Raw genomic sequence first — 144,179 nt, forward strand, 5'->3', positions numbered from 1 at the left:
TGGTCGGAGGGGCCGTAGGCGCAGATTGGCAGCCACGCTTCCGTCAGTCTGCCCCAGGGCAGCTGTGGCTACAGAAGTAGCTTACCACCACCGAGTGTGACTGAGGAGTGAATGAATAATGCGATGTAAAGCGCCTTGAGTATTAGAAAGGCGCTATATAAATCCCATCCATTATTATTATTATTAATAGTCACTGAGGTGATCAGGACTGAGGTAACCAGTCTCTGGGGTAACCTGTAACTGGGGTAACCAGAGCACCAGTGACTATGGTCAATAGTGACTGTGTAAATAGTGGACTTGGGTGACCAGGGCGCCAATAACGTATATAGAATTCACCAGTCAAATATGAAACTGTTAACTGTTGATACAAGGAACTGCAGATGCTGGTTTACAAAATTCACCAGGGCCACCTTCAGACTTCAGACACCATTTTGTTAAGTATAATAAACTTTAGTATTCACCAACCGCCTCATCTGAAGGCGTGGGAAGGAACTGTAGATGCTTGCTTACACTGGAGATAGATACAAAATGCTGGAGTAACTCAGGCAGACAGACAGCATCTCTGGAGAGAAGGAATGGGTGACGTCAGTCTGAAGAAGGTCTCGACCCAGGACGTTACCCATTCCTTCTATCCAGAGATGCTGCCTGTCCTGTTGAGTTACTACAGCACTTTGTGTCTATCCTCCAAACTCCATACAGACAGCACCCGTAGTCGGGTTCGAAACCGGTTCTCCGGCGCAGCATTCGCCGTAAGGCAGCAACTCTACCGCTGCGCAACCATGACCGCACAATAGTGGCACAATGGTGGCACAGTGACGCAGCTGGTAGAGCTGCTGCCTCCAAACACCAGAGACCCAGGATCGGTCTTGACCTCGGTTGCTGTCTGTATGAAGTTTGCACGTTCTCCCTGTGACCGCATGGGTTTCCTCTGATTGCTCAAGTTTCCTCCCATTTGGCAAAGATGTGCGGGTTTATAGGTTAATTGGCCCTTTGTAAATTACCCTGAGTGTGTAGGGAGTGACTGAGAAAGTGGGATAACATAGAACGAGTTGAATGGATGATTGATGGTCGGCATGGACTCGGTGAGCCTCATTTAAATAGTGGACTTGGGTGTAACCGGGGTAAATGACGGGCAAATGGCACCCAAGTGGGACAGCCCCTTTAGCATTCAAAGCAAAAGACCTCATCATTGACTTCAGGAAGAAGCAGGGTGACCATCCCCCACTGCACATAAACGGAGAAAGAGTGTCTCCAGCTTCAGGTTCCCGGGCCCCCACATCTCAGCAGATCTCAGGTGGTCAACAAACACAAACTCCCTGGACAACAACGGCTTTACTTCCTAAGTTCACTCAGGAATGTCAACTTGGTAGTGTCATTCTACCGTTACTCCATAGAGAGTGGCCTGACACATGCTATCCTGGTGTGGTATGGCAACAGTTCTGCGGCTGACAAGAAGGCTCTGCAGAGGGTCATCAACACAGCCCAGAAGATCACCAACACACACCTGCCTGCCCTGGGCGAGATCTATAGCTCTCGTTGCCTGCAGAAGGCATCACGCATCCTAAAGGATCCATCTCATCCCGCACATCATTTCTTTGCCCTTCTGCCATCAGGAAAGCGTTACCATCAGAGCCCTTCTGCCCTCAGGAAAGCAGGAATAATGTCAAGATTCCGCTGTATTGTGCTTGAATTGTATTAATCATCTGTTGTTGAATAAGATTGACATAAGTAAACCATATGTTATGACTAATGAAATAATTGGTGCCCATATAGTAGATAGTATATTTTCGTATAGCTGTATCTATCAAGTAAACAAAAGTTATTTACTGCATAGTATAACTGTCAGCTAATTCTGCTGTGAAGTCACAGAACTGGTGGGCAGTTTACTACCGCCATCTTTCCATGATATCATGTAATAAAGTCTCTTGAAGCAAACCTGCGAAGATTGTGACTTTTAGTTTACCATTAATTTCCCTCTAAATTAATTTATTCCACTGCATAATAAGATCAAGTGACTTCTGCGTAATTGCCCTGATCCGTCAGATCAGGGGAAGAGTACTTTGATGGTTAGATTACTTCAGAGACCCCGAAGAAGGGTCGCGACCCGAAACGCCATCTGAGTACGAGGAAGGGTCCCGACCAGAAACACCATCTGTCCATTGCCCTCCACAGATGCCGCCTGACCTGTTCAGCTCTGGCAGCAACTTGTTATTAAGTTGCTGCCTTACAGCTCTTTCTGCGCCAGGGACCCGGGTTTGATCCCGACTATGAGTGCTATCTGTACGGAGTTTGTACGTTCTCCCCATGAACCGCGTGGGTTTTCTCTGAGATCTTCATTCCAAAGACGTACAGGTTTGTAGGTTAATTGGCTTGGTATAAATGTAAATTGTCCCTAGTGTGTGTAGGGTAGTGTTAATGTGCGGAGATCACTGGTAGGCCCGGACTCGGTGGACCGAAGGGCCTGTTTCTGCGCCGTATCTCTAAACAAAACAAAACTAAACTAAACTAAACATAAATCCAAAGGCAAACACCGACGATGTTGGATCTCCAAAACCGAAGCCTAGAAAATGCTGGAAATATTCAGCAGGCCAGGCAGCATCCGTGGAGAAATAAGTGACCTCCACCCACCACTGCAGTGTGGACCTCTTGTATAATAGTCACCACAGTGTGGAAATGCTGTGCCCCCACGCTGTTTCTCTTGCCCAGATGCCAGCCTACCTGCCAATTAGTTCTTAAATTTTCTGTTTCAATTCAGCACAAACTTGATTTTGGGCAGCTGAGATTGCATTGCGATTAAAACATTTCAGAAAATTCCTTTGCGACACCAGGTGTCACCGAACCCAAATGATGGCTGCAGATTTTTATCAACTTGTGAGCAGAACTTGATGTGCTGCCAGGTGTTCTGAAGCTTGCTCCCTCTTGGGTAATGCTCAACAACAATCTCACTAGACAGGAAGTTCAGGTCCCTTGGACTTTGAACACTGTTGTGAAGAGTGAAGCTTTACGGCCACACCGACCGTTATGACCGACGACTAATATGCCGGGTAGACGCTCAGCGTGGGCTGCCGAACAAAAGCTATGCCTATCATTTCATCGTAGGTTGAGAAGGGTGTCAACCCGAAACATCGTATCTTCATTCCTTCCACTGATGCTGCCGGACCTGCCGAGTTCCTCCAGCACTGTGTTTTCTCCTCAAGATTGTAGCATCTGGGGCCTCGGATTGCTTGCTGAACCTGTGGAGAAAGGTAAGGACATGCACGTGATTAGGCAGTGCCTTCTCATTCTAGCAGAGGCATGGCTAACTTGTCTGACAGCTAGATTTCTTTGCCTGCATTGGTTCCATATGTCTCTGAGCCTTTCCTATCCATGTACCTGTCTGAATGTCTTTAAAATATTGTCATTGTAACAGCCTCTACCTCATTCTGCATGGTTATTCCATATACTCCCCACCATATAGAACTAACGGTTACCCTCCTCATGTCTTTTTTAAATCTCTCCCCTCTCAACAATCCTATGCTCTCTAGTTTTAGACTCCCCTTACTATGGGGAGAAGACTATTCATCTTATCTATGCCCCTCGTGATTTTATATACCTCTAAGTTCACCGCTCAACCTCCTTATAATGCTAATCCTTCAGTCCTGGTAACTTCCTCATGAATCTTCTCAGTCCCTTTCCTGCATTATGTAATTGGTCTTTTAGTTGGTTGACTAGAACTGCATAGAGTGCTACAAGTGTGGTTTTACCAACGGCTCGTGCAGTTGTAACATGCTGTCTCGTATGAGATAATGACAATAAATTGAATACAATACAATGCTGGCCCAACTCTTGTACTCAATGTGCAGGAAGGAACTGCAGATGCTGGTATAAAGCGAAGATAGACACAAAATGCTGGAGTAACTCAGCGGGACAGGCAGCATCTCTGGAGGGAAGGAATGGGTGATGTTTCGGGTCGAGATCCTTCTTCAGACTGTTTAGGATCGGGACAGTTCTGAAGAAGGATCTCGACCAGAAACGTCACTCATTCCTTCTCTCCAGAGATGCTGCCTGTCCCGCTGAGTTACTCCAGCATTTTGCGTCATTCTTCTTGTACTCAGTGCCCTGACTGATGAAGGCTAAACATCTTCACCATCCTGTCCATCTATGTTAATACTTGCATGGAACTTTAGTCAGGGGGTGGTGAATCTGTGGAATTCTTTGCCTCAGAAGGCTGTGGAGGCAGTCAATGGATATATTTAAAGCCGAGGTAGATAGATTCTTGATGAGTACGGATGTCAGAGGTTATGGGGAGAAGGCAGGAGAATGGGGTTGGGAGGGAGAAATCGATCAGCCATGATTGAATGGCGGAGTAGACTTGATGGGCCAAATGGCCTAATTCTACTCCTATCACTTATGATCTATTATCTATGACCTGCACCCCTAATTCTCCATGTTCTACAACATTCCAGGGCCCTATCATGTAATTCCTACACTGGATTAATTTTACAAAATGCAACACTGGACTTATCAGCATTAAATTCCATCTGCCATTGTTTGGTTCACTTCCAAAGTTCTTCCAGATCTGTTGTAATTTTACATAAAGTTTTATTTTCTGTTGTCCACAAACTTATTAACCATAATGTCGTTGAGCTATACAGCAAGGAAATATGCCCTTAAGCACAACTGGTCCAGGTCAACTAAGTTGCCTAACTGTTAGTCCCATTTACCAGCATTTGATCTATCTATCTAGCTATCTAGCTATCTATCTTTTTTAATTGTTGAAGGGGTGGAATAAGGGGAGAGTTTTCATTATTGGGGAAACAGGTTGCGTTAGGGGAACGGATGAGTGGTGGAATATTACCTTAGGGAACTGGTTGCGTTGATCATTTTTGATTATCTTTTGCTGGATAAAACACTTTGTGTATTCACCTTATCTAAGCCCTTGGTGATTTTATACATCTCTATAAGATTACCCCTCTGTCCCCTTGGCTTCAAGGAATAAATTCCTAGCTTGCCCAACAGTTTCCCTGCAGTTCAGGCCTTTGTGTCCTGGCGACATCCTGGTAAATCTTTGCACTTTTGTTAGCTTAATGACATCAGGCTGCACACGTTACCCCAAATGCAGGCTCACCAATGTATTGTACAACTCTGCAACATAGCATCTCAGCTTCGATACTCAATGGCCTGACTGATGAAGGTCAGCATGTTAAGTGCGTTCTTCACCAGCCTGTCCACCTGTGATCCCACTTTCAGGCAAATTCCATTGCCTCTGAAAATCTCCAGTCTCAGCGTTCGTTGCAGCCTGTTTGGGTGCTGCACATTTCCAAAATTCGAAACATATTACAAGGCCAAAAATAAAGAATAAAAAAATGAAAATTGTTATTCAATGAATGATTTATTTGCTAATTTTATTCACATTTCTAAATTAAAAAAAAAAATTACAAGACCAAGAATAAAATTATTAAAAAATGAAAATTGTTTAGCGATTATAATTTATTTTAAAATTTTTATTCACAAGATTTAAAAAATTAAAAATGTTAAATGGAAATAATTAAGAGTAAGGATCTCCACCATAACTTCACAATTTCTATTCATTTTCTGCCAGAACCTAGTAAAATATTAGAGATTTGACTCTCCAGTGTAAAATATTGGCGATTGTCAGCAAAATGGATGTCTGCCTCTGGATTGGGAGTCCATGGAGCAACCATATTGAAATATGTATCGGTGATGATTTCCCAGCAGTTTTAGGGTTTCCGGTAACCACATGTAGAGGAGTAGGAATAAACAGGTCCTTTTCAGAAAGACAGGCAGTGACTAGTGGGGTACCGCAAGGCTCAGTGCTGGGACCCCAGCTATTTACAATATATATTAATGATCTGGATGAGGGAATTGAATGCAACATCTCCAAGTTTGCGGATGACACAAAGCTGGGGGGGCAGTGTTAGCTGTGAGGAGGATGCTACGAGGCTGCAAGGTGACTTGGATAGGCTGGGTGAGTGGGCAAATGCATGGCAGATGCAGTATAATGTGGATAAATGTGAGGTTATCCACTTTGGTGGCAAAAACAGGAAAGTAGACTATTATCTGAATGGTGGCCGATTAGGAAAAGGGGAGATGCAACGAGACCTGGGTGTCATGGTACACCAGTCATAGAAAGTAAGCATGCAGGTGCAGCAGGCAGTGAAGAAAGCAAATGGTATGTTAGCATTCATAGCAAAAAGGATTTGAGTATAATGGATGGGATTTATATAGCGCCTTTCTAATACTAATAATAATATAGGAGCAGGGAGGTTCTACTGCAGTTGTACAGGGTCTTGGTGAGGCCACACCTGGAGTATTGCGTACAGTTTTGGTCTCCTAATCTGAGGAAAGACATTCTTGCCATAGAGGGAGTACAGAGAAGGTTCACCAGACTGATTCCTGGGATGGCAGGACTTTCATATGAAGAAAGACTGGATAGACTCGGCTTGTACACGCTAGAATTTAGAAGATTGAGGGGGGATCTTATAGAAACTTACAAAATTCTTAAGGGGTTGGACAGGCTAGATGCAGGAAGTTTATTCCTGATGTTGGGGAAGTCCAGAACTAGTGGTCACAGTTTAAGGAAGTCTTTTAGGACCGAGATGAGAAAATCATTTTTTACACAGAGAGTGGTGAATCTGTGGAATTTTCTGCCACAGAAGGTAGTTGAGGCCAGTTCATTGGCTATATTTAAGAGGGAGTTAGATGTGGCCCTTGTGGCTAAAGGGATCAGGGGGTATGGAGAGAAGGCAGGGATGGGACACTGAGTTGGATGATCAGCCATGATCATATTGAATGGCGGTGCAGGCTCGAAGGGCCGAATGGCCTACTCCTGCACCTATTATCTATGTTTCTATGTGTGAAAGTCTCAAACTTGCTTGGACATACCAGCAATACCACGATCAATGCACAAAACGACGCAAAATGCTGGAATGACACAGCGGGTCAGCCAGCATCCCTGGAGAACATGGATAGGTGACGTTTGGGGTTGGGACCATTCTCCAGAAACTTCCATCAGTCCGAAGAAAGATCCCGACCCAAAACATCACCTATCCATGTTCTCCGAAGGTACTGCCTGACCCACTGTGTTACTCCAACATTTTGTAGCATTTCTTGGTTAAACAGCATCTGTAGTTCCTTGCATCTGTATCTTTAAAAAAAAATTTTTTAACATTTTATTTTTGTTAGAAGCAACTGTACAAAAAAAATGAACGACATAGCTGTTATACAATTTTCGTACAGCTTCAGTTTTAACATTTTATAAGCTATTAACTAGATAGGAAAAAAAAGGGAAAAAAAGGAAAGAAAGAAGAAAAGAAAAAAAAGCAATGAACAAAAACAGAACTAGAAAAAGTGAAAAAGAAGCAGAGATATATCCAACTAACCTTCCATATGCCAGCTCACCCAGCCCTACCATCGGTTTTGAGTTTGTGTTCAACCATTATGTTGTTGAAGAAATTCAATAAAAGAAGACCATATTTTTGAAAATTGATCTGGTTTGTCAGTTAAGACGAACCTTATTTTTTCTAGATGCAGTGTCTCGGTCATTTCTGTGATCCACATCTTCACTGTGGGGACTGTTATCTTTTTCCAGAATTTAAGTACAAGTTTTTTCACGGTTATTAAACCGTAGTCAAGGAAGTCAAGAAATATCGTTAGATTTGTGCAGCCCTCTGACATTCCTAATTTTATTAGCTTTGGATCTGGCTCCAATGGAGTTTTAAGTGTTTTAGAAATAATATTTAATATTTCTGCCCAGAAGTTTTGTATTTTTATACAGGATACAAAAGTATGAGTTAGGGTGGCTTCTTGAAAGTGACATTTATCACAAAGAGGAGAAACAGTTGGGAATATCTTGTTCAATTTGGTCTTTGAGTAGTATAACCTATGCAATATTTTAAATTGTATCAGGCAATGCCTGGCATTTAAAGAACAGTAATGTATGTATTGTAGGCTTTCATCCCATATATCTTTCGAAATGGGTTGACCCAGCTCGTCCTCCCATGCTCGCCTATAAATCTCAGAAGGTGGAGTGTCAACATTTAGAAGGGTATTAGAAATGTAAGATGTCAACTTGCTTGTATCGGCATGTCATCTGCATCTTGACCATTTCATCTTTCACTCCATCTCCTGGTTATGTCCTTGAACTTTCATGTTCACATATTTCAGTTATTTTCTGTCTCTGTAACAGATTGTCATTGTTTATTGGATTCTTTATGATATACCTGTGGCGTAGAGAGCCAGATAGCTTTTACAGTCTTTTCAAATTCTATAATGGTTGACACAGCTTATTTTTGTCTCCCCCTCCCCCCCCCCCCCCCCCCCCCCCCCCCCCCCCCCCCCCCCCACACCGACATGATAAAACAATGTTCAGCTGCCTTGTAAGATAGTTATTAAGCAAGATTAATTCAGAAGGATGTAATTGGCTGTGGGTTGAATGAAATGTATTGTTTTGATCTTTCCTTATAGGTGGGCTAATTCACTCTGCAATTGGCAAATTGCTTCAGTTTTAGAGATACAGCGTGGAAACGGACCGTTCAGTCCACCAAATCCACGGCGACAGGTGATCACCCGTACACCAGTTCTATCCTGCATACTCGGGGCAATTTACAGACCTACAAGCCTGCACGTCTTTGAGATGCGGCAGAACACCGGAGCGCCCGGAGAAAAACCCACGTGGTCACAGGGAGAGCGTGCAAACTCTGTACAGACAGCACCCGTAGTCAGGATCGAATGTGGGTCTCTGGCGCTGTGAGGCAGCAACTCTACCGCTAGTGTGTTGATTTTTATTCAAGTGTCGCAGGTACCGTGAGAAAGGCGGGGGGACCGTGGAGGAGTGGTTATGTCACCAGCTGTTATTCATCAAAGCTTTCTGTTCCTTCTGCTAACATGGACGGGCTCTACCCTTTGTGGAAATGTGCTTGTCTGGCCAATAGAAAGAAGTCATTGGCTTAACGTTAAACACATCATAAAGGAACTTCTTAAACAGGGGCATAATGTGACCGCTATGCTGAGCACATCTTCAATCCTTGACCACCTTGATCAACCAGAAGGCATGAAGGTCGAACTCCTAGAGGTCCCATTTGGGCCGGAGAAAGTGGAAGCGTTGATTGATGATGCTCTACAGTTATGGATGTATGAGAAGCCACATCTGTCCCCCTGGAGGTTTTATGAAAGAGTTAAAGTCTTCATGGCCAACATCTTTAATATAAACAAACCAATTTGTGAGGTTTTGATCCGGAATAAGGAGCGAATGGAAAAACTGAGACAGTCGAAGTTTGACGTTATCCTTGCTGACCCCGTGACGGTTGGAGGAGAGATGTTGGCTTTGCAGCTTAACATTCCCTTTGTCTATACGTTTAGATTCTGCCCAGGCTTTTCAATGCAGCGGCACTGCGCTCAATTGCCAGCCCCTCCTTCATACGTCCCCGCCACCTTGTCCGAGCTCAACACTTCGATGACCTTTACCCAACGAATTGAAAATCTCCTCTCATACGTCGTTCACGATTTTTTCTTCTTCCAATTTTGGTCAGAATGGGATTCATTCTACAGCGAGATCTTGGGTAAGGTTTCCAACTCTTTGAATGAGTGTAACTTTGCTACAAATGGGGACCGAAGAAATCCCGTGTGGTATTGCCTTCTGCCTCGGCACATAGATAGGGAAGGTTCAGAAGTATATGGGCTAAACCTGCCAGGTGGGATTAGAGTAGTTGGGGCATCTTGGCTGGCATGGCAAGTTGGGTCGAAGGGCCTGTTTCTGTGCCATGTAACTCTCTAAGCTAATATAGTAGCCAATACAATGTTGGTTTTAATAGCTAGTAGATACGAGAAAGGGGGACTGGGTGAGAAGGTGTAGGAACTGCAAAAAGTATAAATAACCTTCAGGATAATTTGGCTGATGATTTTCTCTCCATTACATTTGACACTGATACACTAGCACCGGAAGTACATTTTTGAGTGACCTCAAGTGATCCTGAAATTTTGTCTTTGATTTAAACCCAAAGAACAATGTGGGCTCTAAATGTTATTCATGTGGTCCAGGGGTTACTGAAGGGGTTTGAGAGCATGTTATGGGGTTATAGGGCATTCAGGGTTTCTGTGTTGTTTTCAGATGTTCAGTTGTTGTGGGGGGAGGGGGATGGGAAGGGGGAAACAGTTTTTCTCAGTCACTACCTGGTGGAGGATGCATCTTTCCTCCGAGACGCATTTTCACCCCCTCCTCGTGACCTACCATCTGGATTGGCGCGGCCTTTCCTCCCGGAGACCGGCCAGAGCTTCAGCAGCGGCGCGGCACTGAATGACCATCGCGGAGCCGGCGATGCCTTACCGGGGTCACCGTGTTGGAGCTCTGGAGTGTTGGAGCTCCGGATTGTTGGGACTGCCGACTTTAACATCGTGGAGCTGTGGTCTGCGGAGCTTCCAGCCGTGGGCGGCTCTGACTTTAACATCGCGGAGGCCTGGAATCTTTCGCCGAGGATCGCCTTTGTTGGAGCTCCGCCCAGCTCGGCCTGTGAACTTCGGGAGCCGCGGTCTCCGGTAGGAAGCGGCCGATTCAGAACTCCTGGCCGCTGAGAGTGTTCTTCTGACACCGGAGCTCCATCATTCTGGCGAGAGGGCCTGAAACATCGGTCTGCCGTTGCGGCGACTGCGGAGGCCTCAATAGGCCCCAACCACGGGTGGGCAAGAGGAAGATGACTGAACTTTGTTGCCTTCCCTCACAGTGGGAAACGTTAATTCCACTGTGGGGGGATGTTTTTTTATGTTTTATGTTAAATTCTATAGTGTTGTGTTTAACATATCTGTGTGCTGTATGGTAACTCAAATTTCACTGCAGAATTGGTGTATGTGACAATAAATGTCCTTTGTCCTTGTCACAACAGGTTCACAGTAAACACCATATCTCTGGCCCTAATGTCATCCTGGAACACCTAGACAACAAGTAATGTAAGCATGCAGGTATAGCAGGCAGTGAAGAAAGCAAATGGCATATTGGCCTTCATAGCAAAATAATTTGAGTATAGGAGCAAAAAGGTTCTACTGCAGTTGTGCAGGTCCCTGGTGAGACCGCACCCGGAGTATTGTGTGCAGTTTTGGTCTCCTAATTTGAGGAAGGACATTCTTGCTATTGGGGGAGACAGTGTAGGTTCACAAGGTTAATTCCCGGGATGGCGGGACTGACATATGATTTAAGACTGGATCGACTGGACTTATATTCACTGGAATTTAAAAGGATGAGAGGGATCTTATAGAAACATATAAAATTCTTAAGGGATTGGACAGTCTAGATGCGGGAAAAATGTCCCTGATGTTGGGGGAGTCCAGAAACAGGGGTCACAGTTTAAGAATAAGGGGTAGGCCTTTTAGGACTGAGATGAGGAAACAGAGAGTTGTGAATCTGTGTAATTCTCTGCCACAGAAGGTAGTGGAGGCCAACTCATTGGGTGGCTTCAAGGGAGAGTTGGATTTAGCTCTTCAAGCTAACGGGGTCAAGGGATATGGGTAGAAAGCAGGAACGGGATGCTGATTTTGGATGATCAGCCATGATCATATTGAATGGTGGTGTTGGTTCGAAGTGCCAAATGGCCTACTCCTGCACCTATTTTCTATGTTGTTAAGAACTCCTACGTCCGACCATAACTTATGGATTGACCAAAACTCTGCCTTCAACACCATAATCTCATCCAAACTCATCTGAAAATTTGGGAGTCATCACCAACCCCTCTCTGCCACTGGATCCTGGACTTTCGGAACCACAGACCACAATCAGTGAGGATGGATGACAACATTTCCTCCACAATAATTCCTAACACGGCTGCCTCACAAGGATGTGTTCTCAGACCCCTACAATAAGGCTCATGACTAGAGCCAGGATGTTTAGGCACTAAAAATCTCTGAAATAGTAAGGCTTTTGCCAGAGGTCACTGGTGCATACCCAAAACAAGCTACAGACTCTATATTCATGTTGATATCTTGTGCATTACAACTACCTTTGAGAACTTTAGCTATGTTTTCTATTTCTTCAAGATCTTTGTTAACTAAAATCACTCTCTCACATGTTCTTTGTATGTCTTTAACTACATCGCCAGGAACTTTACAAACATCGTCAGTTACTTTGTTGAAAACCTGCAAGTCATTCACTAATGTTTCGCCACGTTTCTCAAGGGAAGTGATAGCTTGTGGGAAGTTTGCAAAATTGGAAGCAATAAACACAAGATCACGTTGGAGGGGCTTTTTCTGCATGATTTCACTGACGATCCTGACTGCAGCAGATTCTTCTTCTTCAAAACAGTTGACGGTTTATTTTATCTTTTCAAAATTTGCAGCATTGTAGAATACAGCAGAGAGCCATGTACTCCACCTAGTCAAAACGGTCTGAGGAGGTAGCGGAATCTTGGGTGCCATTTCCTTGAACAACTGCACATGTGACAGTGCATTGAGGAAGATTTTCTTGACATTGGAAACTAGGTGATCAACATTTGGAAACAAGCTACGTATGTGCTTGGAAATTCTATGAAGTCCTTGAGCTAAGCATGTCAAATGCACCATTTTGGGGAATAAAACTTTAAGTCACAAACAAAAAAACATTCTCGTGTTTTATACCTTCTGGCCAAAGTACAGCAAGTGAAGATGTAAACAACTGAGCAATAGTTGAGCTGTTTGACTTCTTCAATACTTCCGATGTCAAAGGTTCAAAGGTTCAAAGGTTGATTTATTGTCACATACACCTAGATGTAGTGAAATTCCTTTTGCCAATGCAGCACATAAGAAAGAATACAAACATAACAATAATAAATAGCTTTAACATAAAAACATCCCCCCACAATGGTTCCCATTATGGGGGAAGGCACAAAGTCCAGTCCCATCCCCAATGTCCACCCATAGTCGGGCCTATTGAGGCCTCCACAGTTGCCTCTACGGAGGCCCGATGTTCCAGGCCGTCCTCGCCGGGTGATGTTGCTCCGGCGTCGGGAGAGTCCTCTCAGCGGCATGGGAACCCTGGAACGGCCGCCTCCCTACTCGAGACTGTGGCTTCCGGAGCCGACAAGGCCGCGCCGAATGGAGCTCAACTGGCGATCTCGTCGCGAGATCCCAGGCTCCCGATGTCAACAAATGCTCCTTTGATGATAGACCAGCCTCCAGTGTGCCAATGACCACATTGGCAACATATCTCCCCACAGCATCGGTTGTCTCGTCTATTGAGATCCATATTTTGTTGCATACAACTTAATCTCTAATTTTCGGCACAACAATGTTGAAGTTACTGTCAACATAATTTTTCCGTAATGATGACTCGCTTGGTATATGCTCCTCGGTGTATTTCTCTAAAAAACCTCTGAGAGATTTGTTTTCCAATTTCCACAGTGGAATTCCAGCATCAATGAATGCCTTGCACATATCACTTTGCGACTGGAGCCAGCAGTAAATGTAGTGAGGAGACAAGCTTGGGTATTTGGCTTGGATAGTCTACAACCCAGCGATATCAACATTGACTTCTCTAATTATAGAATAGCCCTTGTCTTCTCCCTCCTCCCCCTCCCTCTTCCCAGTTCTGATTCTAGTCCGACTGTCTCCGCCATTTTCTTTCTTTTTCCCGCCCTCCCCACATTAGTCTGAAGAAAGGTCTCAACCCGAAACATCGCCTGTTCCTTCTCTCCATAGATGCTGCCTCACCTGCTGAGTATCTCCAGTATTTTTCGTCTACCTTCGATTTTTCCAGCATCTGCAGTTCTTTCTTAAATAGATCTTGGAGAAGGCTGATCCAGCGGGCAGCGGCACGAACGAATGAATGACCGACGTTGGCGCCCCCGGTTTTGCCCCGGTGGTGGAAGTTTTCTTGTAAGTTATACTATGTTAACACGTTAATAATAACATTAATATTAATGTTTTAACATAGTAAACGTCATTGTGATCACGGTACAACTAGAGAAAATAGCACGACCTTTTAACAAAACGGCAAAAAAAGGCTGAGTTTGGCACTTGATCGTGAAAAAGGCATGAAACGTTCCATGGCATTTATGGCAAAATCCTGGCTCTACTCATGACTACATGGTCAAATTGAACTCTAGCTCCATCTACAGGTTTGCAGATGACACGCTGTGGTGGGCGGGACCACGAGCAATGACAACATGGAGTGGAGGAAGGAGATGGGGAATTTAATAATATGGTGTCAAGACTACAACCTCTCTCGATCTGAAACGTCACCCATTCCCTCTCTCCAGAGATGTTGCCTGTCCCGCTGAGTTACTCCAACTTTTTGTGTCTATCTTTGGTTCAAACCAGCATCTGCAGTTCCTTGCTACATAACCTCTACCTCAATGTCAGCAAGATGAAGGAGCCAGTTATTGACTTCATGAAGATGGATGGAGTAGACGCCACAATCAGCATCAATGGTGCCGACGTGGAACTGGATGAGAGCTTCAAGTTCCTTGGCATAAATATAACCAACGATCTGTTCTGGACCAACCACATTGAAGTGACAGCCAAGCAGGCACATCAACACCTCTACTTCCTCAGGAGACCGACGTAGTTCGTCATGCCTCTAAAGAATCTTACTACCTTTGACAGATGCACCATGGAAAGCTTACTGATGGGTTTCATCACAATTTGGTTTGGGAACAGCTCTTCCCAAGACCACAAGAAATTGCAGATTTGTGGATGTAACGCAGAATGGACTCCCCACCATTGACTCAATCTTCACCTTCCCAACTCTGGGAAAGAGGCTCACAATAATCAAGGACCTTTCCCACCCTAGTCCCATTGGACAGAAGAAACAGAAGCTTGACAGCGAGCACCACCAGCCCCAAATAGCTTCTACCCCTCTGTTATCGGGCTCCTGAGCAGTTGATTCATTAGGTTGGGTACCGTCCGATTCTCCTCTATCTGATTGGGGACTTTGGACTTTGCCTTTGGAACAGTTGCTCTATAATGCTGAGAACCCAGTGGGTGTGGGATATTGTTAATGTGCGGGGATCGCTGGTTGGTGCGGACTCGGTGGGCCGAAGGGCCTGCTTCGCTCTCTATCTCTAAACTAAACTAAACTAAACTAAACCACATTTGGCACTCTGTATGTTTCCCTTTGCAGTTAAAAAGAGAGAGTTGGGCGACTAGTGCACTGCAAAGCTGAGAACTATATTCTACACTCTGTACCGTTCCCTTTGTTCTGCTCAAGCGCTTGAGTTTGACTTGATTGTGTTTATGTTTAGTATTATCTGAATTGATTGGACTGCATGCAAAACAAAGCTTTTCATTTTACCTCGATACAGGTGACAATTATAAATATAAACTAATACAGCCTGTTCAAAATCTAAACATTGCAGGCACACAGGATCAGCTCAGAGAACTGAATAGAAAATCCCAGGATACATTCTTGGTGATCTAAGTGCAGTGCGGGATTTTGAATTTGCTGACACTTTTATTAATTGTGGAAGTGAACTTTGTGCCTCAAAAGGCTCAATGTCCTGTCGGCTAGTTAATAGGTTAGTGAATCCTGGGCTCAGAGCTGTTCCTGACGGACATCATGAAGATCAGGCTTCTGTTTCTGGAATTTCTCCTTCTCCAGAGGGCAACTAGTGAGAACGTATTGATCTGGCCTGCAGAAGGAAGCCACTGGATTAACATGAAAGCCATCATCAATGAGCTGATCGCAAGAGGTCACAGTGTTACTGTGGCTGTGAATTCAGCTACACTTGACATTGACTATTCTGAACCCTCACCAGTGAAATTTGAAGTATTTCAAGTGCCGTTTACCACTGAGGAGTACAGAGATTTCATGGATGTCCTTTTGGAATTCTGGATCTACGAAAAACCACAATTATCCCACTGGCAAGCATACAGAAAATTCTCAGCAATCATAGAACGTGGAATCAAATATACCAAAGGCATCTGTGACGGGATGATAAAGAATGAAAAACTTTTGCAAAAACTGCGAGATTCGAAGTTTAAAGTCGTGCTCTCTGACCCCGTGCGTTACTGTGGGGAGCTCCTAGCTCTGAAGCTGGGAATTCCCTTCATCTTCTCTCTGAGATTCTCTCCGGGATTTACAGTGGAGAGACTCTGCGGACAGATCCCAGCCCCTCCCTCCTATGTTCCGGTGACTCTCTCAGAGTTTACCGATAAGATGTCTTTTACTGAGAGAGTTCAGAATGTTCTTTACACATTCATGTACGACTGGGTGTGCAAACGGTTGTTTCAAGATTGGGACTCCTATTACAGTGAAGCTGTAGGTGAGGTTGATAATTTTCTTTATTTTTGTTAAATGAATTGAATGCAAAACTGCCAATAAATACATAGAATTTAAGCCTTTTAACTAATGATGTAACAGTGCCAGCTATGTTATTTTATGGTGTTCTTGACTTCACATTTTCAAAGTCCAATTTGTTCCAAGCTTTTATTCCAAACTCTTATTACAGTGAAGCTTTAGGTGTGGTTGAATGTCTCTTTTCCTTGTGTTAAATGACTCGATCACTAAATTGCTAATAAACGTAGATACTAAGCATTTTATCCAAAGTGCCACCTACTTTATTTTAAGGTAGACTCATCACCATTTTGATAATGTATTCATTAAATGTACGAAGGGTTCATGAGCTGAGCCAGCATTTAATGGCCCATCCTAAGTTGCCCTTGAGAAGGTGGTGGTGAGCTGCCATCTTGAACTGCTGCTGCCCTTGAGGTGCGGGCACACTCATGTTGGTTTTAGAAAGAGAGTTGGGTATTGTGTAAATGGTTATTCCAGTCCAGTTTCGGTCAATGGTAACCCCCTAGAATATTCATGGTGTGGGATTTAGTGATGTTAATGCCAAGTCAAAGGGTCATAGCTGTATTTTCTCTTGTTGGGTGTTGTCATTGCCTGGCACTTGTATGGAGTGAATGTTACTTGCCACCTATCAACCCTGAGCTGGTTATTGCCCATGTTTTCGTTTGCGTACTGATGTGAAGACCATTGATAAATCAGCTGAAGGTGGCTGGGCTTTGGACACTACCCTGAGGATCTCCTGCAGAGATGTCTTGTGTCTGAGATGATTGTCCTCCAACCATCACAAGCATCCTCCGACATGCTCTGTGTGATTCCATCCCGCTGTTCACAAAACAACATGTGTCCCTCTAGTTTTAGACTTCCTTGGGAGAAAGACTGACCATCCAACGTTTTAACGTGACCACATGATTTATATAACTCATTTACTCTCTCTGTCCCCTTGAGACCTGTGTCAGGTAAACATGTATCTGTAAATCTGAGCATTTGCATCAGGTTAGATCATGAACAGTACAGCCCTTTGGCCCACAATATCTGTGCTGAACATGAAGTCGTTAAACTAATCTGCTTCGTATGATCCATCACCTCCATTCCCTGCATATCCACGTACCTATCTAAAAGCCCCTTAAATGCCACTATCGTATCTGCCTCCACCATCACCCCTGGCAGCATGTTCCACGCACCTACCACTATCTGTGGAAAACATTACTTGCCTCGCACGTGTCTTTTAAACTTTCACCCTTTCCGCCTTAAAATTATGCCGTTTAGTTTTTGACATTTCCACCTTAGGTTAAAGGTTCTGACAAGTCTGCCTCTTCAAAGGGATAAGGGACAAATGCAGGCAGATGGAAGTAGGTCAAAGAGCTCAGCAGTACAACCTTGGAACCATTCGTGGTAATCTAAGTGCAGTGTGGGATTTTGAATTTGCTGACATTTTATTGCTTGTGGAAGTGAACTTTGTGCCTCATAAGGCTCAATGTCCTGTCGGCTAGTTAATAGGTTAGTGAATCCTGGGCTCAGAGCTGTTCCTGACAGACATCATGAAGATCAGGCTTCTGTTTCTGGGATTTCTCCTTCTCCAGAGGGCAACTAGTGAGAACATATTGATCTGGCCTGCAGAAGGAAGCCACTGGATTAACTTGAAACCCATCATCAATGAGCTGATCGCAAGAGGTCACAGTGTTACTGTGGCTGTGAGTTCAGCTGCACTTTACATCGACTATTCTGAATCCTCACCAGTGAAATTTGAAGTAATTCAAGTGCCGTTTACCAGTGACAAAATTCAAGATTTAATGAATGCATTTGTGGAATTCTGGATGTATGAAAAACCACAAATATCCCACTGGGAAGCGTACAGAAGATTCTCAGCCATCATGGAACATGGAATCAAATTTACCAAAAGCTTCTGTGACGGGGTGATAAAGAATGAAAGACTTTTGCAAAAACTGCGAGATTCGAAGTTTAAAGTCGTGCTCTCTGACCCAGTGCATCACTGTGGGGAGCTCCTAGCTCTGAAGCTGGGAATTCCCTTCATCTTCTCTCTGAGATTCTCCCCGGGATTTACAGTGGAGAGACTCTGCGGACAGATCCCAGCCCCTCCCTCCTATGTACCGGCGATCCTCTCAGAGTTTACCGATAAGATGTCCTTTACTGAGAGAGTTCAGAACGTTCTTTACACATTCATGTACGACTGGATGTTCAAACGGATGTGGCGTGATTGGGACTCCTATTACAGTGAAGCATTAGGTGAGGTTGACAATATATTTTCCTTTTGTTAAATGACTTGAATGCAAAATTGCCAATTAACATGTAGAAATTAACACCTTTTATCTACTGATGTACCGATGCCAGCTATATTATTTTAAAGTTTACTCTTCATCTTCTTGACAATGTATTCATTGAAGGCACGTACGGTTCATAAACTGAGCCAGCATTTAATGGCCCATCCTTAGTTGCCCTTGAGAAGGTGGTGGTGAGCTGCCTTCTTGAACTGCTGCAGCCCTTGAGGTGCGGGCACACTCATGATGGTTTTAGAAAGAAAGTTCAAGGATTTTGACCCAGCAACAATGAAAGAACGGTAATGTATTTCCAAGTTGGGATGTTGTGAGGATGGGAGGGCAGCTCTCAGGTTGGTGGTGTTCCCATGTTTTTGCTGTCTTTGTCCTTCCAGCTGGTAGAGTTCATGGCTTTGGAAGGTGCCATCTTTGGTGAGTTGCTGCATTGCATCCTACTGGTGGTACTAACTGCTGATAGCGAGCATCGGTATTGTCGTGAGTGGATGGTTGAGGATGGGATACCTGTCAAGTGGGTGGCCATGTCCTGGATGGTGTTGAGCTTCTTGAGCATTGTTGAGGCTGCCCTCATCCAGGCAAGCGGAGAATATTCCATCACCCTCCTGACCTGAGGCTTGTGGATGGTGGACATGCTTTGAGGATTGAGGAGGTGAGTTACTCGCCGCAGGGTTGATAACATCTAACATGCTCATATAGTCATATTGTGTAAATGGCTATTCCAGTTCAGGTTCGATCAGTGGTAATCCCCTGGGGTATTAATGGTGGGGGATTTAGTGATGGTAATGCCTTTGTATGTCAGGGGGTGATAGCTGGATTTTCTCTTGTTGGGTGTTGTCATTGCCTGGCACTTGTATGGAGTGAATGTTACTTGACACCTATCCGCCCTGAGCTGGTTATTGCCCATTGATTCTGCTTTTGTTTGCATACTGATGTGAAGCCCATTGATAAAGCAGCTGAAGGTATTTGGGCCTCGGACACTATCCTGAGGATTTCTTGCAGAGATGACCTGTGTCTGAGACGATTGTCCTCCAACCACCACAAGCATCTTCCGACATGCTCTGTGTGATTCTATCCCGCGGTTCGCAACACAACATGTGTCCCTCTAGTTTTAGACTTCCTGAGGAGAAAGACTGACCATCCACCTTTTTAAATGTGACCACATGATTTATATAACTCATTTTCGATCTCTGTCCCCTTGATTTTGAGACCAGTATCAGGTAAACATACATCTGTAAATCTAAGCATTTGCATCAGGTTAGTTCATAGAACAATATAGCCCTTTGGCCCACAATATCTGTGCTGAACACAGGGGCAGAAAACGCTATCAAAGCATAAGGGGGGGGGACATATTTTGGGGCGCAATTTCTTGGTGGCAGTGCGCACATGCACGATCACACACACACATGTGAGTGTTTGGCCATGGGCCCTGTGGACGGTGACATCGGGAGGTGACCTGGTTGGTCACCGACTCCGAACTGCAGCAACAGCAGCTTCGTCTGGCACAAATCGTGAGGCTTGAATCAGCCCATTCGCTGGGCCTTTCATCGCCCGGCACGGCTTCAAATCGGCCGCAGGGGCTTCAACATCCGCAGCCTCGACCGCATCGACGCTGCTGTTTGATTTTAAGCTGCGCCGGGCGATGAAAGGCCCCACGAACGGGCCAATTCAGGCCTTAGAAAGCGTCTGCTACCCGATTGAATCTTTCAAAAGCTACAATGTGATAAATAACCCTTAAACAAATAAAACTGAAGTAAATAAAGGCAAGCAGAAGAACCAACCTTGACGTGAATGAGGGACTTACATGCAAGCCAGCCAGGATACCAGCCAGGATACCCATTCGGCCGGAGACATTAATGCCTGACCCGTTTAAATCCGATACCCGTTTAAATCTTTCCCATCCGCCAATACATCCAATTAGTTCAAATGGTAATTGAACCCACATCAGACAGCTTTGAGAAATTCTCCGTGAATACCTTCAGTAATACTTGAAGGTCAAACACAATTGGTGACACATCGTGTTAATATGATGTTAATAGTGACATTTAAAAGGTACTTAACAGTGACACCCCCACTGTCTCGCGGAAAGCAAAATCCAGATTAGAAAACATGGAGGGGATTGTCCCCCACCTCTCAAAACATGGGAGGGACGTGAACCCCCTCATACACCTCGGGAATTCTGCCCAAGGCTGAATATGAAGCGAGTTAAACTAATCTGCTTCATATGATCCATTCCCCTCCATTCATTGCATTTCCATGTGCCTATTGAAAAGCCCCTTCAATACCACTATCATATCTGCCATCAGCATCACCCCTGGCAGCATGTTCCACGCACCCACCACTCTCTGTGGAAACAAAACTTGCCCCGCACGTGTCCTTTAAACTCTCACCCTTCCACCTTATAGCTATGCCCTCTAGTCTTTGACATTTCTACCTTAGGAAATGTTTTTGGACTAATCTAATTTTAAAAAGGAATATGGGTGAAACGCATACAGATGGGATCAGCTCAAACAACTGAATCGGAAAACCCTGAATCCATTCTTGGTGATCTAAGTGCAGTGCGGGATTTTGAATTTGCTGACACTTTTATTGCTTGTGGAAGTGAACTTTGTGCCTCAAAAGGCTCAATGTCCTGTCGGCTAGTTAATAGGTTAGTGAATCCTGAGCTCAGAGCTGTTCCTGACGGACATCATGAAGATTAGGCTTCCGTTTCTGGAATTTCTCCTTCTCCAGAGGGCAACTAGTGAGAACATATTGATCTGGCCTGCAGAAGGAAGCCACTGGATTAACATGAAAGCCATCATCAATGAGCTGATCGCAAGAGGTCACAGTGTTACTGTGGCTGTGAATTCTGCTACACTTGACATCAACTATTCTGAACCCTCACCAGTGAATTTTGAAGTATTTCAAGTGCCGTTTACCACTGACAGGTTCAGAGATTTCATGGATGTCCTTTAGGAATTCTGGATCTACGAAAAACCACAATTATCCCACTGGTCAGCATACAGAAAATTTTCAGCAATCATAGAACATGGAAAGAAATTTACCAAAGGCATCTGCGACGGGGTGATAAAGAATGAAAAACTTGTGCAAAAACTGCGAGATTCGAAGTTTAAAGTCGTGCTCTCTGACCCCGTGCATCACTGTGGGGATCTCCTAGCTCTGAAGCTGGGAATTCCCTTCATCCTCTCTCTGAGATTCTCCCCGGGATTTACAGTGGAGAGACTCTGCGGACAGATCCCAGCCCCTCCCTCCTTTGTACCGGCGATCCTCTCAGAGTTTACCGATAAGATGTCTTTTACTGAGAGAGTTCAGAACTTTCTTTACACATTCATGTACGACTGGGTGTGCAAATGGTTGTGGCGTGATTGGGACTCCTATTACAGTGAAGCTCTAGGTGAGGTTGACAATTTTCTTTCTTTTGTTAAATGACTTGAATGCAAAATTGCCAATAAATACATAGAATTTAAAGCCTTTTAACTAATGATGTAACAGTGCCAGCTTTGTTATTTTATGGTGTTCTTGACTTCACACTTTCAAAGTCCAATTTGTTCCAAGCTTTAGTTCCAAACTCTTATTACAGTGAAGCTTTAGGTGTGGTTGAATGTCTCTTTTCCTTGTGTTAATTGACTCGAACACTAAATTGCTAATAAATGTAGATATTAAGGATTTTATGCAAAGTGCCACCTACTTTATTTTAAGGTAGACTCATCACCATTTTGATAATGTATTCATTAAATATACGAACCAGCATTTAATGGCCCATCCTTAGCAGGCCCGTACGAAGCTTTTCAAAAAGGGGGGTGGCATGAGGGGGGATGCGGGCGGGCCTGAACGGCGGGGCTGAGCGGGGGGGCTGAGCGGGGGGGTGGGGGGGGGGGTGGGGCTGCCTTCTTGAACTGCTGCTGCCCTTGAGGTACGGGCACACTCATGATGGTTTTAGAAAGAGAGTTGGGTATTGTGTAATAGTTATTCCAGTCCAGTTTCGGTCAATGGTAACCCTCTACTGTATTAATGGTGTGGGATATAGTGATGGTAATGCCATTGTATGTCAGAGGGTAATAGCTGGATTTTCTCTTGTTGGGTGCTGTCATTGCCTGGCACTTGTATGGAGTGAATGTTACTTGCCACCAGGGACGTGCGGTCAGGGGAAGCAGGGGAGGCAGACCCTCACCTGTCATATTACCAATGAACATAGGTGTTAAGAAAAGTTAAGAAAAATAATAATAAAATAAAATAAATATCATGATTTTCCCACTGATCTGTGTTATAAATGTCATTTCTACATGAATCTAATCTTTTTTTTATATTCAAATTCGCCAAATTTTCGCAGATCCGCTGCAAATACAGGGAGAGATGAGAGCTGAGACGGCGACGAGCTTAGCCTCCCCTCTGATTGCGCAACCTCTTAGAATCTGCATGGAGTGCGGCAATAAGCGTGTGTCTGTTACTATCTCTCTGTATGTCACCAATGTAACGTGTGTAAACCCTTTCATTACATGTCCTTACCTTCCATAGTCCAGGTAGCTTATTTCACATATAAAGGTATTAAATTTGTGCTCGCTGGTCTCACAAAAAACTGCATTGAAAAAGCTCCAGGGGAGGCAGCGATCACATCTGTCTCACAAGGGGGCGTGTCTTGAGCCCAGTGGAGGAAGAGCGAGCGTCAATTACGTATTGACGTAATTGAAGCTACCTCACTCTCCCTCCACGTTAGCTAGCTTCAGCAGCGGCGGCACAGACATGGAGCGGATCAAGATACGCCACTTGGGAAGGTAGACTTTGTCGGTACATTAGAAACTTATTCGATTTTTTAAAAATAGATCTATACTTATCACAATAATAAAGTCATCAATTTTTGTACTTCTGTACATTTTTGTTTAGTTCATATAAGGCTGGAGTCTCCGAAATATGGCCCGCGGGACACATCAACCCATCACGAGATTTTTCAAGCTCAGATTCGAGTTGGGGAACGTGGTGGCCCGGGGCTGCTGTTAGTGTTGCTACCAGTTAAATCACTCGAATTTTCAGAGCCGAGACATCACTGGGCCGCCGTGAAGAAGGGTCCAATGTTGCGGTGGGTGGGGTGGGGGGGGGGGTGGGGAAGGGTTATCTCCTGGCTCTGAAGCTTATATACCATTAAGATGTCTTTTACTGAGAGAGTTTAAAATATTCTTTTCACACTGATGTGAAGACCATTGATAAAGCAGCTGCAGGGGGTTGGGCCCCGGACACTACCCTGAGGATCTCCTGCAGAGATGTCCTGTGTCTGAGACGATTGTCCTCCAACCACCACAAGCATCTTCCGACATGCTCTGTGTGATTCCATCCCGCGGCTCACAACACAATAGACAATAGACAATAGGTGCAGGAGTAGGCCATTTGGCCCTTCGAGCCAGCACCGCCATTCAATGTGATCATGGCTGATCATCCCCAATCAGCACCCCGTTCCTGCCTTTTCCCCATATCCCCTGACTCCGGTATTTTTAAGAGCCCTATCTATCTCTCTCTTGTAAGCATCCAGAGAACCTGCCTCCACTGTCCGCTGAAGCAGAGAATTCCACAGACTCACAACCGTCTGTGAGAAAAAGTGTTTCCTCAGTTCTAAATGGCTTACTCCTTATTCTTAAACTGTGGCCCCTGGTTATACTGTGGACACAACATGTGTCACTCTAGATTTAGACTTTCTTAGAAAACAGACTGACCATCCACCTTTTTAAATGTGATCACATGATTTATATAACTAATTTTCTATCTCTGTCCCCTTGATTTTGAGACCTCTGTCAGGTAAACATACATCTAAATCTGAGCGTTTGCATCAGTTTAGATCATAGAACAGTACAGCCCTTTGGCCCACAATATCTGTGCTGAACATGGTCGAGTTAAACTAATCTGCTTCGTATGATCCATCACCTCCATTACCTGCATATCCACGTGCCTATCTAAAAGCCCCTTAAATGCCACTTTCGGATCTGCCTCCACCATCAACCCTGGCAGCATATCTATCTAACTATCTAACATGTTCCATGCACCAACCACTATCAGTGGAAAACAAACTTGCCTCGCACGTGTCCTTTAAACTTTCACCCTTCTGCCTTAAAGTTATGCCCTCTAGTTTTTGACATTTCCACCTTAGGATAATGGTTCTGACAAGTCTACCTCTTCAAAGGGATAAGGGACAAACGCAGGCAGATGGAAGTAGTTCAAAGAGCTCAATAGAAAAACCCTGGATCCATTCTTGGTAATCTAAGTGCAGTGCGGGATTTTGAATTTGCTGACACTTTTATTGTTTGTGGAAGTGAACTTTGTGCCTCAAAAGGCTCAATGTCCTGTCGGCTAGTTAATAGGTTAGTGAATCCTGGGCTCAGAGCTGTTCCTGACGGACATCATGAAGATCAGGCTTCTGTTTCTGGAATTGCTCCTTCTCCAGAGGGCAACTAGTGAGAACATATTGATCTGGCCTGCAGAAGGAAGCCACTGGATTAACTTGAAACCCATCATCAATGAGCTGATTACAAGGGGTCACAGTGTTACTGTGGCTGTGAAGTCAGCTACACTTGACATCGACAATTCTGAATCCTCACCAGTGAAATTTGAAGTATTTCAAGTGCCGTTTACCAATGACAGGTTCAGAGATTTCATGGATGTCCTTTTTGAATTCTGGATCATAAAATGAGCCAGCATTTAATAATAATAATAATAATAACTTTATTTATAGAGCACTTTAAAAACAACCACTGTTGCAACAAAGTGCTGTACATGACTAATCATGGACAAAAAATTATTACACGACAATAAAAACATTAAAAGAGAGAGTAAAAACAATAAAAAAACATTAAAAACACTAAAACAGGAGCAAAGTCTCATGCAGGGTCAAAAGCCAAGGAATAGAAATGGGTTTTAAGATTGGTTTTGAAGATGGACAGTGAGGGGGCCTGTCTGATGTGCAACGGCAGAGTGTTCCATAACGCCGGAGCAGCAACAGAGAAGGCTCTATCCCCTCTGAGCTTCCGCTTAGACCTCGGTACCTCCAGGAGCAGCTGATCAGCTGACCTGAGGCACCGGGCAGGAGCGTAGGGATGAAGCAGCTCAGAGAGGTAAGGCGGGGCGAGGCCATTTTAAGATTTAAAAACAAATAAAAGAGTCTTAAAATGAACTCGAAAGTACACCGGGAGCCAGTGGAGGGAGGCCAGAATTGGCGTTATGTGCTCCCTCTTTCGAGTTCCAGTTAAAAGGCGAGCAGCAGCATTTTGAACCAATATGAACCATAATGCCCATCCTTCGTTGCCATTGAGAAGGTGGTGGTGAGCTGCCTTCTTGAACTGCTGCAGCCCTTGAGGTGCGGGCACACTCAAGATTGATATAGAAAGAGGGTTAGGTATTGTGTAAATGGTTATTCCAGTCCAGTTTTGTTCAATGGTAACCTCCTAGAGTATTAATGGTGGGGGATTTAGTGATGAAAATGCCATTGTAGGTCAGGGGCGATAGATGGATTTTCTCTTGTTTGTTGTTGTCATTGCCTGGCACTTGTATGGAGTGAATGTTACTTGCCACCTATCAGCCCTGAGCTGGTTAATGCTCATGGTTGCTGCTTTATTTGCTTACTGATGTGAAGACCATTGATAAAGCAGCTGAAGGTGGTTGGGCCTCGGACACTACCCTGAGGATCTCCTGCAGAGATGTCCTGTGGCTGAGGTGATTGTCCTCCAACCATCACAAGCATCTTCCGACATGCTCTGTGTGATTCCATCCCGTGGGTCACAACACAACATGTGTCCCTCTAGTTTTGGACTTCCTTAGGAGAAAGACTGACCATCCACCTTTTTAAATGTGACCACATGATTTATATAAGGTAAATGAAAATGCTGGAAAAACTCAGCGGGTGAGGCAGCATCTATGGAGTGAAGGAATATGTGACGTATCTGTGGAAAACAAACTTGCCTCGCACGTGTCCTTTAAACTTTCACCCTTCTGCCTGAAAGATATGCCCTCTAGTTTTTGACATTTCCACCTTAGGATAAAGGTTCTGACAAGTCTACCTCTTCAAAGGGATAAGGGACAGAACACAGGCAGATGGAAATAGGTCAAAGAGCTCAATAACAATCCCTGGATCCATTCTTGGTAATCTAAGTGCAGTGCGGGATTTTGAATTTGCTGACACTTTTATTGTTTGTGGAAGTGAACTTTGTGCCTCAAAAGGCTCAATGACCTGTCGGCTAGTTAATAGGTTAGTGAATCCAGGGCTCAGAACTGTTTCTAATGGACATCATGAAGATCAGGCTTCTGTTTCTGGGATTTCTCCTTCTCCAGAGGGCAACTAGTGAGAACATATTGATCTGGCCTGCAGAAGGAAGTCACTGGATTAACTTAAAATCCATCATCAACGAGCTGATCGTAAGAGGTCACAGTGTTACTGTAGCTGTGAATTCAGCTACACTTTACATCGACTATTCTGAACCCTCACCAGTGAAATTTGAAGTATTTCAAGTGCCGTTTACCAGTGACAAGTACAGAGATTTCATTCATGCGTTTTTGGAATTCTGGATGTATGAAAAACCCCAAATATCCCACTGGGAAGCGTACAGAAGATTCTCAGCAATCATGGAACCTGGAATCAAACTTGCCAAAAGCGTCTGTGACGGGGTGATAAAGAATGAAAAACTTTTGCAAAAACTGCGAGATTCGAAGTTTGATGTCGTGCTCTCCGACCCAGTGCATTACTGTGGGGATCTCCTAGCTCTGAAGCTGGGAATTCCCTTCATCTTCTCGCTCAGATTCTCTCCGGGATTTACAGTGGAGAGACTCTGCGGGCAGATCCCAGCCCCTCCCTCCTATGTACCGGCGATCCTCTCAGAGTTTACCGATAAGATGTCGTTTACTGAGAGAGTTCAGAACGTTCTTTACACATTCATGTACGACTGGATGTGCAAACGGTTGTGGCGTGATTGGGACTCCTATTACAGTGAAGCTTTAGGTGAGGTTGACATTTTCCTTTCTTTTTGTTAAATGACTTGAATGCAAAATTGCCAATTAGTCATGTAGAAATCAACACCTTTTATCTACTGATGTAACAATGCCAGCTATGTTATTTTTAAGTATAATCTTCACCATTTTGACAAGGTATTCATTGAAGGTACGTACAGTTCGTAAACTGAGCCAGTATTTAATGGCCCATCCTTAGTTGCCCTTGAGATGGTGGTGGTGAGCTGCCTTCTTGAACTGCTGCAGCCCTTGAGGTGCGGGCACACTCATGAAGGTTTCAGAGAGAGAGTTCAAGGGTTTTGTCCCAGCTACAATGAGAGAACGGTGAATTATTTATAAGTTGGGATGTTGTGAGGATGGGAGGGCAGCTCTCAGGTCGGTGGTGTTCCCATATTCTTGCTGTCGTTGTCCTTCCAGCTGGTAGAGGTCATGGCTTTGGAAGGTGCCATCTTTGGTGAGTTGCTGCATTGCATCCTACTGGTGGTACAAACTGCTGATAGCGTGCATCGGTATTGGAGTGAGTGGATGGTTGAGGATGGGATACCTGTCAAGTGGGCGGCCATGTCCTGGATGGTGTCGAGCATCTTGAGCATTGTTGAGGCTGCCCTCATCCAGGCAAGCGGAGAGTATTCCATCACCCTCCTGACCCGAGACTTGTGGATGGTGGACAGGCTTTGAGGAGTCAGGAGGTGAGTTACTCGCCACAGGGTTGATAACATCTAACATGGTCTTGTGGCCACATTGTGTGTAGGGCTGTTAGTCTACATTCATGAGAATATAGGTCTGGCCTTCCCAATATATTCTCATCTGGCAAACCATCTATCCTTGCAAACAAGATTCTCAACTGCCCTTCCTTTTTAGTATCTATAGCGTTGTTCAGGCCAGATGTTATTGTGGGGGCCAGGTGTTATTGTGGGGCTGTGAGGGGTTACTGTGGGGTTCATTGTTCATTCAGGATTACTGTGGGGTTCAGTTTTAGTTGTGGGATCTGGGGGCTACCGTAAACTTGTCATGGCCGTCGTGGGGTTCAGGTCACAATGGAATTCAGAGGTAATTTCACCCATTCATTGAGAAATCTAAGTTGCTAGGTTTAATTTACAAAGTAAAATATATTCAAAATAACTATTTTCATAAGAACTCATATGCCTCTCAATTTTCTCTTAAATCTTTCTTTTCCCACCTTTAAAAAATATATGCCCTCTAGTTTTAGACTTCCCTAGGAGAAAGACTGACCATCCACCTTTTTAAATGTGTCCACGTGATTTACATAACTCTTTTTCTTTCCCTGTCCCCTTGATTTTGAGACTTGTAACAGGTAAACATGCATCTGTAAATCAGCATTTGCATCATGTTGGATCATAGAACAGTCTAGCCCTTTGGCCCACAATATCTATGCTGAACATGAATTCGAGTGAAACTAATCTGCTTCATATGATCCATCCCCTCCATTCCCTGCATATCCACGTGCCTATCTAAAAGCCCCTTAAATGCCACTAACGTATCTGCCTCCACCATCACCCCTGACAGCATGTTCCATGCACCCACCACTATCTGTGGAAAACAAACTTGCCTCGCACGTGTCCTTTAAACTTCACCCTTCTGCCTTTAAATTTATGCCCTCTAGTTTTTGACATTTCCACCTTAGGATAAAGGTTCTGACAAGTCTACCTCTTCAAAGGGATAAGGGACAAACACAAGCAGATGGAAATAGGTCAAAGAGCTCAATAACAATCCCTGGATCCATTCTTGGTAATCTAAGTGCAGTGCGGGATTTTGAATTTGCTGACACTTTTATTGTTTGTGGAAGTGAACTTTGTGCCTCAAAAGGCTCAATGTCCTGTTGGCTAGTTAATAGGTTAGTGAATCTTGGGCTCAGAGCTGTTCCCGGCGGACATCATGAAGATCAGGCTTCTGTTTCTGGAATTTCTTCTTCTCCAGAGGGCAACTAGTGAGAACATATTGATCTGGCCTGCAGAAGGAAGTCACTGGATTAACTTGAAATCCATCATCAATGAGCTGATCGCAAGAGGTCACAGTGTTACTGTGGCTGTAAATTCAGCTGCAGTTTACATCAACTATTCTGAACCCTCACCACTGAATTTTGAAGTAATTCAAGTGCCGTTTACCAGTGATAAAATTCAAGATTTAATGAATGCAATGTGGGAATTCTGGATCTATGAAAAACCCCAAATATCCCACTGGGAAGCGTACAGAAGATTCTCAGCAATCATGGAACGTGGAATCAAATTCACCAAAGGCGTCTGCGACGGGGTGATAAAGAATGAAAGACTTTTGCAAAAACTGCGAGATTCGAAGTTTAAAGTCGTGCTCTCTGACCCCGTGCATCACTGTGGGGATCTCCTGGCTCTGAAGCTGGGAATTCCCTTCATCTTCTCTCTGAGATTCTCCCCGGGATTTACAGTGGAGAGACTCTGCGGACAGATCCCAGCCCCTCCCTCCTATGTACCGGCGATCCTCTCAGAGTTTACCGATAAGATGTCCTTTACTGAGAGAGTTCAGAACGTTCTTTACACATTCATGTACGACTGGATGTGCAAACGGATGTGGCGTGATTGGGACTCCTATTACAGTGAAGCTCTAGGTGAGGTTGAATGACTTTAACGCAAAATTGTTAATGAAAACCTAGAATTTAAAGCCTTTTAACAACTGAAGTAACAGTGGCAGCTACGTTATTTGAATGTGTACTCATCTAACACTTTCAAAATCCAATTCTTTCCAAGCTATTGTTCCAAACTCCTTTTACAGTGAAGCTTTAGGTGAGGTTGAATGTGTCTTTTCCTTGTGTTAAGTGACTCGAACAAAATTGCTAATTAAATTAGAAATTAAGCATTTTATTCAAAGTGCCACCTACGTTATTTTAAGATAGACCCTTCACCATTTTGACAATGTATTTATTGATGGTACATACGGTTCGTAAACGGAGCTAGCATTTAATGGCCCATCCTTCGTTGCCCTTGAGAAGGTGGCGGCGAGATTCCTTCTTGAACTTCTGCTGCCCTTGAGGTGCGAGCACATTCATGATGGTTTTAGAAAGAGAGTTGGGTATTGTGTAAATGGTTGTTCCAGTCCAGTTTCAGTCAATGGTAACCCCCTAGAGTATTAATGGTGTGGGATTTAGTGATGTTAATGCCATTGCAAGTTAGGGGGTGATAGCTGTATTTTCTCTTGTTGGGTCTTGTCATTGCCTGGCACTTGTATGGAGTGAATGTTACTTGCCACCTATCAGCCCTGAGCTGGTTATTGCCCATGGTTGCTGCTTTTGTTTGCGTACTGATGTGAAGACCATTGATAAAGCAGCTGAAGCTGGTTGGGCCTCGGACACTAACCCGAGGATCTCCTGCAGAGATGTCCTATGTCTGAGACGATTGTCCTCCAAGCATCTTCTGACATGCTCTGTGTGATTCTATCCCGCGGTTCACAACGCAACATGTGTCCCTCTAGTTTTAGACTTCCTTTGGAGAAAGACTGACCATCCACCTTTTACAATGTGACCAGATGATTTATATAACTCGTTTTCTATCCATGTCCCCTTGATTTTGAGACCTGTTTCAGGTCAACTTGCATCTGTAAATCTGAGCATTTGCATTAGGTTAGATCATGGAACAGTATAGCCCTATGGCCCACAATATCTGTTTCCTGACATAGGGGCAGAAATCGCTATCAAAACATGAGGGGGGGACATATTTTGGGGCACAATTTCATGGTGGCCGTGCGCAAGTGCACATGCACACACACACATGTGAGGCTTCGGCTGTGTGCCCTGTGGACGGTAACATCGGGAGCTGACCTGGTTGGTGACTGACTCCGAACTCCAGCAACAGCATCTTTGTTTGGCCCGAATCGTGAGACTTGAATCGGCCCATTCGCGGGGCCTTTCTTCGCCCGGCACGGCTTCAAATTGGCCGGCAGGGGCTTCAACATCGGGTGCCTCGATCGCCTCGACCACCTCGACGCTGCAGTTTGATTTTAAGCTGCGCTGGGCGATGAAAGGCCCCGCAAACGGGCCGATTCAGGCCTTAGAAAGCGTCTGCTACCTGATTGAATCTTTCAAAAGCTACTATGTGATGAATAACACTTAAGCAAATAAAACTGAAGCAAATAAAGGCAAACAGAAGAACCAACCTTGGAGGCGGGAGAGAGAGAGAGATGGGAAAAAATACTAAATAATGTGAGTGGCCGTGAATGAGGGACTTGCATGTAAGCCAGCCAGGATACCCATTCGGCCGGTCGCGCAAGTGACGTCATCAGAAATCGCCGCACATCGACAGATTCCGGTATTTTTAAATGCAAAAACGGAATTTACCGGCTCCACCCCTGACAAGACTAAGAACCAGACTGCTGGCTGCTCCAGAGTCAGAGAAAACAACCCTTGAAGAATCTGAGGAGGAATCTGAAGGAGAAAGATTTATTGCTACTATGGAAGGAAATATAAAAGAACAATCTTTAAGACAAGCTATGGCAAAGGACTTTGGTGAGATTCTGACTAATCAGCTGACTACTTAGCTGGGAATGTTAGAAACATGAATGGATGTCGGGAATAAGGAAATTTGGGGGAAATGCCGATTTACAAGAAGAAATCAAACAGGTTGAAGAAGATCTCAGCAAAAAATTGGAGCCCGTTCTCCTCGCTTCAAAAAAGCTATTAAAGATTTGGAAGCTACAACTACGGACATGTCTGACACAATGCAAAGAATGAAGGAAGACTTAGACTGTGTTTCTGGGCAACTGGCCAGAATGACCGACAAATGCCTAGATCTTGAAGCCCGGTCCAGACGCCAAAACTTAAGAATTGTTGGAGTGAAAGAAGGGAAGGAAACTGGAAAAGACCCTCGGGTTTTCACTGCCAACTTACTTCAACAGGTGTTTAATCTGTCTGAGAGACCTAAAGTTGATATAGCACATCGAGTTCAGAGAGCACGCTCAGGGATTGGAGCTCCACCAAGACAGATTATCCTGAAATTTAACGACATAGCAAGAAGACATCATGAAGAAAGTGACAATCAGAAAAAACCTGATGTTTGAAGGAGAAAGCATAAGATTGTTCAGAGATTATCCAGCAGAGGTGGTGAAGAAACGTGCCCTTTTTACGAAGACTCGTCTGATTCTTAGAGACATTCCAAACCTGAGATATGGAATAATGTATCCTGCCAAACTGAGGGTCACATATGAAGGCTCGGAGCGTTTCTTTATTGACTCAGAAGCCGCATTCAAATATGCCCAGGACTTAAAAAAAGGACTCTAAAGGATAAGTAGAATGCCACGGCTCTGTTTGATTAGCAGGGCTACTGAATGCTTACTGAACCCATGGGCTAAATTGCGTGTTTAATGTACACCTTTTATATATATTTATAAGGGGTAGTTTGAGAGAATATGTTTTTTTACATAAAAAGATATATAAAAGTTGCAAATAAGATGGCCGACAAACTCGCACATGCTTATGTCTAGACATTCTTATCATTGATAGATTGGAATGTAAGCGGATAGACTTTTCAAGGCTCTCGTGTTTACTAAGAGAAGGTTCAAGACTTTTGAATTACACAGCTTAGAAAACAATTTAACCCGATGGGAACATAATAATCTACTAACAAATTATATAAATAATTTCATCATTAATAAATAAAAAAACTAACAATCGTACTAAACCGTTTACTTTAACCTAAAACCTAATGTTAACACCCTATACCAATCCGTTCCTCTTTAAAGCTAATATCTAATAGCTACTGGATTTATGACCTCTAGCCAATGTTCATTGTATCAGCATATATCAAAAATATGTTTAATATATATTCGTGGGGGGAAGTTGGAGCTTCCAGAAACTGCCAGGCCAAAGCGAGAGAGAGGCGACGGAGCTTGGAGCTGGGAGCAGTGAGCGAGAGAGAGATTGAGACTCGCTGGGCGGGCAAACAGGCCGGAGATTTCAATTAACCACTTCAAGCCAGACAGTTTTCATTCGAGTATGAGTTTAAGATACGAATACCAATAAGTATGATATTTTGTTAATTAAAATTGGGTATTTAAATAGTAAATACCCACTAGACCTAGTTAAGAAATGTTATCCTATTAGAGATAATTACACACAATCTCACAGTCTTTGACACTGTTTAATACAGGATTATTAATAAGCAAAAAACCTTTTCTTTTAATTTAAATACAGCATTTAAATAGTAAGTACCTTCTTAGTCCAACCTATTAGATGAACTACTTACAGTACTGGTTCCGTTTTTTTTTCCTGTGCATATAATATCCGGTTCTGGCCTGTTTTTTCTTTTCTATAATATTAGTTTGTAAAGGGCGGAACTAAATGAGATTTACACCTAAGGAAGATCACACGAATTTTCCCACCAGTGGGTGGTTGCACACAGTATACTTAAATACTGCTTTTTTGTATCATTTATGTTATTTTGCACCTTTTTCACTTTTTCTTTATAAGGGCACCTTTCTTTGGGATATACCATCAGAGTTCTGAAATTGGGATCACCCACCCAACACCCAGAAAGTTGAGTTATTGTGTTGCACCATCTGAAACAAGGGAACCCATCTAGGCTATAATGCAAGACGACCCTCTGAAGAAAACTGGAGGAATTACTTTTCGTAGCTGGAATATTAGGGGTGCTAATGAGCCACTTAAAAGGGGTAAGGTTCATGCCCAAATAAAATCAATTAATGCTGACATAATATTTTTACAGGAAACGCATCTTAAAGATCAAGCTCAGACCAGGCTGAAGGCTAATTGGATCGGTCAAATATATCACTCCTCCTATCTCTCCAAATCCATAGGCACTGCAATTATAATCCATAAGGGCATACCATTTAAACATAAAAACACCATTGCAGACAAAGATGAGAGGTATGTTATAGTTTCTGGGGAGATATACTCTACCCCACTTACTATTGTAAATATTTATGCTACCTAACTTTGACAACCCACAATTTTTTAATAATATCTTGAATATAATTTCAGACTCCACCCAGCAAAACGTGATAATTGGGGGAGATTTCAATTGCATTCTGGATCAATACCTGGATAAAGCCGCTCAACAAAAGAGATATAATACAAAATCAAAATCCAGTGAACTCTTAAATATGTATATAAGAAATACAAATATAACAGACGTATTGAGGATTGTAAACCCATCCGAAAGAGAATATTCCTTTTACTCATCCGTACGTAAAACCTATACACGTATTGACTATTTTCTAGTGGACACTAAATTAATACCTTTCACAATTAATCCCAAATACCATAATAGTACTACAGGTGCACAACCTTTTATCCGAAGATCCAAATAACGAAAAGCTCCGAATAGCGGACATTTTTTCGGTCCTTGAAGAAAGATCCTTGAAGACGTTCACCGAGGGCGGCCCGCAGAGGTGACAGCGGAACCTCCGGTCGTTCCTCGAAGAAAGGGGAACTAAATCCCCATTCATAAAAGAGAAGGTGAGGGTATATTGCGCGGGAGGGTTAATAATTGACAATCTGCTGCTGCCTGCCCGCTGAGTTAAAAAGTTCCCACGGTAGACTCACGATACACAGTGTATCGTGAGTCTTGCGTGGGAACTTTTTAACTCAGCGGGCAGGCAGCAGCAGATTGTCGCTCCCTTCAGTTTCACCCCACCTACACCCCTCTGCTTCCCGGCCATGTGTGTGACCCCTTCCCTCCCCTCTCCAGCTCCCCGCCCATTGCACCGGCGCGGGGGCTTTGCACTGTCTTCACGTCGGCGATGCCAGCAGGTCAGTGCCAGTCACCGGAGACGTGAGGACCAATGGGACCCACGGGCCCCAGGCCCACTGCAAGCACGGAGATCCCAGAGACCCACAGCCAGCAGCAGCCCAGCCCCATTCCAACTCCAGAGGAACACGCTCCCCGTAGGGACAGAAGCTGATGGTGTGCAAGGTACGTCTTGTTCTTGGGGTTGCGCAGCTCGGGCTGTGAGCGAACTGTCACTTGTCGCCGTAGCGGCCCATCGGGGATTCTTGGGGTTGCGGATGAGGGGGCGCAGCTCGGGCTGTGACGTCTCCGGCCACCCCCCTGTACAGGAGCTGAGACTGGGAACTGTGGGGTTGTTTGCAGTTGCAGAGGGAGGGGGCAAGGGCGGTACAGTTCCCAGTCTCAGCGGCCCATCGGGGAGCGGGTTCCTGTTGGTCCTGACGTCTCCGGCCACCCCCCTGGACAGGAGCTGAGAGACGTCAGGACCACCAGAAGCCGCTCCCCGATGGGCCGCTACGGCGACAAGTGGCAGTTCGCCCACAGCCCGAGCTGCGCCCCCTCATTGGGACACCGACCCCCAGGCCCGCTGCAAGCACGGAGATCCCAGATCAGCAACTCCAGCCCAGCCCCGCTCCAACTCCAGAGGAACACGCTCCCCGTAGGGGCAGAACCTGATGGTGTGCAAGGTACGTCTTGTTCTTGGGGTTGCGCAGCTCGGGCTGTGGGCGAACTGCCACTTGTCGCCCTAGCGACCCATCGGGGAGCGGATTCCTCTGGAGTTGGAGGGACAGGGAGACACAGCGGCTTTTGAGAATGGTGGGCAATCACTTCCAAAGTTCTGCCCACACAGTCAGTACACCTCTCCTACACTTGTCTCCCGCACTAAGATCATCTCTCAGAGAATGATCCCAGCCTAACCCTCCCTATTCTCTCCTATTCTGCAAGAAAAAACTACATTGAAGACTCAAACTCGCGATCGAGTAACTGCCGGGATCGAGGCGCAAACTCGCGACCTTGCGGATATGAGCCGAGCACTACAGGGTTTCGGCCCGAAACGTCGCCTATTTCCTTCGCTCCATAGATGCTGCTGCACCCGCTGAGTTCCTCCAGCAATTTTGTGTACCTTCACTCTACCACTGAGCCAGCCGTTAAGATCTACGCTAAAAATCTTCCAATCCGAAAGCCGAAAAATTCCAAATTAGGAAAAGTGTCTGGTCCCAAGGCTTTCGGATAAAAGGTTGTGCACCTGTATATCCGATCATTCCACGCTAACCTTCTCCTTAAAAATAGAAGGAATGTTTAATAAAAAATCATTCCGGAGATTTAACCCTCAAATACTAAATAAACCGGATTGTTGTAAATATCAATATCCATCAATACCGATATATCTTCCTAACATTTTTTTTCCAAAATCTTGATTCTCTGATTACAAACTTTATTTGGGATTATAAAACACATAGAATTCATAAACGGCATCTATGTAAACCCAAAGAAACGGGTGGATTGGCTCTCCCCAACTTCTTATACTATTACTGGGCAACGAATATTAAAAATGTAATTTACTGGCTGGACAATTTATGCCAACAGGTAGACTGGTTAATAATGGAGAGAGAGGATTGCTCGCCTTTTAATATAGGCACGATTCTTCTCTCTCCAACAAATTTGAAGAACACACTATATGATAAAAATCTGATTATTCACAGCACTCTACAAACCTGAAGACAAGTCAAATCAACTTTAAAACTAAGAAATGTATTTCTTCTTTCACCAATAGCCAATAACCCTTTGTTCAAGCCATCTATTATAGATAAAACGTTTACATATTGGGAAAGACTAGGAATCAAAAAATTTGGAGATCTTTACGAGATGGGAACTCTTCTCTCATTTCAGGAATTACAGTCGAAATATCACCTGAAAGGTAATCAATATTTTAGATATCTTCAAATTCGAGACTACCTGAAAACATATACCCAAGACTACCAAACTTCGCTGCCAGATATACTAGAGGAATGTATGATTAGAAATTCAGAGTCAAACAACTTAATATCATATTTGTATAATACCCTTCTAAATATAGAAATCCCATCGTCAGAAGCAATTAGAAGAGACTGGGAAGAGGAAATAGGCCTAAAAAATCTAAAAGACATGGGAAGAAAACCTTTTATATATACACAATTGCTTGATTAACGTTAGACATACGTTAATTCAATTTAAAATGCTGCATAGACTCTACTATTCAAAGTCTAAACTGAATAAGATCTTTCCAAATGTATCTCCTATTTGTGACAAATGTCTCATTCAAGAAGCAACTATAACACATTCCTTTGCCTCTTGCATAAAATTACATAACGTTTGGAGAGAAATTTTTGAAATTCTCTCAAAAACATTAAAAACAAAATTGATCCCCGACACAGAGCTAATTATTCTAGGAACGTCAGAAGCCTGCTCTGAGTTATCAATATTTCAAAGACGTTTCCTCAATTACGGTCTGATAACGGCGAAAAAACTTATACTCAAATTTTGGAAGCATACATCTGTCCCTACTCTTAAAATGTGGATTACAAACATGTCTGAGATGCTACATCTTGAAAATATTAGACTTGTCTTAGCAGTAAAACCAGAGCATTTTTCGAAGACATGGACACCATTCATTGATTTATTACAAGGATAGTATGGTGCAACACAATTTTGGAGTTAAATCTAATTACGGGTTGGGTGATGGGTGGGGAGTGATGCGAGGCAGGTATATCATCACCTTTTGTTTTTCTTGCTGTTTTTGTCTTTTTATTTCTCTATGTCTTCCTTATTTATTTTACTTACTCACTCTTTGGCTACACCAATTTGGTAGTCCAGTAGTTCTATCCTTGCACATCCACTTCTTCTCTCTCTTGCTTTTTCTCTCTTCTATTCTCTTAACTATAGCTAAAAATTAAAATTGAAGATGTACAATAACTGTATTATGTCATATGCCGCTGGTTATATTTTTGTACACTGCTTCTAATAAATTTTTTAAATAAATAAATAAAAAATCTTTCCCATCCACCAATACATACAATTAGTTCAAATGGTAATTGAACCCACATCAGACAGCTTTCAGAAATTCTCCGTGAATACCTTCAGTAATACTTGAAGCTCAAACACAATTGGTGACACATAGTGTTAATATGATGTTAATAGTGACATTTAAAAGGCGCTTATTAATGACACCCCCACTATCTCGCATAAAGCAGATGTTTTAATTGATTTTTTTCCACCAAATTTCAAAATGCGGATTACAAAACATGGGAGGGACGTGCCACCCCCCCCCCCCCCCCCATACACCCCTGGAATTCTGCCCACGGCTGAACATGAAGACGAGTTAAACTAATCTGCTTCATATGATCCATTCCCCTCCATTCATTGCATTTCCATGTGCCTGTTGAAAAGCCCATTCAATACCACTATCATATCTGCCTCCAGCATCACCCCTGGCAGCATGTTCCACTCACCCACCACTCTCTGTGGAAACAAAACTTGCCCCGCACGTTCCTTTTAACTCTCACCCTTCCACCTTAAAGCTATGCCCTCTAGTCTTTGACATTTCTACCTTAGGAAATGTTTTTGGACTAATCTAACTTTTCAAAGGAATATGGGTGAAACGCATGCAGATGGGATCAGCTCAAACAACTGAATCGAAAATCCCTGGATACATTCTTGGACATTTGAGTGCAGTGTGGTATTTTGAATTTGCTGACACTTTATTTGCTTGTGGAAGTGAACTTTGTGCCTCAAAAGGCTCAATGTCCTGTCGGCTAGTTAATAGGTTAGTGAATCCTAGGCTCAGAGCTGTTCCTGACGGACATCATGACGATCAGGCTTCTGTTTCTGGAATTTCTCCTTCTCCAGAGGGCAACTAGTGAGAACGTATTGATCTGGCCTGCAGAAGGAAGCCACTGGATTAACTTGAAATCCATCATCAATGAGCTGATCGCAAGAGGTCACAGTGTTACTGTGGCTGTAAATTCAGCTGCAGTTTACATCAACTATTCTGAACCCTCACCACTGAATTTTGAAGTATTTCAAGTGCCGTTTACCACTGACAAATTTCAGGATTATATGAATGCAATGTGGGAATTCTGGATCTACGAAAAACTGCAGTTATCCCACTGGGAAGCGTACAGAAGATTCTCAGCAATCATGGAACGTGGAATCAAACTTACAAAAGACATTTGCGACGGGATGATAAAGAATGAAAAACTTGTGCAAAAACTGCGAGATTCGAAGTTTAAAGTTCTGCTCTCTGACCCCGTGCATCGCTGTGGGGATCTACTTGCTCTGAAGCTGGGAATTCCCTTCATCTTCTCTCTGAGATTCTCCCCGGGATTTACAGTGGAGAGACTCTGCGGACAGATCCCAGCCCCTCCCTCCTATGTACCGGCGATCCTCTCAGAGTTTACCGATAAGATGTCGTTTACTGAGAGAGTTCAGAACGTTCTTTACACATTCATGTACGACTGGATGTTGAAACGGATGTGGCGTGATTGGGACTCCTATTACAGTGAAGCTTTAGGTGAGGTTGACATTTTTCTTTCCTCTTTGTTTAATGACGAATGCAAAATTGCCAATTAACATGTAGAAATTAACACCTTTTATCTACTGACATAACAATGTCAGCTATGTTATTTTAAAGTATACTCTTCACCATTTTGACAATATATTCATTGAAGGTACGTACGGTTCCTAAACTGAGCCAGCATTTAACGCCCCATCGTTGAAAAAGCTACTTTTATAACTACTAAACCAGGTTCGCTTCTTAATAAACAGACACCACACAAACTGTTTGGTAGACCAGTTCAAACTTTACTTAACATCGGCCGATGGAAGGGAGGGAGAACTCCAGTCAAGTGACCATTACAGACACTTGACCGTCCTCCGTCCACCACACTGAACAACAGAATTACATTGCCTTAAATAGGGTTTTTTTTGTCCCCTTAGCACATTTCACAGACATTAGTCATGGTCAGAGGTACAGGAAAAGGTTTCCACAGAATGCATCACATCAAAGGCCTTTTGTTTACACAGTACAAGATAACATTGGCCATTTGGTTTACGACATTTTATCTTCACAGAGATCACCCTAGCTCTTTCGCTGCTTCCTCTCTGTCATTTGGTACTTCATAAACATAGGCCATTTGGTTTATAGCATCTTACTTCAAAGATGTGACTAGCTGTTACTTTCTCTGTCACTTCCTCACTTGGGAGACAATGTTATAGGATTTATTATCCCACACACCCGCAACCTGAGGCAAGCCTAATTTGAGACTAAACATAAGCTGTAAGCTAGCCCAGAAGCCAATTTAATATCTTCTTATATTTTAACTAAAATTCAGCTTCATCATTCCATCCTTTTATCAAATTTTTGATAACAACTACAGTCCTTGCTGAGTACATACGAAAGACCATAAGCATCTCATCAGACAAATTAATAGTACACTAGTAACACAATCATTTCATAGTGGACAATCGTTCCACAAGTCCCTCCAAACATTTTAAATGGCCACCAACCTCCCCCGGACGTGACACTAAGATACTACCATAGGACAGGAAAAGGATCATTAAAATTGCTCAGCCTTTATTCGGCTTCGCTTGGAATTCCCCGTGTGCTGGTGTAACTGGTGTAACTGGTTCATGCTTCTCTTGTGTGGCACTGCATTTGCAACATAACAATGCCTGTCACAAATATACTGTTTCCTAAAAATACACCAGTGCCTTGGTGGTGGCAAAAACAGGTAGATTTAACTGGCCTTTGCAGACCTCTTACTGTCTGTAGTCAGGTTATCTTTGCTGCGCTTGTCATGTTTGACTTCAATCTTGTTTAAAAGGAGGTGTGTACCATCCTTTAAATGTGGGTTAGTCCGCAAGCTTGCCATTCTGAAGAAAGTTCAGTCCATGTGGGCTGGGCCACCCCAGAATAAAGGGAGCATCAATAGCCCATCGTCCTTGTTTCCACAAACTGTTCACAGTCAATCAAATGTATCCAGCGACGATGATCTTCAATCTTTACGGCAGTTCATGTTGTTAGCAACACTTGGTTGTTCTTTTCAACACAGTCTCAATTTTTCTTGTCCCAGCACCATCATCGTATAGCTTTTATGGCCTTGGTCACTGGTTTCCAGCAAAAACTCCTCCAACCTGGGAATGTAGATCTGGCAAGACATGGGTTAATTGCCGACCATACATAATTAGTTAATTGCCCAGGGCCTGTAGGTGGCTTCCCCCCACTCTCCAGGGGGTGGACACAGCAGCTTTTCCTGTATCAATCTTGTTCCCAGCTGAGTTTCTCCAGCACTTTTGTCTACATTTGATCCTCCAGAATCTCCAGTTCCTTCTTAACACTTCCCTGTGAATTTATTCTTTAATCCGATTATATCCGAAGAGGCTCTCCCCACCTAAATATTCAATTCTCCAAATATGTTCTCTTCCCCAATCTACTTTTTCTTCTCACCTTTCATCCCTCATTGTGAGTTCCCTCAAACCTCCTTTTGTAAGTCATAATACAATTTTTCATCTACCATCATTTCCCTCACACAGCCCATGCTTCAAAATCTTTTTGTTTGCTTGAAAACAGTAATCTTGCTTCATTTGCATTTTAAAAGACAACCTCTGTTATCATATCAAAACAATCTTTCCCAAAAGAACTCACTCAGAATCAGTAATCAATAATACATTTTCTTTTTCTCTGTAATTTTGACATTTCCAATCTCATTTAACACTTTAATCGGTATGAGTCTTTTTTTTAAAACTTGGTTTAAAAGATTATAATCAACCAACACATTTTATCATTCGAGTATAGCTCCGCCCCCCATTCATGACTGTTTCTTAATGGAGCACACCATAAACTGTCCATTTGCATTTTAAAGGACAAACTTCTTAAAGTGACACACAACTTTGCTCATTGCTTTGAATTTCACACATTCCACATACAAAAAACCTTGTTTTACAAGCAGTACATATACAAAAACATTGTTTTACCAGCAGTATATATACAAAAACATTGTTTTACCAGCAGTATATAATATTTCATCTTCAAAGACATCTCTTTGTAATTTACTTTCCCTTTTTCTGACAAGACTTCTGTTTACCAAAATCCTGGTTACCTAACCCTAATTGGACATTGATCCAGATCATGATTAGTCAGACTCCCCTTGACTTTTCAGTCTCCCTACCTTATCCTCATTTCTCCATCAAACTTTCCTTCATCCCCAATTTTTTTTATAACATAGTTGCCTGTCAGAAAAAGGATTTACCTCCGGGGTAATTTTGTTTTGCAATCCTCATTGACTCTTTCCACCATCCCAGATGCCTGTGGGTGGTGTACACAGTGAAATTGCTGTCGGATATTAAAATGTTCACATTTTTCCTTATTAATAGTGGCAATAAAATGAAGACCATTGTCTGAACTTATGACAGTAGGTAGGCCAAACCTGGGAATAACTTCTCTTAACAACAATGTTACCATAGTTTCAGCAGTATTATTAGTGGTTGGTAGAGCTTCACTCCACCTGCTAAATAAATCTAAAATCACTAAGCAATATTTATAACACTGGGCCCTTGGCATTTCAATAAAATCAATCTGTATGCATTCAAACGGTCGTGATGGCATTGGCGTCACCCCTGAGGGTATCTTAAATGGTTTGTCTGGATTACTTTGTTGGCAAATTTTACATTCAGAGGCCTGCCACCACATTTCCTTTGTTATCCTATCATTCCCTCCTTACCAGCATGGGTAAGACGGGTAAAAATGTAGTGTACACCAACTTGTCCAAGCGGGGTGTGCTGAATCAATGGCACAGCCCTCTTGTTTCCATAGTTATTATTATATATGAGAGGCGTCCCTCTGTAATGTACATACCTCCTTCATGTTTGGCAGGACCGTTCTATTTGCTAGCATCTGTTTACGTGCTGTCACTACGCATTTGGATGTACAGGCTGCATTGTTTGGGTACACTATCAGCAACCTATTGCCTTTTGCTATAGGGTCCCCAGCACCAGTGTGTGCAGTACATTTAACAATGACCAGCTGTTCTGGTAGCAGCAATGCGTTAAACAAATTACGCACAGAAAGGCATTCCCGTGCTCCCAATCCTGGGGAGCTTTGTAAGGTCAGAACTTCAAGGTATAGGGATGTTACTGACGGAACTGTCACAGGTAAAGATGCCATTGCTACTGGTAGGGCATAGGGAGGTGGTCATCTCCCAAGATTATCTAACTCCTCATCTTCATTACCAAATAGGGTCGTCGTGCCAGACATGAAGTCTCCTCCAGAGGATTTACCAGTACTGGGTTTATTTTTTACTAACCATCACCTGTTTCTCACCTCCTGTCTGTCTTTTAATTATTTCCTCTTGTTCCTCTGCCCACTGGCATTTTAGTTGCAATACGTTCCATCCTTTCCGAGTGCTATCCTTGTTTCTTAACTATATCCCCTTCTTACATACAGCATCCATCCAACTTCAAACTCTATACTCTCCTCATGCTTCTTCACTGCGTCTGCGTCCCATGTTTTAATTCCTTTCTTCCATTTCTTTCCTGCCTTCCTTTCCCATATAAATGTCTTTACATTCCATGTTCCCCCTATTGGCCAGGCTTCATCCCCTAACCGTTTGGTCAACTTGTAACTTAACATTCTAAATTTCTTATTATACCTAGGATTCAAATAACACATATGTTGGACTGTTATCCAGAGCATTCCCCATAGATAGATAGAAAGAGAGAGAAAACAGACTTCTTAATACCGAATCGTTCCAAATATATCAACCAGGCCGACTCGCTACTCGAGACCCTAGTTTCTCAATTTGGCTGACTTTTTAATTCCGAATTGTTCCAAATATATCAACCAGGCCGACCCGCTAAATGAGACCCCAGTTTCTCAATTTGGCTGACTTTTTAACTCTTTAATATACGACCCAATTGTCTCAACGAAGCAGACCCACTAACCGGGACCCCTGTTTCTCAACCTGGCAGACTTCTTAAATCTTTAATATACAACGCCACTTATTTCTCAATCCGACAACTCTTCAGATGTCTCAATAAGCCAGACGCACACCTCAACCACCGTATCTCAACCCGACAAATCACGGATGTCTCAACGAGGCCGATGAGCCCTTAGTAGAGAGAGATTAAAAAAAAGAAAACAAAGAGAGATAGAAAGAGAAACCGCTCAAGTCCTTCTTAAAAATATACACAAGCCCTTCTTAAAAATACATGCACAATTCTGTCTTAAAAATACATACACAATCCCTTCTTAAAAAAAACATATAAAGCCCAACTGGTCTTACCTTTGTCTGTTTCTAAGAACCTCGGCAGGGAACCAATTCAATGTCTGATGAAGGATCACAGACGTTCCCGGGAGTTTCTAGGGAGTCGGTCTTACAAGGGGGCCGATAGAGCTCAGTTATCTCCCTTCCAATCCCGACAACCTCTGCAACCTCTTGCACAGTCAGCCGTTGATGTGGTCCCAGCGAGGCCTGCATAACTACGCCAATGAAAAAGCTACTTTTATAACTACTAAACCAGGTTCGCTTCTTAATAAACAGACACCACACAAACTGTTTGGTAGACCAGTTCAAACTTTACTTAACATCGGCCGATGGAAGGGAGGGAGAACTCCAGTCAAGTGACCATTACAGACACTTGACCGTCCTCCGTCCACCACACTGAACAACAGAATTACATTGCCTTAAATAGGGTTTTTTTTGTCCCCTTAGCACATTTCACAGACATTAGTCATGGTCAGAGGTACAGGAAAAGGTTTCCACAGAATGCATCACATCAAAGGCCTTTTGTTTACACAGTACAAGATAACATTGGCCATTTGGTTTACGACATTTTATCTTCACAGAGATCACCCTAGCTCTTTCGCTGCTTCCTCTCTGTCATTTGGTCCTTCATAAACATAGGCCATTTGGTTTATGGCATCTTACTTCAAAGATGTGACTAGCTGTTTCTTTCTCTGTCACTTCCTCACTTGGGAGACAATGTTATAGGATTTATTATCCCACACACCCGCAACCTGAGGCAAGCCTAATTTGAGACTAAATATAAGCTGTAAGCTAGCCCAGAAGCCAATTTAATATCTTCTTATATTTTAACTAAAATTCAGCTTCATCATCGTGAGGTGGTGAGCTGCCTTCTTGAGCTGCTGGAGCCCTTGAGGTGCGGTCACACTCATGATGGTATTAGAAAGAGAGTTGGGTATTGTGTAAATGGTTATTCCAGTTCAGTTTTGGACAATGGTGACCCCCTAGTATATTAATGGTGGGGGATATAGTGATCGTAATGCCATTATATCTCAGGGGTTCATAGCTGGATTTTCTCTTGTAGGGTGCTGTAATTGCCTGGCACTTGTATGGAGTGAATGTTACTTGCCACCTATCAACCCTGAGCTGGTTATTGCCCATGGTTGCTGTTTTTGTTTGCGTACTGATGTGAAGACCATTGATAAAGCAGCTGAAGGTGGTTGGGCCTCGGACACTACCCTGAGGATCTCTTGCAGAGATGACCTGTGTCTGAGACGATTGTCCTCCAACCACCACAAGCATCTTCCGACATGCTCTGTGTGATTCCATCCCACGGTTCACAACACAACATGTGTCTCTCTAGTTTTAGACTTTCCTTGGAGAAAGACTGACCATCTACTTTTTTAAATGTGACCACATAATTTATATAACTCATATAACTATGTCCCCTTGATTTTGAGACCTGTTTCCTATCAACTTGCATCTGTAAATCTGAGCATGGACATATTTTGGGACGCAATTTCTTGGTGACCATGCGCACTTGCACACGCACACACACACACGTGTGAGGCTTCGGCCATAGGCCCTGTGGACTGTAACATCGGGAGCTGACCTAGTTAGTGACCGACTCCAAACTCCAGCAACAGCAGCTTAATCTGGCCCGAATCGTGAGGCTTGAATCGGCCCATTCGCGGGGCCTTTCATCGGCAGGCACGGCTTAAAATCGGCCAGCAGGGGCTTCAACATCGGGAGCCTCGACACTGCAGTTTGATTTTGAGCTGTGCTGGGTGATGAAGGGCCCCGCGAATGGGCCGATTCAGGCCTTAGAAAGCGTCTGCTACCCGCTTGAATCTTTCAAAAGCTACAATGTGATAAATAACACCTAATTAAATAAAACAGAAGCAAATAAAGGCAAACTCAATAAGAACCAATCTTGGAGGTGGGAGAGAGAAAGATGCGAAAAAATACTAAATAATGTGATTGGCCGTGAATGAGCCAGGATACCCGTTCGGCCGGAGACATTCATGCCTGACCCGTTTAAATCCGATACCCGTTTAAATTTTTCCCATCCACCAATACATCCAATTAGTTTTAATGGTAATTGAACCCACATCAGACAGCTTTAAGAAATTCTCTGTAAATACCTTCAGTAACACTTGCAGGTCAAACACAATTGGTGACACATCGTGTTAATATGATGTTAATAGTGACATTTAAAAGGCGCTTAACAGTTCCCACTGTCTCGCGGAAAGCAAAATTTGGATTACAAAACATGGGGGGGATTGTCCCCCACCTCTCAAAACATGGGAGGAATGTGACCCCCCCTCATACACCCAGGGAATTCCGCCCATGGCTGAATATGAAGCGAGTTAAACTAATCTGCTTCATATGATCCATTCCCCTCCATTCATTGCATTTCCATGTGCCTATTGAGAAGCCCCTTCAATACCACTGTCATATCTGCCTCCAGCATCACCCCTGGCAGCATGTTCCACGCACCCACCACTCTCTGTGGAAACAAAACTTGCCCCGCACGTGTCCTTTAAACTCTCACCCTTCCACCTTAAAGCTATGCCCTCTAGTCTTTGACATTTCTACCTAAGGAAAAGCTTTTGGACTAATCTAACTATTCAAAGGAATATGGCTGTAACGCATGCAGATGGGATCAGCTCAAACAACTGAATCAGAAAACCTTGGATACATTCTTGGACATTAAAGTGCAGTGTGGTATTTTGAATTTGCTAACACTTTATTTGCTTGTGGAAGTGAACTTTGTGCTTCAAAATGCTCAATGTCCTGTCGGCTAGTTAATAGGTTAGTGAGTCCTCAGCTCAGAGCTGTTCCTGACGGACATCATGAAGATCAGGCTTCTGTTTCTGGAATTTCTCCTTCTCCAGAGGGCAACTAGTGAGAACGCATTGATCTGGCCTGCAGAAGGAAGCCACTGGATTAACTTGAAAGCCATCATCAATGAGCTGATCGCAAGAGGTCACAATGTTACTGTGGCTGTGAATTCAGCTACACTTGACATCGACAGTTCTGAACCCTCACCAGTGAATTTTGAAGTATTTCAAGTGCCGTTTACCACTGACAGGTTCAGAGATTTCATGGATGTCCTTTTGGAATTCTGGATCTACGAAAAATCACAATTATCCCACTGGCAAGCATACAGAAAATTTTCAGCAATCATAGAACATGGAAAGAAATTTAACAAGGCATCTGTGACGGGGTGATAAAGAATGAAAAACTTGTGCAAAAACTGCGAGATTCGAAGTTTAAAGTTCTGCTCTCTGACCCCATGCATCGCTGTGGGGAGCTCCTGGCTCTGAAGCTGGGAATTCCCTTCATCTTCTCTCTGAGATTCTCCCCGGGATTTACAGTGGAGAGACTCTGCGGACAGATCCCAGCCCCTCCCTCCTATGTACCGGCGATCCTCTCAGAGTTTACCGATAAGATGTCGTTTACTGAGAGAGTTCAGAACGTTCTTTACACATTCATGTACGACTGGATGTTGAAACGGATCTGGCGTGATTGGGACTCCTATTACAGTGAAGCTTTAGGTGAGGTTGACATTTTCCTTTCCTTTTGTTTAATGACGAATGCAAAATTGCCAATTAACATGTAGAAATTAACACCTTTTATCTACTGACATAACAATGTCAGCTATGTTATTTTAAAGTATACTCTTCACCATTTTGACAATGTATTCATTGAAGGTATGTACGGTTCGTAAACTGAGCCAGCATTTAATGGCCCATCCTTAGTTGCCCTTGAGAAGGTGGTGGTGAGCTGCCTTCTTGAACTGCTGCAGCCCTCGATGTGCAGTCACACTCATGGTGGTTTTAGAAAGAAAGTTCATGGATTTTGACCCAGCAACAATGAAAGAACGGTGACATATCTTTCCAAGTTGGGATGTTGTGAGGATGGGAGGGCAGCTCTCAGGTTGGTGGTGTTCCCATGTTTTTGCTGTCTTTGTCCTTCCAGCTGGTAGAGTTCATGGCTTTGGAAGGTGCCATCTTTGGTGAGTTGCTGCATTGCATCCTACTGGTGGTACAAACTGCTGATAGCGTGCGTCGGTATTGGAGTGAGTGGATGGTTGAGGATGGGACACCTGTCAAGTGGGCGGCCATGTCCTGGATGGTGTCGAGCATCTTGAGCATTGTTGAGGCTGCCCTCATCCAGGCAAGCGGAGAGTATTCCATCACCCTCCTGACCCGAGACTTGTGGATGGTGGACAGGCTTTGAGTAGTGAGGAGGTGAGTTACTCGCCCCAGGGTTGATAACATCTGACATGCTCTTGTAGTCACATTGTGTAAATGGTTATTCCAGTTCAGGTTCGATCAATGGTAATCCTCTAGAGTATTAATGGTGGGGGATTTAGTGATGGTAATGCCTTTGTATGTCATGGGGTGATAGCTGGATTTTCTCTTGTTGGGTGTTGTCATTGCCTGGCACTTGTATGGAGTGAATGTTACTTGCCACCTATCAGCCCTGAGCTTGTTATTTCCCATTGTTTCTGCTTTTGTTTGCGTACTGATGTGAAGACTATTGATAAAGCAGCTGAAGGTATTTGGGCCTCAGACACTACCCTGAGGATCTCCTGCAGAGATGTCCTGTGGCTGAGACGATTGTCCTCCAACCACCACAAGCATCTTCCGACATGCCCTGTGCGATTCCATCCACAACACAACATGTGTCCCTCTAGTTTTAAACTTCCTTAGGAGAAAGACTGACCATCCACCCTTTTAAATGTGACCACATGATTTATATCTCATTTTCTATCTCTTTCCCCTTGATTTTGAGACCTGTGTCAGGTAAACATGCATCAGTAAATCTTAGCATTTGCATCAGGTTAGATCATAGAACAGTACAGCCCGTTGGCCCACAATATCTATGCTGAACATGAAGTTGAGTTAAACTAATCTGCTTCGTATGATCCATCACCTCCATTCCCTGCATATCCACGTGCCTATCTAAAAGCCCCTTAAATGCCACTATCATATCTGCCTCCACCATCACCCCTGACAGCATGTTCCACGCACCCACCACTATCTGTGGGAAACATTACTTGACTCGCACGTGTCCTTTAAACGTTCACCCTTCCGCCTTAAAGTTATGCTCTCTAGTTTTTGACATTTCCACCTTAGGATAAAGGTTCTGACAAGTCTACCTCTTCAAAGAGATAAGGGACAAACGCAGGCAGATGGAAGTAGGTCAAAGAGCTCAATCGAAAATCCCTGGATCCATTCTTGGTAATCGAAGTGCAGTGCGGGTTTTTGCATTTGCTGACACTTTTATTGTTTGTGGAAGTGAACTTTGTGCCTCAAAAGGCTCAATGTTCTGTCGGCTAGTTAATAGGTCAGTGAATCCTGGGCTCGGAGCTGTTCCTGACAGACATCATGAACATCAGTCTTCTGTTTCTGGGGTTTCTCCTTCTCCAGAGGGCAACTAGTGAGAACGTATTGATCTGGCCTGCAGAAGGAAGTCACTGGATTAACTTGAAACCCATCATCAATGAGCTGATCGCAAGAGGTCACAGTGTTACTGTGGCTGTGAATTCCGCTGCAGTTTACATCAACTATTCTGAACCCTCACCAGTGAAATTTGAAGTGTTTCAAGTGCCGTTTACCAGTGACAAATTTCAGGCTTACATTAATACAGTCATGGAATTCTTTATCTACGAGAAAGCACAATTAACCTACTGGCAAGCATACAGAAGATTCTCAGCGGTCATGGAACCTGGAATCAAACTTACTAAAGGCATCTGCGACGGGATGATAAAGAATGAAAGGCTTTTGCAAAAACTGCGAGATTCGAAGTTTAAAGTCGTGCTCTCTGACCCCGTGCATAACTGTGGGGATATCCTGGCTCTGAAGCTGGGAATTCCCTTCATCTTCTCTCTGAGATTCTCCCCAGCATTTGCAATGGAGAGACTCTGCGGACAGATCCCAGCCCCTCCCTCCTATGTACCGGCGACCCTCTCCGAGTTTTCTGATGAGATGTCTTTCATTGCGAGAGTTCAGAACGTTCTTTACACCTTCATGTACGACTGGATGTGCAAACAGATGTGGGATGAATGGAACTCCTAATACAGCGATGCTTTAGGTGAGATTGTCTGTCTCTTTTCTTTTTGTTAAGTGAATCGATGACAAAATTACCAATTAACATGTAGAAATTAAGCGTTATACCTACTGATGTAACAATGTCAGCTATGTTATTTTAAAGTATACGCTTCACCATTTTGTCTATGTATTAATTGAAGGTACGTACGGTTCGTAAACTGAGCCTGCATTTAATGGTCCATCCATAATTGCCATTGAGAGGGTGGTGGTGAGCTGCCTTCTTGAACTGCTACTGCGGGCACACTCATGATTGTTTTAGAAAGAGAGTTGCAGGTTTTTGACCCAGCAACAATGAAAGAACTGTGATGTATTTCCAAGTCGGGATGTTGTGAGGTTTGGAGGGCAGCTCCCAGGTTGGTGGTGTTCCCATGTTCTTGCTGTCATTGTCCTTGCAGCAGGTGGAAGTCATGACTTTGGAAGGTGCCATCTAAGAAGACTAACGCTGTATTCTATTGTAGGTTGAGGCAGATATGATAGTTGGGTTTAAAAGGCTTTTAGATCAGCACATGGAAATGTATCTGCAGGAAATTGAAAAATATGGATCATATGCAGGCAGATGAGATTAGTTTAACTTGACATCATGTTGAGCATGGACTTTGTGGACCGAAGGGCCTGTTCCTGCACCTGTGTTGTACTTTTCTACAACACTTCCTCTCAATATTCTAAATTCATGCGAATGTCGGTCTGGTATACCTATTTTTTTCTCATCTAACAAACAATTATCTTTGGAACCAGAGTATTTGCTGCCCTTCCTGTTTGCTAATTACATCTTTGATGAGGCCGGGAGATTAAAACATGCACAAAATAGTATCTAAATCTCCATATGAATACAGATTGTCCTCTGCATTCCAGTACTCAAATCCTCTTACAATTAAGACCAACACACAATTTGACCACTTTAGCATTTGCTGCATGTTGGTTGTCATCACTTGCATTTAGTTAGTTTCAGTTTAGTTTATTGTCGCGTGTACCGAGGTACAGTGAAAAGCTTTTGTTGCATGCTAATCAGTCAGCGGAAAGACAATACATGATTACAATCGAGCCATTTACAGTGTACATGGCGATGCATGATGACGGGAGTAACATGAATAACGTTTAGTGCAAGATAAAGTCTAGTAAAGTCCGATCAAGGATAGTCCGAGTGTCTCCAATGAGGTAGATAGTGGGTCTACTCAGCGGGTCAGGCAACATCTCTGGAGAAAATGAATCGCAACATTCCTAGAGGATTCTGGATCCCTTTGATGATGGGGGGAGGGGGAGGGTTCTCATAATGAACCAAGCAATGTCCACGACTTTCTACAACCTCCTTTGTTCATGTTCGTAAGCCATAGGAACAGAATTAGGCCATTTGGCCTATTGCGTCTACTCCACCATTCAATAATGGCTGATCTATTTTTCCCTCTCAACCCCATTCTCCTGCCTTCTCCCCATAACCTTTGATATCCGTACTAATCTAGAACCTGTCAATCTCCGCTTTAAATTTACCCAATGATGGCTTCCGCAGCCGACTGTGACAATGAATTCCTAAGATTCACCACCCTCTGGTTAAAGAACGTTCTCCTCATCTCCATTCTAATGGTACATCCTTTTATTCTGAGGCTGTGCTCTCTGGTCTTAAACTCTCCCACTAGTGGAAACATCCTTAACACGTCCACTCTATCTATGCCTTCCATTATTCTGTAAGTTTCAATGAGGTCCCCCCTCAAAACTGCTAAACTCCAGCGAGTAGAGGCCCAGCGCTGTCAAACACTCATCATACGCTAACCCACTCATTCCTGGAATCATTCTTGTAAACCTCCTCTCGACCCTCTCCAGAGCCAGCTCATCCTTCCTCAGAAATGGGGCTCAAATTTGCTCACAGTATTAGAAATGCAGCCTGACCAGCGCCTTATAGAGCCTCATCATTGCATCTCTGCTTTTGCATTCCAGTCCTCTTGATATAAATGCTAGCATTAACTTTACCTTCCTGTGAAACCTGTTCACAATACTCCAAATTCGGTCTGACCAGTTTTATAAAGCCTCAGCATTACACCCTTTGATTTTGTGTTTTTGTGTTATTGAATCAGCCCATGATGCAACTAGTCAGTATATTCACTACCGCACACCTGTGGAAGTTCAATAGAGTATTCAACAATATATTAAACCTCCTTAAACGACTGAGGACTTTATTGATGAGCTTTCTTTGTGATTGTATTAATCCGCTGAACTGAGATTTAAAGAAATTAAGCTGCTTTCTTGAAAGAATAAAGCCCTGGATCCATTCCCAGTAGTAAACATAGGGTTTTCTGATAATTTGCGAGAGTGATCATTAGGTCTCGAAAGGCTCAAGGTTCAGCAGGTAACTAGATCTTTTTCCTTCAGAGACTGACGTACAATGGAGGGAGTGTGAATCAGGGTTTCAGAGCACCAATTTGCAGGTGTTCCTGTTGGGTATTATGCAACTCTCAAGAAGTGAACAGCAGAGGTAAACTCGGTAACTACAGAATCTCAAGTCCCCGTCAGACTTTGCCGATACAATGTCATTTTACTGAGAAAATCTCCAATATGTCCTTTACACATTCAGATAGACAATAGTAGGCCATTTGGCCCTTCGAGCCAGCACCGCCATTCACTGTGATCGTGGCTGATCATCCACAATCAGTACCCTGTTCCTGCCTTCTCCTCATATCCCTTGACTTTGTTATCTTTAAGAGCTCTATCTATGTTCTCTCAAAAGCATCCAGAGAATTGGCCTCCACTAGGCAGAGAATTCCACAGATTCCCAACCCTCTGTGTGAAAAAGTTTTTCCTCATCTCCTTTCTAAATGGTCTACCCCTTATTCTTAAACTGTGGCCCCTGGTTCTGGACTCTCTCAACATAGGGAACATGTTTCCTGCCTCTAGCTTGTCCAATCCCTTAATAATCTTATATGTTTCAATAAGATCCCCTCTCATCATAAATTCCAGAGTAAACAAGCCCAGCCGCTTCATTCTCTCAGCATATGACAGTCCCGCCATCCCGGGAATTAACCTTGTGAACCCACGCTGCATTTCCTCAATAGCAAGAATGTCCTTCCTCAAATTTGGATACCAAAACTGCACACAATACTCCAGTTGTGGTCTCACTAGGGACCTGTACAATGAAGAAGGACCTCTTTGCTCCCATACTCAAATCCTCTTGTTATAAAGGCCAACATGCCATTCGCTTTCTTCACTGCCTGCTGTACCCCACATGCTTACTTTCAGTGACTGATGAACAAGGACACCCAGATCTCGTGGTACTTCCCCTTTTCCTACCTTGGCAGGAGAATGGGGTTAGGAGGGAGAGATAGACCAGCCATGATTGAATGGCGGAGTAAACCTGATGGGCCAAATGGCCTAATTCTGCTCCTATCACTTATGACTTTACGATATACTGACAGGGGCTTGGCAGGTTTTGCAGGGAAATTGCTGGTTGCATGTCTCCAGTGTTGTGAGGTGCCTGCTGCAAGCTGTCTTTCAGTCTGGAGTATGCAGACAGGGAACACCGCAGACACATCAGTCCATGGCACAGTGCAGGAATGAGGTCTTTTTTTATTTTATTTTTTAAAATATTTTTATTAGAAGTACAATTAAGTACAGTAATGCACATCACATATATCTTATTACATTTGTTGTGCCACTTCATTTTTGAGCTTTAAGAAAGATAGAAATAAAGGAAGTAAGGAAAGTGAAAAAGAGTCGTGAAGGTGCAGGAAAGTGTTGGGAAAAGAAAGCCCCTTAGAAAAGAAGTTAGAGAAGGAAGTAAAGAAAGGAAATAGACCCCAGAAAAGAAAGAAAAAACAAAAAAGAAACAGTCGCTCTATTATATCACAAAACTCCGCAAAAAGGGATATACCAACCGTATTTTTGGGTAAGGAATGAGGTCTTGTCCAAGGAAAAGCATTTTTCACATCTGGTTGGAAGTAGCAATGGTGCATCGAAAGTGTTGATGAATTTCATCACTGACGTCTCTTCTAACTGGAGGGGGGTGGGGGGGGGGGGGGGGGTCTTCCGAGGAATGGGAAATGATCCAGTGCCTCACCATTGATTTTGATTGTCTAGGAGAGGTGCTACACATGGACAGTTAGCTACAGGACCTTTGTCCTGCAACGATTTTGTGCGCTCTAGTCAACAAAGTGATGCTGGAGTTGGATCAGACTCTGAACACTGCAAGTGTCATCCATTTGTGTGAACCAGTGTCTACAGTTCTTTGTGTCTACATGTTGACAGTCTTGTTTGGTCAGTTGCACAGTTTACCTCAACTGCCCAAATGGCTTCAGGCTGATTCCTTGACTCTGACATTTCTGACAGTTCTTTACCTCACTTGAACTGACTGGCAAAAGCTATCTACTTACCCAACAGGTTTTGGGTCCTGTGTTTCTGGACAGGCCGAGTTAGAACTGTACCTTTTGCAAAGCGTGATGGTATGCTGGTCTCATGCATGGATGAGCCTAAAGTTTGTATCCTCTTGGTGAAATCAACTCTCTCGCCCATGTTGCATCTCACATACAGAATGGCGCAAACTGCTTCATGAAACTCCGACTTCACATCTAATAGATTATTAGGCAAAATAAACTTCAGGAGTCATGAGTGCTATCTGGGTTAATACATATTCAGAAGAGTAATATGAGAACCATTTTCTTGCATATTCTTATGTATGGCGTGCACAGCCTAAAGTTGTAGGTCAAGGGTAGACTTCCAGGCCAGGACACCATCAGTTACTGGGTGGATGGTTTGATGCCACCAGGGAAAAGCATCAGTGGGCAGTCATTCACGATGTGTGGGATGATGGTTTGGATGTCCGCAGTCGCAAGCGGGGCTGTCTGTCATCCCCCACTCAGGCAGGCGATGGGCTGTTCTTGCATGGAGGGTGCGGATTCTGTTCAGGGTTAGCCATTGCTTGCGATGGAGGTCAAAACCCAGTGGTTTCACTGTGGGGGCTGTGATGACCTCTCCGTTGTTGGTGTTGGCACAAGCAAATTAGAACCATTATTATTAACTAATTCATCTAAGGCCATAAAGAGAAAAGGATCATTGTGGCTTGAGGCCATTCTGTAGTTTAGTTTAGAGATACAACGTGGAATCTGGCCCTTCGGCCCACTGAGTCCCCGCCGACCAGCGATCACCCATACACTAGTTCTATTTTATTCCAGTTTCGCATCTTACCCACTGGGGGCAACTTAATAAAGACTAATTAACCTGTAAACCCGCACATCTTTGGAATGTGGAGGAAATGGGAGCATCCACAGATGCACAGAATCTCTTGCCCAGCATAGGTGAATCAAGGACCAGAGGACATTGGTTTAAGGTGAAGGGGAAAAGATTTAATAGGAATGCGTGGTTGGTTTGGAGGGATATGGACCAAACGCAGACAGGTGGGACTAGTGTAGCTTGGACATGTTGGGCGGTGTGGGCAAGTTGTGCCTATGGGCCTGTTTCCACACTCTATCACTTTATTACTCAGACGGTCACGGGGAGAACGTACAAACTCCACAAACACCCATAGCCAGGATGGAACCAAGGTCTTTGGTGCTCTACTGTTGCGCCACTGCGCCACCGCTTCTCTGCTTCTCTGGCACGGAATCTGAACATTGGTAAGGCACTCAATTAGAACTCAAGCTGGAATAATGTGTAGGAAGGAATTGCAGATGCTGGTTCAAACCGAAAATAGATGGGGTTTTTTAAAGCTGGAGTAACTCAGCGGGACAGGCAGCATTTCTGGAGAGAAAGAATGGGTGACGTTTCGGGTCGAGACCCTTCTTCAGCATCTGCAGTTCCTTCTTAAACATAGAACTATGGCAGGTGCATTGTGTTTCCGCTGACTGGTTAACGCTCAACAAAAGTTTTTCACTGTACCTCGGTACATGTGACAATAAACTCAACTGAAGTGACTGGTGCGGACGGGCGTAGACTTTGTGGGCAGTGAGTGGGGCCAGTTTCCCTGCTGTACCTCTGCACTGAAGTTCGATCAACTCCAGCATTCTCAATCCAGTCCAGGATTTCTATTTCCTGGTTCCTCTTCATGCCGAAGTGAAACTATGTCCACCAGGAAGTTTCAAAGGGGAGGTTTTTATTCTGATCAGAGTGCAGGGGAGCTGATTTCTCGTCGGATTCGGGGCGGCTGACTGGATACTGAGGTTGGATTGCTGGCGAACACCATGCATGCCAGGCATCTGCTGTTGGTGATGTATCTCGCCCTGCCCAGGGTCGCTGGGGAGAACGTGTTGATCTGGCCGGCAGAAGGAAGCCACTGGATTAACTTGAAGTCCATAATTGCCAGGTTGATGGCGAGGGGCCACGATGTCACAGTGGTCGTGAATTCAGCCTCGCTGTTTGTAAACAACTCCGAGTCCTCGCCCATGAAGTTGGAAGTGTTCCAAGTGCCGTTTACACACGAGACCACGGAGGCCTTTTTGAACAACTGGCTGGACGTCTCCCTTTACCAGGCACCGCACTTGTCCTATTGGGGCAGGTACAGGGTGTTTTCGGCGCTGATGGCCAAGGGGGCGGAGCTGGGCATGCAGGTGTGCGACGGGATACTGAAGAACGAGGAGCTGGTGCAGAGACTACGGGAGGCCAAGTTCAAGGTCCTGCTCTCTGACCCAGTGCAGGTGTGCGGGGATCTCCTGGCTTTGAAGCTTGGGGTTCCCCTCGTCTTCACCCTGCGGTTCTCCCCGGGCTTTGCGGTGGAGAGACACTGCGGGCAGATGCCAGCCCCGCCCTCCTATGTCCCAGTCATTATGTCAGAGTTGTCCGACAAGATGTCCTTCGTCGAGAGGTCTCAGAATCTGCTCTACTCCTTCATGTACGACTGGGTGTTCCTGCGGACCTGGAGAGATTGGGATGCTTATTACAGCGAGGCTGAACAGCGATGGATAGATCTACATCTCCGAATATAGATTTGAAAAATTCTCTTTTAAGGGGCCTTTTCTTCTATTTCTACTTTCCACCTTTTCTTTTTTATTTTATTTTTTTATTTTTATTTTTTATATCCACACTTCACATTTTTCTACTCTCTACCATCTATTTTTCCACTCTTTCCCCTTTCTATTGTTTTCTTTTTCTTGTCTTGCCTACTCATAACATAAAACTAGAGGTTGTACATAGAATGGATTACGGTATGACATAGTTGGCACCTAAAATTAGGTGCGACTGTATTGTTTTGTATTGTATTAACTTCTAATAAAATAAACAAAAAAAAAAAAAAAAAAAAAAAAAAGAAATTAAGCGTTATACCTACTGATGTAACAATGTCAGCTATGTTATTTTAAAGTATACTCTTCACCATTTTGTCAATGTATTAATTGAAGGTACGTACGGTTCGTAAACTGAGCCAGCATTTAATGGTCCATCCATAATTGCCATTGAGAGGGTGGTGGTGAGCTGCCTTCTTGAACTGCTACTGCGGGCACACTCATGATTGTTTTAGAAAGAGAGTTGCTGGTTTTTGACCCAGCAACAATGAAAGAACTGTGATGTATTCCCAAGTCGGGATGTTGTGAGGTTTGGAGGGCAGCTCCCAGGTGGGTGGTGTTCCCATGTTCTTGCTGTCATTGTCCTTGCAGAAGGTGGAAGTCATGACTTTGGAAGGTGCCATCTAAGAAGACTAACGCTGTATTCTATTGTAGGTTGAGGCAGATATGATAGTTGGGTTTAAAAGGCTTTTAGATCAGCACATGGAAATGTATCTGCAGGAAATTGAAAAATATGGATCATATGCAGGCAGATGAGATTAGTTTAACTTGACATCATGTTGAGCTGGACTTTGTGGACCGAAGGGCCTGTTCCTGCACCTGTGTTGTACTTTTCTACAACACTTCCTCTCAAAATTCTAAATTCATGCGAATGTCGGTCTGGTATACCCATTTTTTTCTCATCTAACAAACAATTATCTTTGGAATCAGAGTATTTGCTGCCCTTCCTGTTTGCTAATTACATCTTTGATGAGGCCGGGAGATGAAAACATGCACAAAATAGTATCTAAATCTCCATATGAATACAGATTGTCCTCTGCATTCCAGTACTCAAATCCTCTTACAATTAAGACCAACACACAATTTGACCACTTTAGCATTTGCTGCATGTTGGTTGTCATCACTTGCATTTAGTTAGTTTCAGTTTAGTTTATTGTCGCGTGTACCGAGGTACAGTGAAAAGCTTTTGTTGCATGCTAATCAGTCAGCGGAAAGACAATACATGATTACAATCGAGCCATTTACAATGTACATGGCGATGCATGATGACGGGAGTAACATGAATAACGTTTAGTGCAAGATAAAGTCTAGTAAAGTCCGATCAAGGATAGTCTGAGTGTCTCCAATGAGGTAGATAGTGGGTCTACTCAGCGGGTCAGGCAACATCTCTGGAGAAAATGAATCGCAACATTCCTAGAGGATTCTGGATCCCTTTGATGATGGGGGGAGGGGGAGGGTTCTCATAATGGACCAAGCAATGTCCACGACTTTCTACAACCTCCTTTGTTCATGTTCGTAAGCCATAGGAACAGAATTAGGCCATTTGGCCTATTGCGTCTACTCCACCATTCAATAATGGCTGATCTATTTTTCCCTCTCAACTCCATTCTCCTGCCTTCTCCCCATAACCTTTGATATCCGTACTAATCTAGAACCTGTCAATCTCTGCTTTAAATTTACCCAATGATGGCTTCCGCAGCCGACTGTGACAATGAATTCCTAAGATTCACCACCCTCTGGTTAAAGAACGTTCTCCTCATCTCCATTCTAATGGTACATCCTTTTATTCTGAGGCTGTGCTCTCTGGTCTTAAACTCTCCCACTAGTGGAAACATCCTTAACACGTCCACTCTATCTATGCCTTCCATTATTCTGTAAGTTTCAATGAGGTCCCCCCTCAAACTGCTAAACTCCAGCGAGTAGAGGCCCAGCGCTGTCAAACACTCATCATATGCTAACCCACTCATTCCTGGAATCATTCTTGTAAACCTCCTCTCGACCCTCTCCAGAGCCAGCTCATCCTTCCTCAGAAATGGGGCTCAAATTTGCTCACAGTATTAGAAATGCAGCCTGACCAGCGCCTTATAGAGCCTCATCATTGCATCTCTGCTTTTGCATTCCAGTCCTCTTGATATAAATGCTAGCATTAACTTTACCTTCCTGTGAAACCTGTTCACAATACTCCAAATTCGGTCTGACCAGTTTTATAAAGCCTCAGCATTACATCCTTTGATTTTGTGTTTTTGTGTTATTGAATCAGCCTATGATGCAACTAGTCAGTATATTCACTACCGCACACCTGTGGAAGTTCAATAGAGTATTCAACAATATATTAAATCTCCTTAAACGACTGAGGACTTTATTGATGAGCTTTCTTTGTGATTGTATTAATCCGCTGGACTGAGATTTAAAGAAATTAAGCTGCTTTCTTGAAAGAATAAAGCCCTGGATCCATTCCCAGTAGTAAACATAGGGTTTTCTGATAATTTGCGAGAGTGATCATTAGGTCTTGAAAGGCTCAAGGTTCAGCAGGTAACTAGATCTTTTTCCTTCAGAGACTGACATACAATGGAGGGAGTGTGAATCAGGGTTTCAGAGCACCAATTTGCAGGTGTTCCTGTTGGGTATTATGCAACTCTCAAGAAGTGAACAGCAGAGGTAAACTCGGTAACTACAGAATCTCAAGTCCCCGTCAGACTTTGCCGATACAATGTCATTTTACTGAGAAAATCTCCAATATGTCCTTTACACATTCAGATAGACAATAGTAGGCCATTTGGCCCTTCGAGCCAGCACCGCCATTCACTGTGATCGTGGCTGATCATCCACAATCAGTACCCTGTTCCTGCCTTCTCCTCATATCCCTTGACTTTGTTATCTTTAAGAGCTCTATCTATGTTCTCTCAAAAGCATCCAGAGAATTGGCCTCCACTAGGCAGAGAATTCCACAGATTCCCAACCCTCTGTGTGAAAAAGTTTTTCCTCATCTCCTTTCTAAATGGTCTACCCCTTATTCTTAAACTGTGGCCCCTGGTTCTGGACTCTCTCAACATAGGGAACATGTTTCCTGCCTCTAGCTTGTCCAATCCCTTAATAATCTTATATGTTTCAATAAGATCCCCTCTCATCATAAATTCCAGAGTAAACAAGCCCAGCCGCTTCATTCTCTCAGCATATGACAGTCCCGCCATCCCGGGAATTAACCTTGTGAACCCACGCTGCATTTCCTCAATAGCAAGAATGTCCTTCCTCAAATTTGGATACCAAAACTGCACACAATACTCCAGTTGTGGTCTCACTAGGGACCTGTACAATGAAGAAGGACCTCTTTGCTCCCATACTCAAATCCTCTTGTTATAAAGGCCAACATGCCATTCGCTTTCTTCACTGCCTGCTGTACCCCACATGCTTACTTTCAGTGACTGATGAACAAGGACACCCAGATCTCGTGGTACTTCCCCTTTTCCTACCTTGGCAGGAGAATGGGGTTAGGAGGGAGAGATAGACCAGCCATGATTGAATGGCGGAGTAAACCTGATGGGCCAAATGGCCTAATTCTGCTCCTATCACTTATGACTTTACGATATACTGACAGGGGCTTGGCAGGTTTTGCAGGGAAATTGCTGATTGCATGTCTCCAGTGTTGTGAGGTGCCTGCTGCAAGCTGTCTTTCAGTCTGGAGTATGCAGACAGGGAACACCGCAGACACATCAGTCCATGGCACAGTGCAGGAATGAGGTCTTTTTTTATTTTATTTTTTAAAATATTTTTATTAGAAGTACAATTAAGTACAGTAATGCACATCACATATATCTTATTACATTTGTTGTGCCACTTCATTTTTTGAGCTTTAAGAAAGATAGAAATAAAGGAAGTAAGGAAAGTGAAAAAGAGTCGTGAAGGTGCAGGAAAGTGTTGGGAAAAGAAAGCCCCTTAGAAAAGAAGTTAGAGAAGGAAGTAAAGAAAGGAAATAGACCCCAGAAAAGAAAGAAAAAACAAAAAAGAAACAGTCGCTCTATTATATCACAAAACTCCGCAAAAAGGGATATACCAACCGTATTTTTTGGGTAAGGAATGAGGTCTTGGCCAAGGAAAAGCATTTTTCACATCTGGTTGGAAGTAGCAATGGTGCATCGAAAGTGTTGATGAATTTCATCACTGACGTCTCTTCTAACTGGAGGGGGGTGGGGGGGGGGGGGGGGTCTTCCGAGGAATGGGAAATGATCCAGTGCCTCACCATTGATTTTGATTGTCTAGGAGAGGTGCTACACATGGACAGTTAGCTACAGGACCTTTGTCCTGCAACGATTTTGTGCGCTCTAGTCAACAAAGTGATGCTGGAGTTGGATCAGACTCTGAACACTGCAAGTGTCATCCATTTGTGTGAACCAGTGTCTACAGTTCTTTGTGTCTACATGTTGACAGTCTTGTTTGGTCAGTTGCACAGTTTACCTCAACTGCCCAAATGGCTTCAGGCTGATTCCTTGACTCTGACATTTCTGACAGTTCTTTACCTCACTTGAACTGACTGGCAAAAGCTATCTACTTACCCAACAGGTTTGGGTCCTGTGTTTCTGGACAGGCCGAGTTAGAACTGTACCTTTTGCAAAGCGTGATGGTATGCTGGTCTCATGCATGGATGAGCCTAAAGTTTGTATCCTCTTGGTGAAATCAACTCTCTCGCCCATGTTGCATCTCACATACAGAATGGCGCAAACTGCTTCATGAAACTCCGACTTCACATCTAATAGATTATTAGGCAAAAGAAACTTCAGGAGTCATGAGTGCTATCTGGGTTAATACATATTCAGAAGAGTAATATGAGAACCATTTTCTTGCATATTCTTATGTATGGCGTGCACAGCCTAAAGTTGTAGGTCAAGGGTAGACTTCCAGGCCAGGACACCATCAGTTACTGGGTGGATGGTTTGATGCCACCAGGGAAAAGCATCAGTGGGCAGTCATTCACGATGTGTGGGATGATGGTTTGGATGTCCGCAGTCGCAAGCGGGGCTGTCTGTCATCCCCCACTCAGGCAGGCGATGGGCTGTTCTTGCGGATTCTGTTCAGGGTTAGCCATTGCTTGCGATGGAGGTCAAAACCCAGTGGTTTCACTGTGGGGGCTGTGATGACCTCTCCGTTGTTGGTGTTGGCACAAGCAAATTAGAACCATTATTATTAACTAATTCATCTAAGGCCATAAAGAGAAAAGGATCATTGTGGCTTGAGGCCATTCTGTAGTTTAGTTTAGAGATACAACATGGAATCTGGCCCTTCGGCCCACTGAGTCCCCGCCGACCAGCGATCACCCATACACTAGTTCTATTTTATTCCAGTTTCGCATCTTACCCACTGGGGGCAACTTAGTAAAGACTAATTAACCTGTAAACCCACACATCTTTGGAATGTGGAGGAAATGGGAGCATCCACAGATGCACAGAATCTCTTGCCCAGCATAGGTGAATCAAGGACCAGAGGACATTGGTTTAAGGTGAAGGGGAAAAGATTTAATAGGAATGCGTGGTTGGTTTGGAGGGATATGGACCAAACGCAGACAGGTGGGACTAGTGTAGCTTGGACATGTTGGGCGGTGTGGGCAAGTTGTGCCTATGGGCCTGTTTCCACACTCTACCACTCTATTACTCAGACGGTCACGGGGAGAACGTACAAACTCCACAAACACCCATAGCCAGGATGGAACCAAGGTCTTTGGTGCTCTACTGTTGCGCCACTGCGCCACCGCTTCTCTGCTTCTCTGGCACGGAATCTGAACATTGGTAAGGCACTCAATTAGAACTCAAGCTGGAATAATGTGTAGGAAGGAATTGCAGATGCTGGTTCAAACCGAAAATAGATTTTTTTTAAAAAGCTGGAGTAACTCAGCGGGACATGCAGCATTTCTGGAGAGAAAGAATGGGTGACGTTTCGGGTCGAGACCCTTCTTCAGCATCTGCAGTTCCTTCTTAAACATAGAACTATGGCTGGTGCATTGTGTTTCCGCTGACTGGTTAACGCTCAACAAAAGTTTTTCACTGTACCTCAGTACATGTGACAATAAACTCAACTGAAGTGACTGGTGCGGACGGGCGTAGACTTTGTGGGCAGTGAGTGGGGCCAGTTTCCCTGCTGTACCTCTGCACTGAAGTTCGATCAACTCCAGCATTCTCAATCCAGTCCAGGATTTCTATTTCCTGGTTCCTCTTCATGCCGAAGTGAAACTATGTCCACCAGGAAGTTTCAAAGGGGAGGTTTTTATTCTGATCAGAGTGCAGGGGAGCCGATTTCTCGTCGGATTCGGGGCGGCTGACTGGATACTGAGGTTGGATTGCTGGCGAACACCATGCATGCCAGGCATCTGCTGTTGGTGATGTATCTCACCCTGCCCAGGGTCGCTGGGGAGAACGTGTTGATCTGGCCGGCAGAAGGAAGCCACTGGATTAACTTGAAGTCCATAATTGCCAGGTTGATGGCGAGGGGCCACGATGTCACAGTGGTCGTGAATTCAGCCTCGCTGTTTGTAAACAACTCCGAGTCCTCGCCCATGAAGTTGGAAGTGTTCCAAGTGCCGTTTACACACGAGACCACGGAGGCCTTTTTGAACAACTGGCTGGACGTCTCCCTTTACCAGGCACCGCACTTGTCCTATTGGGGCAGGTACAGGGTGTTTTCGGCGCTGATGGCCAAGGGGGCGGAGCTGGGCATGCAGGTGTGCGACGGGATACTGAAGAACGAGGAGCTGGTGCAGAGACTACGGGAGGCCAAGTTCAAGGTCCTGCTCTCTGACCCAGTGCAGGTGTGCGGGGATCTCCTGGCTTTGAAGCTTGGGGTTCCCCTCGTCTTCACCCTGCGGTTCTCCCCGGGCTTTGCGGTGGAGAGACACTGCGGGCAGATGCCAGCCCCGCCCTCCTATGTCCCAGTCATTATGTCAGAGTTGTCCGACAAGATGTCCTTCGTCGAGAGGTCTCAGAATCTGCTCTACTCCTTCATGTACGACTGGGTGTTCCTGCGGACCTGGAGAGATTGGGATGCTTATTACAGCGAGGCTTCCGGTAGGTGGTTTGGCTCATTCCACTGTGTGAGCAGCACACGTTTGGTTTTCATTCTTAATTTAGTTTAGAGATAAAGCGTGGAAACAGGCCCTTCGGCCCACCGAGTCTACGCCGTCCAGCGATCAACCGTTCGCACTAGTTCTCCGTCCCCGCACTTTCTCACCCATTCCATCCCTTGCACGTTGGCGGCAACTTGTAGAGGCCAATTAATCTTCAAGCCTGAAGGACGTAAAGTGCTGGAGAAACTCAGCAGGCCAGGCAGCATCTCAGGAGAACATGGGGAGGTCCGAAGAAGGGTCTCGACCCGAAGCGTCACCTATCCATGTCTTCCAGAGATGCTGTCTGACCTGCTGGGCTGCTCCTGCAGTTCTACAGCCGACAAACCTACACGTCCATGCAATGTGGGAGGAAACCGGAGCACTCGAAGAAAACCCACGCAGGTTCACAGGGAAATAGACAAAAAAAAAGCAAGAGTAACTCAACGGGTGAGGCAACATCTCTGGAGAGAAGGAATGGGCGACGTTTCGGGTCGAGATCCTTCACAGACTGAATAAGGATCACGACCTGAAACGTCAACCATTCCTTCTCTCCAGAGATGTTGCCTGCCCCGCCTAGTTACTCCAGCATTTTGTGTCTACGGTGTAGACCACCAGCATCTGCATTTCCTTCCTACACAAGTCACAGATAGAACGTACAGACAGCACCCGAGGTCGGGATCGAACCTGTGTATCTGGCGCTGTGAGGCAGCAGCATTGCCGCTGCACCACTGTGCCGCCCAGACAGGGACCCCGAGGGTCAAGCTCACGCAGTCGCTCCTTGAAAAGCACAGGCGGATTGGGCATAGTGAAGAAGGCATTCGCATGCTGCCTTTGTCGGCTGCGATGTTGAGTATAAGAGAGGATTGTCACGTTGCAGTTGGTCAAAACATTGCTCAGGTTGCACCCGGTGTATAGCGCCCACTGCTCACAAACCACAGGTCGGACGTGGTGGACATAGAAAGAGTGCAGAAGTCTGCTATTCTACATTTTCCTTCAGCTGCACCGCTTTTCATCTCTTACACTTCCATACCTCTAACTCCCTCGCACCCGACTCTCAGTCCGAAGAAGGGTCTCGACCCGGAACGTCACCCGTTCCTTCTCTCCAGAGATGCTGCCTGTCCCGCTGAGTTACTCCAGCATTTTGCGTCTATCTTCGGTGTAACCCAGCATCTGCAGTTCCTTCCCCGCACGAGTGCAAAAGAAGATGTTGCCTGAAATGGAGGGATACATTTATATCAATTTATTTATTAAATATTAGATTAGCTGGCTGCATTCTTGTGGGAATGTAGGTGGCGGAGTTGCTTAAAAAGGTGGCATGTGATTGAATTTTTGGCATGAGTTATTTTAACCTAAATAATGACAGCCATCTCTACTAGAAAGTAGAATACAGTAGTAAAAGTATTAAAGGACTGACACTATTTTTAATGATATGAATGCACAAGATGCACTAACCTGCTTGTTTATCATTCAATTGAAATAATAGACACACGTATGCATGCAATAAAAAAGTTCTCAAACTTTAATATCTCTGGATAGTTAGGTGACATTTCATTTTAGTTTAATGTCACGTGTACCTTGAAAAGCTTTTTGTCGCATGCTAACCAGACAGCAGAAAGTCTGAAGAAGGGTCTCGACCAGAAACGTCGCCAATTCCTTCTCTCCATAGATGCTGCCTCACCTGCGGAGTTACTCCAACATGTTGTGTCTACCCCCAATACATTATTACAATCAATCCATTTGCAGTTAAATGGTTTCCCTCTCGCCTTAAACCTGTGCTCTCTTGTTCTTGATTCCATCGTGGGGGGAAAGATGTGTGCGTTCAACATCAATGCCAAATAATTACCATTTACTTGAAGGCATTGAGATCTTTTCCGTCATTAATAGCTGGATCAGCCTTAATTGAATGGGCCGAATGGCCTAATTCTGCTCCTAGAACTCAAGAACTTACGAATGGCACTGCAGAAATGCAAATACTTGTTTGTGTTGTCCACCAGTGCAAAATTTAGTTGAGTTTAGTTTAGAGTTTAGAGATACAGCGAGGAAACAGGCCCTTCGGTGCACTGAGCCCACGCCGACCAGCGATCCCTGCATATTAACAAAGAAACATAGAAACATAGAAAATAGGTGCAGGAGTAGGCCATTCGGCCATTCGAGCCATTCAATATGATCATGGCTGATCATCCAACTCAGCATCCTGTACCTGCCTTCTCTCCATACCCCCTGATCCCTTTAGCCACAAGGGCCACATCTAACTCCCTCTTAAATATAGCCAATGAACGGGCCTAATTAACACTATTTTACACACACTAGGGACAATTTGGAGTCTCGGAGCAAACCCATGCAGGTCACGGGGAGAACTTACAAACTCTGTTCAGACAACATCCGTAGTCAGGATCGAACTTCGGACTCTGGCTCTGAAAGCACTGTAAGGCAGCAACTCTACAACTGCGCCACCGTGCTGCCCATGTTGGAACTGTTTCAGTAACTTCCTTGGTGTGGAAGATTGCACGCACTCTTTGGATACAGGGGTTCTGGAATCAGTACAATCTCGTTTGTCAGAGGTGTTCCCCACTTGAAGTTTGTTTTTGTTTTAGATGCTTTTAGTTCCATTCTTTGAACAAACTTGTTCAGATTGTCTCTTCAAGTAACAGTCGTCTTTGGAAGATGTACTTAACATGGTCTTTAACAGTGAGCCAATCTGTCAATTCTCAATCATTTATAGGAGTCAAGATCCTTGAGTTTGGCGTGATTGCATTTATGTGCAGTATCTGATTTGAGTGGAGAGCATGCAAAACATAGCTTTTCACTATACCCTGGTACACTTGACAACTATAACCCTAAACCTGTTCTAGTCCGCTGCTTTTCCACTCTGGCGTTTTCATTTTTTTCTCCCCTCGTCCTTATATTTCTTAATCCAGTCCAGGACTTTTCATTTGCTTTCACTTTTTTATGCTGACCATTGAAGTTTGTGAGCTTCAGACTTCATAGAGATACAGTGTGGGAACAGGCCCTTTGTCCCACAAGTGCACGCTGACCAGCGATCAACCCGTACACTAGCACAGTACAGTATCCTACACAGAATCCAATTAACCTACACATCTGTACGTGTTAAGAGTGTGGGAAGAAACTGGATCACTCGGAAACTCCTTCTGCAGTTGTACAGAGCCCTAGTGAGACCACACCTGGTGTGCAGTTTTGGTCCCCTAATTTGAGGAAGGAAATCTTGCTATTGAGGGAGTACAGTAGGTTTACGAGGTTAATTCCCGGGATGGCGGGACTGTCATATGATGAAAGAATGGAGGGGCTGGGCTTGTATATTCTGGAGTTTAGAAGGATGGGATGGGATCTTATTGAAACATATAAGATTATTAAAGGTTTGGACACGCTAGAGGCAGGAAACATGTTCCCGATGTTGGGGGAGTCCAGAACCAGCAGCCACAGTTTAAGAATAAGGGGTAAGCCATTTAGAACGGAGATGAGGAAACACTTTTTCTCACAGAGAGTTGTGAGGTTGTGGAATTCTCTGCCTCAGAAGGCAGTGGAGGCCGGTTCTCCGGATACTTTCAAGAGAGAGTTAGATAGAGGTCTTAAAGATAGCGGAGTCAGGGGATATGGGGAGAAGGCAGGAACGGGGTACTGATTGTGAATGATCAGCCATGATCACATTGAATGGTGGTGCTGGCTTGAAGGGCCAAATGGCCTACTCCTGCACCTATTATCTATTGTCTATTGTCTAAAAACGCACGCGGTCACAGGGAGAACATACAAACTCCCGTGGTCAGGATCGAACCCGGGTCTCTGGTGCTGTAAGGCAGCAACTCTACCGCTGAGCCACTGTGAGCATTTGGAATGAATTGTTTCAGTTGTGCCTGAACACAGTCATTTGGGTGAGTGGCTGTTAAATTCCGTTGATTCGGAGGGGATTGTGATCCATCCCAGGCCGTTGCTGGTGAGCAAGATGCATATTAGACCTGTGCTGCCGGTGGTGTGTATCTCAGCATGGACAAGGTCAGCGGGGACAATGTGCTGATCTTGCCAGGGGAGGGCAGCCACTGGATTAACTTGAAACCCATCATTGACACTCTGCTGGCGAGGGGCCACAGTGTTACTGTAAGAAGGAACTGCAGATGCTGGCTTAAACCGAAGATGGACACAAAATGCTGGAGTAACTCAGCCGGACAGGCAGCATCTCTGGAGAGAAGGCATGGGTGACGTTTCGGGTCGCGACCCTTCTTCAGATTGGGTCTTCTTGAAGCCCTCCCCGCTCTCGACCCGGAAACATCACCCATTCCTTCTCTCCAGTATCACTGCTGTGGTTCATTCAACTGCACTTGACATCAACCACACTGAAAGGCCTTGCCACATGGGCGTCATTTGCGCGTCATTTATGCGACAGGCCGTTAGTGACTGGCGCCAAGTGCTCTTGAGGGCCCTGCTTCTTTTGAGAGTCATTTGCGATGTCGTTCGTACTTAGTCTGATCTCCGTGGCAAGGATTTTCCCAGTGAAAATCAAAGATACTGTGAAAATTTTTCAAAACTACGCGCACTTTATACCCGGGTGGTCACGTGGTGCGGCGCTCAAATGACTCGCAAATGGCGTGTTGACGGCGTACGGGCGGCGCATGGTTACCGACGTTGACGCACGGTGATGCTTAAGAAATTAGCATAGGGAATGTTCGTGCGTCACCGTGCGTAACCATGCATCACCACGCGCTACACATACGGCGTCAGTACATCAGTGTGTGCAAGGGACACGTCACGCAGGTGGCGCGCAAGGATTTTGAGCATTCCAAAGATTTTGAGCATTCCAAAGAAAAGGTTACCGCGCGTCACTGCATACGCCACTACGCCTCACCACCGCCATGCGGGCATCACAACGTGACAACCAATTTTTAGGATGGCGCGTAAATGGCTCGCAAATGACGCCCAAGTGGGACAGGCCCTTGAGCTTTCACCGGTAAACTTCCAAGTGTTTCAAGTGCCTTTTGCCAGCGTAGCATACGTTGAATTCAAGAGGGAGGCTTCTCATTCTGGATGCATGGGGAGCCTCACCTGTGTTATTGGGATGCTTACAGGAGGTTCTCATCGATCGTGACAAATGGAACTATTGACCCGAGGGGTCTGTGACCGGATCGTTAAGAACGACAAACTGGTGCAAAATTTGCGGGAATCGGAGCTCAAAGTCGTGCTCTCTGACCCCGTGCTTCGCTGCAGGGTTCTCCTGGCTCTGAATCTGGGAATTCCCTTTGTCTTCTCTCTGAGATTCCCCCGGGATTTGCAGTGGAATGACTCTGCGGACAGATCCCAGCCCCTCTCTCCTATCTCCCCACCGCACTGTCTGCGTTTTCTGATAAGATGTCTTTTACTGAGAGAATGCAAGACGTTCTTTACACCTTCCCGTATAGTTGGATACGTAAACAGTTCTGGTGTGACTGGGACTTGTACTACATCAAAGCTTTAGGTGAATTGTACACTGTGGCTCCTTCATACCAAGTTCCCTCAATGAGTTCCAGCAAAATCACAAAATATTCATTGTTAATGATTCTCATGGAAGAGAGACACAAAATGCTGGAGGAACTCAGCAGGTCGGACTGAAAGACTTTTCGGTCTGAAGAAGGGGCAGGACCCGAAACGTCACCCAGAGATGCTGCCTGTCCCGCTGAGTTACTCCAGCTTTTTGTGTCTATCTTCGGTTTGAACCAGCATCTGCAGTTCGTTCCTACACATTCGATCTCCATCTCTAGCGATTTCTCCTTTTTTCCCCCTGCTTTTTACATCTCTCCTTTAATTTTTAGTTTTGGTCACTTGAAAGAAACACAACAAGGTGGCTCCAGTAAACCAAGTCAAAAAGCAGGCTTCAATTTCAAAGGAAATCCAATTTGCCTAAAGCAAAAACAAATGCATTGGCAAGCGGAATCACACTTTGGTAGAATGGCAATGAGGAAAGTAACAGAGAAGGAAAGTTAATATTCACAATTGAAGATAACTTTTAGTAGTTACTTTGAATAATCTTCAAGTTTAGTTTAGTTTAGAGATACAGTGTGGAGTTTAGTTTAGAGATAAAGTCTCCGTGGATTGTCACCTTGTCGTGGTGGAGAAGCTTGTGTGGACCTGAGATCCTAAGAGTGATGCAGTCTGGAGCTATGCTCCTGCTAGGGCCACCCATGGCGGTAAGGTCGAGGGGGAGGTCTCTAACAAAGAGCAATCCAACCAAGACCTCAACGGTGCAACAGGTGGAGGACGATGGCTGACCTTAGTGGAGTGTCACAACGGCTGGGAAGGCGGATGAAGGCTGCAGCAGAAAAGGGTCTCCATGACACTGGATCCTGACCCAGATCTGTCAAGGACCATGGGGTGGCTGTCTGTGCACCAGTCTCCCTACGTTAAACAAAGACATGCACAAGCGTCCTCCATATGGGGAATAACACCCTGGAGACACCCATGGTCAGTCATGACCGAAGGGGGCCTAAGAAAACAGGCCCTTTGGCCCACCGAGTCTGCGTTGACTAGCGATCACCCGTTCACACTAGACATCTATGTTATCCCACCTTCTCGTCCACTCCTGACACATTAGAGGCAATTTGCAGAGGCCAATTAAAGTACAAGGACTCAAAGTGACAGCAGCCCAAACACTGCAATGCATTTAGTTGATTTCCTTTCGTTAAGAAATAGAAGGTGTAAATCATGAGCAGAACCTACACTTTGTTAAGTTAAACGGCAAAGCAAGAGAAGTTGTGCAAATGGAACAACAAAAAGTATTAATGAACAAAACAGCTGGTTGCAGAAAATACACTGAAACAGTGAATCAAAATCTCTTCTCGAAACGAGGCATGTTCAGGAAGTTCTGAGGGGCATTTGTCTTAAAGCCAAGGAAAACAATACTTCCAGCAACCAGGACACACACGACATCTGGGTGCACTGATACAGTGCCCCAGCCTGCATGGGAAGGGAACTAAATGAAGAGGCACTGATAGACAAAGTGCTGGAGTAATTCAGCGGGTCAGGCAGCAACTTGGAGGACATGGGTAGGCGAGATTTCGGGTCTTGATCCTCCTTCAGACTGAATGCGGGGGGCGGGGGGGGGGGGGGGGGGGGGGGGAGGGGCTCTTTTACCTGTCACCTACCTGAAATCCGTCGGCGTTGACGGCTTTAGAAGCTGATTTTAAAATGACTCCAGCGCTGAACGAGTCGGGCGATTTACAAAAAAAAATAGACAGAAGGCCCGTCGGAACGATTCTTCAGCAAAAGCTTGCAACCCAACCAAATATAATCCAGGACAAGGTAGGAAAAAAAACGCGTTTTAACTCTGCCCCCCTCCTCAAAGGCGCCAAAATCGCGCACACGGCCAGTGGCAGAATTGCAGCGCCGCTGAAGGTAAGTATTGTAACATACCTCCCCAAGGGACAACAAGTGTCCCATCATCCCATACAAATGCTGGGTCCCGACCCAAAATGTAATCTATCCATATTCTCCAGAGATGCTGCCTGACCAGCTGAGTTACTCCAGCACTCTGTGAAACCTCACCTATTCATGTTCTCTAGAGATGCTGCCTGACCTGCTGAGTTACTCCAGCACTCTGTGAAACGTCATCTATCCATGTTCTTCAGAGATGCTGCCTCACCCGCGGAGTTCCTCCAGCATTTTTGTCTACCTTCGATTTTCCAGTATCTGCAGTTCCTTCTTAACCACTAAGAATAACTTGGGTGGATTGATAAACGAGTGCTTTGAAAAAGACTGTGATCGTGACAGATGTGATAGTCACATTTAAAAGGAGAATTAGAAATAGAGATATGACCCACAGCAGGAGGCAACAAGTTGGCAGGATTCATCTTTGGAGCAGGCATGGAGCCAATGTGTCGTTTGGCTTCCTTGGTTGAGTCTTCATAGTAAGGTGTTCAACGGGAACACTTAGACCCTGAGCTGTGGAGAAAATTGTAATAATTATTAAGTTTTTCTGCAGACAATGCTACTCATATTTGGAATCTTGGAAGTAATCTATAGTACACATATTAATGAGTTCAAATTAATCCTGCTTGTTCTATTACTGTTTACATTAGGTGAACCAACAACGCTCTGTGAGACAATGGGCAAGGCGGACATTTGGCTGATTCGAACATATTGGGACTTTGAATTTCCTCGCCCATTTCTGCCCAATTTCGTATTTGTAGGAGGACTACACTGTCAACCAGCAAACCCGCTGCCTCAGGTAAGCCAGAGAAAAAGTCAAATCTTTACCATGTTAAATAAACCGAGCCGTAATAGTCAGACAGTCAGAATCTTTTTTCTCCTGGGTGGAAATGTCCAACACTAAAAAGCATAGCTACTAAGCAAGAGGTGGTAAGGTAAATGGAGATGTGCAGGGAGCAGAGCGGTGGGGGCTTGGAACACACTGCTTAGGGTGGTGGTGGAGGCAGGTACAATAGTGGTGTTTAAGAGGATTTTGGTTGGCCACATGAAAGTGCAGGGAATAGAGGGATGTATATCATGTACAGGCAGATGAGTTCAGTTTAACGGCATCATGTTCGGCACAAACATTGTGGGATGAAGGGCCCATTCCTGTCCTGTACTGTTCTATGTTTCCATGTTTTCTATAACATAAGATTAATGCAGTGCTTTTGTGTGGTTTCATAACCCTTCATTTTTAGTTATGTGTGATTCCTCTCCCAAAGTGCCTTTCTACATTTTAGTTTAGTTTAGAGATACAGCGTGGAAACTCTGGCCCACCGAGTACATGCCGACCATCAATCACCCGTTCACACCAGTTCTATGGTATCCCACTTTCTCATCCACACACTAGGGGCAATCTAGAGGCCAATTAACCTACCAACCTGCATGTCTTTGGGATGTGGGAGGAAACACGAAGCGCCCGGAGGAAACCCACGCGGTCACGGGGAGAATGTGCAAAGTCCACACTGACAGGATGGAACCCGGGTCTCTGGCAGCACCACTACCAGCTGCACCACTGTGCTGCCAATAATTATTTATTGAACTCTGGACTTTCTGTCTATTGTCTGTTGTTTATTGTCTATTGTCTGTTGTCTTGTCTATTGTCTGCTATCTGTTGTCTATTGTCTATCTATTGTCTATTGTCTGTTGTCTGTTGTCTATTGTCGGTTGTCTATTGTCTGTTGTCTGTTGTCTATTGTCTATTGTCTATTGTCTGTTGTCTGTTGTCTGTCTACCGTCTACTGTCTGTTGTCTATTGTCTGTTGTCTATTGTCTGCTATCTGTTGTCTATTGTCTATTATCTATTGTCTATTGTCTGTTGTCTATTGTCTATTGTCTGTTGTCTGTCTACCGTCTACTGTCTGTTGTCTATTGTCTGTTGTCTGTGTACTGTCTATTGTCTATTGTCTGTTGTCTATTGTCTATTGTCTATTGTCTGTTGTTTGTCTACCGTCTACTGTCTGTTGTCTGTTGTCTGTTGTCTATTGTCTATTGAACCAGGAATGGTCCCTTTGTTTGATGATCATGATGGAGTGAGCGATGTGTGAGGGGTAAGTCACAGATGGTGGTTTACGTTTCCACTGTTATTGATGGTCCACGACATCACATCGATGCCCAGTTATAAGATGCCAGGTCTGCACCAAGACTACCCATTTGGTACAATTGCAATTTAAAGTCAATAGACATAGAGTGATATATTGTGGAAACAGGCCCTTCGGCTCAACATGCCAACACTGGCCAACATGTCCCAACTACACTAGTCCCACCTGCCTGCGTTTGGTCCATTTCCCTCCAAACCTGTCCTATCCATGTACCTGTCTAACTGTTTCTTAAATGTTGTGATAGTCCCTCAACTGCATCCTCTGGCAGCTCGTTCCATACAACCACAGCCCTTTGTGTGAAAAAGTTACCCCTCAGATTCCTGTTAAATCCTTTCCCCTCAATCTTAAATCTATGTCCTCTGGTCCTCGATTCACCTACTCTGGGCAACAGACTCTGTGCATCCACTCGATCTATTCCTCTCATGATTTTATATACCCCTATAAGAGCAACCATCATCCTCCCTGTTCTATGGAAAGCAAACCTAGCCTATCCAGTCTCTCCTCACAACTGAAATAATCCATCCCAGATAAAATCCCGTCAATTTCCTCTGCACAAATCCTATATTTATTTCAATCAATTCCAATATATCTTCCAAAAAAGTTTTTCAAAAAACTACTCAGACATTACAAATTTTATATGGGATTACAAATCCGACAGAATACAAAGAGCACACCTTAGTAAACCAAAAGAGATGGGTGGTCTAGCGCTCCCTAACTTTATGTACTATAATTGGGCAGTAAATATTAAAAATATGATTCACCTGCTAGACAACTCTGCCCAGCAGGTGGATTGGATTGTAATGGAGAGAGAGGACTGCGCTCCGTGTAATACAGGAGCGACTCTCCTCTCATCAATGAATTTGAATAACAAAAATTATAATAAAAATCCAATGATACATAGTACAATTAGAACTTGGAAACAAATAAAACAGAATCTAAAATTAAGAAATCTATCTCTTTTAATGCCAATAGTCAATAACCCGTCGTTTAAACCCTCAATTATAGATAAATCATTTGCACAATGGGAAAGAATGGGAATCAAAACGCTCGGAGACTTGTATGAATTAGGAAAATTATTATCATTTCACCAATTACAACTGAAATATAATTTGAAAAATAATCAATATTTTAAATATCTTCAAATCCGTGACTATCTGAAAAAATACACAAAAGACTATCATAACATGCCCCCAGACTTATTGGATGAAGCCATGAAGACAAAGGCTGAATCAGCAAATCTAATATCATACTTATATAACATTATTTTGAATATAGAAATACCTACAACCGATGGTATTAGAAGAGACTGGGAACAAGAACTAGCTATAAAAATTTCAAAAGAGAGCTGGGATAAACACTTACTATATGTGCATAAATGCTCGATCAACGTACGACATATTCTAATCCAATATAAAACATTACATAGACTATATTATTCAAAAATTAAAATAAATAAACTTTTCCCCAATGTCTCACCCATTTGTGATAAATGTCAGTCACAAGAAGCTACCATAGCGCACTCTTTTGTTTTCTGTATAAAAATTCAAAAATTCTGGAACGAAATATTTGAAATCTTCACAAAATTATTTAAAATAAAACTTGTACCAAAAGCAGAATGGATAATTTTTGGAATATCGGAAGGTAACCCCGAATTAAATGTGTTTCAAAAGAACTTACTTAATTACGGGCTAATAATGGGAAAAAAGCTTATACTCAAATTTTGGAAAAATGCTCCAATACCAACAATAAAAATGTGGATTTCAAACATGTTCGAAACACTACACTTGGAAGAGATGAGACTCCTCCTAGCAGGCAAAGCAGACCACTTCCAAAAGACGTGGTCTGCATTTACGGAACTATTACAAGCATAAGGTGCAATAGTAATTTAAAATATAAATGGTACCAGGATCTGGTAACGGGCGGTATAAAATAAATTTTTAATAAAAACACGGTTGGTATATCCTTTTTTGCGGAGTTTTGTGTTACAATAGAGCGATTGTTTTTCCTTTTTTTTTTCTTTTTTTTTATTTCTAGGGTCTTATTTCCTTTCTTTACTTCCTTCTCTAATTTCTTCCCTAAGGGGCTTTCTTCTCCCAACACTTTCCTGCACCTTCACGACTCTTGCTGACTTTCCTTACTTCTTTTATTTCTACCTTTTTTAAAGCTCAAAAAACGATGTGGTACAACAAAATGTAATAAGATATATGTGATGTGTATTAATGTAATTTACTGTACTTCTAATTAAAAAAAAATTCCTCTGCACCCTCTCCAATGCAATTGCATCATACAACGTGAAGACTAGACTGGACACGTGGCCTCGCCAATGTTTGATACCATTTATAAAATTTCCAAATTTGAGGAAGGACATTCTTGCTATTGAGGGAATGCAGCGTAGTTCACAAGGTTAACTCCTGGGATGGCGGGACTGTTGAGAGAATGGAGCGGCTGGGCTTGTATACTCTGGAGTTTAGAAGGATGAGAGGGAATCTTATTGAAACATTATAAGATTATTAAGGGTTTGGATCAAAGATCTTATAGCGGAGGATCTTTGGTTTGGATAAGCTAGAGGCAGGAAATGTTCCCGATGTTGGGGGAGTCCAGAACCAGGGGCCACAGTTTAAGAATAAGGGGTAAGGAATTTAGAACGGAGATGAGGAAACACTTCTTCACCCAGAGAGTTGTGAGTCTGTGGAATTCTCTGCCTCAGGTGGAGGCCGGTTCTCTGAGTACTTTCAAGAGAGAGTTAGATAGGGCTCTTAAAGATAGCGGAGTCAGGGGATATGGGACAAGACAGTAACAAGGTACTGATTGTGGATGATCAGCCGTGATCAATTGAATGGCGGCTGGCTTGAAGGGCCGAGTGGCCTATTCCTGAACCTATTATCTATTGTCTATTGTTGTACCATAATCTTGTTCTTCTTTTATTCCAGGCTGAAGTTAATGAAGGATAAAGTGCCCCCTTTGCCACTTAATCTATCTCTGCTCCCACTTTCAGCGAACCTTGTGATTTTACACTGTGGTCCGTATGTGAGCCAGCTGTGATCATGGCTGATCATCCACAATCAGTAACCTGTTCCTGCCTTCTCCTCATATCCCTTGACTCCCCTATCTAGCTCTCTCGAAAGCATCCAGAGAATTGGCCTCGACTGCCTTCTGAGGCAAAGAATTCCCCAGACTCACAACTCTCTGGGTGAAAACGTTTTTCCTCATCTCCGATCTAAATGGCCTACCCCTTATTCTTAAACTGTGGTCCCTGGTTCTGGACTCCCCAACATCGGGAACATGTTTCCTGCCTCTAGCGTGTCCAATCCCATAATAATCTTATATGTTTCAATAAGATATCCTCTCATCCTAAATTCCAGTGTATACAAGCCCAGCCGCATAATTCTCTCAATATATGACAGTCCTGCCATCCCTGAAATTAACCTAGTGAACCTATGCTGCACTTCCTTAATAGCAAGAATGTCCTTTCACAAATTTGGAGACCAAAACTGCACACAATACTCCAGGTCTGGTCTCACCAGAGCCCCGTACAATTGCAGAAGGACCTCCTTGCTCCTATACTCAACTGCTCTGTTATGAAGGCCAACATGCTTTCTTCACTGGTTCGGGTCGAGACCCTTCTTCAGTCTTATTCAGACAACCCTAAACATCACCTATCCATTTTTGAAAGAGATGCTGCCTGACCCACTGAGTTACTTCAGCACTTTGTGTCACTCCATGCACCATTATGCTTTTTATGTTTTAGCGAGGCTGCAGTGAAACAGTGTAGTTCGTTAGGTCATTTATAGGCTGTTAAAAGTAGGATTCATTGCTGCAGTCCTGTCATCACCATTGAGTCAGCCTGAAAGTTACAAACATCTGCTAGTTTCAGCGTCATCATTACGAAACATATCTATTTATATTTCCAGATTATTCACTGAATTTAAATTCATCAGTCTTCTTGGTTTCTGGCCCACTAGTAACTAAACCGCCACACTACCATAATGTTGTCTGGCTACTGTATCTTCACTCTAATTATCAAATTTCAAGATTTATTTGGATTTTAGTTCAGGTTTCTTTTGATAGCTAAGACCATCTACGCATTGAGCTGTTCCCCTGACAGACCCAGGTGACCTGAATTGTCATAAGGTCATAAGTAATAGGAGCAGAATTAGGCAATTTGGCCCATTGTCTAATCTGGCATTCAATGATGGCTGATCTATCTCTCCCTCTTAACCCCATTCACCTGCCTTCTCCCCATAACCCCTGACACCCATTCTAATCAAGAATATATCTATCCCTGCCTTAAAAATATCCATTGAATTCCACAGATTCACCACCCTCTGACTAAAGAAATTCCTACTCATCTCCTTCCTAAAGGAGCGTCCTTTAATTCTGAGGCTGTGACCCCTGGTCCTCCACTCTCCCACTAGTGGAAACATCCTCACCACATCCACTCTATTCAACTTTTTGTTTTAAAATTCACTTTTTGTTTCAAAATTTATGACATGGAGGATATTCTATTGAATGCATATTACTGATGTGACAACCAGCTGTAACATGATACCGGAAACATATACTTCTTCAAAAGAAGTCTACTCTTGTTTTCAGGGAGAAATGGAGACACAAGGAACTGCAGATGCTGCTCAACTAAAAAAGACATAAAGCAGCTGAGTTACTCCAGCACTTTGTGTCTGTTTTACTATTTATTTAACACAATAACCATTGCATTCTTTCACTTCTGTTTGTGTGCAGTATGATTTCACAAGACTGTCTGCAAAACAAAGCATTTCACAGTATCTAGGTACATGGAACAATATATTAATTATCTAACCATTGAAGTTTTGGTCAAGCATCAAAGGAAAGTTCACAATGCACTTTGTTTCAACTCATTTTGAAGAAATTCTATTAAAACAGCAGCATGAAAGAATATTGGCAAAACCTTAAACGATGAAGTTTACTAAAAAGTGAAAGGATTGATTTAGTAATAGAAAGACATTTGGACAGACATGGATAGGCAAGGTTATACAGTCATACAACATGGAAACAGACCCCTCGGCCCAACTTGCCCATGCCGACCAACATGCCCCATGTACACGCCCCACTACACTAGCCTGCGTTTGGCCCATATCCTTCCAATACTGTCCTATCCACGTGCCTGTCCAAATGTTTTTTAAATGTTGTGATATTACCTGCCACTACAATCTCCGCTGGAAGCTCGTTCCATATGCCTACCGCACTTTATGTAGAAAAAGTTGCCCCTCATGTTCCTGTTAAATCTTGGGACAGTTACATGGGGACATGGGCAAATCTCGTAGGCAAGGTACTAAATGAGTATTCAACTGTATTCACCAAGGGAAAGGATGTGAGAACAGTATAATCAGTGTGGAGAATACTAATAAAAAGGAATTACAGATGCTGGTTTATACCCAAGATGGACACAAAGTGCGGGTGTAACTCAGCGGGTCAGGCAGCATCTTTGAACAAAAAGGACCTCTTTCCCCGGAGATGCTGCCTGGCCCACTGAGTTACACCAGCACTTGGTGTCTCTGGGACTAGTGTAGATGGGACATCTTGGTCAGCATGGACAAGTTTGGCCGAAGGGCCTCTTTACATGCCGTATGACTAATTGATAGACCGATGTCAGTAATGGGATGTTGATGTATTCTAAAGCCCAGAGAACCAGCAGAATGTGTTTCCCCTCTTTGACCTTCCGACTTGGCAACTGCTGTCCTCTCTGAAAGCTGAAGGGCTTGTCCCACTTGGGCGTTTTGTGAGTAATTTATGCATTATCATTTACGAGTCACGACGCACGACGCGCGCGTTGTGCCGCACACGTGATGCTCGCATGGTGTGTAGTGATGTAAGCAGTGACGCGCGGTCCTGCGCGGCGCCCCAGGATTTTGGTATATACAAAATCTTCGCGCGCCATCTGCGTGACGCGCAAATGACGCCCAAGTGGGGCAGGCCCTTAAGGGAGCACAAGCCCATTTAAGAAACAGCCTTGTGCTTAATTCGAAAGTCTGTCCAAACATCGCTCTCAATCTGAGACACCTCTGTGTGACTGGATACACGTTTGCTCTGCAGGAGATGGAGGAATTTGTTCAGAGCTCTGGAGAGCATGGCATTGTGGTGTTTTCCCTGGGCTCAATGATAAAGAACCTCACCACTGAGAAGGCCGATTTGGTCGCTGAAGCACTGGGGAAGATTCCGCAAAAGGTTTGTTTCTTTATCATAAGTTCTGATTAGAGTCATAGAGTCTTACAGTGTGGAAACAGGCCCTTTGGCCCAAGTTCTCCACAATGGCCAACATGTCCCAGCTACATGAGTCCCACCTGCCTGCATTTGGCCCATATCCCTCTAAACCTGTCCTATTGATGTACCTGTCTAAATGTTTCATTGCAATAGTACCTGCCTCATCTATCTCCTCTGTCAGTTCATTCCATACCCCCACTACTCTTTGTGTGAAAACGTTACCCACTCAGATTCCTATTAAATCTTTTCCCCTCATCTTAAACCTATGTCCTCTGGTTCTCGATTCCCCTACTTTCGGGCAAGAGACTCCGTGCCTCTACCCGATCTGTTTAGTTTAGTTTAAAGATACATCGCAGAAACAGGCCCCTCGACGCACCAAGTCCACACCGACCAGCGATCCCCGCACACCAACACCACCCCACACACACCAGGGATAGTTCACAATTACATTTGTTTGTGGTTTTGGAGCTGGGATCGTCCAAGATTGGGAAAACGAGGTCAAAAACCACAGTCCTTTTCCATTGGGGAAGGTAACCCAAGTTTGCTACCATGATTTCTCCATGTGCAGCCCCAACCTAAAACTACGCGGAGAAAGAGAAGATTTTTTTTTCACCGTTTCCCAACTTCCTCAATCAATAAAAATGGGACAATATTATGGATGCCGGAAATCTGACATAAAGCCAGAACATGTTTGAAAATGCTGCATATATTTTCGTGTGGAGACATGTTTAGTTTAGCAATACAGTGTGGCCCTTCAGTCCTCTGGGTCCACGCTGACCAGTGATCCGCGTACACGAGCACATACTAGGGACAATTTACAATTTTTATCATAATCGATTAACCTACGTCTTTGGAGTGTGGGAAGAAACTGGAGAACCCGGGGAATACCCACGCAGGTCACGGGGCGAACGTACAAACTTCATACAGACAAGCACCCATAGTCAGGATCGAACCCAGGTCTCTGGTGCTGTAAGGCAGCAACTCTACCGCTGTGCCACCGTGCCACCCTGTAGAAGGATTCTGACCTGCAACATCGCCTGTCCTTTCCCTCCACAGATACTGCCTGACAAAAACATTGTTTTTCTTGTTGTTGAGGATGACTCGCTTCCACTCTAATTTTGTGGGTTCCGAAGTGACTTGAGGTCAAAGTGGGGCCACGGACCCTTTCACAGAGAGGACAGGGGGTGCCTGATATATGGTGTGGGTGGATAAATCCTGAGATCCTGTCTTTACTGTCTTTTACCCACGCCGGTCACAGGGAGAATGTACAAACTCTGTACAGAGAGCACCCATAGTCAGGATCGAACCCAGGTCTCTGGAAACCATTACTGGACCTCTGTGTGCTCCCCCCCCCCCCCCCCCGCATGGGCTGCAGAATAATAAGTACATTTTCAGACCCAATTCCCAAAGACTTAAGTAACACGTTATATCCCGTTTTTCTATTCATTGTCATGATTGCTACCTTTCTCAGGTTCTTTGGAGATACGCTGGTGAGAAGCCAAAAACATTGGCATCAAACACAAAGCTGTACAAATGGCTACCTCAGAATGACTTGCTTGGTAAGAGACAGAGTATTTGTATTTATCTTTATCTTTCCTCCTTTGCTGAAGGTTTGAAAGGAAATTGTTGATTCCTTGTGGGTTGAGGTTTCTTGAAGCTTCTTCTGCTCTGGCAGTTCATTCCAGATAAGGATGACCCACTGAGTGGAAAAAGTTGCCCTGAGGTGTCGCTTAAATATGGCCCCTCTCACCTAAGCCTATGCCCTCTAGAGTCCTACAGTACGGAAACAGACTCTTCTGCCATGCCAACCAAGATGCCCCATCTAAGCTAGTCCCCTTTACACACGTTTGGCCCATATCCCTCTAAACCTTTCCTAACCATGTAACTATCCAAATGTCTTTGAAATGCTGTTATATTACCTGCCTCATTTACCTCCACTGGCAGCTCATTCCATAAGCATAGACACTGAATTTTGGTTTGAGGTTCGGGCCCTTCTTAAGACGGAATCATTCCGCCCAAAATGTCACCCATCCATGTTCTCCAGAGGTGCTACTTGACCCGTTGAGTTTCTCCAGCACTTTGTGTCCTTTTGTGTAATCCAGCATCTACAGTTTCTTGTTTATACAACAAACATGGTTGCTGTTTAACTACCTCCACAGCTCAAGAACAAATGGGGAAGGTCAATAAATGCTGGCTTTGCTGTCAATGTCCACACCCACGAACAAATGAATAAACCATGTGTTTTACAATAATTTGAACATTTATCCATGCAACAGTCTATTAGTTTAGTTGACGTCAGGCTTAAGTCATAATTTATTTTAGACAGTGTGGAAACAGGCCCTTCAGCCCAAATTGCCCACAACAACCAGCATGTCCCATCTACACATCCCACTTGCCTGCATTAGACCCATATCCCTCCAAACCTGTCCTATCCATGTACCTGTCTATTTGCTTATTAAATGTTTAATAGTCCCAGCCTCAACTGCCTCCTCCGGCAGCTCATTACATACACCAACCACCCTTTGCGTGAAAAGGTTACCCCTCAGATTCCTATAAAATCTTTCCCCCTTCACCTTAAACCTATGCCCTCTGGTTCTCAATCCCTCACTCTGGGCAAGAGAATCTGTGCGTCTATCCGATCTATTCCTCTCATGATTTTACACCCTCTATAAGATCCAGGGAATAGAGTCCCAGCCTACTCAACCTCTCCCTATAGCTCAGACCCTCGAATCGAGCAACATCCTCATAGATTTTCTCTGCACCCTCTCCAGTTTGAGAACATCTTTCCTATAACATGGTGCCCAGAACCGAACACGAAACTTTAAATGCGGCCTCACCATTGTCTTATATAACTGTAACATGACCTCCCAGCTTCTATACTCGAGTAATTTTCTGTGACTTTAATTTCAGGGCATCCCAAAACAAGAGTATTCATCACTCACGGTGGTACCAATGGGATATATGAAGCCATTTATCACGGGGTGCCTATGCTCGGCATTCCTCTGTTCGCTGATCAGCCTGATAACATGGCTCACATGAAAGCAAAGGGAGTTGCTGTGGTTGTTAATTTTGCTACATTGAGTACACAGGAGTTGGTTGTTGCTCTCAACACTGTGATTAATGACACGAGGTAAGAGTACAGCATTAAGGGGAGGTGGAATTAATGTTCAATTTATTTCAGAGTGTAGTGCTTTGATCTCCCTCACATAAAAATCCCATGTAGGCGATTTTTTAGGCGACTGCCGGCGACTGTCATAGTCGTAACAGGTCGCCGAAAAAACGGTGACTGGGCCCCCCCCACGACAATGTCTACGACAACCTACCACCTAGTCGACGGCAAGCTACGGCAAGCTACTGACAACCGGTGACCCATTAGGACGTCCACCTACGACCACACCTATGACAATCTATGACCGCACAGGCGACAACCTACGACAACCGAAGTCAACCTCTGTCCACCCGCGACAAGCTACGACAAGCTATGACCCTGTCGGTGACAACTGAAGACAATTCAGTCGGCAGTACCTGTTGTAAATACGCTCTTCTCAAGCTTGCCCCCCAGTCTAGTTCAGTCAAAAAACCTCGAAAACACTTTGTGTCTTTCTTTATGTAATTTTAGTCTTTAGTCTTCAGACTTTCGAGATACAGTGTGGAAACTGGCCCTTCGACCCAAAGTCTGCACCAACCCGCACACTAAAACTAATCCACACTAGGGACGATTTACAATTTTACTGAAGCCAATTAACCCGCAAACCTGTACATCTTGGGATTGTGGGAGGAAACCTGAGCAACTGGAGAAAACCCATGCGGTCCCAGGGTGAACATAAAACGCTTTACAGAAAGCACCCGTAAGTCAGGATCGAACCCGGGTCTCTGGCGCTGTAAGGCAGCAACTCTACCGCTGCGCCATCGTGCCGACCTCTTGTGATCTGTAATGAGCAGTTTGACTAAATAAAACTTAGCATTCAGATGGAAGTTGATACATGGATATATGGGACAGAATAAAGTGAAATCAAGCAAAACTATGACTATTTTTATTCCCTCAGGTATAAAGAAAATGCAGTGAAGTTATCTATAATTCAGCGAGACCAACCGATGAGTCCTTTGGAAAGATCTGTGTACTGGATTGAGTTTGTTATGCGACATGGAGGAGCCAAACATTTGCGGCCTGCAGCACACTCTCTGTCTTGGTACCAATATCATTGCCTGGATGTAGTGGCGTTCCTTGGTGCATGTGTGGCAGTTTTCCTATATCTCCTCACAAAATGTTGCTTGTCCTGCTGCAGAATATGCAGGGGCACGAAGGTAGAGAAGGAAAAAACTCAATGATGGCTTAAAATACACTGGACCACTTTGAGTTTATAGCATTGTAATTGCATTGTAATTTCTATGATCATGCCTGTAAATTGCACGGTGCTTTATGCCGCTGCCACGAAAGGCTATTGAGAAAGTTAATTGCATTTCGTGATCATGTATGTTGCCAATGGTTTGATCTCATTTTATAATTTGCGATTTCAAATTGTGCTTAAAGAGTGATATGTCAAGGTGACTCACGATGAATCTCATTGATAATCATTCTTGCAATCTGGGATGTCACTAAGCTCAACTAACAAAGTGCTGGAGGAACTCAGCAGCATCTGTGGAGGGAAATGGACAAGCGATTTTTGGTCAGACTGTTGGATTGGAGGCGAGAAAGCTGGTAAAGAGAGAAGAGGGGAAAGTGGGCAAGAGTTGGCAGGTGGAGGCCAAGTCAGTGGATATTTTTAAGGCAGAGATAGAGAAATTCTGGATTGGAACGGGGGGGTTAGGGTTTTGGGTAGAAGGCAGGAAAATGGGATTCAGAGGTGGAGATCAGCCATGATTGAATGGCGGGGTGGACTCGATGGGCCGAATGGCCTCATTCTATTCCTACAGCTTGTGATATGTGTGGATGGGCAATTAGTAGATGGGTGGAGATAGTGATAAAGGCTAGAGACAAAAGGCGTTGGATGGGAAGGGAGGAGTGAAGATAAAGCTGGAGGGAGGAATATGGGTTGGAAAGGGCAGTAGGAGGGATGGGGGAATGGGGGTGGAATAAAAGGAAAGGAAAATAGGGGACTCAGAATAGAGAGGAAGGGAGATGAGCGGAAGGAGGGGAAATGAATTGGATATTAAATACAGTACACACACGGGTGGGAGGAGGCATTGGGAGGAAGACCAGATAGGGTGAAAGAGAAGAGAAGGTGTTGGCTTGCCTGAAATTGGAGAATTCAATGATCATGCCCTTGGGTTGTAAGCTACCCAAGATGAATATGAAGCCTTTGAGTTTGCATGCAACCTTACTCTGGCAATGGAGGAGAACCAGGGCAGAAAGGTCAGTGTGGCTGGGAAAGAACTGCAGATGCTGGTTTAAATCGAAGATAGACACAAAATGCTGGTGTAAATCAGCGGGACAGGCAGCATCTCTGGAGAAAAGCATTGGGTCTGAAGAAGGGTCGCGATCCGAAACGTCACGCATTCCTTCACTCCAGAGATGCTGCCTGTCCCGCTGAGTTACTCCAGCATTTTGTGTCTATAAGGTCAGTATGGGAATGGGAAGGCGAGTTAAAATTGTTAGCAACCAGGAGATCCAGTAGGCCTTACTCTACGCTTGGACTTTCTGATGTCAGGGTCGCCTGAAGAAAACTCCCAACCCGAAACGTTGCCAGTCCATTTTGCTCCACAGATGCTGCCTGTCCCGTTCATCCAGCACTTTGTTTTTTACCCAGGATTGCAGTATATGCCGTCTCTTCTGGCTTCCTATTATCTGTTGTTGGGGTGATGTTAATCAAGTAACGCCTCAGAATTTAGAGCATTTTCAAACCGTCAACGTGGTTTTATGAAAGGTAAATCATGTTTGACCACTTCGCTGTAGTAACAATCACAATCAATAAAGGGAGACCTGGAGAAAAAATGTTTTTGGATTTCCAGAAGCTTTTTAACAGGTTGCCAAACGCGAGCTTGTGAACAAGTTGAAGCCATGAGGGTGGCACAGCAGTGCAACGGTAGAGTTGCTGCCTTACAGCGCCAGAGACCCGGGTTCGATCCTGTCAAGGGTGCTTGCTGTCTGTATGGAGTTTGCACGTTCTCCCTGTGACCACGTGGGTTTTCTCCGGGTGCTTCAGTTTCCTCCCACATTCCGAAGACGTGCAGGTTTGCCGGTTAACTGGCCTCTGTAAATTGTCCCTAGTGTGTAGGATGCAAAAGTGGGGTAACGTAGAATAAGGAACGGGTGATCGATGGTCAGTGCGGACTAGGTGGGCCGAAGGGCCTGTTTCCAGAGTCTATCTCTAAACAAAACTAAACAGGATAAGAGGCATGGGAGTGAGTGTCTTACCACAGATTAAAGAGTGGTTGCAACACAGGAAGCACAGAGTCCTCAATCTGACAGTACTTCCTTTATAAACATCCATGTACAGATCATGTACAGTAAACTGCTTTCCCCTATGGAACGATGACTTCACCCATCCTGGCTTCAGGCAGCTTTGGGCCCACAAAGCACAGTGAACTGCCGTCACTGATTTATATAAAAGTTACAGGAGACGCTTTTATTTATATGTAAAAATGATATCCCAGGATATCATTTTTACATGTAAATAACATTTTACTAACATTTACTACTCCATGAATAATGTCATAGGAACTCTTAAGCCCCTGTCCCACTTATGTTGAAAACCTTCCTCGTCTATGAAGAAAACCGGCTTCGACTAGACCTGCGACAAAAAAATTATCGATTTTTAAAACGGCAACCAATTTTTAGTCGAGGCCAGTTTTAATCATGATGAAAAAATAGCAGCAACCTAGATGAAGCTTCAACCACGCGGAAACCACTTTCGACCATTACGGAGAGTGACCAAAACCTCCGGTGATCTCATGGAAACCTTGGGTGGCGGGCAAGGTCACCAGAGGTTGCTGTTTAGGTCTCCTAAGTGGGACAGGGGCTTTACATTAATCTGAGTTGGCACATAAAGTTTGCTTAGAGATAGAGCGTAGAAACAGGCCCTTCAGCACACTGAGTCCATGCCGACCATCGATCACACTAATTCGATGTTATCCCGCTTCCTCATCCACTCCCTGCACGCCAAGGGCAATTTCAACAGAGGCCAATGAACCGACAAACTTGCACGTCTATGGGATGTCAAAAGAAATCGGAGCACCCAGAGGACACCTTCGCGGCACTTTAATTCGTGCGTGTCTCACCACTTCATCTCCTGGCTTTGTCGTAAATTGTTGATGAGGTTTGTACGGCACGACCTTTTGATTCAATTTCTCTTGTTGAATAATCAAAATGAGCTGCAAGTGCTGACTCTGAGGAGTCAGAGGGGAGTGCAGGGGAGAGATATGTTTAAGTTTTGCCTTCCATCACAGTGAGGAGGACTCACTGTGATGGATGTTTATGTGAATTGAATTGTGTTGGTGTGTGTCTTGGTTCTTTTTTTGTATGGCTGCAGAAACCAAATTTCGTTTGAACCTCATGTGAGGTTCAAATGACAAATAAAAGGTATTGTATTGTATTGTATTGTATTGATGGCATGGCCGTCTGCAAAACCCCCAAGGCAAATGGTGGCAATGGTGAGGTGAATCATACAGGAAGGGCCCAGTTTCCTTCATTGGTTCAGGCAGAAGTATATTTACCCAAGCACCAAAGTTAGGCAAAACACCTTGGCATTCATTACTGTACAGAAATGTGCAAAAAGGTACAGAAATACAGGCCGGATTAAATAAATTGTTGACCATTTTCAACACTCTTTCCTTTCTCTCCCTTCTCTCGCTCTCCTCTTCTCTCTCTCCTCCCTTTACAGCTTTTTACTGTACCTCGGTACACGTGACAATAAACTAAAACTGAAACCGAACTATCTCCCTCTTTCTCTCACCACCTCTCTCTTTCCATTTCCCTCTCTTTCACTCCCTCTTTCTCACCTTTACCCTCCCTCTCTCGCTTTCTCTCTCTCTCTCACTTTCACTCTCTCTCTCACTCTTTCTCTCACTCATCACTCTCCCACGTTCTCTCGCTCTCACTCTTCTCTCCGGATGCTACAACATTGTTGATGTCATTCCATCACCTTTGTGAAGGTGATCAGATTGTGTACAGAATCCATCGGCGATACTTTGGCGTTTGGGAATCCTGCTGTAAAACAAAATAATCAACTTAACTACAAATATGAATATTGTCACTGAAGAGACACAAAGTGCTGGAGTAGCTCAGTAGGTCAGGCAGCATCTGTGGAGAAATAGGAAGGGTGATGTTTCAGGTCGAGAGCCTTCTTCGAAATGCTCGTTTAAATGTACAGGCCATGTGAATGTTGGGCGTTCCGCATTCCTAACCCGGGCAGGATCTTATTGTCAGAGTTCCACACAGAGGGAAACAGGGGCAGCCATTTTTAACACAGCAGCGTCTCACAAAGAAAAAAATAATCACCATGTAATGTTTTACTAACATTTATTACTCCATGAATAATGTCATAGCATCTCTTACACCAATCTGAGTTGGCACAAAAGGTTTGTTTAGACCAGGGGTTCCCAACCTTTTCCGTCCAGTTTACGCCCTGGCAACTTTAATAGCACATAACAATGTTATTTCACTTATTTATGAACAATTAATGATGAACAGATACTAGAATACCAGAACCAAACACAGTCAGTCAATGAGAAAAATTATGTACAAATCCAGAATCAACAAATTTACCCCGAGGGTAAATTTACCCCAGGTTGGGAACCCTTGGTTTAGAGATAGAGCATAGAAACAGGCCCTTCAGCCCACTGAGTCCATGCCGACCATCGCTCACCCATTCACATTCGATGTTATCCCGCTTTCTCGTCCATTCCCTGCACACCAGGGGCAATTGGCAACAGAGGCCAATGAACCTACAAACTTGCACGTCTTTGGGATGTCAGGCGAAATCGGAGCATCCGGAGGATACCCTCACGATCACGGGGAGAATGTGCAGAAACTGCACACAGGCAGCACCCGAGATCAGGATGGAACTCGGGGCTCTGGCAATGCGAGGCAGCAGCTCTCCCACCTGCGCCACAGTGTCACAGCGCCACCCTTAACATGTCATTATGGAGCTCTGTCAACTGTAGTAGGCCCCCCTCGGTCATGGCTGACCATGGGTGATGCATCCTCAGATGCAAGCCTGGGCGATGTCATATGGAGGACAGACTGTTGCCCATGCAGCACGTCCCCCCTCTCCATGTCGCTGATCAATCCAAAGGAACAGCAGGGCCGTTACAGTTTGGCACCAGCGCCATCGCAGGAGCTGCCAGAGCGAGGTTGTAGACAACGACGAACTGCCTTAGGGACTCCGACTCCAGATTTTTCTTGACGTTTACTCCTGGAGCCTTTTCCATGACTGGATATGGCCACAAGGCAGTGGAGGTTTTAGCTGGGAGTTTTCCCTCTTCTAGATGGACTGCCTTCCCAGGCTGACAATCCCCATCTGCCCGTATCTGTCAACTACTGATCAGAGATATCATCCGTGGTCAGATTTTAAAGCAATTTAAGTTTGATAGAGTCAAGAGAACTGGTAATTTATTAATATCAGAGATACTATATTTGAAAAAAATGTGTGGTTGATGTATAATTTATATAGGAACATTATGATTTCTTTAGGTTAAACATGGGTTGTTATAAATTGAATGCTTTTCTGTTTGTCACTGTATTGAACGTCAAACTGGCATGGTAATTGATTACCAGAGAAAAAAAATTATCATGATTTTGAACATCTGAGGAATAGTTATGACCAACTGAAAAATTCAACATATTCACACGAGGACTGGAGTCTGAATCTGTCACCAAAAATATTCTTTACAGGCTGCACTAATGGTCCAATATTTTTTAAATGATCACATGTGCAGACAGAGACATACAGTATAATTCTATTTTTGCATACAGTTCCCTGATTTATTTCAAGAAACAGGGGCAGAAAATATTCACTGCAAATAAATCTGTTTCTAGCTATGTGATATATCTCTGACTTGAAGTCTGTTTTTAAATTCCACGAAAGTAAGTTGGGCAGGTTAGGAAACTGGTTTCTGCCATCAAATCGAACGACTAATCATGATCAATACCTCACTTCCGAAGTGAATTTATGTGAGATCCAACAATATATTATTATTATTATTATTATTATTATTATTATTATTATACATTATACTTATGGGCGCCTTTCAAATGACTCTCAAGGACGCCTTACTAAATTTAGTAAGCAGATCACAAAACATATAAGTGGAATGAAACAAAACAAAAAAAATAGTAAGAATACACAATTCAAAGAGAGAGCAGCGGCAGGTAATCGCGCCAGCGTTCACTCTCCCTATATTATATATATATATTTAGCACTGCTAATTTTTCTTGAATAAACAACTAATAAAATGGATGATCCTTCCAAGTTAAAGTTAATAGTTTTTTTTCCTTTTCGTACATATTGTCGTTTGCATGTTGGGCGATATCAGTTGGAGAATGGAACACTGAGGAATAATGCCTCTCCTCGCCATTAATATTTGGCTGCTGTTGTTTAATATTGCAAATTGCACAGTAAGGCAGTTTGACATGACAGCAACCATATCCCTTTAGCAGGCAAAATGTGCAGGAAAGAACTGCAGATGCTGGATTAAATCGAAGATAGACACAAAACTCCAGAGAGAAGGAATGGGTGACGTTTCGGGTCGAAGACTTCAGTCTGAAGAAGGGTCTCGCCCCAAACCATCACCCATTCCTTCTCTCCAAAGATGTTGCCTATCCCACTGAGTTACACCAGCATTTTGTGTCTATATCCTTTTAGCATCCTGCCCTCTGCATTATGGGTTTGCGCATCTCCTGAAATAATTCACTGCCATGAAAGTTTCTGGTGTCACATATGCACACAGTGATGTCACATCAAGATCTATGATGCACATCTCGACCCTGACATTAAAGATTTTGACTACTGGAGCAAGGGCAGCTTGCTACAATTATAAAGGACCAGGCAACATAGGGTCATTGTGTGGAAACAAGGCCTATGGCCCAACTTGCTGCGACCAACATGTCCCATCTACACTCAGGGATGGAAATGGGGGGGGGGGGGGGGGTACACAGGGGGATGGCGTTCCCCTACCTTTCAGTTTCCAGTTTATGTCCAATTTCTGTACAAGAAGGGAGTCAGAGTTGTTAAATACTTTTTTTTTTTAAATGACCATGGAAAATCGTTACGAGTCACGCTGCATCGGCCATAAGATGAAAACGATTTGTTAACTACCACTGTTCGCAATTGTTAACAGCCAGTAGTTAACACGTAGTTATACAATGTGTCATCAATACATCGATCCACATTCCTCAGTACATGTAATTGTGTTTTGACCATGTATTAATGACACCGCTTTCCTCTGAATAAAATTAATGAGGGAATTTAATAAACTCAGTCATTGCTCCGGACCGCGAGCACGGGCTGCTTCTGGTGTGCAGGTAGTCACATTATTTTATTATTATTTTATTATTCTCTCACTCTCTCCCCCTCGTCCTCTATCCTTCTCTCGCTGTGTCCCTGTCTTTCGCTCTCTCCTTCCCTCCCTCTCTCTTTGTCTCTCCGTCTTTCGCTCTCTTCTTCCCTCCCTCTCTCACTCTGTCTTTCGCTCTCACCTTCCCTCCCTCTCTTCCTGTCTCGCTGTGTCTCTCTGTCTTTCGCTCTCTCCTTCCCTCCCTCTCTCCCTGTGTCTCTCTGTCTTTCGCTGGAGTAACTCAGCGGGTCAGGCAGCATCTCTGGAGAGAAGGAATAGGTGACGTTTTGGGTTGAGACCCTTCTTCAGACACTCCAGCCTGACCTGCTGAGTTCTCCAGCACTTTATGTTTTGCTCTTAAAATAAATCCATGGTCCGCTGAAGAAACAACACGATAGACCACTCTGGAAGTGCCAGTTTTGCTGTACACTGAACATAGAACATCTCATAATACACCCCGAGTGATTTAATGGGGTAAAATTTTTTTAATCTGTTGTCTAGAATTAATCGATACCCACCCTATGTACCTTATACCAGATTTAAATCGGAATTCCGATTTTTTCGCTTTCCTATTTGTCAATTTTTTGTGCCCGATTATTTGGCGGCCAATCAACTGCTGTCTCTAAGGGGGTTGCGTCCAATCACCGATGAGCTTCCCTTAAAATTCCCATCCAATCAACAAATCTTTCTCCTCCCGTCCAATCAGCCGCTGTCTCCAAGGACATTACTTTTCCTATTACCTGCCCCCAAGAAGAAACTGCATTTTCAGATTAAGTGTTTCAGTTAAATTAGAATGGATGGGGAGAAAATTAAATAAGTAGTACCAATAGTTTTTTCCAGCCTAAATCGTGAGTGGTGAATATTTTATTGTGGGTGGTTTTATTTAGCAAAACAATAGTGCAAGCGGAAATATTTTATTAAATATCACTATCAAATTTTATTATATATCACTATCAAATCACTATTAAATATCTATAAATTTCAGATTTGTGTACCTCTGTGAAAATGAGCATACTGAGATACTTTAAAAGACAGCGTCTTCAGATCGATGAAGAAATAAATGATAATGAACACTCAGCCAGAAAATAAGGCAAAATTACTTGATAATGATAATGTAACTGATGCAGCTGTTTCGCCCGATGCTGCATGTGAAGACATTTCAAAAGATATTGAAAAATGTGATCTTCCAGACTGTTGGACACAAGAAATGTACTTAGACAGAAAGAAAGAATATCCCTGGCTAATTGTTAAAAACAGAAAACTAGGATGTAGTATATATACAGCAAGTGTGGTCATCTTGGACTTGAATGAACACAAGGAATTCATTTGTCTCGTGAGTGGTGCAGTGTTAATGTAGTAGGAGTGAATGATGACAAAGCAAAACAGTTAATGAGTTTAAGAAAAAAGATTTTTAAGCACAAAAATAGTGAAGCTCATATCAGATGCCAAAAAATCAATGAAAGCTGAAAAAAAAGCAATCGAAAATGTAGTATATATGTCACTGAAAAAGGACAAAGCAAAAACAGGTCGAGTTTTTAGAACTGTATATAATATTGTACACAAAGTTAGGCCATACACAGATATGTCTTCTGATATTGAGCTACAAGAAAGAAACGACATCAACTTAGAGTACGTTCTACACTCTCGTAAGTCATGTGCAGATGTTTCTCACCACATAGGGAACCAGATGCGAACGACAGTGGTGGAACATAATTTCAAAACAATCTAAAATGTCTATTATCATTGATGAATCTACTACTATTAATGGGGAAACTATTCTAGTAGTCTGCTTGAGAGCAGCAGTTGGTGAATCTTCCCAACCTATATCATTCTATTTTGACTTAGAACAAATGAAACTTGGTGCAAATGCAAAATCTATATATGATGTGCTTCTAAGGTGCTAACAAAGAGGTGTTTTTTCAATACAGTACCTAAAAGAAAATGTGATATCACTTGTATCTGATGGTGCATCAGTAATGTTAAGACGAAATGCAGGGGTTGCAAAACTATTTCTTGGTGATTTCCCTAATGCAACTGTTTGGCACTGTGCCAGTCACAGGCTTGAACTCAGTGTAGGTGATGCTATAAATGAAGTTGCAGGTTTGAATCATTTTCAGATATTTTGTGATAAATTGTATTCCTTATATCATAGGTCTCCTAAGAATCAGGATGAGTTAACTGCATGTGCTGAGGCTCTTCACTGTCAACTGTTGAAAATTGGTCGTGTTTTCAGTGCGAGATGGGTTGCTTCGTCTTACCGAACTGTAAAGGCAATGGGGCAGTCTTATAAAGCTATTAGGGAGCATTTTGGAAAAGCAAGCTGTGATGCTTCAAGATCTGGTGCAGCGAGAGCAAAGTACGAGGGGCTGAGAACAGTATTAGAATCATCAGCTTTCGTAAATAATTTGGGCTTGTTGATGGACAGTTTGCTAAAGTTGTCTGAACTGTCACTTGAACTGCAGAACCAAAATTGTACACTTAGTAAAGCACATGAGCAAATTAAACGAACTATCAAGGTTCTTGAATGCCAAATAGAGAAGCCAGGAAATTTGTCATACTCAAGTGGAGAAAGCAACAAGCCAGATGATATTTAATGGACTAAATTTTTACTTTTTACCTTTGGAAATAATGATGTAGAAGAAATGGCAGAACAATTTGGCTTAAATGGTCGGCTTAGTATAATAATAATAATACATTTTATTTGTGGGCGCCTTTCAAAAGTCTCAAGGACATCTTACAGAAACTAACAAGAGTAAAAAAACATATAATCGGAGTAAAATAAATAATAAAGACATCACCAATACACAAATTAAAGACAGAATTCAATCCAAAGACAAAAAAATCAAAAACACAATGTGAAGAGAGAGCAGCGGCAGCTAAACCGCGCCAGCGTACACTCTCCCTTCCGACAGTATCAGAGCCTTCAGAGAATTCAAGGAATCTAAAGGGAAGGTAGTTTCTGCAGATTTTCAGCAGCTGCTAACGGCTGTAAATACAATTCCGGTATTAACAGTAGAATGTGAAAGTGGCATGAATTTCTGCATGTCACCACAACGTGCAAGACTTCAAACTGATCATCTCTCAACTATTCTACTTATTAAGTTGGTGGGACCTCCTCTGTCAGAATTCAACCCCGAAGAATATGTGAGGACATGGCTTCTTAGTGGCAGAAGGTGTGCTGAAGAAACGGCATGCAGAAAGAAAGAGGTGACAGAAAAAAATGGAGATTATATACCATTATGGAACATTTTGTAATTGTAATGAACAGAGAGAGAGAGATGCAAGAAAGCAGGTATGACATATAATACACAATAAACTATATTATAAATACACAATAAACAAGTTATGCATTCCTGTACTCTTACATGGGTATGACCGCACATAAACCCCCCCCCCCCTTCCTTCCCAACCTCACAGACCTTAGTGTACCCCTTGTTCCTAAAACCCATTTCCATACACTAGTCCCACCTGCCTGCATGTGGCTAAAACCCCCCTAAACCTGTCCTATCCATGTACTGTGTAAATGTTTGTTAAACGTGCGCTACAACAAACCTCAACTACTTCCGGTATCTCGTTCCATACGCCCACCACACTTTGTGTGATAAAGGTACCCCTCAGGTTCCCATTAAATCCTTACCCCCTCACCTTAAAACTATGTCCCCTGATTTCTGAATACCCTATGCACCAGATGCATATTGCAGTTACCAAATCTATTCCACTCAGGATTTTGCACAAGATCAGCTTCATGTTTCTTATGACCCAATGCAAGAGCCCACTCAGTAAAGTCCCCATCCACACAACACTCTCCAAATGTCTCTCCCCTTTCACCCACCTCTCCATCCCATCTCTCTCTCTCTCCCCCTTTCTTTCTCGTGCCCGGCCCCCGGCGCTCGCGCGCGCATCCCCGCGCGCGCCAACCTCCTCCATCAGCGACCCCCTCAGGCCATCCCCTCGCTCTCTCAAGCCCTCGAGCGCCATTCCCACTCTCCATCTCACTCCAATCTCTCTCTCTCCCCCCCATTCCCACTCTCCATCTCCTTCACTACATCCCCCTCTCTCTCTCAATCCCCTCTATCTCTCCCATTCACACTCTCCCTCCTCACGACTCTACCTCCTCTCTCCCTCCCCCTCATTCTCATCCCTCTCCTCCAATATCCTCCCTCCCTCCCCCATGTGAGGTGTGTGGGGAAGGCATTGTGACGCGGAGGGGGCGGACGGGAGCGGCGTGGCATTGTGATAGCAACGACGCGCTATTGTGACCGCAGTGCCGCAGAGGCCTTGCGGCGGCGGCGGCGTCGGCCTAGTCTTGACGGCGCCATTTTTGCGAGGCAGCGGACGCTCGGTCTGTGCGGCGGCGGCGGTGGCGGCGGGGTGTTGGTGTTAACGTTAACGCAGCTCCCCGGCCCCGGAGCGGATCGCATCGGATAGATTGGCCGTGCTCCAATCCACCTTCCACAACCCCCTCGTGACCCATGGCGGCGGAGTGCCGGGATGATAAAGGTAAAGGCACGGCGCGCTGGCAGCAGGAGCCGCAGTGGCGGCGGCGGCCGCTTTTGTTCCACTCATCCCTGGGCCTGCGCTTCTTCATAAACGCACAGCAGCAGAATTAGACTGCTATATATTGTTTACAGTGTACCCAAGTTCACATATTCTTGTTGTGCTGCTGCAAGTAAGACTTTCATTGTTCTGTCTGGGACACATGACAAAAAAAAACACTTCATAAGTTGAAGGGGCAGAATCAGGCCATTTGGCCCATCAAGTCTACTCCGCCATTCAGTCATGGCTGATCAATCTAACCCCATTCTCCTGCCTTCTCCCGATCACCTCTGACACCCGTACTAATCAAGAATCTTTCTATCTTTGCGTTAAAAAAATCCACTGACTTGGCCTCACCATCCTTCTGTGGCAACAAAATCCACAGATTCACCACCCTCTGACTGAATACATTCCTCCTCATCTCCTTCCTAAAAGAACGCCCTTTAATTCTGAATAAATTTCTCCTTATCTCCTTCCTAAAAGAACGTCCATTAATTCTGAGGCTATGACCTCTAGTCCTAGACTCTACCACCAGTGGAAACATCAAGAATACAACAAAAAAACAAAGATATATTACCATGGTAGACAAACATTTCATGTTGCTGTCCACTTAAAGAGGAAGAAGATTGGACTTTGTTGCCTTCCATCACAGTGAGGAATGTGAGGAATCCGCTGTGGTGGATGTTTATGTTAACGTTTATGTAGCTGTGCGTCTTGTTGCTTTTAAAGCATGGCTGTATGGTGATTTGCATATCACTGTACCTTAATTGGTACATGTGAGAATAAAAGACCTTTGAAACCATAACCTCTTCCCAAGTCCCAAATCATGGCTGATCTATCTCTCCCTCCCAACCCCATTCTCCAGCCTTCTCCCCATACCCTCTGACACCAGTACTAATCAAGAATCTATCTTCCCCCCCTGTGGTCCGCATCTAAACAGATCAACGCTGCAGAGACTTCTCAACCGTCTGAAGAAGTGTCTCGACCTGAAACGTCACCCATTCCATCTATCCAGACGTGCTGCCTGTCCGCTTGGCTCCCCCACCATTTTGTGTCCGCGGTGTAAACCAGTATCTGCAGTTCCTTCATACATATTGAGTTCATTCATTCAAGGGCTGCCTGTCAGACAATGCACTGTCCCATCTAGAAGTCCATCCTCGAATGGAGCATCTGCTTCTGCTCCTATGCTCTTGAAATTGTCACACATACTAAACTTTTTATTTTCTTAAACTAAACTTTTTATTTTCTTGTTTATTATATTGTTTGTTTACATCTGTTGTGCTGCTGCAAGTAAGAATTTCATTGTTCTATCTGGGACATATGACAAAACACTCTTGACTCTTTTTACTCTTTATAAGTTCAACGAGCAGAATTAGGACATGCAGCCCATCAAGTCTACTCCGCCATTCACCTCATGTCTGATCTGTCTTTCCCTCTTAATCCCATTCTCCTGCCTTCTTCCCATAACCCCTGATACCCGTACCAATGAAGAACCTGTCAATCTCTGCCTTAAACACACCTAGTGATTTGGCCACCACATCCATCTGTGGCAATCAATTTGGTCAGATTTGCTACCCTAAAATCGAAGTGAAATGTTGCATGCAACATTCTCCTCCACAGATGCTGCCTGTCCCACAGAGTTTCTCCAGCACTTTGTGTTTTGCTGAAGATTCCAACATCTGTAATTTCCTGTGTCTCAATTTTAGGTTTCTGTTTATTATTGTCACATGTACCAAGGTACAGTGAAAAGCGTTGTGTTGCATGCTATTTAAATAGATCAGTGATATGGAAGGGTCTCGACCCGAAACGTCGCCTATTTCCTTCGCTCCATAGATGCTGCCTCACCCGCTGAGTTTCTCCAGCATTTTTGTCTATGGTAGATAGATACAATCAGTTCACACAGTACAGTAGATAGAGCAAACGGGAAGTTACAAGGTGTGACCCAAAACATCTCTGGTCCATTCCTTCCCCAGATGCTGCCTGATCCACTGAGGTCCTCCTGCACTTTTGTGTTTTGCCTTCTGTGAACAGTTTCTCCTATTAAGTAAAATTGATAGATAATTGAGGTAATAATCTATCAAACAAACCAAATTAGTTCTCTCATTTCTGTTGGTCCATAATTGTAATTTAACCTTTGTTTAGCCTATTCAGTATGAATAAATTGTAAGTAGCTAAAAAGTATTTGATGCCAGTTGAAAGTTTTGTGCAATTATCATTTCCATATTTCTCATTTCCAATGATATAGCAGACCTGTCAACCCTTCAGTTCATTGCTGGGTCTTAGAGTATCCCACCAGGTCCATTTCACAATTTACTTCATGGGATATGGGAGGAAAACAGCACATTGGGTGAAATATATGGTAGACAAAAGTGCTGGAGAAACTCCCCCCCCCCCCACCCCCCCCTGCTTGAGTTTGTATTTTGCTTCAGATTCCACTATCTGCCATCTCTTGTGTTTTTTACCTATGGAGTTAGGTTTCATTCACGGACCAACCATGAAAAATTAAAACGTCTCCATAATACAAAAAGACTGGTCAAACAGATGGCGGTGGAAGGCATTTTGTTATGGAATGCTGCCTCAGAGCAATATGAAAACATAATTTCTACCATTTTAAAAATTCTTTCATGATATTCCAAAACATTGTAGATCCAAATGGTTTCCGTGGCATCACTATGTACTCCCATAAAGAGTTTTGTGATAATGACCGGATATTTTTTGTGTCATGTGCAATAGGCTGAATATAATTTTACCTCAAAGGTAGATGCAGTGAAAAGTGCCTTTGACTGTCATTTTAACAATCATCCATCCTTTGCTCTTTGCTGCAGTGTAAGCTGTGCCCCTTGATGCTATTGGTTTTAGTGTAGTCATCGACAAATGGAACATGGAATAAAAGCATAAATTGCTGAATGTATTTGGGTGAGGCAGCATCAGAAGAGAGAATCTGAAATCACATTTTATGTTTATAACCTCAATAATTTTGTACTGATGAATATTGTCATTGACCCAAATTATTCACTCTTTCTATCTCTGTCGCTACTGCTGTACATATGCAGCAATCTCTGTGTTAAAATTATCCAAATGTTCATCTAGACCAGGGGCGTCCAAACTTTTCAGCATGAGCGCCACATTATATACTTGGCACCTTTTTGTGGGCTGCAGCAAAAAAATAAAGAAATGTCACACACACACACACACACACACACACACACTCACACTCGCGCACACACACACAGACATAGCCACTTATACTTATCACACGTGGACTCTCACATACACAGACACATAGATCCGCTAGCACACACACACACACACTTATCACACGCAGCCGGCTACCGATCTGCCGATCTCCGCAGGGCTGCCGAGAGAGAGAGAAGGGGGGGAGATAGAGAGGGGGAAGGAGTGGGAGGGGGGAGAGAGAGAAAGAGGAGAGAGAGGGGGAGGGGGGAGAGAGAGAAAGAGGGGGGAGGGGGGGAGAGGGATGTGAGAGAAAGGGGAGAGAGAGAGAAAAAATTAAAGGGCAGGGGAGGATTCCCCTGGCAAGCGACGGCGGAGGCCTGGTCAAAGGGTCCAGGTCATTGTGTCGCCCTGGAGCGTAAGCTGCTCACGGGTCACCCTCACAGGGGGAGACCGCTACACACCGACCCTGCCGCCAACTAGCTCCCCCCCCCCCCTCACAGCGCCAGAGACCCGGATTCCATCCTGTCTACGGTGCTGTCTGTACGGAGTTTGTACATGTGTGGATTTTCTCCGGGTGCTCTGGATTCCTCCCACACTTCACGTTAGTAGTTTAATTGAATTTGTTCCGAATGTGTGTAGAATAGTGCTACGGGCATTGCTTTGATGGGCCAAAGGTCCTATTTCCGAGCTGTATCTCTAAAGCTGCGCAACCACGGAACCCGCTAAATAGCCCGCTGCACGGAACGTGTTTAGAGCTTGCTGCGGGCCAAATAAAATCTCGTTGCGTGCCGGATGTGACTCGCGAGCCATAATTTGGAGACCCCTGATCTAGACATTCCTTCTATGACTTTGCTTCCACCATTCTCTCAGGCAGTGTATTTCACATTTTTGATTTGATTTGATTTGATTCAATTTATTGTCATTGCACTTTTCAGTGCAACGAAATGGTTTAGCCTGCAGTCATAACATAGAATAAATAACAAACACTCAACACAGTTTAAAGTCCCAAAGTAATTGTCTCTTCCCTCCTTGCTCTCCCTCTCCCTCTGCGCTGAGGCAATCAAAGCCTCCGATGTTGTGACCCCGCCGGGTGATGGTAAGTCAGTCCCGCGGCTGAATCCGTGCTCCGCAAACGGGTCGGTTCAAACTCCGCGGCCCGGGGCGGTCGAAGCTGCTGCCCTCCAGTCCAGCGGACGCAGCTGTAGTTGCGGGAGCTCCGGAAAACAGAACTCGAGCTCCCGATGATGTCGTCCACTGGCCCGCGGCCGAGCCTCCGAGGCTCCAAAGTTGGGTCGCCCCGCAACCACAGCCCCGAAGTCGACCAGCCTCGCGTTGGTAAGTCCTGGCTCTGCCTCCGCAGCCTCGAGGTCGGTCGCAGTTGGAGGCCGCCAGCTCCGCGATAGGCCTCAGCGCAGACGGACACGGAGACGGGGGATACGGCAGGAAAGGTCGCATCCCCCCGAAGGAAGAGTCATAAAACATGTTACACCCCCCCCCCCCCCACCCACCCCACACATACACAACTAAATAAACCGAAATAAACTAAAAACGGGACAAGAGAAAACAAAAAACAGAAAGGACAAACGGACTGCAGGCGAGCCGCAGCTGCAAGGCAGCGCCGCCACTTCCGGAATTACATCGTACATCGTACATACTTGCCATTCTCTGGGTAAAAACATCTCTTGCTTATCTCTAAAACCCTTGGAACTTTTACACGAGACAATAGTATATTGTCCAATACCCTTTACCCTAAATCTATGCCCTCTAGTTTTATCTACGTTTGATCTGGGAATTAGATTCCTCTAGTCTACCCTGCCTATGCTTCTCATCATTTTATACAGCTCGCTCATATCCTTTCTCCTTATAATAGAAACCCTCCAGCGCAGGAAACACCACGGTGCCTCTCCTCTGCATCCTCTCTAGCTCTATGGTACCTTTCCTATAGTGTGGTGAACGGAACCGCACACCGTACTCTGCCTGAGAATTTGACCAATATTTCATAAAATTGCTCATTACCTACCTACTTTTGCATCAATACCTTGATTATTGAAGGCCAGTATTCCCATGTCGTCGTAACCATTTGATCAAGCTGCATGCCACGTTCGAGGATCATTAGATTTAAAGTTCCTCTGTTCCTCAGTACTCCCTTATACCTTACCTTGCATAGTATTTATCTTAGCCTCATCGATACTCCTAAAACACATCACCTCGCATTAGTCTGAATTAAACGCAGTCATATAGCGTTGAAAATGGCCCAACTTGCCAACACTGGCCAACATTACCCATCTATACTGTCCTACCTGCTTATCCCTCTAAACCTGCTAAGGGTGCTTATCCCTCTAAACCTGTCCTATCCATGTTCCTGTCTAAATGTTTCTTAAACTGCGATAGTACCTGCCTCAACTATCATTTCCGACAGCTCGTTCCATACACCTACCATCCTTACCATGAAAATGTTTTACCTCAGGTTCCTATTAAATCTATCCCCCCTCACCGTTAACCTATTTTTGATTGTCCTACTATGAGCAAGAGACAGATCGTCTAACCAATCTATTCCTCTCATGATTTTGTACTCTTTCAACGGACTATGTACCTGTACTCCTCGATCCCGCTCCTCTACAACACACCCCAGAGTCCCAATGTTTACTGTGTAGGTTCTGCCCATGTTAATGCTCCCAAAATGCAACGTCTCACATTTTTCTGTATTAAATTTCATCAACCATTCCTCGGTCCACCTGCCCAACTATTTAAGATCCTGCTGCAATTTTTGACAACGATCTTCATTATCTACAATACCACCAACTTTTGTGTCATCTGCAAACATGCCATGTACTCCCAGTTACAGGCTTCTAGTCCAAGAAGCAACCTTCTAGCATCACCCTCTGCTTTCTTCCATGAAGCCACTTTTCTATCCATTCAGCTAGTGCCCTCCATAATGTTTGGGATAGAAACTAATTATTTATTAATCTGTACTCCATAATTTGAGATTTGTAATAGAAAAAAATCACGTGCTTAAAGTACACATCAGATTTTAATAAAGGCCATTTTTATACATTTTGGTTTCACCATGTAGAAATTACAGCAGTGTTTACACATAGTCCCCCCATTTCAGGGCACCATAATGTTTGGGACACCGGAATGTCATGTAAATGAAAGTAGTCATGTTGAGTATTTTGTTGCATATCCTTTGCATGCAATGACTGCTTGAAGTCTGCGATTCATGGACATCACCCGTTGCTGGGTATCTTCTCTGGTGATGCTTTGCCATAGAATTAACTGCCGGTCAATGAGTTTTGAGGCATTTGTTAGAACTTTAGCAGATGGGTCTATACACTTCAGAATTCATTATGCTACTACCATCAGCAGATGTATCATAAATGAAGTTAAGTGAGCCAGTATCTTCAGCAGCCATACATGCCCAGGCCATAACACCCCCACCACCGTGTTTCACAGATGAAGTGGTATGCTTTGGATCTTGGGCAGTTCCTTTTCTCCTTCATACTTTGCTCTTGCTGTCACTCTGATACAAGTAAATCTTCGTCTCATCTGTCCTCAAGACCTTTTTCCAGAACTGTGGTTGTTCTTTTAAGTACCTCCTGGCAAACTGTAACCTGGCCATCCTATCTTTGTGGCTAACCAGTGGTATGCATCTTGCGGTGTAGCTTCTGTATTTCTGTTCATGAAGTCTTCTGCGGACAGTGGACATTGACAAATCTGCACCTGACTTCCGAATGTTTCTGATCTGTCGGACAGGTGTTTGGGGATTTTTCTTTATTATAGAAATAATTCTTCTGTCATCAGTTGTGGAGGTCTTCATTGGCCTGCCAATCCCTTTGCGATTAGTAAGCTTACCAGTGCTCTCTTTATTCTTAATGGTGTTCCAAATAGTTGATTTTGGTAAGCCTAAGGTTTGGCTGATGTCTCTATCTTGTTTCTCGGTCTCATTATGGCTTATTTGAGTTTCATTGGCACAACTTTGGTCCTCGTGTTGATAAACAGCAATAAAAGTCTCTAAAGGTGATGGAAAGACTGGAGGAAAGACTAGATGCTGAGAGCTCTCTTATACCTGCAGTAAGGAGACAATTAAACACACCTGAGCATTTACAATCATCTGTGAAGCCATGCGTCCCAAACATTATGGTGCCCTGAAATGGGGGGGACTATGTATAAACACAGTTGTAATTTCTACATGGTGAAACCAAAATGTATAAGAATGGCCTTTAATAAAACCTGACAATGTGCACTTTAACCATTGTGATTTTTTTCTATTACAAATCTTAAATTGTGGAGTACAGAGGCAAATAAATAAATGATGGGTCTTTGTCCCAAACATTATGGAGGGCACTATCTCCCCTTGGATCCCATGGGATCTAACCTTCCAGAGCAGCCTACCATCTGGAACCTTATCAAATGCCTTACTAAAATCCATGTATGCAATGTCTACAGCCCTGCCTTCATCGACCTTTTTGGTCACATTCTCTTTCTCAGCCCATATCACTAACACATTGCTGTCACCCCTTAATCATAAGACTATCCTCCAGACCTTCAATCATGGGATTCACTTGCTCAATTAAGTCATCATCAGTCTCTTTGGTGATATTTTCTTGACATTCTCAGTGTACGGCAGACTATCCTAGAATGTGGGTACTCAAAAATGCTGGAGAAACTCAGCGGGTGCAGCAGCATCTATGGAGCGAAGGAAATAGGTGACGTTTCGGGCCGAAACCCTTCTTCAGACTGATGGGGTGTGGGGGGGAGAAGGAAGGAAAAAGGGAGGAGGAGGAGCCCGAGGGTGGGGGGGATGGGAGGAGACAGCTCGAGGGTTAAGGAAGGGGAGGAGACAGCAAGGGCTAGCAAAATTGGGAGAATTCAATGTTCATGCCATCCGGACGCAAGCAACCCAGGCGGAATATGAGGTGCTGTTCCTCCAATTTCCGGTGTCGCTCACTCTGGCAATGGAGGAGACCCAGGACAGAGAGGTCGGATTGGGAATGGGAGGGGGAGTTGAAGTGCTGAGCCACCGGGAGTTCAGGTAGGTTATTGCGGACTGAGCGGAGGTGTTCGGCGAGACGATCGCCCAACCTCCGCTTAGTCTCACCGATGTAAATCAGCTGACATCTAGAGCAGCGGATGCAGTAGATGAGGTTGGAGGAGATACAGGTGAACCTTTGTCGCACCTGGAACGACTGCTTGGGTCCTTGAATGGAGTCGAGGGGGGAGGTGAAGGGACAGGTGTTGCATTTCTAGCGGTTGCAACGGAAAGTGCCCGGGGAGGGGGTGGTACGGGAGGGAAGGGAAGAATTGACAAGGGAGTTGCGGAGGGAGCGTTCTTTGCGGAAGGCAGACATGGGGGGAGATGGGAAGATGTGGCGAGTGGTGGGGTCACGTTGGAGGTGGCGGAAATGGCGGAGGATTATTTGTTGTATTTGCCGGCTGGTGGGGTGAAAGGTGAGGACTAGGGGGACTCTGCCCTTGTTGCGAGTGCGGGGATGGGGAGAGAGAGCAGTGTTGCGGGGTATGGAAGAGACCCTGGTGCGAGCCTCATCTATGGTGGAGGAGGGGAATCCCCGTTCCCTGAAGAGCGAGGACATTTCCGATGCCCTGGTGTGGAACGCCTCATCCTGGGAACAGATGCGGCGTAGGCGGAGGAATTGGGAGTAGGGGATGGAGTCTTTACAGGGGGCAGGGTGGGAAGACGTGTAGTCCAGATAGCCATGTGAGTCAGTGGGTTTGTAGTGTATGTCGGTCAGAAGTCTGTCCCCTGCGATGGAGTGAATATCCTAGAATGTGTCAACCTTCAAGTGCTTGTTCAAAAAAACACTTTTCTCGGATTTTACTACTACAGTTTGCTCGTTTATTTTGCGCCTCATGATCTGGAATGCCAAAGCCTGGCTTTATTTTTCATAAATTGTACTCCAAGTTCTGCCTTCTGTCTACTTGTTAAATTGATGAGTATGAGTATTTGGGGAAATAAGTAGTTGATTGAAAGGGTAACAAAAAATGTAAGGAATGTGCGATTAAGTTGGATTATTACATATGGCATCACATTCAAGGAGAAAGATTGCCTAAGATTTGATGGCACATTTTATGCTTTAACATTTAATAATTCGAGATGACAAAATAGTGAATGGTGAAGCCTTATAAATAACAGCCAAAGTCAAACCAAAGTCCCACCTCCGACACCATGTTCAAAGTACTAATGATACAGTCATTATATATCATAACAAGTACTTTAATTTGGATACATACAGAAACCATTGAAATGCGTACTACGGGCTCCGAATCATAAGTTGAACTAACCAGCATGGCTGCCCCCATGCCACCAGGTGATGGTGTAGAAAACCTGATATGGATTATGGATCAGGTTATCAGCAGCAAAACCAGACCCGGGTCAAATCAGCAATACTGTTTCATCTACAGTCATCTCTTCACAGCAAATCCAGTGAAAATTTAACATTTTCTAAGCTTTTATAAAAATGTAACATCCATTTGTTTCACTACATTAGATTGGCTGTACGAGTAGACATGTAACAAATGAGACATATAAGGTAACGGATGAATTTCTTGTTTTTTAGATGGTGAAGTCAATGTTTTGGATGATATCTTGACAGAAGCACCTGATCAAGATGATGAGCTTTATAATCCTGAAAGTGAACAAGACATTAGTGAGAAGAAAGGTATGATGTAATAGTGATAGTGTGTTTGGTGTTTGGATTGACAGTATATTCAGCAATGCCACTCAAAGAGCCTTTGGCATTATCGTGGCTGAGGTGCAATTGGTTCGTAGGTGTTGTATGGTTTTGTACCAAAAAATTAACCCAAAATACTATTTTTGTCTGTGACGTAACTTTATTCACCTTTACTTGCTTTGGAATGTGTTCATTTGTTTTTAAGAATTGTAGGAACGTTGGCTTCTTTCAATGATTGTGATTTATCTAATTTATTAAAAAGGAAATTGGTCTAGTTTTTTAGATTTTCAATGAATCACCTGTTTTAGGATTACTGGGTTTTGTGCTTTGGATTACTCAGCACATGTTGCTCCAGCAGGTGCTCCTCTGCTGAAGGCAAACTGGAGTCCAGTTACAATGTCTATTTGAATGGTCAGTACTTGATTACATTGATTACACAGTAACATTAAGGGATGTTTTAAAGAATTGTTTAATCTGATTTACATTGCCACAATTCCAGTGATAAAAGTCAATTTCAATAGGTACTCAATAGCACCAGCGATAACCTTTTTCGAGAGGGTATTCTTATGACATTTAAAACCATGAAAGCACATGTATTTAATCAATATTGCTTTATATAGTTATGAATCAGCTAATTACTTATAGGAATTGTTGTATTTTCATTTTATTTGCGTATTTGACTTTGAGCCATAAAGAATATCAACCTTTATTGAACAGCATCAAAAAGAAAAAATGAAAAGGAGAGGGCTGACAGTGGTGATGGGAAAAGGCAGAAATCTTCCAGCCATTCGGCACGGCAAGTTAGCAAACGATCTTCCTGCCCTTCTGCAGGAGATAACATAAAGGCCTCCCTTTCAAAAGGTAGACATCTGCCAGCCTTTAAGAAGGATGAATACCAGCGATATGAACGAAGCAAAACTGCCAGCAGTGAGAGAAAGAACCATGCGCCAGGTTCTCGGGAATCGCAGAAAGATCGAACTGATAAAGTTGGGAGTAGAAGAAGAGAGTCTCTCAGAAAAATGAAATCAGCCACTCCTGATCAGTCCGAAACATACGGCATGGTAAGACAAAACAAATATAAACTAGATAATGTTTGCAGTGGCCGTTTTCTGAAATATTATTTGTACCCATATCTAATCTGAAGAAGGGTCCTGAACTGAAACATCACCTATCCTCCCCTCCAGAGATGCTGTCTGACCTGCTGAGTTACTCCAACACTTTGTGTCTATCTTTGGTATAAATCAGCATTTGCAGTTCTTGGATTCTACATTCCAACCTATCATTTATGTGTCTGTCACTTGGTCCCTCGAGTCTGAACCTCTACTCAATAAACTCAAGTCTGTCCTGGTCATTTGGTTAGCTCTGTATTTTCTAATACACTTGGTAACGTTAGTCAGGTCAAGAATCTATCATTCCACTTCTACCTTAAAAGTCTGCTTCCATTGCCTTTTTGAGCGAGAGCGTTTCAAAGAAGTAGCTTCTCCCACAAGAGATAGCATTCTTTCTGCATCTATCAAGACCTTGTCAAAATTTCATTTGTTATATTTTTTGACTAAAATAATTGCACGTAGGGCAGTGGATATTGTTGACATGGATTTTTTTTTAGTAAGGCATTTAGCAAAATCCCTTATGGTGGGCTGAACTAGAAGATTAAAATGCATTAAAAATTGGTTTGGCCAGAGAAGACAGAGGAGATTAATATAGGAATCGTTCCTTGGTCTGTGACCAGTGGTATTCTGTGTGCATGCGTGTGTGCAGGACAGGCTGATTAGTAATAGTAAGTGTGCAGATGAAACAAAAGTTGGAAATGTGGGTAATGAAAAAGATTGTCAAAGGAAATAGCAAAATATTTGGCAGGAGTTTAATCCGGGCAAGTTTCGGTTTTGCACTTTGGTTCGGAGAAATTGTGCAGAAAGTAGCACGACCCTCTGGACCATTTATATTTCTGGGTTCAAGTCCGTAGCTGAAAGCGTCAACAGAAATGGAGAGGGTGGCATGTCTGCCCTCATTGATCAGGCCAACAATAGTCAGGTAGTCATATTGGGGCTGTATAAAACTTATATTGTGGCTATGAGACTACGTGGACACGAGACTGCAGATTCTGGATTCTTGAACAAACTCAAGACGTCATCTGTGTATTTGGAGGACGCATTTGGAGTATTGTGCAGATCCTGTTGCTCCATTACAAGAAGGATGTGGGGGCTTTTGAGGAGAGGGTGCAGAAGAGGTTCACCAGGATGTTGCCTAGATTTTGGGAGGGATAGATAAGGTAGACGGTCGTTTTCCAAGGGTAGCATATCAGAAGGCATATCCTTAAAGTGACTTTGGTGAGTTCAAAGGAGACGTGCAAAGTTTTTTTAGGATTCTTTCCAGGATTAACACTCGCGTCATATATGTCTCTAGCCATCTTTTAGCATCCTACGATGGTTATTTCCTAACTTCTTCCCAACTTTAATTATGCTCTATAGTGAGGGTCAATAGCTCTTGCATTCATCTGTCATCTCCTTGCTTTCCATTATTTGCATTTTCTTGCAGTTCGGAGGCCGCAATTTCTTATATATAAATAGTATGGAAATTTAAATTATTTACCTGTAATCTTTAAATTGAATTATCTATTTTTAAACAGACTGGTCCGAGGATGAATGTGGCAATTTTTCGTGGTGATTCACTCATTTGTACTTTTAAATATGGCTAGTTAAATTGCCCTTTATTTGACAGAATGGTTTTATGAAAGGAGCTTTTGTTATATATAAAATTTGAATAAATAGTGTTTACTGCACTTTCATGCACTGTGTTCGATTGTGAAATCATTTGTTTCGAGTAGATCTATTTGGGAGGCTTTTGTTCAATGGTCAATTCCCTCGTCTCCTTCTGCCCAAATTTAATTAGGCCGTATGCTTTCAGTTTCTGTCTAGCTGAATGGTTGGTTGGACCACCTAGCGGCCTGACATTTACAATGGACGTCCAGTCCTTTTACTCCTGCATTCCCCATCAGGAAGACTTCTGGGCCACCTGTTTATTCCATGAATGAGACACAATCAGTTTCCCTCAAATAACACTCTACTCTGTCCTCTCCCTTTACTTTTGATTCCTCATACTTTTGCTAAAGGTGTAGTTGTGATCTAAAATCAGCCTTGTTCCAGTTTAGGACCTTAAAAAGCCACTGATGGATGGCTACATTAAATATATTATGGTTAGGTGCTTTTCTTTAACCTGCTTTCTTTCCCTGCTTTATTTTCCCTGCTTAGTTTTGCACAACAAAATATTGCCCCATGATTTGTTTTTTTTTAAATAATCTGCGATTTGGACGTATTTAAAGGGCCCGAATAATGTATGATTTAAGTGAAAAGTGGAAGAATGATTTGTGGTTTTTTTCTTGCAAACAATTTCCCCAATTCTACAACATTTGTAATCAATCACCGTTTTAATCAACTAGATTTAATAAAAAAAATATTTTTGTTTACATTGTCTGTGTTTGTCTTTTAATTTGAGCATGCCTGTTTTACCAAAGTTGTACTTTTTAATGCAGAAGACTTTGAGGAATATCGAAGACGGTGTTAAAATGCATCGATCAGGCCATTCATCCAAAGAGGAAACTCATTCCGATTATCAATCAGAGGTTGAAATTGATTCTGAGGGAAATACCTCTTCTGAAGACCATGACAATCAGGATGAGGCTGCAGACGAGATTAGGCCCGATGAAGATGATCCTGAGGAAGAGAAGGAGGGAGAGGAGGAGGAAGTAGAGGAGGAAGAATATGAACGGGATATGTCTGAGCAAGATGATTTCAGAGAGCGAGATCCCAGAGAAAACAAGGAGGAGGGCCATGGACAGGATTATGATACAAGGAGTGAAGCCAGTGACTCTGACTCTGAGTCTGTCTCATTTTCCGATGGAGAGTCAGCCACAAGATCTGGAACTGATGCATCAGGTAACTCCAATTTTGAAAATACGTGTTAAATTAATGCAACCTTATTATACACTGGGTGTTTATTAAGATGTATACACTTTCTTCATTTTGAATATTGTGGCAAAAACATTGTGAGAAATCCTATTTATCACTTTATAGTTTCGATAAACTCCTGTTGACATCCAATAAGCTAAAAGTGATATCTGGTAGCAGTTGTCAATAAGACTGTTAATATAGAGTGGTTTATGGCTAAAGTGCTACTAATAGTCCATTGTGTTTGCGGTTTTTAACATGTCACCAACTTACTGATCTAGCGTACTGAACAATTAGTCTGTTTATAATTGGCCAGTACGCTGGATCAGTAAACTGGTAAAATGTTGGCCAGCTTCCTGATTTTGAGTACTGAACAGTTCCATCGCTAATACAAACCAGCAAAAACTCTGCTGTGCATATCTTGATTATGACTGAGAAAACACATGGCTATACATTTTGGCTGAGGTCCTATGGAATAGTGGTAAGTGTTTCAATATGTGTTTGCAAGAAAGACTGTAAGACGGGGTTTGATGTAATTTTGACAAACAGCACTTGGCTTAAGTATACAGTTAATAATGTCATTATCTTTCTGTTGGAAAGCTAGAGAGCTATAGACATATATTTTCAATTTTCAAGTTATATTTTTATTTGTAAAAATACTTTTAGAGTGATATATCTTAAAATAAATTAGAAAACTCAGAGTATAGGAATTGAGATCATCCTAACGGTATAATAATTCCAGTTAGATTTTATAATAGCAACACTTGTATTTCACTCATCGTGTTTGTCTAAATCCATGGTAATACGGAAATAGAGATTATTAGAAAGGGCAATGTGAAGAGATTGTGATAAACCCAGTTTACAAAGATGAAAATCTTGGTCCAGTACAGCTGTCTGTTTTAATGTTTCCACTTCCTAATCTGTCTGATTAATTTAGTCAATCTTTCCATGCGCAATTCAATCGTGATCCCTGCACTTTTAGTTTAATTTCTCCCTCTTGACTAAAAAAACAACAAAACATTCAAAATTGGTATTATGGGGCAGTTATTAAAAGCTAAAAGCAAAAGGGGGTTTATCAAATGTGTAATGATTTTAGGGGGTTGAAAATTTTATTTTTCTGGCTATGCAGATCATAGCTCTACATTGGCACCATTGTAGTGGTCAAGACTATATATAAAATTGGTCACTAAGTTTAAGATATATAGATGAAACCACATAATGGCACCAACTTGGGCTGGCCTTACAATGTGATAAAATGGGAATTTCTAAAAATTTAAAATAGACAAAAATAAAAGCTTACCCGGGTTCCAGTAACCTTTATTTGCTCAGCTCTTCCTAACGAATTCATAAAATTTCGCCAGCCAGCTATCAAATTGGATTTCTTAAGCCATACACAAATTAGACTCCACTGCTTAAAATGTTGGTGTTATTCTTCCCACATTTCCATTCCAGATTATTGTTTCCCTTTTAAGTTGTCTCTTTAAAAATATAGAAAACTGATATTCAGGAATGTTGTATTTTGGTACAATTACATGAAATCTTCAAATTCATCACGTTGTTTAAAATTTAATGTCCTCTGCAGCAACATGCTTTTTTTGTTGGCCACTTTGAAAAGCATTTAAAGTCTCCAGTGGTAAAGATATAATGAATAGAAGAGAAAAGGAACTTGTTTTTAGACATATGCACGGGTTGAAAGGTGAAATGTCTAGTTGAAGTGAAATTTCTGCCATTCTCCAAAAAATACACCACAAAGCAGTATGTGAAAGAAAAGACCTGGCTATAGAAATATGAGAATCAAACAAGAATTTCAGTGAAGTGATTTGTAACTTAAAAGCATAATTTATATTGACGCTTCGTGTGTTAACACAATCATCGAGGTTTTTTAACTGTGACCATGCTGACTGCTTGGTGACTTAATGTAGAGCACTGCTTAGCCAGGACTTAATAGTACCAATTTTTTTAGATCTTTGATCTGCAGTACAGTTGACTTCAGATTAGTGAGTACCCACACAAAGACTGGAATGTCCAAGTAAAATTCCTGGTGAAAGTTAACACTTGAGTGTAAAATAATCAAATTATCTAGTTATTGTATAGCTAAACTTCTCTTGAGCACTTGTCTTAGTGCTAATAGATTAGTGTAAATTAATTGTTAACCTTGTTTACTACTGCTACACACTTTTGCTGTAAAACCAACTTTTGACTTCCTATATGTTGTACTTTATGGGCGATTGGGGAAAAGAATGAGTTTTATAGTGCTCACAAATTATGGGCATGGGTTATTCCAAAGCATGGGTAGTTGTAAAGTAAACTGCTCAGCCACGCAAGGTGCTTCAGGTGACTACTTGGAACACTTTATCACTGTGAAAATTCAACACTTCAAGATCTGCCATTTGTTTATGCTGCTAAATATAGTCAAATTAAATAACAGCTTTGTGTTGTAGGTGAATACCCACAGGGACAGAGGTTGCAGCTATTCCCTATAGCCAATGGGCAGTGAAATTATTGTTTGCTCGTTTACTGAGAGCAAAGGTATTGGGAGATATTACAGAACAAAGCCCAGATATTGATTATTAAATTAAGCTGTTGCCGTTTTTTTAATACATTTGGGAAATGTTAGCATGTAAAGGATTTAAAGTGAGATGCTTTCATTCATTCATCATCAAGACTGTTTCTCTCACCACTGTTAAAATATTGATACAGTGTTCTAATAGCAACATTCATCGTGATACTTGAGATGGTTCAATAGGTCATCCAAAGGTTGATTAAATTATTCCTGAGTTTATAATTTTGCTTCAGATCACTTATCTGGATTCAACTGTACTTTTAAAAACGATGACACTGCTTCATTTGTAGCAGAAACTGGACCTTGGAACAAAATGGTTCAGTCTACACACTTTTACTGCACTTTAATAACTTTCACCAAGTTCAGACTAAATATAGTGAAATTTTCAACCCCCATCAATCTTACTGCAGTATCAGTGATTCATAGTATAATTAAATAGAATTGTTATAAATTAAATTTTCTTCAGACGATGAGACAGATAAAAAGGAGAAGAAAAAGCGATCTAGAGACATTTCTCCAATTGTGTTTGATAGGAGTGAAAGTTCAGCATCCGATTCGTATGCAGGTATGTTTTGTGTTTCATTTGGAACTTGTTGTGCTTGGAGCTTAAATAGCAAGGGCCTAATGGGTTTTGTGTACTGTAATGCAGGATCAGAGAAGAAACATGAGAAGCTGTCATCATCTGTGCGTGCAGTACGTAAAGGTATGGAAACAACTAGCTTGGGAGGTTAGCATAAGGCAGCATACCCTCTGTTGCCGAGCAGCTTGGAAAGCCACTGTGCCATGCTTGACAATGTTTGCACTTAATATTTCAAGCTCTAAAGTAAATATTGTCTGCCTTTTATAATTTACTAAAGCTGCAGTGCTCCATAATTTATAAAATCTCAACTGAAAGCTAAGTGATACACAAATGGTGAAAGGAAGCACTGTTAAATTTGTATAGACTTAATTTGTGATATTTGTGTAATTCTATAACATTTCTGAGGAAGCCATCAATTGTTTGTGCAAGTCTATTTTAACTTTCCCCAGAAAACAACGTTACTTTGAAACTGGCAGATTTTCTGTCCATTTATCATTTAGAATTCCCTTGTATGCTGATGCACACAGTTCTTCTGGTTGCACATTGTTGGTTTTGATCTCATCACGCCCATCTCGCATGACATTGCTGACGCACATACTGCATTGTTGATTATTGAAGCAGTAGCTGTGTGAGATTATTTTTACTGATTTTTCCATCAATTCTATTCCTGGGAAGCCCTAAGGATTTATTTTGACGTGATTGTGAAAAACTGCTTTAGAAATGATGGCGCAATATTAATGTGGAATGAACTTGTGATCTCAAACAAGTCTGTGGACCCAATATTTTGGACTTTTTAGGAGGGGATGTAAAAATTGTGTAGCATTGTAACTTTATAGAATTTTGAACTTTGGAACATACTCCAGGAGTTAAAGTCTAAACTATAGAAAAATGTTAAGCATTTAAGTGAGTCAAATCCTGCTTGTTTCTTTTTCTAACTGGATGTTTCTTGAGAGACATATGCTATATATGCTTTTCTAATTACTAATGCTATTTGCAGCAATTTGTGGAAGAGGCTGCTGGATGCAGAATGAACTGAATTGATTTTGTTTTCCACTTATTAATTAACTAATGTAATTTTCTCATGGGATACACAGCTGGGAAGGATTACTGAAATATGACATGTTTCTTCCTGTTCATTGTACAGGTTAAAACACTCTAATCTGGCATTCTATGGTCTGGCAACTGTCGTGGTCCAGCATGTTTCCAATCTGCAGTAAATATCCGTAAAAATCAATTAATTCTACCTGAGATCTAAAATCAATGAAGATTTGTACTATTATGTGGTTAATCATTAATCTCAGTGACAATATTTCTAACTTGTGGAAATGTCAGGTTACAGATAGTTCTCAGAGCTCTTTGTAACACAGGGATTGTCTACACTTAATCTACACTTAAAAAGAACAGTCTTGTTTCGAGGGAGATGATTGGGAGCAATTTATGTGATCCGCACAAATCATGTCCTAGGAGAGCTGGACTAGAGAGTTTCAACTTATCATTTAATTCCTCTTGCAAAGTCTATTACTAATATGGATACATTTTTCCTAATGCACTGGAAAACAGATCAAAGATTCTCCACATGATCACCGTTCATTTATGTTGTGGGATTTGTCTGTTATCAAGATGAGTCTGTCAAGCAGCATTTTGTGGGGTCCATTGTGTCCAGGTGGCAGTGATGACAAGTGATTCTTTATTGCCAATGTTTTCTACAACCTTTTGGTATCAGAATTGTTTTCTCGATTGATTACTAGCCATCCAGTATCCACAACTCTTGATTTTTTTTTTTACCAATCCCAAGATGAGTCAACCTTCAAAGTACAGATTTGATATAATCTAAGTGTTTGCTATTGAACTGGTGGTTAATTTCAGCTCAGACAGATGTTATTAATAAGAAGCATTTGTATGCATTTATATTTATGGAAAGAAAATATATTTAACATGTTAGTTTATTCCAGAAGTGTAAATGTTCTTCCTTGTCTTGTGTGAAATTATGCCATATATTAACTCAATTTTCACAGGTGGCTTGTATACAGGATTTTATACATTTATATTTGCTATTAACAATCGTATACAGAAATAGAAGACCAGATTATTTGTGTGGTTTTTTTCCGTCACTGAATCGCATGTTATATAAAGTTAGACACAAAAAGCCGGAGTAACTCAGCGGGACAGGCAGCAACTCGGGAGAGGAAGTAATGGGTGACGTTTTAGGTCGAGACCCTTCTTCTTCAGTGTTCAATCAAGCAACATCGCAAGTGAGCGTATGGAAGATCTTCCATAAACATCAAATGAAACTGATTTTTGATGAATTGTCGAGCTTTGCCTGAAGCACTACAACATAAAAAATATTGTTTTTTTTACAGTGAAAATCAGCTGCTACACTGAGAAACTTTTGAATGTTTTTGTTTTGGGCTGCATCATGTAGAAAAACATGTATAGGAAACTTTGGAAACAATTAAAAAATAATTTTGTGACTTTGTTTTTCCCACGGCACTAAAGCTTCTTAGCTGTCAACTACTACGAACAATTTAATACGAGGTTAGGTTTAACATTGCGTTTACATGGGATAATTATGCATGTAGATGAAGCAGATGAAAAATTCTACGTGTGTGCCGTGAGGGACCGAGGCATATATTAAGAGTGTAATTAAAATCTCCATTTAATGTGTTTTTTATGTAATATGTAACTGAAAATCACAACAGCTACTTATGAGAAACCAATGGTTTGGATATTGGATATTACTGTTGTGAAAACAAGTTTGGAGTTAGGTTATCAGTCCATTTTCAGGGGTGATTATTGAGATGTTTATCTTGCATTTTGTCAAAACCAACTGTGCATATAATGACAAAATGACAAGCTTTGTTGCACTGTGATTATTTTGGCAACCCGAAGGTTTAGAGAAGGTTTTTGCACTTTTTAAAATTCTAGTTTTCTCTGGGATACATCTAAAATTGCATTGCATTAAATGTTAATTGTGAACAAATTTAACCTGATCTGGCCCACATTCCTTAATTCCATAAAGTGAGCATTACTGAATTGCACAATTTGGCTATTAGTTGGTCATTATAATAATTAATCAAGTCTGATTTCTATTTATCAACGTTGAACACACTGATGGTCAGATGGTGTAAGCTGTACTCAACTATTCCATTGTTTCTGTGTCCTACTGCACCGGTGTAAAATTTCATTTTCCTATCAATCATACCTTGAATACATTTAACAGTTAAAATCATATAATGGAATGCGCAGATTGGAGCAGTTTGTTCCATTGTGTCTTTTCGGTCTATTTGAAAAAGTAGCTACGTTGAACCCACAGACACGCTTTCAGGTTGATTGTATTTATTAACAGTTGCAAAATTCCTGTGGGATTGTCCAATTTTGTCTTTGGAGTTTTAAACAATATATTTGTTAGCTGTTATTAAAATGTTGCGCTTATAATATTACCATGGTTTTAATGGGTGGATGTTTTATGTGCTTGGAACAAAGATGTTAGCCGCAAAATACAAATCATCAAGCAAAATGGATCTGTATTCTTTGCAGTTATTTAAAGTAATTTTATATTTACATCTTTCAGATCAAACTAGTAAACTGAAGCATGTCCTTCGAGATGCACGATTTTTCCTCATAAAGAGCAATAACCATGAGAACGTATCTCTGGCAAAAGCGAAGGTATAGAAAATATTTTAATGCTGCCATTGGGAATGATACAAATCAGCAATTAGCAGTTGTCTTCCTGTTGACATAAAACATATTGTGCAGTGACATTTTGAAGATATTTTTCAGTGAGTTTCCAGTTTCACAAGCTGAAATTACCGCAGACACTTTTATAACCTGTTCAGTTTTTAAACTACAGCTTACAAGTTGCAACAGGAAATTGCAGACAGTATTGCTGATATACATCGATTTTTGATCTTAGTCATTCAATATTGAATTTGAATAAAAGCTTGCTATTGCTGCTAATGGTTTAAATATGCCATTCAGTGTGATTGCTTTGTTCTAACATTTTGCTGACTTTCAAAGCATAACCTTTTCCTTTTTCTTTACTTTCAGGGTGTGTGGTCAACATTGCCAGTAAATGAGAAGAAGCTCAACACTGCTTTCCGAGATGCTCGCAGCGTTATATTGATATTCTCTGTTCGAGAAAGTGGAAAGTTTCAGGGTGAGAAAACAATGTTGTTCCATCTATGAAGGAAGTTGTGCTGTGTTGCTTTTGTGATAGGCTGGCAACTCCTGCATTACAGCAGATTGGCCAAAATAAGTTCCCCCTTATAGAAACATAGAAATTAGGTGCAGGAGTAGACCATTCGGCCCTTCGAGCCTGCACCGCCATTCAATATGATCATGGCTGATCATCCAACTCAGTATCCTGTACCTGCCTTCTCTCCATACCCCCTGATCCCTTTAGCCACAAGGGCCACATCTAACTCCCTCTTAAATATAGCCAATGAACTGGCCTCAACTACCTTCTGTGGCAAAGAATTCCAGAGATTCACCACTCTCTGTGTGAAAAATGTTTTCCTCATCTCGGTTCTAAAAGATTTCCCCCTTATCCTTAAACTGTGACCCCTTGTTCTGGACTTCCCCAACATCGGGAACAATCTTCCTGCATCTAGCCTGTCCAACCCCTTAAGAATTTTGTAAGTTTCTATAAGATCCCCCCTCAATCTTCTAAATTCTAGCGAGTACAAACCGAGTCTATCCAGTCTTTCTTCATATGAAAGTCCTGACATCCCAGGAATCAGTCTGGTGAACCTTCTCTGTACTCCCTCTATGGCAAGAATGTCTTTCCTCAGATTAGGAGACCAAAACTGTACGCAATACTCCAGGTGTGGTCTCACCAAGACCCTGTACAACTGCAGTAGAACCTCCCTGCTCCTATACTCAAATCCTTTTGCTATGAATGCGAACATACCATTCGCCTTCTTCACTGCCTGCTGCACCTGCATGCCTACTTTTAATGACTGGTGTACCATGACCAGGTCTCGTTGCATCTCCCCCTTTCCTATCGGCCACCATTCAGATAATAGTCTACTTTCCTGTTTTTGCCACCAAAGTGGATAACCTCACATTTATCCACATTATACTGCATCTGCCATGCATTTGCCCACTCACCCAGCCTAGCCAAGTCACCTTGCAGCCTTCTAGCATCCTCCACACAGCTAACACTGCCCCCCAGCTTTGTGTCATCCGCAAACTTGGAGATGTTGCATTCAATTCCCTCGTCCAAATCATTAATATATATCGTAAATAGCTGGGGTCCCAGCACAGCCTTGCAGTACCCCACTAGTCACTGCCTGCCATTCTGAAAAGGACCCGTTTACTCCTACTCTTTGCTTCCTGTCTGCCAGCCAGTTCTCTATCCACATCAATACTGAACCCCCAATACCGTGTGCATTAAGTTTGTATACTAATCTCTTATGTGGGACCTTGTCGAAAGCCTTCTGAAAGTCCAGATATAACAAATCCACTGGTTCTCCCTTATTCACTCTACTAGTTACATCCTCGAAAAATTCTATAAGATTCGTCAGACATGATTTACCTTTCATAAATCGATGCTGACTTTGTCCAATAATTTCACCACTTTCCAAATGTGCTGCTATCCCATCTTTAATAACTGATTCTAGCAGTTTCCCCACTACCGACGTTAGACTAACTGGTCTGTAATTCCCCGTTTTCTCTCTCCCTCCCTTTTTAAAAAGTGGGGTTACATTAGCTAGCCTCCAATCCTCAGGAACTACTCCAGAATCTAAAGAGTTTTGAAAAATTATCACTAATGCATCCACTATTTCTGGGGCTACTTCCTTAAGTACTCTGGGATGCAGCCTATCTGGCCCTGGGGATTTATCGGCTTTTAATCCATTCAATTTACCTAACACCACTTCCCGGCTAACCTGGATTTCACTCAGTTCCTCCATCTCATTTGACCCCCGGTCCCCTGCTATTTCCGGCAGATTATTTATGTCTTCCTTAGTGAAGACAGAACCAAAGTAGTTATTCAATTGGTCTGCCATGTCCTTGTTCCCCATGATCAATTCACCTGTTTCTGACTGCAAGGGATCAACATTTGTTTTAACTAATCTTTTTCTCTTCACATATCTATAAAAGCTTTTGCAGTCAGTTTTTATGTTCCCTGCCAGTTTTCTTACATAATCTATTTTCCCTTTCCTAATTAAGCCCTTTGTCCTCCTCTGCTGGACTCTGAATTTCTCCCAGTCCTCTGGTAGGCTGCTTTTTCTGGCTAATTTGTACGCTTCATCTTTTGTTTTGATACTATCCCTGATTTCCTTTGTTATCCACGGATGCACTACCTCAGATGGAATTCACAAATCTCTACCGATGAATCTGGCACATGGAGTTAAAATTTTATTGGGGGGGGGGGGGTGGAATAATTATTTTCCATGATACACAGATGTTCGATGTTTTGCTTTGCGGAAAATTGCAATATAGACAGGTTTCTAAGGCCTTAAGAGAGGCACAAAAAGCTGGAGTAACTCAGTGGGTCAGACGGTATCTCGGGGGGAAAAGGAATAGGTGACATTTTGGGTCTTCAGGACTCAATATCCCCAACTGATAAAATTGAGTTTGATCAGTCTGAAGAAGGGTTTCGGCCTGAAACGTCACCTATTTCCTTCGCTCCATAGATGCTGCTGCACCCGCTGAGTTTCTCCAGCATTTTTGTGTTCCTCTGATAAGATGTGGGGGCAGTCAATATATTGTAACTTCTGTGAGAAAGGGGTTAACATGCTTGAAGTTGTATTGTAAACATACAATAGCACTTATTTCCATGCAAGAACATTTGTGAATACTTAAACTAGTGTCATTTATTTAAACCAGGAAGTGTCTTTCTAACCCTTTCTGCAAAACTTATAATTAAGTTTTAACTGTTTGATATTTGGAGTATTTGGAAGGTACTGGTCAACCTGAATTAATGAAAGGAACAGCTCTGGTGCTTCCAATTCTCATTCTTAACACAAAGCATTTATCACCAAGAATCAATATCTGAAAATAAAGTGAATTAAATGTATGTATAATATGAGCATGTCTTTAATCCATTAATTGTATGTAACTTAATATCATTGGTTTGCAGGATTTGCTAGACTTTCATCAGAATCTCACCATGGAGGGTCTCCGATACATTGGGTGCTGCCTGCAGGAATGAATGCCAAAATGTTGGGTGGTGTCTTTAAAATTGACTGGATTTGCAGGTAAATTAAAATAATGTTAAAGACATTATTCGAGGTGCGGTTTGCCATTCGATACTGTGGTTATGGTGCAAAAAACACAAACTCTTGGTAGAACCTGGAGGTTAAAGCAGCACATGTGGAGACAAAGGGATGGTCAACACTTCAAGTCAGGAGCACAGAGAGTAGATGGTCAATATAAACAGATGTCGGGCGGGGGGGGGGGGGGGGGGTTGTGACCGTCCATTAAATGATAGCTCGATGCTGGTGAGATGAGGAACAGAGAGATCTTGGAAAATATTCAAAGATCTTTGAAAATGGGACACATCTGGATAATTTGGTAAGGAATGCACACGTGACTGGCTGGAGTACTGTGTGCAGTTCTGGACACTGTCAGGAAGGATTTGATAGTGCAAGAGAGCATGCAGAGAGGATGTAAGACATTGTGAGGGGTTGTGAGGACATTATAGGTAGATTGCAGGAGACGTTTGCTCATATGCAATAGATACACTGCAAGGTTGTTTATGTGGGGTGAGGAGAAGGAGATGTGAAGGGGATTTGCGGAGTTTTATACCCAGAAAGTGGTGAATAATGTCAATGCACTACCTCAGAGTGGTTGCAGCATTTATGAAAGGCCTTTATAAGCACATGAATAATCTCTGCATAAAACTGTGGATAGAAGGCGGGGGACCAAGCGCTGGGAGATGGGGTTAATAGGGAAGGGTGCCCAATGGTCAGTATGGTTGATTTGGGCCAAAGGGTTTGTTTCTATGCTGTTCAATTCAATGACTAATGATCACATAATTTAAAAAGAGACTAAATAAAAACATTGGGTAACAGTAACTCAGTGGGTCAGGCAACATCTCTGGAGATGGATCGATGACATCTTGGATCAGGACCATTCTGTCTGAGTCGGTTGGAGTCTGAAGAAGGGTCCCGAACCAAAGATGCTGTCCGACCAGCTGATTAACCCTAACATAGAAAAATAGGTGCAGGAGTAGGCCATTCGCCCCTTCGAGCCAGCACCACTATTCAATATGATCATGGCTGATCAGCTAAAATCAGTACCCCTTTCCTGCTTCCCCATATTCCATTAGCCCTAAGAGCTAAATCTAACTTCTTCTTGAAAACATCCAGTGAATTAGCCTCCACTGCCTTCTGTGGCAGAGAATTCCACAGATTCACAACTCTCTGGGTGAAGAAGATTTTCCTCATCTCAATCTTAAATGGCCTACCCCTTATTCTTAAACTGTGACAGCTGGCTCTGGACTACCCCAACATCGGGAACATTTTTCCTGCATCTAGCCTGTCCAATCCTTTAAGAATTTTATACGTTTCTATATGATTCCCTCTCATAGAAAACATAGAAACATATCCTAAATTCCAGTGAATACTAGCCCAGTCGACCCATTCTTTCATCATATGTCAGTCCCGTCATCCAGGGAATTAACCTGGTGAACCTACACTGCACTCCCTCATTTGCAAGAATGTCCTTAGTCAAATTAGGAGATCAAAACTGCACCCAATACAACTGCAGTTGGACCGCCTTGTTCCTAAACTCAAATCCTCGCAATGAAAACCAACATGCCATTAGCTTTTTTCACTGCCTGCTGTACTTGCATGCTTACCTTCGGTGACTAATGTACAAGCACACCCAGGTCTCGTTGCACCTCCCCTTTTCCTAATCTGACAACATTCTGATAATAATCTGCCTTCCTGTTCGTGCCACCAAAGTGGATAACCTCACATTTATCCACATTTTACTGCATCTGCCATGCATCTGCCCACTCATCCAACCTATCCAAGTCACCCTGCAGCCTCATAGCATTCTCGTCGCAGCTCACGCTGCCACCCAGTTTTGTGTCATCCACAAACTTGGAGATGTCACATTTAATTCCCTGGTCTAAATCTTTAATATATATTGTACATGACTGGGGTCCGAGCATCGAGCCTTGCGGCACCCTGTGTCTATGTGTGTTTTGTAAATTAGCATCTACAGTTCCTTATGTCTAAGTAAAACACGCTGGCTAACGATAGCGCATTAGCGGTCATAACGCTAGAATTACAGGAATGTGGAGATCTTGCAGACTTTATTTCTGTTATTCTACCCCTGCTCCTGATTGAAAAGGTTAATTATTAAGAACATCAGGTAACTCATCTCCCTTCATGACAGAGGAAATCCAAGAAGTGGGATGAAGTGTTTTGTAAGAAAATAAATTGGGAATTAAATATCTGTGTGTGAATATCAGCAAATTGTTTGACCTGTGAATTAATGCCTTGTTTCATTTGCAGAGGGTAGAATATTTGTTTATTTATATTCATCCCTTTTTACAGGCGTGAGTTGCCATTTACAAAGACAGGGCATCTTGTAAACCTATGGAATGAAAACAAACCAGTCAAAATTGGAAGGGATGGGCAGGTACATCAAGATTAACTTTTCAGATTTGTGCTAGTTTTGGAATTTGTTGCCTTTGAGTCATTGTCGTTTATTTCTGCAGGAAATTGAACCTGAGTGTGGCACGCAGCTTTGTCTTCTATTTCCACCGGATGAAAGCATTGACTTGTATCAATTCATTCATAAAATGCGGCACAAGCGAAGAGCGCATTCTCAGCCGCGATCAAGGGGGCGGCCTTCTCGGCGTGATCCTGTCCGGGAAGTGGGAAGGTTAGAAACGTTCTTTGGACTGATAGTAGGCACTTGTATTGGAATAACATGACGGAGCACTAAGAGTCACCAAAATCATGGTACCAGCGATACAGAAGATCGTTTTAAAATCCTCATGCCAAGCTGCATGGACCAGTCTGTGGCTTCATTGAGGATTACACAGCCTACCCTTGACAGCTGTGGGTGCTATCGCATTGGCTTTTCGTCTTCAAGAGTAAAAGTGGAGCCAAACGTGATTAAAGCATAAATGTCCAGAATGAACTATAATAAAAAAAGGGGTGTTTTATGTTATTTTGTACACAAGTTCAGAGTAGTACATCCTGTATACAATCTGCGTGGAGGGAGTGTGAGGCATTCTGTAGAAGTAATTAAATCTTGGTGTGATAGGTGGAGTGTATATTTTTAATGGTAAACTTGCTTTTATAACATCTTGTGAAAGCCTTTTTTTTCCAGGTACATTCCTGTGGATAATAATGTGGCCTGGGACTTAAAAAGGATCAGTGTCTGTTAATTTTGCAGAAGATGACATCTCATGTTGGGTTAAGTTATTTTTTCTTCTTGGTGAAGAAGAGCATTAAGTGTGGGACTCTTTCACTTGGTGCTTCACCATGGTCACCGTGACGCATACACCGATTGAAAGTATTCCTTAAAGTTAGTCACAATGAATACATTTCCATCAAGCTGCTGAGCTTCTGAAAACATCCACGTGGTTAGGTTTTTTTTAATAAAAAAAAGGGAAAATCGATGGCCCTCGGAGAGCTGGCAACAAACCAGAGAGTGGATGTTGCTGAGTCCGTGTGCGATCTTCCTAGATGTCCACAGTGCCTCTGGACCTGTACAATTTGAAGCCACCTCACTGAGCACTACTTACGAACAGTATACAGTTTCCCTCCTAATCCTGGGGGGAGAAAAGGGGTGTTTACACGGTGGAAAAAAAGCGGAGAATTTCAAAGAACTGATGTAACCACTGTGCTTAGTGCCTTTGCCTGTAGCCAACTACCAAACGACAGATTTAAGTCTTTCAATGCCCTCCACTCTGTCTAAGGACTATGGATTGATGTAGTTTGCTGGGATACAGCCTTTGACCAATGTTTCCTTCCATGAGAAGCACCTGTGGTAGGTAGAAAATAATCAACAGTGGCCCATTTCTTTGATGTAGTGGACTGTCGATATAGGTAGGAGGAAACCTGGCAGTGCCCCTCCCTTTGGCTATATGGACTGTGCGGCCAGCTGTCTTTTGAAGTTATAAGCCGAAGGGCTCGCTGTGCTAATTTAAAGGTCTTTGTGAATGGAATTTGTTTATTTGCACTGGACTGCAGTAGCATTGCTACCACAACACCTACGCTCAGCCTGCCAGGCCCTTCTTTTATGTTTGTGGCTCACGCATCATAAGTCATTAGTTTGGACTGCTTTATGAACTTTACTGTCAAATTAAAATCTTCGTTTGCGTGGTCAAAAAGCAACGACAAGAAGCGGTATGTTCTTCTTTAACCAGAATTTTTATATAAACTTGCTATTGTTTCCCTTGTTTTGTTTTAAATAATAGGGTGAGAAAAATACAGTTTCTTTAGTACTCATGTTACCGGGCTGAGGGAGCTTTTTAATTTTAATTAATTGCAACTCTGAGCATTCGGCTGTAATTTCTGCCTCATCAAAACTGGGTAACCTGTATGAACATTGATTTAATCGAGCATGCGATCTCCCAAGCTTCTGCTCCATACCATTAGTTAATAGTCATTTTACCCTAGTATCAGATTGGGTAGCATTATTATTCTTGAAGCTTTTGTGCAGATGTTGATTAACCTGCAACATGAGATTGATGCAGACTGTAACTGATTACACCTCAGCTCAGTAATGAGACCAGATATAGAATTAATGAATTTTTCTCACTGCAAATGGTTTTTGTGCCTTTTTAAATTTAAATAATGAAATTCTTTGCAACAGAAAACTAGAGTAAAAAATTGATTATGAACATAACAGACCATCGTTTTTCCTGATAATTTTGGACAAACAAGGCTTCCAAGGAATTTTGTTGACAGTTTTATATATCCAATGGTTTCTCCCCATAAAGTTAGGAAATTATTTTGATCTTGCACATTGGAATGAATCACCTTGTTTGAAATAGATTTCAGTTTCTTGATCTTTTTATCCATGTTTATGCACTTTCTGCTTTGTTAAACGTGACAGCACATTTATCAGAAAGAATAGGATAATTGTTGAATATTTAAGCTGTGTGTTTAAAGTTTTATAATCAAGAACTTTGGTTTCACTGGGGATATTCTGCTGTCTGATAATATTTTTCAACTATTGTTTCAAACCATGTGTGAATATATTGAGCTATTGATCAGAATCACTAAGAATGAACAAAAAGATCTATTGTGTAATATATGGATTGCATTCTGATTTCATGAAAATGTTTTATTTAAGCTTTCTGCTGCTGTAGTAACCACAGTGAGTGGTCTAAGTGGGAGCGATTGGGAAATGCAGCTGTACACATTGGCACTCTAAGGTTGTAATTTACTCTGGATCTTTGTTTGTGATGTCAGATCTAATTTGATGGTCTTTCTGCACTGTTTTAAAAAATGGGAGGTTTACAGATTCCTTTCTCTTGTATTCAGGTTTGAATCTGCTGTTAGAAGAACACCATGCACCAAGTCAAATAGTTCAGTATTTATTTCAGTAAAATAGGACAGTCATCCAACTAATTTGGTAAAACTCATTTGTACAGTTATTCTGATGGTGAAGTGCAAGAAATTTTTGCATCGCTTGATTGCAGCCTTCAAACTTTTTTTTTTTGCATTTGGTCGTCTTTTCAATTGTATTCATGTTTTTGTTGTTTTATAATGATTCTGTTTACCTAATTTGCGTAGGCATCGACCAGAAGAGTTTGAGTCGTATAACGCCAGAAAGAGACCAAGGATTGACTACCCACCTGAATTTTCACAAAGAACAGGTCAATATCTTGTAGCGAATTCAAATCCGAGTTAGAAATGTGACATTTCAATGAACTCTACCTACCCCAATGTGCACTTTGTTTTCTACCCATTCAAAAATGCTACTGGTCGCAGTCTTGAATCTAAGAACAATTAAGATTGCCACTAAAATCGTGCCACATGATATCCTTGGATTTCTCAAAATAAAATATGACTAAATAATTGTAACTTCAGGTAAGTGGGCATTTGTTATGCTGAAAGGATTCCCCTTGGTTTCTACTTCAGGTGCTGATGCTTTTAACTAACTTAGCCAGTTATCAGAGGAAGTTTATAAATTATTGAAGAGATATAGGCAATAAACTGATAAAGAAAATGGCTTTTAGAAATGGACCACATGGCCAGTAGGATAGTATGAGTATAGTATTTAGACAAGGTACTAAATGAGTATCTTGCATCTGTGTTCTCCAAGGAGAAGGACCTGGAGGACAGTAAGATCAGCAAGGGGTAAACTCGTATGTTAGGCAGTTTGAGATTGGAGCATGATGAGATCTATCCTAGGTTTTTGAGAGAGGAATGTTGGAGCCTTGACAAAGATCTATGCATCTTCTCCAGCTGCAGACTAGGTCCTGGAAAGCTGGAGAGTGGCCAATGTTGTTCCTCTATTTAAGAAGGAAAGCAGAGAATGCAGGAAGACAGTGAACCTCGTGTCAGTGGTTTGGAAACTACTGGAGAGGATTGCTCAGGGTAGGGGTTGCACTCATTTGGAAGATAATAGATTAATTAAGGACTGTCAGCATGGCTTTGTCCGTAAGAGGGCACTCACCTCTTACAAAGGTTTTTGAGGAGGCGACAGGTGATTGGTGAGGGGAGGGCACTGGATGTTGTCTATGTAGGTTTTTGTAAGGCATTTGATGAAGTCCTTCAAGGTAGGCTGGATCTGGAAGTATAAGGTGCGCGTATCCATGATGACTTGGTCGTTTAGATTTAGAGCTGCCTTACTCATAGAAGAGAGGGTTGTGGTGGAAGAATTATTCTGGCTGTAGGATTGTAAGCAGTGGAGTTATGCAAAGATCTGTGCTGGGACATCTGGTTGTGATTTGATAAAGGACTTGAACATAAATGTTACATTTCATACCAGGGCATCGGAAATGTCCTCGTTCTTCAGGGAACGGGGATTCCCCTCCGCCACCATAGATGAGGCTCACACCAGGGTCTCATCCATACCCCGTAACACTGCTCTCTCTCCCCATCCCCGCACACGCAACAAGGGCAGAGTCCCTCTGGTCCTCACCTTTCACCCCACCAGCCGTCAAATACAACACAATCCTCCGCCATTTCCGCCACCTCCAACGTGACCCCACCACTCGCCACATCTTCCCATCTCCCCCCATGTCTGCCTTCCGCAAAGACCGCTCCCTCCGCAACTCCCTCGTCAATTCTTCCCTTCCCTCCCGCACCACCCCCTCCCCGGGCACTTTCCGTTGCAACCGCAAGAAATGCAACACCTGTCCCTTCACCTCCCCCCTCGACTCCATTCAAGGTCCCAAGCAGTCGTTCCAGGTGCGACAAAGGTTCACCTGTATCTCCTCCAACCTCATCTACTGCATCCGCTGCTCTAGATGTCAGCTGATTCACATCGGTGAGACCAAGCGTAGGTTGGGCGACCGTTTCGCCGAACACCTCCGCTCAGTCCGCAATAACCTACCTGACCTCCCGGTGGCTCAGCACTTCAACTCCCCCTCCCATTCCCAGTCCGACCTCTCTGTCCTGGGTCTCCTCCATTGCCAGAGTGAGCAACAGCGGAAATTGGAGGAACAGCACCTCATATTCCGTCTGGGGTCCTTGCGTCCTTATGGCATCAACATTGAATTCTCCCAATTTGGCTAGCCCGTGCTGTCTCCTCCCCTTCCTTCACCCTCTAGCTGTCTCCTCCCACCCTCCCATCCGCCCGCCCTCGGGCTCCTCCTCCTCCTCCCTTTTTCCTTCTTTCTTTCCCCACCCCCCGTCAGTCTGAAGAAGGGTTTCGGCCCGAAACGTCGCCTATTTCCTTCGCTCCATAGATGCTGCTGCACCCGCTGAGTTTCCCCAGCAATTTTGTGTACCTTGAACATAAATGTAGACAGGTTGATTAGCGAGCTTGCAAATGACGCCTAAATTTGTATAGTTGCGGATAGTGGGAAACGTTAGCAGAAGATACAGTGGGGTGTCGATCAGCTACAGCAATGGGCAGAGAAATGGCAGATGGAGTTTCATCTGAGCAAGTGCGAGGTATTACACTTTCGAAGGTCGGATTTAAGGGAAAATGTGCAATGAATGTTAAGACTCCTAACAGCATTGATGTACAGAGGGTTCTTGGAATCCAAGTCCATGGCTTCCCAAAGTGACAATACAATGTCAAAGACTAGAGGGCATAGCTTTAAGGTGAGGGGGAGAGCAAAGTTTAAAGGAGAAGATCAGGGCAAGTTTATTTAATCAGTGGTTACCAGGAATGCTCTGTCGGGTCGAGATGGAGGCATGTAAGAGCCATTTGGGTAGGCACATGGATATGCAGGGAATGGAGGGATATGGATCAGGTGCAGGCAGAGGAGATTGCTTGAACTTGGTGGCATTTTCGGCATGGACAATGTGGGCCTCTTTCTGTGCTGCACTGTTTCATATTTACATTTTTTTGCTTTTCAACTGTGAACTCCAGCTTTCAATTGTAACTGTTGCCTTTCTTTCATAAAATGTTATCACCCACATCAGTTTGATTTTGAATCTCCGTACCATTCAGGAAGGAATCGCTCATGTGTGGCCATTAGTTTGTTATTAAAAGTGTCCCAGTTATATGGATCCTCGGAAATGACTGCTGAATGTTTTTGTACACCCTGTTGAAGATGATATTTGTCATGTCATGAAATGTAATACCACGACCTACATAGGCTTTGAATTTTTTTCTCTATTTTGTGATATGTTGTTTGGTGGAACCTAGTTTAATATAACCATTGTGAATTCATTTGTAGAGGTGAACGTATCCTCTGCTGGAAGTGTGCTTATCTGAGTTAATATTCCAGAAAATTCCCAATAATATGAAAACTGCATGATATATTTAAGACTAATCAAGTCAAGTTTATTCGTCACATACACATACGAGATGTACAGTGAAATGAAAAGTGGCAATGCTCGCGAATTTATAAATATAACAAATATATCCTTGGTTGACTAAAAACATAGTGACAACGTGTTCTGCTCCCAAATAGTTTAGTTTATTATTGTCCTGTGTGCTGAGGTACAGTGAAAAGCTTTTGCTTGCATGTTACCCAGTCAAAGAAAAGACTACACATGATTACAGTTCAGACCCGCCTGAAGAAGGGTCTCAACCCGAAATGTCACCCATTCCTTCTCTCCAGAGATGCTGCCTGTCCCGCTGAGTTACTCCAGCATTTTGTCGCTTTTACAATTAAGCCATCCACAATGCATAGATAAAGGATGAAGGGTATAACATTTAGTGCAAGATAAAGTCTGATCAAAGATAGTTTAAAAGTCTCCAATGGGGTAGATGGGAGAAGGACTGCACTGATGAGAGAATCGTTCAGCTGGAAACTGTCCCTGAATCTGAATCAATGAATATTACATCGGTGAGACCAGGCGCAGGCTTGGCGATCGCTGCGCCCAGCACCTCCGCACAGTTCGCCCCAACACCTCCGCACAGTTCGCATTAACCAACCTGATCTCCCAGCTGCTCAGTATTTCAACTACCCCTCCCATTCCGAATCCGACCTTTCTGTCCTGAGCCTCCTCCATGGCCAGAGTGAGTACCACCGCAAATTGGAGGAGAGCAGCACCTTATATTTCGCTTGGGTAGTTTACACCTCAGCGGTGTGAAAATTGACCTCCAATTTCAGGTAGAAACATAGAAAATAGGTGCAGGAGTAGGCCATTCGACCCTTCGAGCCTGCACCGCCATTCAATATGATCATAGCTGATTATTCAACTCAGTATCCTGTACCTGCCTTCTCTCCATACCCCCTGATCCCTTTGGCCACAAGGGCCACATCTATCTCCCTCTTAAATATAGCCAATGAACTGGCCTCAACTACTTTTTGTGGCAGAGAATTCCACAGATTCACCACTGTGTGAAAAAAAAAAATTCTCGTCTCGGTCCTAAAAGACTTCTCCCTTATCCTTAAACTGTGACCCCTTGTTCTGGACTTCCCCAACATCGGGAACAATCTTCCTGCATCTAGCCTGTCCAACCCCTTAAGAATTTTGTAAGTTTCTATAAGATCCCCCCTCAATCTTCTAAATTCTAGCGAGTACAAGCCAAGTCCATCCAGTCTTTCTTCATATGAAAGTCCTGACATCCCAGGAATCAGTCTGGTGAACCTTCTCTGTACTCCCTCTATGGCAAGAATGTCTTTCCTCAGATTAGGAGACCAAAACTGTGTGCAATAATTCAGGTGTGGTCCCACCAAGGCCCTGTACAACTGCAGTAGAACCACCCTGCTCCTATACTCAAATCCTTCTGCTATGAATGCTAACATACCATTCGCTTTCTTCACTACCTGCTGCACCTGCATGCCTACTTTCAATGAAAGGTGTACCATGACACCCAGGTCTCGTTGCATCTCCCCTTTTCCTAATCGGCCACCATTCAGATAATAGTCTACTTTCCTGTTTTTGCCACCAAAGTGGATAACCTCACATTTATCCACGTTATACAGCATCTGCCATGCATTTGCCCACTCACCCAACCTAACTAAGTCACCTTGCAGCCGCCTAGCATTCTCCTCACAGCTCATAGTGCCCCTCAGCTTCGTGTCATCCTCAAACTTCGAGATGTTGCATTCAATTCCCTTGTCCAAATCATTAATATATATTGTAAATAACTGGGGTCCCAGCACTGAGCCTTGCGGTACCCCACTAGTCACTGCCTGCCATTCTGAAAAGGACCCTACTCCTACTCTTTGCTTCCTGTCTGCCAGCCAGTTCTCTATCCACATCAATACTGAACCCCCAATACCGTGTGCTTTAAGTTTGCATACTAATCTATTATGTGGGACCTTGTCAAAAGTCTTCTGAAAGTCCAGATATAACACATCCACTGGTTCTCCCTTATCCACTCTACTAGTTACATCCTCGAAAAATTCTATAAGATTCGTCAGACATGACTTACCTTTCATAAATCCATGCTGACTTTGTCCAATGATTTCACCACTTTCCAAATGTGCTGCTATCCCATCTTTAATAACTGACTAGCATTTTCCCCACTACCGATGTTAGACTAACTGATCTGTAATTCCCCGTTTTCTCTCTCCCTCCCTTTTTAAAAAGTGGGGTTACATTAGCTACCCTCCAATCCTCAGGAACTACTCCAGAATCTAAAGAGTTTTGAAAAATTATCACTAATGCATCCACTATTGCTGGGGATACTTCCTTAAGCACTCTGGGATGCAGCCTATCTGGCCCTGGGGATTTATCGACCTAACACCACTTCCCTACTAACCTGGATTTCACTCAGTGCCTCCATCTCATTTGACCCCTGGTCCCCTGCTATTTCCGGCAGATTATTTATGTCTTCCTTAGTGAAGACAGAACCAAAGTAGTTAGTTAATTGGTCTGCCATGTCCTTGTTCCCCATGATCAATTCACCTGTTATTGACTGCAAGGGACCTACATTTGTTTTAACTAATCTTTTTGTCTTCACATATCTATAAATACTTTTGCAGTCAGTTTTTATGTTCCTTGCCAGTTTTCTTTCATAACCTATTTTCCCTTTCCTAATTAAGCCCTTTGTCATCCTCTGCTGCACTCTGAATTTCTCCCAGTCCTCTGGTAGGCTGCTTTTTCTGGATAATTTGTATGCTTCATCTTTTGTTTTGATACTATCCCTGATTTCCCTTGTTATCCACAGATGCACTACCTTCCCTGATTTATTCTTTTGCCAAACTGGGATGAACAATTGTTGTAGTTCATCCATGCGGTCTTTAAATGCCTTCCATTGCATATCTACCGTCAACACTTTAAGAATCAATTACCAGTCTATCTTGGCCAATTCACGTCTCATACCCTCAAAGTTACCTTTCTTTAAGTTTGGAACCCTTGTTTCTGAATTAACTATTTCACTCTCCATCCTAATGAAGAACTCAACCATATTATGGTCACTCTTGCCCAAGAGGCCACGCACAACAAGACTGCTAACTAACCCTTCCTCATTACTCAATACCCCGTCTAGAATAGTCTGCTCTCGTTGGTTCCTCTACATGTTGGCTTAGAAAACTATCCCGCATACATTCCAAGAAATTCTCTTTCTCAGCACCCCTGCCAATTCGATTCACCCAATCAATATGTAGATTGGTCACCCATTATAACTGTTTTACCTTTGTAGCACGCATTTCTAATTTCCTGTTTGATGCCATCCCCAACTCCACTACTACTGTTAGGTGGCCTGTACACAACTCCCACTACCGTTTTCTGCCCCTTAGTGTTTCGCAGCTCTACCCATATCGATTCCACATCCTCCAAGCTAATGTCCTTCCTTTCTATTGCGTTAATCTCTCTAACCAGCAATGCTACCCCACCTCCTTTTCCTTTCTGTCTATCCCTCCTGAATATTGAATATCCCTGGATGTTCAGCTCCCAGCCTTGGTCACCCTGGAGCCATGTCTCCGTGATCCCAACTATATCATATTCATTATTAACTATCTGCACATTCAACTCATCCACCTTATTACAAATGCTCCTTGCATTGAGACACAAAGCCTTCAGGCTAGTTTTTACAACACTCTTACCCCTTATACAATTATATTGAAAAGTGGCCCTTTTTGATTTTTGCCGTGGATTTGTCTGCCTGACACTTACTTTTCACCTTGCTTACCTATTGCTTCTACCCTCATTTTACACCCCTCTGTCTCCCTGCTCATGCTCCCATCCCATCTGCCACATTAGTTTAAATCCTCCCCGACAGCACTAGCAAACACTCCCCCAAGGACATTGGTTCCATTCCAGCCCAGGTGCAGACCATCCTGTTTGTACTGGTCCCACCTCCCCCAGAACTGGTTCAAATGCCCTAGAAATTTGAATCCCTCCCACTTGCACCATTTTTCAAGCCACGTATTCATCTGAAATATCTTCCTATTTCTATTTGCGTAGTACTTGCTTTCTCCATCCTACCCCTCCCCTTCCCAGCTCTCCCGCAGCCCATGGTTTCCGCCTCTTCCCTCTTCCCGCCCCACCGCCCTCCCCCACCCCCACATCATTCTGAAGAAGGGTCTCAACACGAAATGTCACCTATACCTTCGCTCCATGGATGCTGCCTCACCCGCTGAGTTTCTCCAGCATTTTTGTCTACCTTCTGAATCTGGAGGTATATGTTTTCAAACTACTGTACCGTTGCCTGATGGGAGAGGGGAGAAGAGGGATTGACCAGGATGAGACTTGTCCTTGATTATGTTTGTGGCCTTGCTGAGGCAGCGTGAAGTGTAGAAGGAGTCAATGGAAGTTGGTTTGCTTAATGGTCTGGGCTGTGTCCATAACTCTGCAATTTCTTGCTGTCTTGTATATAGAGTAGTTCCACTTTATTTACATAAAGCTTTTCCAAGGCGGTGATAGTAAATGCAGAATACTTGCACTGTAGAATTCAATATAAAATTAAAATGCCCATTTTCTATTCTCGAGGTCCATTGATAAAATTTCAGTGATTGATCTGGATCAGTATGTACAGAACCAGCGAGGTTATGAATGCCTAACAGTAAATTGTTACAGAATGTAGTTCAGGAATTTCCGAATTCCCGAATTATCCAGAAGTCTTTTCCCCTCTTATCATAGTGTTTGGTCGCGTCTGACTGAGGATAGTGTTGATTGCTTTTGTTAATTATAAAATAATCTGCAATCTAGCAATCTAGAAAGACAAAATTCCAGCTCGATTGCTATCCTTCTGTTTAAAATATAATTCAGTGTCTAACTATGAACAATACCGCCTGATAAATTTAGTTTAAAAAGTTTATGGGCCTATTAGCGAACGCTGCTACTTGAGTTTAAATGGCCCACTGGTTTTGTGTTTTTAATAGGAAGCACAGTTTGGTATTTGCAGAGAATTGCATGTGATTTTATCCTGCAATTAACTCTGAAATGAAATGTCGTCTGAATCTATGCACTTTCCCCCTAAAGTGCTAGGTTTTTAGCTTTGAACCAAGCAACTGAAGGCAGTTTGTAATCTTTACATATTACTAAATAAAAGCTACAGTGCCCTCCATAATGTTTGAGACAAAGACTCATCATTTATTTATTTGCCTCTACTCCACAATTTGAGATTTGTAATAGAAAAAATCACATGTGGTTATAAAGTGCACATTATCCGATTTTAATAAAAGCCAGTTTTATACACTTTGGTTTCACCATGTAGAAATTACAGCAGTGTTTATACATAGTCCCCCCCATTTCAGGGACCATAATGTTTGGGACACAGCAATGTCATGTAAATGAAAGTAGTCATGTTTAGTATTTTGTTGCATATCCTTTGCATGCAATGACTGCTTGAAGCCTGCAAATCATGGACATCACCAGTTGCTGGGTGTCTTCTCTGGTGATGCTCTGCCAGGCCTGTATTGCAGCCATCTTTAGCTTATGCTTGTTTTGGGGGCTAGTCCCCTTCAGTTTTCTCTTCAGCATATAAAAAGGCATGCTCAATTGGGTTCAGATCGGGTGATTGACTTGGCCACTCAAGAATTTACCTTTTTTTTTGCTTTGAAAAACTCCTTTGTTGCTTTAGCAGGATGTTTGGGATCATTGTCTTGCTGTAGAATGAACTGCCGGCCAATGAGTTTTGAGGCATTTGTTTGAACTTGAGCGGATAGGATGTGTCTATACACTTCAGAATTCATTATGCTACTACCATCAGCAGTTGTATTATCAATGAAGATAAGTGAGCCAGTACCTTCAGCAGCCATACATGCCCAGGCCATAACACCCCCACCACAGTGTTTAACAGATGAGGTGGTATGATTTGGATCTTGGGCAGTTCCTTCTCTCCTCCATTCTGATGTAAGTTAATCTTCGTCTCATCTGTCCACAAGACCTTTTACCAGAACTGTGGTTGCTCTTTTAAGTACTTCTTGACAAACTGTAACCTGGCCATCCTATTTTTGCAGCTAACCAGTGGTTTACATCTTGCAGTGTAGTTTCTGTATTTCTGGTCATGAAGTCTTCTGCAGACAGTGGTCATTGACAAATCCACACCTGACTCCTGAAGAGTTTCTGATCTGTCGGACAGGTGTTTGGGGATTTTTCTTTATTATAGAGTGAATTCTTCTGTCATCAGCTGTGGAGGTCTTCCTTGGACTGCCAGTCCCTTTGTGATTAGTAAGCTCGCCAGTGCTCTCTTTCTTCTTAATTATGTTCCAAACAGTTGATTTTGGTAAGCATAAGGTTTGGTTGATGTCTCTAACAGTTTTATTCTTGTTTCTCAGTCTCATAATGGCATCTTTGACTTTTATTGGCACAACTTTGGTCCCCATGTTGATAAACAGCAATAAAAGTTTCCAAAGGTGATGGAAAGACTGGAGGAAAGACTAGATGCTGATGAGCTCTCTTATACCTGCATCAAGGAGGCATTTAAACACACCTGAGCAATTACTAACACCTGTGAAGCCATGTGTCCCAAACATTATGGTGCCCTGAAATGAGGGGGACTATGTATAAACACAGCTGTAGTTTCTACATGGTGAAACCAAAATGTGTAAAAATAGCCTTTAATAAAACTTGGCAAAGTGCACTTTAACTACATGTGATTTTTTCTATTACAAATCTCAAATTATGGAGTACAGAGGCAAATAAATAAATGATGGGTCTTTGTCCCAAACATTATGGAGGGCACTGCATGTAGAATTTGTTTAAAAGTAAGGCGAGTGCCTGTTGAACCATTCTTGAAGGCATCGTAAGGCTCAAACGAATTGGTGACAATTGGGTGAATTCTTTGAAAGACTTTTTGGACTGGGTATTTTAATATTTCTTGTGAATTGCTCTCACAAATGTTTGGTTCCCAACCTAATGAAAATACTTTAATGAATAATTAAGTAAGAAGCCCAATAATACTATTTCATTTATCTTCAGTTCCTATATAAAGTCTTTCTTTATAATGGAACTTCATTTATGCAGCACGGAAATGAGCCTCATGGCCCAACTAGTCCACGTCGAGCAATTTCCCAAGTTTACCTGAGTTAGTCCTACTTGCCTGCATTTGGCCAGTATTCCTCTAAGCCATTGCTATCCATGCACTCATGCAAATGACTCTTAAGGGCCTGTCTCATTTATGCTATTTTTTTAGGTGACTACAGGCGACTAGGCTGTCGCCACATGGTCGCCGGGGTGTCACCTGTATGTCGTGAGTAGTCTCCTCAGTTGCCCAAAGAGTCGTATCATCTTTCTGGTCGCCGCTGGATTTTCAACCTGTTCAAAAAATTTCGGCGACAGTGGGTTGATGCCAACGAGCGTAGCTTGACTCCTCCTGGCGTAGGTGCTGTCATAGGTTGTTGCCAGGTCACGTAGGTTGTCGCCGGTGCTGACTTTGGTGAATTCCATTGGCCTCTACCTACGTCAACCGGCGACAGGTACCGGTGACTGAATTGTCTTCAGTTGTCGCCGTCAGGGTCGTTGCTTGTCGTAGTTTGTCGCGGGTGGACGGAGGTTGACTTCAGTTGCCATAGTTGTCACCTGTGTGGTCGTAGGCTGTCGTTGGTGGACGCCCATATGGGTCGCTGGTTGTCGGTAGCTTGCCGTAGCTTGACGTCGACTAGGTGGTAGGTTGTTGTGGCTTGTCGTAGACAATGTGTAGGGGAGGTTCAGTCGCCGGTTTTTCGGCGACCTGCTACGACTATGACAGTCGCATAAAAAATGCCTGTGGGACAGGCACTTAAGCATTGTAATTGTACCCATCCTACCTGGGGGCAGCGACGGCGGCCGGGCCTCTGGCACAAAGACCGGTCCGGTTGCTCAGAAGGGTAAGGAAAAGAAGGGGAGGGCAATTGTAATAGGGGACTCTATAGTCAGGGGGTCGGATAGGCGATTCTGTGGACGCAGACAGGAGTCCCGGATGGTAGTTTGCCTCCCTGGTGCCAGGGTCAGGGATGTGTCTGAACGTGTCCAAGAAATCCTGAAATGGGAGGGAGAGGAGCCTGAGGTTGTGGTGCATATAGGTACCAACGACATAGGTAAAAAAAGAGAAGAGGTCCTGAAAGAAGAATTTAGGGAGTTAGGTAGAGAGTTAAGGAGAAGGACTGGAAAGGTAACAATCTCAGGATTACTGCCTGTGCCACGCGACAGTGAGAGTAGGAATGGAGCGAGGTGGAGGATAAATGCGTGGATGAGGGACTGGTGCAGTGGGTATGGATTCAAGTTTCTGGATCATTGGGACCTCTTTTGGGGAAGGTGCGACCTGTACAGAAAGGACGGGTTGCACTTGAACTCAAGGGGGACCAATATCCTGGCGGGGAGATTTGCAAAGGCTACTGGGGAGACTTTAAACTAGTATGGTTGGGGGGAGGGACTCAAATTGGGAAAGCTAGCAGTCAGTGTGTGAAGCAGGGGGCAGAGAATGGTAGCACTCTGACCCAAAATGTAGGGGAGAGAGAAGAAAAAGAAAATAATCAGAGAATAAGAGAGGGTGGGTTTCTTAAATGTGTATATTTTAATGCTAGGAGCATTGTAAGAAAAGTGGATGAACTTAGAGCCTGGATTGACACCTGGAAGTATGATGTTGTGGCGATCAGTGAAACATGGTTGCAGGAGGGCTGTGATTGGAAACTAAATATTCCAGGATTTCGTTGCTTCAGGTGTGATAGAATTGGAGGGGCAAGAGGTGGAGGTGTTGCATTGCTTATCAGGGAAGATATTACAGCAGTGCTTTGGCAGGATAGATTAGAGGGCTCGTCTAGGGAGGCTATTTGGGTGGAACTAAGAAATGGGAAAGGGGTAGCAACAATTATAGGGGTGTATTATAGACCGCCAAATGGGGAGCGAGAATTGGAAGAGCAAATATGTAAGGAGATTGCAGATATTAGTAGTAAGAACAAGGTAGTGATTGTGGGAGATTTCAATTTTCCACACATAGACTGGGAAACACATTCTGTAAATGGGCTGGATGGGTTGGAGTTTGTAAAATGTGTGCAGGATAGTTTTTTGCAACAATACATAGAAGTACCTACTAGAGAAGGGGCGGTACTGGACCTCCTGTTAGGAAATGAGATGGGTCAGGTGGCAGAGGTATGCGTTGGGGAACAGTTCGGGTCCAGTGATCACAATACCATTAGTTTCAATATAATTATGGAGAGGGACAAAACTGGACCTAGGGTTGAGATTTTTGATTGGAGAAAGGCTAACTTTGAGGAGATGCGAAAGGATTTAAAAGGAGTAAATTGGGACAGTTTGTTTTATGGGAAAGATGTGGAAGAGAAATGGAGTACATTCAAAGGTGAAATTTTAAGAGTACAGAATCTTTATGTCCCTGTTCGGTTGAAAGGAAATCGTAAAAATTGTAAAGAGCCATGGTTTTCAAGGGAAATTGGACACTTGGTTCGGAAAAAGAGGGATATCTACAATAGTTATAGGCAGCATGGAGTAAATGAGGTGCTTGAGGAGTATAAAGAATGTAAAAAGAATCTTAAGAAAGAAATTAGAAAAGCTAAAAGAAGATATGAGGTTGCTTTGGCAAGTAAGGTAAAAGTAAATCCGAAGGGTTTCTACCGCTATATTAATAGCAAAAGGATAACTAGGGATAAAATTGGTCCATTAGAGAGTCAGAGTGGCCAACTATCTGCAGAGCCAAAAGAGATGGGGGAGATATTGAACAGTTTCTTTTCTTCGGTATTCACCAAGGAAAAGGATATTGAATTATGTGAGGTAAGGGAAACAAGTAGAGTAGCTATGGAAACTATGAGGATCAAAGAAGAGGAAGTACTGACACTTTTGAGAAATATAAAAGTGGATAAGTCTCCAGGTCCGGACAGGATATTCCCTAGGACATTGAGGGAAGTTAGTGTAGAAATAGCAGGGGCTATGGCAGAAATATTTCAAATGTCATTAGAAACGGGAATAGTGCCGGAGGATTGGCGTACTGCGCATGTTGTTCCATTGTTTAAAAAGGGGTCTAAGAGTAAACCTAGCAATTATAGACCTATTAGTTTGACGTCAGTGGTGGGCAAATTAATGGAAAGAATACTTAGAGATAATATATATAAGCATCTGGATAAACAGGGTCTGATTAGGAACAGTCAACATGGATTTGTGCCTGGAAGGTCATGTTTAACTAATCTTCTTGAATTTTTTGAAGATGTTACTCGGGAAATTGATGAGGGTAAAGCAGTGGATGTTGTGTATATGGACTTCAGTAAGGCCTTTGACAAGGTTCCTCATGGAAGGTTGGTTAAGAAGGTTCAATGGTTGGGTATTAATGGGGGAGTAGCAAGATGGATTCAACAGTGGCTGAATGGGAGATGCCAGAGAGTAATGGTGGATGGTTGTTTGTCAGGTTGGAGGCCAGTGACGAGTGGGGTGCCACAGGGATCTGTGTTGGGTCCACTGTTGTTTGTCATGTACATCAATGATCTGGACGATGGTGTGGTAAATTGGATTAGTAAGTATGCAGATGATACTAAGATAGGTGGGGTTGCGGGTAATGAAGAAGAGTTTCAAAGTCTACAGAGAGATTTATGCCAGTTGGAAGAGTGGGCTGAAAGATGGCAGATGGAGTTTAATGCTGATAAGTGTGAGGTGCTACATCTTGGCAGGACAAATCAAAATAGGACGTACATGGTAAATGGTAGGGAATTGAAGAATGTAGGTGAACAGAGGGATCTGGGAATAACTGTGCACAGTTCCATGAAAGTGGAATCTCATGTAGATAGGGTGGTAAAGAAAGCTTTTGGTGTGCTGGCCTTTATAAATCAGAGCATTGAGTATAGAAGTTGGGATGTAATGTTAAAATTGTACAAGGCATTGGTGAGGCCAATTCTGGAGTATGGTGTACAATTTTGGTCGCCTAATTATAGGAAGGATGTCAACAAAATAGAGAGAGTACAGAGGAGATTTACTAGAATGTTGCCTGGGTTTCAGCAACTAAGTTACAGAGAAAGGTTGAACAAGTTAGGGCTTTATTCTTTGGAGCGCAGAAGGTTAAGGGGGGACTTGATAGAGGTTTTTAAAATGATGAGAGGGATAGACAGAGTTGACGTGGAAAAGCTTTTCCCACTGAGAGTAGGGAAGATTCAAACAAGGGGACATGACTTGAGAATTAAGGGACTGAAGTTTAGGGGTAACATGAGGGGGAACTTCTTTACGCAGAGAGTGGTAGCTGTGTGGAATGAGCTTCCAGTGAAGGTGGTGGAGGCAGGTTCGTTTTTATCATTTAAAAATAAATTGGATAGTTATATGGATGGGAAAGGAATGGAGGGTTATGGTCTGAGCGCAGGTATATGGGACTAGGGGAGACTATGTGTTCGGCACGGACTAGAGGGGTCGAGATGGCCTGTTTCCGTGCTGTAATTGTTATATGGTTATCTCTCCTACTTCCTCTGGCAGCTAGACTCACATAGGCACCATGCTCTGGTAAATTGAATAGAATACATTTTATTAGCCAAGTATGTATACATACAAGTAATTTGCCTTGGTGCTTTGCTCGCAAGTAACAACACGATATACAGTAGACAATTAAAAATGAAACATAATTTAACCATGTGAAGAATGAAATGAAATACCAGAGCACAAGGAGGCTACAGACTTTTGGCTGTTGAGTAAATATTGTCCCTTAAATCTTTTATATCTAATATTTTCTACACAATAGACTTTCTTGAAATAGGCTTCCTAACCCCATATACCTTTGTGCAGAAACTTGTTTGGGGAAAAAAATTGAAAGGGATATTCTGAACATCGCATGTGACCAGTGAATGTTGATGCATGACCGTAAATTGGCAGCAGCAATTGTGTGTTCTGTTGAAATATTTTAGTCTTCAGTTTGTTGCAGCTTCATTCGCATTCAGTTGAAACCGCGTACACTTTATTTGTGCATTTTGGTGAAGTGGATGGTTGCACCTGACTTATTTCAATGGCGCGGCATTGTGTCAATGTATCTGCCTGTTGTGTTAATGAGATGGATTCCTGTGTAAAGGGCCGTGATGCAAAATTGTGCTTGCTAATGTGTTCATGTTTGGGCAGGGTACATGAAGGACCCACGGTACCAAGAAGCGGAGAGGTAGGTTATCTAAATTAAATGACTCAGTTGCATTTGTGTTTTGCTTGTATTAACTTGATCATCATTTAAAAATTTATATCTCAACAGACGATTTCCCGGCATTAGACGCGATGTGTTTTTAAACGGAGTAAGTTGATTTTTGTAAAACCTCACTCAGTCTGTGAAATCAAAACATTCCAATGTATTGATAAATACATTTCAAAGCTTGGTTTCAAACAACAAATCTCTTGTTCACAGTCCTACAATGATTATATGAGGGAATTCCATCACAGCATTGGTCCACCACCACCTTGGCAAGGAATGGTGAGTTGGTGCAAAAATATACTTCATAGCAAACTTTAGATCCTTTAAAACCAGTGAAAGTGATCACTTTTTAAACTAGTGAAATTTCTCATGAAACAAAATGAGATGATTGTAATGATCTTTTTCATTCTGACCAATGTGCAAAGTTGTCATTGCAGGCCAAGTGAAACACTTGAAATCATCTGATTTCAACACTACCCCAACCGCACAAGCCAATTGTACATTTTAATCTTGCCACTGAGACAAGTGTTTTCCCTTTATCTACATCAACTTCAATTGGGGCTCTGTATTCATTATCTTTATGCTGCAGCTTTCATAACATCCTTTCAAAATGACTCGTTGGTTGTAAATCTGGCGACACAAGTCATGTGAAGTAGTCCTGATTTCCCTGCACAGCGCTCGCCTCACTTTTCTTTCAGGAGCCGACTTTTATTGCTTTTGCACCTTGGAGATCTGCTCTCAAGCCCAGTTTCTCATTTTGTTTGTCTGTCTGTCTGTGTCTGTCTGTCTGTCTGTCTCTGTCTCTGTCTCTGTCTCTGTCTCTGTCTCTGTCTCTGTCTGTCTGTGTCTCTGTCTATCTGTCTCTGTCTGTCTCTGTCTGTCTCTCTCTGCCTGTCTCTCTGCTCTCTGTCCGTCCGTGTCTGTCTCTGTCTCTCTCTCTCTCTCTCTGCCCGTCTCTGTCTGTCTCTCTCTCTCTGTCTGTCTCGCTGAACGTCTCTCTGTCTGTCTCTCTGTTCATCTCTCTGTCTCTGTGTGTCTGTCTGTCTCTCTGTCTGTCTGTCTCTATCTGTCTATCCGTCTTTCTTTGTCTGTCTCTCTCTTTGTCAGTCTCTTTCTCTCTGAAGTTTCTGTCCGTCTCCCTGTCCCTCTGTCCGTCTCTCTCTCTCTGTCCGTCTCCCTCTCCCTCTCTCTGTCCGTCTCCCTCTCCCTCTCTCTGTCCGTCTCCCTCTCCCTCTCTCTGTCCGTCTCCCTCTCCCTCTCTCTGTCCGTCTCCCTCTCCCTCTCTCTGTCCGTCTCCCTCTCTCTCTGTCCGTCTCTCTCTGTCCGTCTCTCTCTGTCCGTCTCTCTCTGTCCGTCTCTCTCTGTCCGTCTCTCTCTGTCCGTCTCTCTCTGTCCGTCTCTCTCTGTCCGTCTCTCTCTGTCCGTCTCTCTCTGTCCGTCTCTCTCTCTCTGTCCGTCTCTCTCTCTCTGTCCGTCTCTCTCTCTCTGTCCGTCTCTCTCTCTCTGTCCGTCTCTTTCTCTCTGTCCGTCTCTCTCTCTCTCTGTCCGTCTCTCTCTCTCTCTGTCCGTCTCTCTCTCTCTCTCTGTCCGTCTCTCTCTCTCTGTCCGTCTCTCTCTCTCTCTGTCCGTCTCTCTGTCCGTCTCTCTCTGTCCGTCTCTCTCTGTCCGTCTCTCTCTCTCTGTCCGTCTCTCTCTCTCTGTCCGTCTCTCTCTCTCTGTCCGTCTCTCTCTCTCTGTCCGTCTCTCTCTCTGTGTCCGTCTCTCTCTCTCTGTCCGTCTCTCTCTCTCTGTCCGTCTCTCTCTCTCTGTCCGTCTCTCTCTCTCTGTCCGTCTCTCTCTCTCTCTGTCCGTCTCTCTCTCTCTCTCTGTCTCTCTCTCTCTGTCCGTCTCTCTCTCTCTGTCTCTCGCTCTCTGTCCGTCTCTCTCTCTCTGTCCGTCTCTCTCTGTGTCCGTCTCTGTCTCTGTCCGTCTCTGTCTCTCTGTCTCTCTCTCTCTGTCTCTCTCTCTCTGATTAAGTCTTTAGATCCACTCAGTATTGAAAATCATCTGCCCATTAAATCCACACTCACCATCAAGCGCCCATTTCAATGAATCGTACACTGCTAACATTTGTTTTTATTTTCCGCACATTTCCATCATTTGCTCCCAGATTCCACCACACTCCCTACACATCAGGGGGTGCTTTACAACAGCCAGTCAGCCTCCCAAGCGGCACATCTTTGGGATGTACGCGGGAGCCCATTAGGTTACGTAGAATGTGTGAACCCCACACAGCACTCGAGCACAGGACGGAACCTGGAAAACTACCTGTGTTTCCACTGCTGCACATTAGTCTCAGCACCCTCTGGTTGAAGTAAAAGTGCTCATGTTTTAAATATTGGATGCGATTGTATGTTCTGCGGTTCATTGGAAGAACTCTCTGTTGAAAAGACAGTATTAACACGTAAAGTGTTTGCAATTTGCAGCCACCTTACCCTGGCATGGAACAGGCTCCTCACCATCCGTATTACCAACATCACCCCCCACCACCTCAAGCACACCCACCGTATTCCGGACATCATCCTGTCCCACATGAAGCAAGATATAGAGACAAGCGAGTGGTAGGTACATTCTGCTGGATTCGTGCAGCCATCTTGCCAATAACTGCTTATGTCAAGACATGAATGGCACTTCCTGTTAATA

At 43.3% G+C, this 144,179-nt stretch overlaps 2 protein-coding genes and 1 long non-coding RNA gene across 15 annotated transcripts in view; 2 read left to right on the forward strand and 1 right to left on the reverse strand.

Annotated features, from left to right (window-relative positions):
- Positions 1-15,466: 15,466 nt before the first annotated feature.
- On the forward strand, positions 15,467-85,937 carry LOC116971339 (UDP-glucuronosyltransferase 2A1-like). Of its 9 annotated transcripts, XM_033018443.1 has the most exons (8): positions 49,923-50,513; positions 50,737-50,740; positions 64,555-64,672; positions 72,768-72,916; positions 80,328-80,459; positions 81,967-82,054; positions 83,406-83,625; positions 84,542-85,937. In XM_033018443.1, the coding sequence occupies exons 1-8, from the start codon at positions 49,927-49,929 to the stop codon at positions 84,822-84,824; spliced, it is 1,581 nt and encodes a 526-aa protein (XP_032874334.1). In that variant the 5' UTR covers positions 49,923-49,926; the 3' UTR covers positions 84,825-85,937. The 9 variants fall into 9 exon arrangements, with proteins under 9 accessions (XP_032874326.1, XP_032874329.1, XP_032874332.1 ...); XM_033018442.1 differs by lacking the exon at positions 50,737-50,740 and having other exon boundaries at positions 49,923-50,352; positions 64,393-64,672; XM_033018440.1 differs by lacking the exons at positions 49,923-50,513; positions 50,737-50,740 and adding an exon at positions 56,771-57,510 and having other exon boundaries at positions 64,040-64,672.
- A 10,314-nt stretch (positions 85,938-96,251) lies between these two features.
- Positions 96,252-144,179, forward strand: part of ythdc1 (YTH domain containing 1) — a 50,757-nt gene continuing 2,829 nt past the window's right edge. The window contains exons 1-16 of one of the 5 annotated variants that reach the window (XM_033018444.1): positions 96,263-96,488; positions 106,277-106,378; positions 107,108-107,451; positions 109,920-110,322; positions 113,364-113,462; positions 113,547-113,600; positions 117,049-117,143; positions 117,525-117,633; positions 120,562-120,679; positions 122,990-123,074; positions 123,154-123,320; positions 126,191-126,273; positions 141,437-141,473; positions 141,561-141,600; positions 141,711-141,776; positions 143,963-144,097. In XM_033018444.1, the coding sequence (XP_032874335.1) occupies positions 96,461-96,488; positions 106,277-106,378; positions 107,108-107,451; positions 109,920-110,322; positions 113,364-113,462; positions 113,547-113,600; positions 117,049-117,143; positions 117,525-117,633; positions 120,562-120,679; positions 122,990-123,074; positions 123,154-123,320; positions 126,191-126,273; positions 141,437-141,473; positions 141,561-141,600; positions 141,711-141,776; positions 143,963-144,097 (1,965 nt within the window). In that variant the 5' untranslated portion in view covers positions 96,263-96,460. Of the gene's footprint in view, positions 96,489-106,276; positions 106,379-107,107; positions 107,452-109,919; positions 110,323-113,363; positions 113,463-113,546; positions 113,601-117,048; positions 117,144-117,524; positions 117,634-120,561; positions 120,680-122,989; positions 123,075-123,153; positions 123,321-126,190; positions 126,274-141,436; positions 141,474-141,560; positions 141,601-141,710; positions 141,777-143,962; positions 144,098-144,179 lie in introns of all 5 variants that reach the window. The other 4 variants (XM_033018448.1, XM_033018447.1, XM_033018446.1 and 1 more) reach the window with 4 other exon arrangements.
- Positions 127,142-128,569, reverse strand: LOC116971341. Its single transcript, XR_004411477.1, has 2 exons — positions 128,356-128,569; positions 127,142-127,361 (listed from the first exon to the last, which is right to left on the reverse strand). It is a non-coding gene; the product is annotated as an uncharacterized LOC116971341 (long non-coding RNA).

Source organism: Amblyraja radiata, chromosome 3 (assembly GCF_010909765.2).
Source record: "Amblyraja radiata isolate CabotCenter1 chromosome 3, sAmbRad1.1.pri, whole genome shotgun sequence".
Taxonomy (NCBI): domain Eukaryota; kingdom Metazoa; phylum Chordata; class Chondrichthyes; order Rajiformes; family Rajidae; genus Amblyraja; species Amblyraja radiata.

Excerpts from the sequence above, each read along its gene's own strand:
- LOC116971339 (XM_033018440.1), top strand. The coding sequence starts at position 56,808 with ATGCATGCCAGGCATCTGCTGTTGGTGATGTATCTCGCCCTGCCCAGG. Across the intron at positions 64,673-72,767 it reads TTATTACAGCGAGGCTTCCG|GTGAACCAACAACGCTCTGT; the intron begins GTAGGTGGTTTG and ends TGTTTACATTAG. Across the intron at positions 83,626-84,541 it reads ACTGTGATTAATGACACGAG|GTATAAAGAAAATGCAGTGA; the intron begins GTAAGAGTACAG and ends TTATTCCCTCAG.